The sequence below is a fragment of the Diabrotica undecimpunctata genome, chromosome 6, assembly GCF_040954645.1.
Source record: "Diabrotica undecimpunctata isolate CICGRU chromosome 6, icDiaUnde3, whole genome shotgun sequence".
Taxonomy (NCBI): Eukaryota; Metazoa; Arthropoda; class Insecta; order Coleoptera; family Chrysomelidae; genus Diabrotica; species Diabrotica undecimpunctata.
In genome coordinates, this window is record NC_092808.1 from 140,634,854 (window position 1) to 140,769,327 (window position 134,474).

At 32.8% G+C, this 134,474-nt stretch overlaps 1 protein-coding gene across 3 annotated transcripts; it reads left to right on the forward strand.

Moving 5' to 3' along the window:
- The first annotated feature begins 38,463 nt into the window (after window positions 1-38,463).
- On the forward strand, window positions 38,464-121,454 carry LOC140443984 (sodium-coupled monocarboxylate transporter 1-like). Of its 3 annotated transcripts, none has more exons than XM_072535533.1 (9): window positions 38,464-38,614; window positions 90,429-90,661; window positions 95,512-95,834; window positions 103,698-103,852; window positions 105,801-105,941; window positions 107,657-107,875; window positions 114,840-115,113; window positions 119,640-119,875; window positions 121,113-121,454. In XM_072535533.1, the coding sequence occupies exons 2-9, from the start codon at window positions 90,454-90,456 to the stop codon at window positions 121,339-121,341; spliced, it is 1,785 nt and encodes a 594-aa protein (XP_072391634.1). In that variant the 5' UTR covers window positions 38,464-38,614; window positions 90,429-90,453; the 3' UTR covers window positions 121,342-121,454. The 3 variants fall into 3 exon arrangements, with proteins under 3 accessions (XP_072391634.1, XP_072391633.1, XP_072391635.1); XM_072535532.1 differs by lacking the exon at window positions 38,464-38,614 and adding an exon at window positions 48,524-48,718; XM_072535534.1 differs by lacking the exon at window positions 38,464-38,614 and adding an exon at window positions 61,416-61,547.
- The last annotated feature ends 13,020 nt before the right edge of the window (window positions 121,455-134,474 follow it).

A 134,474-nucleotide genomic window follows, 5' to 3' on the forward strand; every position in this document is an offset into this window, starting at 1 on the left:
TACTCAGAATTATATAAAACAAAAAAGGATCCACTAGAAGAAATTAAAAACCAACTTAAGGCTAAAGTAAAAAATGCCAACTCAGAGCTACAGCCAGAAATAAGCAAATCAGAAATAAAGAAGGCATTCAAAGAAATGAAAAACAACAAATCGCCTAGAAAAGATGGAATAACTGCAGAGATGCTGAAATATGGTAGAAAGTGGTAATTAATACTCTACATTCCCTTTTTAACATGATATTAAAAGAAAAAAGAATCCCAAACAAATGAAAGGAATCCGTAACCGTTATCCTACACAAGAGAGGGAATAAAGCAGATATAAAAAAACTACCGTCCTATAACACTCCTCAATGTAACGTATAAACTCCTAACAAAAATTTTAACCAATAGATTGACGACAAAATTCGACGGATACCAGTCGAAAGAACAAGCTGGTTTTAGAAAGGGATTCTGCAGAAGTGACCATTTACTAAGTATGAAAATACTTATAAAACGAGCAAATGAATACCACATTCCTCTACATATAACGTTTATAGATTTCGAAAAGGTTTTCGACAGTGTCGAACATTGGGCAGTGAAAAATTCTTTGATTAACAGCAGAATTGACCACAGATATATAGAACTAATAGCCAATATATATATATATATATATAAGGAAGCCAAAACAACAATTAAAGTATATAAAGGAATAAAATCAATACAAATAAATAGAGGCGTGAGACAGGGTGATACAATATCACCGAAACTTTTCAGTCGGGCTCTGGAAGATATTTTTAAAAGATTAGAATGGGAAGAAAAAGATATAAAACTTTGTGGACAACGCTTGAACCATCTAAGGTACGCTGATGACATTGCATTGATAACCGATAAAAAAGAAGAATTATTTGAAATGATAAAATAACTGGACGTAGAAGCTGGAAAGATAGGCCTTAATATGAATTACAGCAAGACCAAAATCATTAGAAATACAGATGAAGATATCACAATGAGGATCGGACGAGATGAAATAGAACAAGTTCAGGATTATACATATATATATCTGGGCCAAACTTTAGAACTTAACAAAGAAAACCAAACAGCAGAGATAAAAAGACGAGTTATACTAGCATAAGTACATCTAGTAGAGTAACATCTTAAAACTAAAGTATACAATCAATGCGTACTACCTGTTCTCACTAATGGTTTCCAAACGTGGACATTTACAAAAGCAAACATGGACAAAATCATAAAAACAAGGCAAACAATAAAGAGCAATGGAAAGACAATTGTTGCATATAAGACTAATTGATAAAAAGAGAAACGAGTGGATAAGGGAGAAAACAAAGGTAAGGGATATTAGACAAGAAGTTGCAAAATTGAAATGAAAATTTGCCGGACACAATATAAGACAAAAAGAAAACCGATGGAACAAAATTCTTATAAGTTGGAGACCGTGGGAATATAAACGAAGCAGAGGAAGGCCCCAAATGAGATGGGCAGATGATATCAAGAAGCACGTGGGCTCTAGGTGGATGACTGTAGCGACTGTTTGTCTTCTCTGATTGGGGAAGCCTATGTCCAAAGGTAGACCGAAGAAGGCTAATTAGATAGAACAGTTCAGTTAAAATATGCAAAAAATTTTGCCACTCCTACCCTCGGCTTTTCCCCTAATCCACCCTCATAGGGATGGGGTGAACACAGAAAATATCAATTTACCAAGGATCTGTAAGCCGTAAAAAAAGTTTTCAACAAGAAAGTGAAACGTCTGAACAAAAAGTTTTGTATAGAATGAAACGTTCTCTTGAACGTGTCATTTATGCGCATTATTTATACCAACTCGATGGTAGAAATTCGATTTCTTTTGATCAGAGTGTTCTATCTACAAAAATCGAAATTCGTTCTAAAGATGATATCTATGAGTCCCTATCTGGAAAACCCTACAAACTAATTGGAGAATTAAAATGGTTTTTCTATATTCTTTATTATATTTTTGATCGTTACGTCAACATAGTATACCCTAAAACGGGGTAACTTTGCATTGAGCAGGGTAACCTTGCATCAAACGTGTAAAAAGTATAGTTTCTGTAAACCTACGCTCAATTTTGTTTATATATTTGCACTACCTCTAGAGCAGAGGTAAGACGCGCGCGATTGTCTCTGCGGTCGCCAGTTATCTATCAGCAACGGTTAGAATATTAACCTCGAAAATCTATTATTTTCTAACTTTGCAATGTCATACTGTGCAGACAGTCCCAGTTTAACATTAACTGGTGTGGAGCCATATGCTATTTTTAATTATGACGAGACGAACTTAACAGATGATCCCGGACAAAAAAAGTATTAACTAAACGTGAGATTAAATATCCTGAACGAATTTGTAACTCTTCAAAAAGTAGCATTTTTCTTATGATATGTGGAAATGCAGCTGGTGAGCTACTGCCTCCTTATGTGGTGTACAAATCCAAACATTTGTGGGACACCTGGACTGAAAATGGTCCCTCTGGTACGCGTCATGTAAATACTGCATCTGGTTGGTTCGAATCACAGACGTTTGCAAACTGGTTTAACACTATTCTATTGCTCAGGCTTAAAAGAATTCAGGGAAAGAAGGTCGTTTTAGGAGACAATTTGTCTTCTCATATTAATGTTGAATTCCCGGATTTGTGTCAAAAACATGACATTCATTTTATATGTTTGCCTCCGAATAGAACCCAAGTTACACAACCGCTAGATGTTGCATTATTTGCCGCAATGAAAAAGGCCAGGAGGGAAATTTTATCTGAATATAAGAAAACTCATGTGAGGAGTAGATCAAATGTACTTGAGAAACAGCATTTTCCAACGCTTTTAAGATCATTAATCGAAAAAATACAAAAGAATAGCGATGAGATATTAAAGTCGGGATTTAGGAAATGTGGTATCGTTTCTTGTGATATAACACCGCTCTTGGAGCAATTAAAAACAACTCAGCAATCTAGTGTGATAACTGATAGTCATACAACGAATAATAATAAATCAAGTTCTTCAGATATCTAAAACACTTTCATTCGAAATTTAGAAGATAAAAGAAAGGAAGCCATCCAGTTTAAGACACGTGGGAAGAAAAAGAAAATAAATGTTCCATCAGGACAAAGTATTGCCTATTCTGAAATTAGTTTAGAAGATCTAACTAAACCATCTACTTTCACACTTTATCAAGCTGTTGAGCCAGAAATCGTAGATGATTCAGAGAACGATATTGCTTTGGACTATAAATATTGCCGAAAAAGTTAAAAACTCTGCATTAGATCATGTTAAAAAAATATCATGTCAAAATCGTTAAAGTTTTGGAAATGGCCAGAAAAACGCGACGAAATATGGTATTCGTGGGACAATTTAATTGGCGCCATAAATCCTCCCAAGAAAATTTCCAGACGAGGATTTTACATTGTTCCAGAATGCGACAAATTGTGGTGGGATTAGATTCAAACTTTGAATTTAAAATTTAGCAATGTTCTTTCGGGTTAGGCTTCTTTCATAAATGTAGGTAGGTTTATATTCAAAAAACTGGGACGACAAACATTTTTTTGAATTTAAATGGTGCAAAGTTTAAAATCAGATAGAATTACTATGCACCAGCAAGCATTTCCTATCCAAATATTATTAAAATATCAAGTGGTGCAAAGTATACTTCTTGTGTATACTTTGCACCACTAATAAAATTAAAATTATCTCTTAATTGTGCAATATAACTAAAAAACAGCTATAATAAGAGCTATATTACGACCTGCTGAATAGATATTTATAATAAAAAGTTCAGATCTTCTTTCGAGTAACGTTATATCCACTCTAAGAAAATGAAACTAAAAACTGTGGTGCAAAGTAAAGCCCTTTTACGGTAGATACTAATTAAGTGTTTTATTTTATACCTCTATTGTTGCATATCTTGATAGTAATTCGTATCAATTTTTTTTTTATTTTTACGTCGGTTTCTCAACAATTTACAATAGAAATTTAAGAGTAACAGCAACAATAAGTAATTAAACAAATTAATTTTCCTGAAATAAAAAAAAATACTTTTTAATTCACTTACCGTTTTACCCTACCTTAATATTATCTTTATTGCGTAGACCGAACTCGGAAAATATGGTTATTCGATACGTAGCAGTCACGTTTCCTATACAAAAACAGCTGTGTATAATTTAGGGACTGCCTACAGGTACTTGAAGTTTCCGTATTCCATTTTAACTCAACAATTCCTAAGGGAGATGTGAGAGTTTTTGGGTCCAAAATCGATCACGTACTTTGATAGCGTTTCACAATTGGAGCTATTATTGTTTGGACGTAAAGTGAATATTTTATCAACTTTTTACCCCTCCCATCCATCGTCAGTTGAATCAGCTCCCATAACACCGTTTGCGCTACTATTGTGCTAAAGTCACTGCTGTTGTAACTGTTCGATTGGCATTTATTAGATCTATTCGGGCAAAATGATGAAAGTTTATCATTCGTGAAGATATTTATAAGGTTATAATCTAGATTCACAATTACAGGATCTTTCATTAGTCGCTTCCTATTTTAAATTTAAATACAGTTCTAATATATATATATATAGAAATACCCTTGTAGCATTTTCGAATGGAACGAACAGCATACAACATAATTTATTAATTTATCCCTTTTATTGAAAATACAATATATTACCATTATAAAACAATTTTAATGCTGAATAATGTCTACAATAAATTTTCGTATGTTAGTCAACGACCCTATTCTAAGCATATGCTTGTTACCTTGGCATTCTATTCTGGAATATGTTATACCTTCATATGTAAACTTAAAACTATTTCCTTTACCCAATAGCAAAGACGTACATTAAGGGCTTTAATAATTCACCTCTGAGTCTTCAGCAAGTCCCATTTGTCTTTAACGATTCTGTACCAATTTTCGAGGTCCCTATGGCACTCCAGTAAATTTATAAGTCATACATCTACTTGAGGTGATGTTTTAATATTGCGTTATATATATATATATATATATATATATATATATATATATATATATATATATATATATATATTGTTATGATGTGTTGTTTGTTTGAATGATGAGCAATGAGTATTTTTAATAATATAGGGTTTTTATCGCGGTTCTCAAAGAATTAGTTTGTAAATACTTTTTTTAAATTATCTTTAGTTTTAACTATTATGAAACACACATATATATATATATATATATATCTAACCTAGCCAATGTAAATTTAAAATAAACTATCTTTAAATTGATATTCTTATAAAACTAATTAAATTCTATAGACAATATAAAATTTAAACAAACTATCTTCAAAATTGAAACTGTTATGACACTAACTAAATTATATTAACAAAATTTTGTACCTTTCTTTCACTGAATGCCTAAATGAACTGTTTTCCACTATATAGATTCTAATCACCACTGAATGTCTTCGTACTTCGGTTATCCTTGTTTTTGTGAAATTACTTTTTCCAATTATCAGCTTCTACCAATTTAAGATATATTTTTCTTCACCAGCATTTATAAACCACCAAGCAAACCAGCAAACAGCATTTATATTTATTCTTCTTATCAATATACCAATATCCAATTATTATAAGTTGATTTATACTAATCTCCAATCATAATATAATTTTAATTTCTTCCAATATTCTTCTAATATACTTTTTTAATCTTCAATAATTATTTGTGTATAATTATAAATGTGCATTAAAATATATGCATAATTTTTAATCTTCATTTAACTCACTATATTAAACAATTGGACTATTTGTAACTGATTGACTGTCTTGAAAATTCTGAACAATTGACTTCACTAACTAAATGAGTCTATCTTCTACTAACTTTCATAATAAACTGGCCATCTTGAATCCAAATCACATGTATTTATATCTTTTCAATCTTCCAGAACCATCTGGTAAGAAATCATGTTCGATTTAGTTCTATTTCTTCTATAGGATGTTCTCGAAAAAAGTATCTGTTCGATCCACCGACATAATCATTATTCCAGAATGTTCCAACATACACAAAGGTCAAATTCTGCATTCTGGAGAATTCGTTAATGTTCTATTGATAATTTTGTTTACATTTAGGCTTTTCAGATCAGAATAAACATTTAAATCATTAAATATATATAAATTAAACATTTTAAACGAACATTATTATTATAACCCCACTTTAATTCCTAAAATGTCACTTGGAGAGTATGTATAGTGTGTTGCCTAGTCACATGGCTCACTTAAATATATCTACAAAATCATAACTACTAAAATACAACTTTTTACATATATTATATGCTAATTTCTTAAAATGCCCTCACATAAATATATTTTTATAAAATTCTCTAGTATATAACTTATTTAAAATAATCAAATACTTTTTTTATATCTAATATTATGTAGTATATAACTTATAAATTATTTTCTATAAACCCCAATCGTATCAATATATATATATATATATATATATATATATATATATATATATATATATATATATGTCTAATACATATTTCACGTTCCAAAATCGTTTCTATCGTCAAATCAAAGGTGCCCCAATTGGATCGCCCCTCTCTCCCGTAATAGCAGATATATACATGGAACATTTCGAAACAGTAGCCTTGTCCTCGTCAAATCTCAAACCCACCTGCTGGTTACGGTACGTTGATGACACCTTTGTCATTTGGCCCCATGGTAAAGACACATTAGATCTCTTCCTCTCCCACCTGAATGGAATACATCCCAGCATTCAATTCACGATGGAAGTTGAGTCTGAAGCGTCTTTGCCATTCCTTGATGTTCTTATTCAGAAAAATCCACCTCACAGTTTTTCCTATTCCGTGTACCGGAAACCCACTCATACAAACCGCTATCTCAATGCCCAGTCACATCATCACCCCGCCCAACTTAATTCAGTCATCAACACTCTTATTTCCCGTTCCATAAGACTTAGCGACAACAATCACAGGTCATCCGAAATCAATTCAATAAGACAAACACTCCTACAAAACGGCTACCACAAAACCCAAATCAATAGAAGCATTCAAAAACTTCTAAACCCCATTCCATCCAAAAAAGAAACCTTGCCGCCGGATCAACCCAAAATCTTTCTACCTTTTATTAAAGGTGTCACTGACAAGATCAGTAGAACTCTTATCCCTCTTAATATCAAAACCATCTTCACCACTCACTCCAAATTGTCCAATCTCGTTAGATCCGTAAAAGACCAAATCCCCAAAGAAGACCATGGTGTCTACGAGATACCTTGTTCCAGTTGCCCACGTACATACGTAGGACAGACAAACCGACGAATCCATAACCGTATTTACGAACATTCTCTATCAGTCAAACATTCCGATACCACTTCAGCCCTAGCCCAACATCATATTCAGACAGGCCACAAAATAGATTTCGAAAAAGCAAAAACCATCGCTCCCATCCGCTCATTAAAAGCGAGAATCATTCGTGAAGCTATCGAAATCGAAAAACGGCCTCACAGCTTGAACACGCGCGATGACGCGAAACGATTGCCGGCAACATGGCGACCCCTTCTTCAGCGACCTCCCGCCCACACCGCTCAGGCCACGTCAGTTCAGACCACGTCAGCGCATACCGTTCCCGCGCATACAGCGAGTATAAAAGCAGCCACACAGGGTAAGACCGGTTGTCACTCGACACTGGGGAGTAGGCAGATTGAGACCTCAGTGCCGAGAGACAGTTCTTGCAATATAGAACACGATACTGGTACGTCTCGAGTGAGGGGAGTAGGCAGATTGAGACCCCGAACTCGAACCGAACCGTATCCCTCTTGATAATGGCTCCAAAATGGGTGCCGAAACGTCGAGTTTTAAATTCTCAACGCGGTTCTTCCCGAGAACTCAGTAATTTTCATATATATATATATATATATATATATATATATATATATATATATATATATATATATATAATATATATTGTTTTATTGTAGTGGTGTATCGGGTATGCGGTCTGTTATTTGAAAAAAATTCCTTTTTATTTTATTTCTCTATATCTCTATATCTCTATTTCGCTGATTTTTTGTAAGTTTCATCAGGAGACGAAGATTTAGAGTTTAAAATATTTAAAAATATTCTTGTACATAATAGGTTCAAAACAGTACTCACAGGAGTACGTAACATATAATAGACTAATTCTAGGTTATACAAAAATTCAAAGGTTTTTAAAAAAGTTTGAAAATACTGGGATCGTGAATCCTGCTTGTAACTGTACATTTTTATTATTTAAAGAACGAATGAAAAATAACTTGTGATAATTACTAAATGTAAAACTATAAAAATGTTCAAACAATCCGCGAATATGTACCAAGCAGTATTACAATCGATTGTGAAATTCTCGTCTAACATTAACCAGAAGTCGTGGCGTTATTTTTGCACGCTCTTTATTAATTCGCATTATTTTTAATGCTTTCACATCTGTAAATTTTTGGGCAAACTAAAGTTTGGATTTTAGATATCCTCAGATAAAATAATCGATTGGTTCTAGAACTTCCAATCTCGGAGGCCACTTAATGTTACAGTTTTAGATCAGTTACTGAGGGTTTTTACCTCCGAATTCTTTATAACTAAATCGATTTATTTGAAATTTTGTGTGTTGGTAAATAATTACTCAAGGAACAAAAGTTATATAGTGCCGATGAGCGCTTCCACCCTGGGGGTATTTGCCACCCCTTTTCGAGGGTGGAAATTTTTTCATTCAAAATACGTTAGCAGTACACGCTATTCGATAGAAGGACAAATTTCAAACAAAAAATGTGGTAAACATTTTTTTCGTTAGATCAATACTTTTTGAGTTATTCGCTGTTAAAAAGTGTCATTTTTCGTTAAAAAAAACATGTTTTTCAAAGTTTTTTTAAGAATAGCTCTGAAAGTAATAAGACTTTTTTCACAAAAGTGTAACGTCTAAAATTTAAGCTCATAAAAAAACAAAAAGATTGCCTTTTTAGTGGATATTTTCAGTTTTTCAGTTATTTACAAAGAAAATAGTCGCTTCAACCACTTGGGTCATTAGCGACATTAGTTTTTACATTAGATTAAATTATATAAAGATGTATCTTTAAGAAAATTAATTAAGTCTTTGATGTTTAAATGTTCACCTAATACTGTTTTTAAATTGTTGGAAATATTGTTATTTTGTCTGTTGACTGTATATTTTCCACATTCTGTTAGGAGGTGTTTAACAGTAATGTTGATTTGACAGTATTCACACACTGGAATGTCTTCCTTATTCATTAGGTACTTATGTGTAATGTTGGTATGACCTAATCGAAGTCGAGAGATTTTGACTTGATCAGCTCTTTTTAAGTTCACTAGGCGCCACGGACTCACTGTCGATTTAATTTCTTTTAGTTTAGATTCCGATAAATTCCACTCATTTTGCCACGCACTGATCACTTTTTCTTTGACGAACTGTTTTATATCACTGGAAATAGTCTTTGACACTATTGTAGCATGATCGTTTTTGTAAGCTTCCCTTGCTTGGAGGTCTGCTTTTTCATTACCTTGTATTCCCATGTGAGATGGAACCCATATAAATTTGACTTCGGAACCAGTTTCTTGTAAGGCTGCAAGTTCTTTCTTGATAAGTAAGGCTATAGGGTTCTTAGTGAATAGTTGATCAATTGTTGTTAACGAGTTTAGAGAATCTGAGATAATGACGGAGGAAGACTGTTTTGTACTTTTGATATGAATGAGGGCTTGTAATATTGCATATAACTCTGCTGAGTATATAGAGGTGGCCGACGTTAATTTAAATTGGAAGGATGCATATGGAGTGACAAATGCTGCTCCTACGTCGTTTGTAGATTTGGAGGCATCTGTATAAATGCAAAAACTTTCCCCGCAAGTCTCGAGTTCTTTTAAAAATGACTGTCTGATTACATTTGGTGATGTCTCTGATTTGTGATATTGGAGTAGTGTCGTATTAATCTCGGGAATCATGATTAACCAGGGAGGGGGAGTTTTTAGATTTGAAGGATAGAGGTCAGGAATTTGCAGTTGCAGATCTTTTAAATTTCTTCGGACTCTTTCATAGAAAGGTGGATCGAACTTACTTTTTTTATAAGCTTCTAGATACCGGTCCGTAAATGTATTTCGAAACACTGGGTGGAATTTGTTACTGGCAACTGAAGATGCATACGAAAGGCTTAGATACTTCCTTCGTAGGGTAAGAGGTGGTTCTCCTGTAAGACATTGGAGATTCTTAACGGGTGTGGTTTATTTTCAGTTTAATATTAACTGAGTTATGGCTGTTCAAAGAAGGTTTGTTTTTGTTTTTGTCTTTTAATACGAGTAATTAACGTTCAATAACGGAAAACGGGTACATTTTTCGACAAAAACTCATATAATATTTTTAAAAGAGCTTGAAAAGACCTCTAAAATGAGTGGTGGTAAAAGTCCTTTGCACCAACTGTACGTGAGATACGATCAAAAAAACTATGGGTTTCTCAAATTTTTGTAAAAAAAAAAAACGCAATAAAACTAACGTCATGTTCACTGGGATTAAAATAAATTGTTTTCCTTATAGAATTCACTTTATTTTAGTGTTTTTTGTGTGATCCAAAAGTTTAGTCCCTTTAGAATACCCAGTTTTTGAAAAAAGTATGATTACATTTTTTTTTTGTAAATATTAAAACAAATTTTTTTTATAACTTCAAAACTATAAAAGATACGTAAAAGATGGCAGAATACAAAAAATAGTTTTTTTTTTCAACAAAAATTTTCATTTTTTAATTTTTTTTACAGCTTAAAAAATAATGGAGATATAGTTGGTTGAAGTTTGCTTTATAGCGCATGAACCACTGATTCTCCGACCCTTCGACCCTTTAAACATGAAGGACTTTAGAATGTTTTATGGGTGGTTGTGAGGCTTGAAATGTTGAAATTATAATAAAATGTTATTTTATAAGCAAGAAATTAATTTTTGTTTAATAAAATACACTCAAGAAATGTTTCAGACCAATAAAAATATATTAAATTAATTTAAAAAAAAAGGGTTGGTTGTGAGGGTTGAAATGTTGAAATTTTAACAAAAAGTTATTTTATGTGCCAAAAATTAATTTTTGTTAAATAAAATGCATTCAAGAAATGTATCAAACCGATAAGAATATTTTTTAATTTATTTTTAATTCATTTTTGTCATAAGGGTGGTTGTAAGGGTTGAAAATTTCCAATAAATAAAATATTATTGTATAGATAGGGTATTAATTTTTATTTGCATTTAAATACATAATTGAAATGTCTCAAGCTGCTACAACTTTTTTTTCATATTATTTTTATAAAAAGTATTAGCTTTTAAGGGTTTTTAAAGGGTTTTAAGGGTTGAAAATTATGAATAATTAATTTTCATATTAGAGAACACATTACAATATTTATCTTATGCGAATAAACAAGATTTAAGTGCATAAAATAATTAAATCCGTGTTTTTCCCAGTTTTTTCAATAAGGGGTAGGTTTCACCTCTTAAAAAAAAGCGCACCTAGAGCGTATATAACTTTTGAAGTGGAGGGTAAGATAAGCTTAATTTGAAATTTTCAAAGAAATCGATGCAGTTATAAAAAATTCGGAGGTATTACCATATTTTAAGCCTCAGTAACTGGACTATTAGGTCCAGTCAAGCAGAAAACTGTTTTTACAGAAATCCTTAACCTCTCGGCTATTATGAGCGGGGCACCCTTCCATTTGAAACCAAATTTCTTCCTCATCTGGGACTACTTCTGCAAGTTTCAGTAAAATCTCTTCTTATAACAAGTCCAAAAACTTTATAATATATACTATGCGAGTATTCTACAGCAGGCGCCGTTTCTAGCATAATTTCCAGCGCGGTCTGTCGGAACAATCTTCGGTTTTTAAATTTCTGACAGTCGTTGTATCTTCGATGTCTTCTCTCCAGGACAGTCTGGGTATACCTCGTTTTCTTCTAGTGGGCAAAGTCCATTTTTCTGTCTTTTTGGTCATCTTGAAGTTGTTCAAGTACTTTTTTTTTATTTTTTCAAATAAAGGGTGGAGGAGGTGGGAAAGTATTTGTTGATAAATACTTATAACTTTGGTTTTAATTAACCGATTTTAACGAAATTAGTGTTATTAGAAAGGGTGTGGATGATTTAATTTACATCTACTATAAAACAATTGCATTTAGTTTTAATTGTCATGGGTAGAGGGTACTTTCGAATAGAAAAAATTAAAATTTGTTTTTCTTCAAAATGTTTAATGGAAACACCTATTTATTGTAAATTATAATGGAACTAGATTAAATTCGTAACAAAATGGCTTAAACCGCATGTTGATAGCTTTTGTTGAACTCGAGATATGAATAAAAACGCATAAACATAAGTATAGTATTGACTCACTCTTTATTATCAAATATCTCGATCATTAAAACTTAATGTCCAATTAAATGTTGTTTTCCATCGTTGTCCACACAAAGATGTAATCTTTCGCGCGTAGACATAACAGCTGCTTCAATCTCAGCTGTTGATATACTATTTATTGCGTTTATAATGCGCTGTTTCATGTCGTCTCGCGTGGTTGGTCGAGTTTGGTACACTAAGTCCTTTAATCTTCCCCACAGATAAAAGTCCAGACATGTTAAGTCTGGAGATCTAGCTGGCCATGAAAATATACTTCCCCTTCCAATCCATTTATTTGGATAACCTGCATACAAATAATCTCTAACTCGTCTGGAAAAGTGCGCAGGACACCCGTCATGTTTTAATATTATATCTCTTCTTGTTTGTAAGGAAATATCTTCCAATAAAACAGGCCACTGATTTTCCTGATTTGAACTTGAAAAAAAATGCTTCAATGAGCTAAAGATTAGAAAGATTGGAAGCAGGTAAATAACGTTACCAGCAGATACTTATGACTTATGACAGAACTAATAGTTAAGAGTACTGTAAACAAAAAAACTGCTTCAGGTTCAGCAGTGGTTCCCAAATATGAGTTTCACGTTTAAGCATGACTCAACACCTTGCCATAAGGTTACAACTGTTACAAAATTCTCGCTGACAACTAACTAAATGTGCTTGACTGGCCTGGCAGTTCGCCAGATTTGAATCCAATAGAAAATCTTTGAAAGCTTGTAAAGAAAACAATATTTTATGGTTGGTAATTGGTTAATCTAAGCGCTATATATAAGTATGGCATAGGAGTAACACAATTTAACAAAACTGTTAGAAATACGTAGAACGTATGCTAATAATTTCATATCAAATGGTACATCTTCTAAAAATTTGCTTAAATTAGAACTACTTTGAATTGAATAAACAAATATATACAAATAACAGTGCAGTACTTATCATGATGTATTTTCTGCTCAATTACATATACAGACAAGATATCAACAAACATAATTAAATACATAAAAAAGAAAGGAATAGCACGAGCTTTTAGACAAACAACAACTTAAGCAAATATATGAAGATTAATAAGAGACAAAAGAAAAAGCACCTAAACAGTTGTGTACATAAACTAAAATGTGGTGAGTACCCAAAAATTTACATCGTTCAAACTGGTAAATCTTTAACAAACGTATAGCCTAACACAAAAAGCTTTTACTAATAGAAAAACAGATTCTACATACGTACTTCACCTTCTAGATGACCAATTTATAATTATCCATATTCAAAATAGAGGCCTTAAGCTATCTTAGGAATCTATGGAAATTAGAAATACAGATTTAATTCTGAATGACCAACTTGAGAGAAACAGTTTTCCCCCCCTTAACTTAGAAAGTGCAGACGCATATTAAAAATACATCGCTTAATAGCCATTTTAATAGATTGTGTGAAAGTGTAAAAACAAAATTCTTTAATGTTTTATTCTTAAATAAATGATTTAAGAAGAGGCTGAAGTGAAAATCTATATCTACTGTAATTTTCACTTACACTAAATTTACTCGAATTATTGTGGTTCTCAATGCCTTGATAGAACATAATATAACAATATGGCGGATTTTATTTCCTAGACTGTTTTTATTAATACAAAACTCTTACGAGTTTTCATATTCCAATTTTATTAAATTTATGAATGGGAGATTTAGTGTCAAGTTTTAGTAGATGAATTTCACAGAAAATGTGGTTATTGCTACGGAAGAAAATAATAAAACATATTTAAATCGTAGTTTATGGTAGTTTATGTCACATTCAATTTCTTATTTCCATGGATACGAGTACTAAATGAAATGAATTTAAAATATATATCATCTATAAAATAAAGATATGACTTTTGGTAAATATATATTAAAGGTGAGTTAGTGTGACAATTGGCACAGTAAATAAAATAACTTAGCGTAAATATTAAATATTTAATTTTCTCATATTGAAGTAGGAAAAAATAAGTTTAGCATCACTAAAGCATATCTACCTTTTTCCTTTTTTTTTACATCTAACTTTGCCATAAAATAAATTTCGTTCTAGGATTTACCTTTCATAAAGGATTTTTTTTATAAAATAAAAAACAGGTAGTTATGTAATTACTCCTTATTTGAGGGAACAGTAAACGTAAACAGATTTTATTTAGAACATCAACAATAAAATTATGGTATTTATATGACGGAACTCCTTCTCATCATAACAAACTTCAAGTCTGTTATAATAATGACGTTTTTTATTTTATAAAAAAAAACGGGTGTGGCAGTCCAGTCCGACTGCTGATAGAAGTTATACTTCTATACACACGTTCGTCTTTACAAATTTATATGGGAGTCAATCTGCACAATCATTATATATGTAATGCTATAGGTAAGAGAGAGCAGAAAGAGAAAAAGAATTAGGTATACAGGTATATGGCGCATAGTTTGCTGTATATAAACATCTTTAATGTAATAGGAGTATAGTAAGTAAATGAAGGATTGAATCAATATTTTGATGAAAATATATATTTTTATTTTCATATATGTATTAAAGGAATTGAATTTGAATTTTTTTTACACGTACCCTGCAGTAACATTCATTGTTTATTTTGTTATTAATATAAAAATACAATACAATACACTGCAACATAATTCAATATAATAATACAATACAAATTAAAATGCAATATTCATAAGTATTTAAAAATGACAATATATATAACTTACTTACGCATATGTTTAATTTACCATGATAACAATATTAATAAAAAAAATATTGTTTGGTGATACAACTGTCAATTTATCTGACATTGACAAATACAATATTTAATTGTTGTATGTTGTGTATATAAGTACACATAGATAAGAACTTTCTTGAGATATTTACAAGTTTTAATTTATAATTTAACATGCCTAACGAGGCTTGTTACTTCCGTGCAAATTTCCGATTCACTCCCGTGCAAATTTCCAAAGTCGAACGCGCGTATAGAAGTATAACTTCAAATCCAACAACTCGGATTATGTTGTAAATTTTCATTTTCTTTTAAAATTTAGCATTTTTGCGTATTATATCTTCTGTCTCTTTCGTACTCATTATCTTACATATGTAATGATTTCACCGATTCACTCCCGTACAAATTTCCAACGTGGAGCGCGCGTATAGAAGTATAACTTCAATTATTTATGAAAGGTATATTTTTATAAAAGACCCTTTTGGGTTATATCACAGAACGTTTTAGAAATATTCCATCATCAGTGCTTCTACTAGGCATGCATGAGTCAAGTACCTGAATACACGGGTAAAATCCCTTTTCATGTTTTGTGAAGTATATTGTTAAAAGATATTATTTATAACTATAATACATCAATATTTAAGTTGATTATCATTTTATAACCTTTTCAACTAATATTAATAAGAGAAAAGTAAAATTTTGCATAATAAATATTTATTTTAACGTTTAATCTCCACCGAACTTTTGAAAAAAGAATGCTAACTCGGTTTTAAGGGTCGTAGAACATTATCTTTTTTAATTCGTGTAAAAATGCCAACATGACGAATAAAAAAAAATAGCTTTCTACATGTTATTGCAACTAAGTTATTTTAATTGTTTATAACTTTAAAATCACAGTACTTATTCACAGTATATCACAGGAGATATTTTCCTTATTCTCGTGCAAAATCAAATTTTTTTTGTGTATTTATAGAAAATGTATTAATTATTTTTTTAAAATCTAATGTTGAAGCTATTTTGGCAATAATTACGCAACAAATTAACTAAAATTACTTTACAAACCTTAATTTTTAAGGATTTTCTATGCTTTTTTATTCAAAATTTTGTCACTTTTTCATATATACTCCGCCAAAAAAGTATCGTATAAAATTACAAATATTTCTGACAGCGTTTAAGAAAAAAAAAGTTAATTGCTATTTTGTCTGGTTTTTATGTTATCAGTATTTATTTTACTTTTGTAAAAAGTATACAGTTTGCGTTTAATTTAAAATTTCGTTTTAAATATTTAGTATGGAAGGTCGTGACAATATAAATTTAAATTTAACAAGAGATCAAGTGATTAGAATAATTTCACTCATTGAAGACGAAAGGAGTCAGAGATATGTGGCAAATTTAGTGGGTGTAAATCAGTAGACAGTATCACGAGTGGTAGTAAGGTACCGAGAGACTGGTCTTTATGAAAGACGAGCTGTAACAGGTCGGCCAAGAGCAACTACGCATATGGATAATAGATTTTTAGTCCTTCAGACTTTGCGTCGAAGACATGTGACTGCAAGTCAACTTCAACATGACTTAGCCGAGACTCGAAATGTACGTGTGTCTTCAGAAACTGTTAGGCACATCTTAAGACAGTCTAGAATTAGTGCCAGAGTAGCTGCCACTGCCCCGAGACTTACAAGGGAACACTGTATAGAACGTCTAACATTTGCAAGACAGCATGTAAACTGGAATATTAACGACTGGGGTAACATACTCTTTACGGAAGAGTCAAGATTATGTTTATACACTTCGGATCGAAGAAAACCAGTTTATAGACGAGATGGCGAGCGTTATTTTCAATGCAACCTAAGACCGCCGACAAACTTTGAAGGAGGATCTATTATGGTCTGGGGCGGAATATCTCTTAGGGGTCAAACAGAATTGGTACAGCTAGATGAAGGATCCTTAAATGCTGATAGGTACATTAGAGAAATTTTGGAGATGCATGTTGTTCCTTACGCCCCATTTATTGGTAATGACTTTGTTTTAATGCATGACAATGCACGTCCACACGTTGCAAGAATCGTTACCGAGTACTTACAAGAGGTAAATTTACAAGTTTTGAATTGGCCAGCGCCAAGCCTGGACTTAAATCCAATAGAACATGTTTGGGACCATCTTTACAGAAAGGTGAGATCTGGTAATGTGACGCCAGCTAATCTTCAGGACCTGCAACGGTTGTTAACCGTAGAATGGGATAATATCGATCAAGATTATCTAAGAAGATTAATTGGAAGTATGCCACAACGTTGTCTTGATGTTATAAGAGCTAGAGGAGGCAATACGTCTTATTAAATTATCATTACTTTTGATTTTTATGTTTCTTTATTCAATGCTGTTTGTGCGCTTACTTCTAATTTATGAAATAAATTAAATAAAACCTTTGTTTTTCGTACATTTTGCATTTTTTTTTAATACTTGTTACGTACTAAAAAAAAACAACAGTAAAAAATCCATGTTTTAAATTATTTTAATACAAAATTTGCAGTTTCATAGGTGATGCGATACTTTTTCGGCAGTGTGTATTTACCAATCTTCTATTATCTTTAGTATATCATTACATATTGTTATCACCAAATTTATCTATATTAATTACATTGTAAAAACACTCTAAAAAGCTAAGAAAGACTCGTTTGGCTTATAAAGATATTAAAAATCTTATAATGGCAAGAAAAGTTTCAGCCGTTAAAATATCTTCACATTTTCAAGAAACGAATAGTGTTTCTAATGCGTATAGTTTTATCTTAGTGGAGTTCCGTTGGGGAAGTTTTAGAGTAGTTTATATGTTTAACAACCCATATCTGACTTTACTTTGCATATTTTTATATCCCTTGACTATTAGCGGTAGCGACATTTTTATCTCGTATTATGTTTCTCTCGGGTGGCTCTTTTATCGCTACTAATATTACTTTTATTATTGCAATAATCGCGCTAGTTTAATATCCAATACCGCTCTTTTATTGTGCGTTTCCTTGGATTATAGTATTTTCGGATATCTACTGCTGTTTTAAAAAGATAAAACTTTTAATTAAATTATTCAATAAAATACCACAAATAATCAGTATCGTGTATAAATACTACACTTATTTTTTATACATGTGTATATTAAAAATGATAACTCCTTCACGATAATATTTAATGATAATGATAAAAGGTCCGAATAACCTCCGTCTTAATGTAATAACAACTTACCAATCACATCAGGTGAAGTGGGAAAAGCAATATTACTACTAAAAGGTGGCAAAGCTCCTGGACCGGACAATGCATATGTTGAACTCATAAAGTTATTTAACACCGACAGTACTCAACAACTAACAAAAATATTGTAAATATTGTAATTCTAACGGAGTAATACCAAGATCATGGCTGAAGTCAACGTTTATTGCTCTAACAAAGAAAACAAAATCCGTATCCTGCAATGATTTCCGGACTATCAGCTTAATGAGCCACAGTTTAAAGTGTAGAGGACCAACATACATCAAATGATATATAAATTATACGAAGAAAAAAATATGCAAATAGCACTTGTGTGCTAAAGAGGCTATTTCAACGATGTAGAGATGTAAATTGTAATATTTATGCATGCTTCATTGATTACACAAACACCAATGATATTGACGAGTACTGAAATCGACTAAAAGATTGTCTACTGGAACCCTGTAAAGAAATACTAAAGACTTCCTCAAGGAGAAAAGAGGAATGGATGAATGACGAGATACTCAATATGATGGAACAACGGAGACAATTTAAAAACAAGGATAACAATAAATACAGAGAGATAAACCACGAGATTAGAAAGACCATAAAGCAGGCAAAAGAAAAATACTTTGAAAAGCAATGCAAAGAGATCGAAGACCTTCAAAATAAATATGATCTGTTTAACCTACACAAGAAAGTCAAAGAACTGCCAGGACTAAAAAAACAAAATCCCACTTGTGCAATTCTGGATAGACACGGTACTGCTATAACACATACGGACGAGAAAATACAAAGATGGGCAGAATATATCGATGAATTGTTCGATGATGAAAGAGGAGATCTGGAGCACATAGAACTTACGTCAGAAGAAATAGGTCCATATATTACAAAAGAAGAAATATTGCACGCATTAAAAACAATGAAGAGCGGGAAAAGCCCTGGACCTGATATGCTTTCTATAGAAATCCTAAAAATTCTAGATGAGAAGCACATTGATGTTTTAGTGACACTCTTGAACCAAATTTATAGTTCAGGCGTATTACCCAAAGAGTGGTTAATATCTATTTTTATTTGTCTCCCTAAAAAGAAAAACGCAAGAGAATGCAGCGATTACCGCACCATTAGCTTAATGTCTCATACGCTAAAGTTACTACTTAAAGTCATCCATAACCGAATATATCACAAACTGGACATAGACGTTAATAATACACAATTTGGTTTTCGCAAAGACCTAGGAACACGTGAACCTCTTTTTTCACTTAATATACTAATACAAAGATGCCTGGACGTCAATCAAGATATATACGCATGTTTTATTGACTATAATAAAGCATTCGATAAAGTACGACATAAACATTAAATGAATGTCCTGAAATCAAAGAAGATTGACTACAACGACCTCAGGATTATATCAAATTTATACTATAAACAGCGAGCAAAAGTACGTGTTAACGAACAGCTGTCAGAAGAAATTGAAATTAGATGTGGAGTAAGACAGGGATGCGTATTGTCGCCAATTATTTTCAATGCCTACTCCGAAGAGGTCCTGAAAAAAGCTCTTGAGGGTGAAACAGCTGGAATAAAGGTAAATGGAGTTCCTATTAACAACCTTAAATATGCGGACGACACTGTGATATTAGCCGAAAACATTGAAGATCTTCAGAGACTGGTGACCAGAATAGCAGAGTATGGAAAAGAGTATGGTCTAATAATGTATGTCAAGAAGACGAAATTTATGAGAATATCGAAAACTCAAAGAAATAACGAGAATCTTCTAATAAACGAAACCAACGTCGAACAAGTGGACAAACATGCATACCTGGGAACAATGATTAACTCCACAAATAATTACAATCAGGAGATAAAAATAAGAATAGAAAAGGCTAGAGCAAATTTCAACAAAATGAACGACCTCCAGTACTTTCATTCCACATGTACATAACACATTTTTCAGATTTAACATCATGGACTGCAAAATTGTAGGTCCAAAGCTTCCTGTTGTAATACTGTACAGATGTCGTCAGTTTAGGGGTAGGGAGAGTTTGCTGCAGATCTATACAAATTGCTGAAACTGAGTCTTCATTATTACTTTTATAACTTTTAAGTATTTTTTGAACTGCTTTGGCTCGTCTTAAATGAAGTTCCTTGGCAACTTATAATTGGTTACGTTGTAAATCATCACAATTTGAAAGTTCCATATCTGTTTTGTCACAAAAATTACAAGTATCCGACTTAGGAGGGTTGAAACCAATATTGAATTTTTTATTAAATGTGTCACGATAGAACCGTGAGCTGACAGGTTCAATTAAAGGGTAATTTTCTGTCATCCACTCACAGTACAGGTCATACAACTTGTTTATGTTTAAGTCTGTGGAAAGGTACTTTCGGTAAGGGCTTTTTGCTCTGCTGTAATGGCTTGAACATTTGGGTAAACTATTTACATGTAACATTACAGTTTCTTTCATTTCTACACTTACTTTGTTAACTGGATTTTTATTTCCTCTTCTGTCCAATTCTACAGTGCCACTTGTGGATACTTTATTCAAAACAGTTCGAACCCTCTTTTCAGTGACACCATGAATCGCATAGAATGCTTTTCTGCAGACTTCAAATTCATTGCTTTCAAAAAGTACACTGTACTCAATACTACGTAACTTTCGACTAGGTCGATTTTTAATGCGACAACGGTTGACAGAAACAGATTTCACTCTTTTAGATAAGCAAGTGTTTTGTAGGTTATACTCAGATAATTCCCAAAAGTTTTTAAAAATTATACTAATTTTCTCCAAACCTACTTTCTCAAAACATCCACAGGAACAGGGACTTCCCACAGTCCGCTTAGGCACAAGTTTTCTGTTTTTAATGGTGCTGTATTCTTCACCTGAGTTTCTTTTAACTTTATTCACATTCTTTTGCCACGTGTCTTCAGTTTTCGACCTTTTTCTAGTGTAGCCTTTGTTTTGGTCTTCTGTAAACTCGCTTTCTGACATTGTAGCAGTAAAATTTTAACTTTATTAGTAAAGTAACTCAAACTATTCAAACTAATCAAAATAAAAACTACTTGTTTTGACAAGCAAAACGACACTGTAGCTTAAAACGGTAAAAATAAGACGGAAATCACGGAAATTTTATTCAGAAATTTGGCAAGACAGAAGTGGGAGGGCTAGCTGTGTACCGACGTAGCGGTGGCGTATTCGCCGTTGTTCCACGGAACATTTACCATACTTTTTAAGATTCATACAGTTTGCTTCCGTTAAGTCAACCTATTATAGTTCTAAATAGAAAGGACGAATAAACCATGTTATGGTGGTATATTGTTCGAATAATGATCAAGCTATCCATTGCATTAAAAAAAAAAAACTGTAACTGGCGTATTCGCCCTTTTTCCTCGGAGCGCCTCATATCCACTGGTAACTTTAACATCCTAATATGTAAAACTAAATCATGTAAACTAAATTGTAACATATAACTTTGAACGGGTTTTTACCCGGATATTTAGTGGCTCAAAACATGTACACCTAGTAAGTATTAACCACATTTTGTATTAATCTTGGTCAAAATATAAATTTCACGTTTTTTTAACTAAAGTGGTTATATACTTTTTAAGACACTGATGATGGAATCTGGATTCCGAAATCGTTTTGTCTTCATGACATAGCCCGTTTGGGTTTTTTAATTTATATACCTTTTATAAAGGATTTGAACAAATTTTTTTTGTAATACATGGTATACAGCAAGCTACAGGAACTTAGTTTCCTTGTGGAGTTTATAAATCATTCCTTCTCGCCAGACGGTGTCGAAAGCTGCTGACAAGTATATAAACGCAGCAGAACTCTTTAGTTTTCTTTGAAGTTCGGCTTCTATGTAAGTACAGAGATAACATCTGGTCTGTGCAACCTCGAGCATCCATAACTACACGACACACAAATATAATTTGCCTGCCAGAACCAAAAAGACGAAAAACGTTCAGGTTCAACGCTCATGTTATTTTTCTGTTTTATGTGAACTACAAAACTTCGTGCGCCATCTCTATCTTACACCAAATACTTACCCGAAACTAATAATGAAATACTGTAGTGATGTATTTCTTCTTAATGACATAGGTTCAGCTACTTGATAACAGGGGGCATACATTGACAAAACAATAAAAATATATTACAGTGATCCCCAAAGCGTACTTATCAACTTGACTGAATTGTGATAGCACTCATAAGATATTAACAGGAATTATCGACTTTTGTTTGAACTTACCTATATAAGTGTCATATCATGAAAATATTCACTTTTGTTTGATCGTGACCACTTTCGTATTTATTTTGCTTGGCATGAGTTTTGATGAAAATATCGATAGATATTTGCTTTTAGATGCTGAATCCATACCTAACACAAAAAGTGCAAATTTGAACTTATCCACTTTTGCTTGAATGGTCTTCAATATATCATTGAAAATTAAATATAAGAAAAACCAGAATTATTATTTAAACGTATTCTTCCACTCTCAACTACTAGTTTTCGTTAATTAATAAAAAATATGCAGAAAAAACAACTTGTTTCTCTTTTAATATCATGCAACTATATTAGTTGGGGCATCTGTGTTTATAATTTTAATTACCATTTGTTGTTAATGGATTTTCCTACTCTGAAACAATTCGTAGAAGATTAACTATGCGGAACCATTATTTATTTCAACTTCTCATAGTTTTGTGAATACTTCGATAATTAATTAAGCTAATCAGCGTTAGATAACACTTTTTAAGTTGTTATCTGCCAACAATATGTGGTTGAATTATGGTATCTCTAAATTAATGTTACTATTTGTTAAAAAGTTTTAAAAGTATGAGGTACTTGAATTAATTACTAGTCCCACTTGTATACAGGGTGCGACATTAGTACCAGGAAGCCCAATTATTCATTTTTTGTAAGAGATCAGGTAAAAATTGAAGCATAGAAGCATGCTTCAAAAATATATTTAAATATACTGGGCCATATTGACAGCGTGGAACAAACTTATCTTTTTTTTTCAATAGCACATACTACATGTTTTTACATTTCTGCGATCTTCTGTACTAGGTTCAATACTAGGATTGCATTGAGACTTAGACCTAAGGAGTCATTGGGTCAACATTCAAAACAACAATATATGTCAATAAAACACTGAAAACTTTGTTTTCAAAACTTCCACAAACTTTATTTAAAATTCTTATCACTACAGCTGTTTCGGCTGATTGATCGTATCTAATGAAATAGGTTGAGGAGGGGAGAACTGTTTGTCTCAAGCTGGTCATTCAGAATTATATCTGTGTTTTTTAATTTGTTGATTTTCATAGATTCTAACAAAGATAGCTTAAGGCCTTTATTTTGAATGTAGAGAATTTGAAATTCGTCATTAAAAGAATGATTATGATCTAGAAGGTGAAGTGCGTATGTAGAATCTGTTTTTCTATTATTGAAAGCCCTTTTATATTCTGCTATTCGTTTATTAAAATTTCTACCCGTTTGACCAATGTAAGTTTTTGGGCAGTCGCCACATTTACGTTTGCACACACCACTGTGTAAGTGTTTTTTATATTGGCTCTTGTTGTTTTTAATATATTTGCTTAGGTTGTTATTTGTTCTGAAAGCTGGTGTTATTCCTTTCTTTTTTATGTGTTTGGCTATTTTTGTTGATATTTTGCCTGTATATGTAATCGAGCAGAAGGTACTGGGTTTTTTCTCTGGTGGTGGAAATACTAAGCTCAGGGCTTTCTTGTGTAGTTTTTGATTTAACATTTTATTAATTGTTTGTTCGTTGTATCCATTGTTTACTGCTATTTGCTTAATAATATTTAATTCTGTCTCAAAATTGTATTTTGACATCGTAATTTCTGTTAATCGATGTAAAATACTATGATAGGCTGCCAGTTTATGTTGTGTGGGATGGGATGATGAATTGTGAATAGTCGTGTCAGTATGGGTAGGTTTATGAAATATGGAGAAGTCATGTTTGTTTTTAAGTCTGATAATTTTTAAATCTAAAAAATTTTTGGATTGATTTTGTTCTGTTTCTATTGTAAATTCAATATGACTATGAAGAGAATTAATAAACGATAAAAATTGGTCGAGTTGCCTGTTAGTTCCTGTGAAACATACCAGTACGTCGTCTACTTATCTCCACCATATACGTATAAATGGAAACATACATATTATATGTATATAATAAACAAACCAATTTGTATTTTTTATTTTCTTTAGCCCATTGTAATGGATAGTTTATTACAGAAATAAAAACCTGTAATAAAAATTGCCAAAAAATATCTCTACATATATATAGTAAGGAATTTGTTTTAATTTGTTTTCCTTTCAAAACTCCAACATTCCAATTCCAATTTCCTCTCTGTTGCAGCCCAGCATTGTAATTAAAGCCTCCCCAAAAGCGGATTTTTTGAAAATTGGATATAACTGCTAATAAGCTATGAAATAACCGAGGCATTAATATGGACGCCATTGATCGGCATTGGATAATTGCTTTTAGTTTACCGAAGTGTAACAACATGTGGTTATGATTCGCCTGAAAATCCGAATGAAAAAATTGCTGGACGGTTTTTATGGTCACCAACTTTGTGTCAAAGGTCTAAAATTTATGTGACGAATTTGACAGCTTAAAAGCAAGGCGGTGTTTACAGTTTTGTAAGCAATTCAATCGATTTAGATGTTAAGTAATACCGGCAGTGCATTTTTTAATTAACAAGAAATATAACGATTATTAAATAGCGACTTAAAGGTATTTCTTGAGGTATAGATATTACTTTTTCGATAAATATACAGAGCGTGTCTACATTATGGAACAAAATAATTATTTTACAAAAAGTTTACTTTTTACAAACACTTCAAAATACGTCGATTTTTAATTTTAAATGCAAATTTTTTAAATAATATGCAAACATATTAACGTTACCAGTTTTGACGTAGTGACGTAATTGTTATTGTTTTTAATTAAAATTTGTGTCTTAAATTTAAATTGTAATATCTGATTAGACCGATTTTTAACTCCTTAACTGTCAGAAATAAAATGTACACAAAAATAATACTTTAGCTGTACAAACATATTCATTCCACTCAATTTCAAGTATTTGCGTTATAATTATTATTGGTTTTATTACACTATAAAATACTAAAAACAAAATTAACAAAATTATGTTTTAGTTTTTAATATATACTTATTTTTGACTATTGGTCGTCTTCAGTATGATGCAGCTAAGTTAGAAAAGGAGCTCTTGGGAAAGGGTCACTACAGGTTTACTCGTGTTAACCTTTTCTTGTTGTTTAAAACGTTCTAAACGTTTGGCATTAATGTCCTCAGATATCTTAGCTTCCTAAGTAGATGTGTTAGTTGTTGCCCTGGAAACCTCAAAGTCTTCTAACATTATTTCCACAAATTGGTCGCATTGTTCCTGTAGTGATCTTTTCCTAAGTTAACATGCTTCCTTTCCAACTTGACTGCAACGTACTGAAGACAACTAATAACCAGAAATACGTATATCTGGTTTCCTTCCATCTTATACACATATTTTAATTTATTTTTTACCATTGAGGCGAGACTGCCACTTAAAAGCCCAGAAGAAGACATCGACGAGGATGTCGAAAACTAGGCGCAGTAATAATCTACACTTCTCAACCCGGAAAACTTTTGAGTTTAATATAAATTCTTTTAATAGTATTAATCTTAGCTCTAGGTTAATTGTACTAACCATGAACACTTTTCAAAATATTTTATTCATCTCTACCGGAAGGAATTTTACCAGCTCACTAAATCATACAGCAAAGTACGTGCTGCTACGTAAGAATCGTCTTCTTTGTGATTTAACATTTCTTAAAGCCTATCGAAACCATAAAATCATTCCCTAATTTCTAAAACTCAAATACCATACTTCTTTTTCTTCTATCTTCCAAATTCTTAGAAAGACCAGTTTTGAGCTTCTCCTTGAAGCGATTTATTCCACTAAACGAAAACTAGACGTCACAAATATTAGTATTTTTAATATCTGGTCATGTATTTATTATTTCCATGTACTTCCTATTACCAAAAATTCTTTTTATTTCATCAAACTTCTTAAACAATACATTATCTTACTGTCAGATATTATAGTAAGTTTCGATATCGTTGCACTTTTTACAAACAGTCTTATAGACGAAACTCTAAACATTTTTAAAACTAAATCCATTTTTCAGCAAGGCCACTTATCTCTCACTGAACGTTGTATGTCCAACACTAAGTTTATCTTTAAAAATCAATTCTACAGAGAAATAAATGGTGCCTCAATGAGCTCCTCACTATCTCCAGTAATTGCAAATATCTTTATGGAAGACTTTGAAACCCGAGCACTATTCACATTGATGCTTAAACCCACATGTTGGCTACGATATGCTGACAATAGATTCGTCATTTGGCCCCATGGCAGGGATGCTTTGGTGTCTTTTCAAACCTGTCTGAATGGTATCCAGTTCACACTGAAGGTAGAAACTGATTTATGCCTACCGTTTCTTAAGGTTATCATAAAGAAAAACCAATCCCAAGGTTTTCATTACTCTGAAAACTCATAAACTCACCCATACCAATCGCTACTTGTATGCGAACTCGCATCATCCCCCTTCACAAATTAACTCTGAGGTGCACGGGTGATAATTTGATACAAGAAGAAACGGGTTGGGTCTAAGAAGCCCAAGAATTTTTTATGTTTAATTTTGTAACAACAGGATTGGGTTGCATATATTAGAACCACTACTAAAGGCAACTTACATGTACATAAAAAAATGAACTGCTATTATAATATTAAAACTAAAAATAATAAAGAAATTACATACTACAATATGGCAGATGTTTAAAGAACACCTTGTATATAACTTATTCAGTCATTTTATCAATGAATATGCGACAAACAGGTACGGTATGTTCTAAGCAAATAAATTTTTTATAGTAGTGATACATGTAGCGAGTTTTACGATCTCCACAAAAAGCACAACGCCCCCTTTTGTTTTGCAAATTCCGCATGTGCTTCTACTGGTCCAACACCAATGAGTTTAGCAGCAAGCTCTCTTATATCTCGTGCCAAATGAGGAAATTGAGCTCTTGCTTTTATATTGTCCATCACTAACTGAAGACCTAGTTCTTTAAAAAAAAATCTTCTTCTTTTGCTTGTTTTTAGATCCGGTGTGTTACTTATCTGTATCACAAATGCATTTATTGCAGCAACATCAAGCAATGCATAAAAGGTGACCATGGGCCAGCGTTTTGTATTTCTTGCGACAGTATAGAAACCTCGAAGTTGATCAACGGTGTCTACAGCACCTTTCGTAGAGTTATAGAACATTATTGCTTCAGGTTTACTTTCGTCACCCGTTGTCGGATCGATTTATTCATCATGGTGTAGGGTTGACAAAAGAACAAGATGTTTTTTTGGTCTGCACAATTTCTTGTGCAGACTGCCCCCGATCCTGTATAGGCCAAACAAATCGTAGAATCCAAAATAGGATTTCTGAACATTCCATTTCTGTTCGCAATTTCGACTCAATTTAAGCTCTAGGTCAACACCATCTTCATACAGCAACAAAATTGATTTTGAAAACTCCAAAACCATAGCCTCCGTCCGCTTCTATAAACGGATATTCAAGAATTATCCAAGAAGCCATAGAAATGTCAAAAAACGCCAAATTGTCCAAATAAAAGAGATGACGGCATACGGTTACTTTCGACATGTAGACCTTCAAAAAGAAAATACCGTCCGCTTCATTCGTCGATCAAAATCCAACTGTCAGAAATATTCGAGCCAGTTCCCTTGCCAATCACAGCGCCAATCCCCCCGCCAATCCCCACGATAAACTCCACCAAAACCACGTCACCATCGACGTTATAAATGACCCATCCTCTATTCCCAGCACCAGTAATGCACTGATTATTAATCAGTGTAATAGTGTCTTGGGGCTCGGGAGACTGAGACCTCGGAAGTCCTGAAGAAGACATCGAAGAGGATGTCGAAAGATCGGCGCCGCCGTGATAATCGACCCGGAAGACTGTTGAATTTATTATTAATTCCTATAATAGTATTAATCTTAGTTCTAGGTTTAATATATATATATATATATATATATATATATATATATATATATATATATATATATATATATAGACAATAAACATAATTGAGTATAAAAATAGTAAAATATATCTAAATTTCTTTTAGATCAGCAAATCCTCCCGCTACAGATGAATATATTGTACCAAAAATCTTATGACTTTTTAGTAGCCTTGTCCATTCTGCACAATCGATATATGATGGCCTAATTTACTGTATCTCCCAGTTAGATAAAAGAATAAACTCTTGACCTTTAAAGGGCATGATAAAGGGTTTAACTAAGTGGAAATTGTCGCGGTTTTAGTATTTAAATAATAAAGGCGCTGAAACGAAAATTATAGAGGACCCCGAATTTCAAACAAAGTGAAACAGGAAAGGACGGCAGAAATTAGATATGGAAAAGTGAACACCATGCATTTGTGAATGTTTCAAGATAACGTTTGATAGTATGCTATTATATTAAAAAGCAAAGACATAATTTAACAATAAAAGCACGCGTAATTTTACGGAACTGTCCCTCTATTAACAATTTATGTGATTTTTCTAATGAATAGTATAAAACGTGGATACAATTATTTTTTGATTATTAAGCTTTTGCTACAAAAATGTTGCAATGATCACTACTTTAAAGACCAAGATCACATTTGGAGTAGTGAAACCACAAAGATTAAAAAAAGAGTATGAAATAGAGAAATTACCCAGAAGTAGCAGAGATATAACCTATAGAGACTATAACAAAAAATTGTGAGAGAATTATATAGAAATAGACTGGACCAGAAGTTATATAATTAAATAATTTACTACTAGCCAAAAATATTATAACCATATAAAAATTTGCCTCGTGGGGCACCAACAAAAGCCATTAGACTCCAAATTCTGAACCAGAGAAGACTCCTCTATTGGTGGGATAAAGAAATAGAACGAGGAATAGAAAATAAAAGGGAAAAATATCAGAATTTTACAAGCTGAAATACTGATTATACAAAGTGCGAAGAATGATATGTTGTATAAAAAATGAAGCCTGGCAACTGACAGAGAAAGAATTACGCCTGATAAATGGGACAAGTACTTCGAAAAGCTTTAAAATGAAGACATAAATATAGTTATCTTAAACTTATGTAAACAAATAACATCAAAAGTATTTGAATAGATATATAAATTGTTAAAAAATAGCAAGGCACCTAGTCCAACAAACATTCCTGTTGAAATAATAAAATACGTAACAGCAATACGGAAAAGTCCAACTCAACTATTTCAAAGTTCTAGGGGATATGAATATCCCAATAATAAAGCGGAAATCCCAGAAGAGGGGATGATATCATGTATATCTACCATACACTAAAAATGCAGATAAGACGGAAGTGACAGCTATGGAGCCATCACTGCAACAAAAATTCATTAGAATATACGAAAAAGTAATTTAAAGTAGAATCGAAACTGAGCACCAAAAAGTAGAAGCAGAGGAACAAGCGGAATTCATTACAGGTAGATCAACTATTGACCATTTATTTTGCCTTACCCAAATTATTGAAAGCAATATTGCCGTTAACCATGAAGCACATTTATTGTACATAAACTTGAGAAAGGCATATGGTAGTACCCCATAAAATAAACTTTGGAAAGCCATATGGCAGTATCCTATAAAATAAATTATGGAAAGCATTGGAGGAAATAAATATACAGATACGAGTTTAATAGCAATGAAGCAAATATATGCTAATTCCAAACTAGCAAGGGTCTTAAAAAAAAAGCTGTTGTCTCGCACCGACATTATTTAAGATTTACCTTGAACAAACTCTAAAACTTTGAAAACCGAAGTGCAAAAACATGGGATTGCCGTTAAATAACCATATTATACATACATATAAACATTATTATTTGCATATGATAAACTAGTAATAATGTGGATTTAAAACAAACAAAAGAAAGACAGAATATATGTTCGGTGGAATTTGGCAGGATCTCGCATTTAAAGATAAAAAAATTATCAGAATTGAAAAACATTTAACCACCTGGGTATATTGATGCTCAAAGAGATGATGCTCAAGGGCTTCCGACAACATGAATAATGGTATTAAAGTCAAAAATACATCAGGCCACAAGACCGACGAGTAGGACTACTTCTACCTACAAACGGATAGGACCAATCACAAGAAGCCTAGCCAAGGACCGTTCGAGAGAAGTGCGCCTCAATCAGATATATAAGTAACCGCATCGACCATAACAGCTCGCCGAAAAAAGCACCTGAACCAGACCAAATAAGGAACAGGGATCTCAAATACTTATTGACGAGAGCCATAGTGTATCTAATAAACATAATAAATGCGATGCTAAGATTCAAGAATTTGCCAAACAAATGAAAAGAGGTCCATGTTATAATGTTACCAAAGCCAGGAAAAGACAGCACATTCCCGTATAATTACAGGTCAATAAGCTTACTACCTGTAATCAGTCAGATTGAAGAGAAAGAGAGTCAGCAGACTCCAAGCCTAAACAGACAAACTAGACATAATACCAGAAGCAAAATTCAGATCAGAGCACTCCAGCGAGCTACAAGTAGTCAGATTAACAGAGTATATAGCAATTAGATTTAACGATAAACAATATACAGGTGCTGCCTTCCTAGACGTAAGCTAAGCTTTCGACAGAGTTAAGCATTAAGGACTAATGTTTAAAATGAGAAGATACGGTTACAGCGGGGCAATGACGAGACTAATCTCTTGGTATTTAAGCAACCGTAGTTTTAGAAATCCTATAGGACAAGTCCTGTCCGAACTCGGGAACCCGGAGGCTGGATTACCAATACACAATATACTCAGGCGACGTACCTAGAATACCAGGAACTTTATTAAGTCTTAATGCGCAGCGATAGCGGCCAAACACAGAAATATAGACATTGCTGTAAACAACCTGCAAACAGCGCTAGACGATATAGAAGAGTAATGTTTAAAATGGAAAATCGCCTTAAATTTCGAAAAAACGCAAGTAGTCTTTAAAAAGAGGCACCAATAACCAGAGAAATAAGTGACAGTGCAAAACAACCACATCGAGTGGAAAAGCTAAGCAAAATATCTAGGAGAAATCATGGATAAAGGCTTAACATTTAGTAAACATGCAGACGCCGCAATATAAAAAGTCAACATAGCAAAAGCGTCAATAAGAGGACTAGCAGGAAAAAAGGAGACTGCGAATGAAAACAAAAATAAGTTTAATAAATAGTATAACTCTTCTTACAATAAAATATGTATCTCTGGCATAGATACATAACAGCAGCCTAAGAAAAGCAGCCAACGTATCAAGATACGTTGCAGAAAGATTCCTATTTAGAGAACTACAGCAAACTAGAGTGACTGAAATTATGAAAGAAAAAGCAAGGACAAAGTTCGCGGAACTAGGGGACCATCCAAGTCACATAATTTGATGGATAAATTAAATAGAACCAGAGAGAAAAACAACAACAACAACACACAAAGCGGATTCGTAGCTCTATAAAATCGTGGACAAATGCAAGTACAGTGTAGGCCCAGGTAAATCGATATTTATTATACGTATACACTAATTACGATTTTATGTTTTAGGACATCCCATAAAAGGAACTATAAAAAACACAAACAACGGCTTCGGCCACCAAAAAAATTTAAAAAACTGCTAACAAAAACCAGCGAAAGCCACAAAAAAATATTAACTAAACCTTAAAAAACCCGGGCTCAACTCCTTAGCCTAGCCCGAAACGGAGACTTGAAGCCCAAGTAAGCAATTTTAGTTTCGTGGATAAGTCACATGAGGAAAACAGGAATAAGTGCGATAAGTGCGACCTTGCCGAAACGTCGTCAAAGTAATGGTTTTTACCAAAACCAAAATTATTCAATGCGGAGTCAAACTCGAAAAACCACAGAAAGCATCGATGGTTCTTGTTCTTATGGTCTATTGTTGATGGTTTATTTATTGTTTATAACTTGTACTAAAAATTGTCGTACTAGGAATGTTTAAATGGAATATTTGAGCGTAGTATTACCTACACCCTACGATAAAGCTTTGAATATTTGTTTTCAGTCACGTAGCCAAAATATTTAAAATTCTTTTGATGATAATATCAGTTTAGTTTTCATGTGTGTTTTGTAATCATTTTTACTAGATGACTGTGAATTTAATATTAACCGTTTGCATAGAGCATTGTTCAAGGTGTTCGTAGAAATCTATTACAAACACTCAAAAAGAAAACAATAAGTTTTATGACCTGAACGCATTGATAAAATATTTGTTTTTATTGATCTTTGCAAAATCAAGTTAGTCGTACCATATCTGAAACTAGAATTATCAATAAAAACAATAGTTCCCAAGAATACCATAAAAACTACTGATTAGCACTGTGAGTCATAAAGCTGTTATAAGTTATGTGTCTGATGTAGAAAAGATAACGTTAAAAAATTAACTGCAAAAATATACTATAAACACAATAAATATAAAAGGTCTATATGTGAAGAAAAACATATTTTGCGGTTACCAATAATGATTACTTGACTCGTAAAAAATTCTATTGAAGGTTAATTAATTTAAATTGGTTTCTATAATACTAAATTATCTACAGCATCGTGATTTAGAGAAAACATATTATTTTTTTTACAAAATCGTGAAAAACGACATAGTGTACATCAAAAATATTATTAAATCAACTACAAGCTATTACGAGGGTTAGGTTATTAATAAAAAATTAAATTAGTACCAATTTTGAAGTAGGGATGGGAAAAACCTACCGGTTTTAACCGAAAACCGGTTTTTTTAGTTCGCAATAACCGGTGTTATCGGTTGTTGTTTTGTCCCGGTTATCACCGGTTTTTTTAACAGGGCCTGCGTAGCGCAAGCGGTAGGATGCTTGCCTCGCATGCCGGTGGTTCGGAGTTCGAATCCTACCGCCGGCAAGAACAACTAGACATTTTTAAAAATGTCTATAGGCCCCAGGTCGACTCAGCCTGAATAAAATGAGTACCTTGGGTAAAACCAGGGGTAATAATAGGCGGTTGAAGCGTAGCACTGGCCATGTTACCTTCCTTGTATACCGTAGGCCCTAGATATAGCCGACTACCCTGCTATACTCCCAAAGCCGCGAAGCGGTATAAAACGGGAGACTATTATTTATTATAACCGGTTTTTTATTTTTAAAGCAAAAACCGGTTATTAGATTTTTAGGGTGATTAGCATTAGATTAGGTATTATTTTGGATCCCAATCATAATTATTATTCTCAAATAATTATTCCAAACAAAACCATAATTCAAATTTTATTTTATTTTATAAATACAGAAGCAAACTGAATGTGCAAACTTGTAACCTATTGGATTAAAAAAACCGAAAACCGGTTTTTGAAAAAACCGGTTTTTTTGGCCGGTTATAACCGCCAGGTTAAACCGTAAGAAAAAAAACCGGTATAACCGAAAACCGGTGTTTCGTTAAAAACCGCCATCCCTATTTTGAAAGGGAGATTTCGGAGCTTTTAAACCAAAATTTATCAAGGGAAATGGAATTCATGAGAATAATCTGTAGAGTAACAAGACGCGATCGTATTAGAAATGAGGAGATACAAGATCCTTAAGAGGAGAACAAGAAACATGGCAGTAAAACAAGACATACCAACCTATTTCTAGGAAAAACGTTTAATTTGTTATATACACGTGGGAAAACAGATCGTATAAAGTTAATATCAAAGATTTTAAATCAAAACCCACAGGGAAAGAGAAGAAAGACGAAATTAACAGTCCTCCTCCTCCTAAGTGCCTTCTCTGTTGAGGTTGGCGATCAATATGGCAAATTTCTCTCTGTTCTAGGCTTGATGAATTAATTCATTTCCTCTTGTGTGGTATAGTAACCGATATAAATATTAACAATCTAAAAAAAAACTCAGATCACTTCTTCTTTATGTGCCGTCTTCTACCGAAGGTTGGCGACCATCAAACAATAGGTTTCTCTGTTTTGTGCCGCATGTATTATGTTCGCAGCTTCTGGTATTTGAAACCATTCTCTCAAATTTCTCAGCCAGGATTTCTTCTTTCTGCCCAAACCTCTTCTACCTTCAATCTTGCCTTCCACGATAAGCTGTAGCCGACTGTACTTATCATTACGGAACACATGGCCCAGGTATGACGCTTTCCTCCTTTTAACAGTTGTTAACAATTCCATCTCTTTACCCATTCGTCTTAATACCTCTGTGTTGGTCATTCTGTCTGTCCAAGGTATTCTCAGTATGCGTCGATACAGCCACATTTCGAGAGCCGCTAACTTCTTTATAGTTGCTGCTGTTAACGTCCACCCTTCAACTCCGTAAAGTAGCGTAGAGAGTACGTAGCATTTCGTGGCGCGCCATCGGAGATTAACGCTTAGGTGGCGGTTGCTTAAGAGCTTTCTTATTTTGATGAATTTGGATCTTGCTATTTCAATTCGGATCTTAATCTCTACATCTGGGTCCCACTTATCATTTACTGTATATCCCAGATATTTAAATCGGTGTACTCTTTCAATACGTTCGGCTTCAATATTCAGGTCATATGTTGAATGTTCTTTGTTCAGATCACTACCAAAGAACAATTGATGAAAGATTTCATGACCAAATTGACAGCTCTCAATTAATCGAAATCATCCCTGATAGGGAAGCCTGCAACAACAAACAAAACGTAGTAAACTGTCTAATAAAATCAGAATAATCCTAAAACAAAAAAGAAAAATGAAAGCAAGTTCATTTCGCATAGAAAGAATACAATACACAAAACTTTGTAAGACAATAAAAGAAAGTATCATGGAAGACATAAAAAAATACAATGCAAGACTAGTAGAAAATGCAATCAAAACAGAAAAAATTATAAGTAAACAAGAAAAAAATAAATCATTGAAAAGAACCAAATCTCTGCTCTAGTTAAACGAAAACATCATAATTACAGACAGAAATAAAATAATACAACTCTAACTAAATTCTACAGCGAACTATACAAAGCCTCTGAAACACTTAAAGGAGCAATCACTAATTCTTCTTCTCGTAGCACTTCAACCTGGGGTGGATTTTGGCTGACTGCACAACTTGCTTTCATCTTGAACGGTCGTCCATAATGGTTGGGTTTGTGGGTAGCCCCATGGTTCTTAGATCTGACCATATATTGTCTCTCTATCGCAATTGTGGACAACCTAAGGGCTTTCTTCCTGTGGGGGCTTCCTCCCATAATAACTTGGCAATGCGGTTATTAGGGAGTCTATGGATATGGCCAGCCCATCTTAGACGTTGGGATTTAATCTCTTGGACTATATCGCTCGCTCTATATATCTGCTTGACGTCAGCATTTGTTCCCATTCGGTATTGGTTGCTATTAATGTCATCATAAGGCCCAAAGATTCTTCAGAGGATTTTCCTCTCAAAACATCTAAGTTTTCTTTCAGTTTCTTTGGTCAGTGTCCACGTTTCACACCCATACATGAGCTCCGGCCTAATCACTCTTTTATACATTCTAATCTCGTTCGTGTTAGGCTTTTAGATTTAATAGTATTCTGGAGGCTGTACATATATCTGTTTGCTGCCTAAATTCTTCCTTTAATCTCTTCCGCGATATCGTTATCTGCAGTGGTTGTTGCTGTGAGATATTTAAAACTCTCCACTCTGTCAAAGTTATATGGGTCTATTATAACATTTTGCCCTATTCTATCTCGTCCCTTTTGTCTGTTAATGCACATGTTTTTGGTTTTCTCGTTGTTAACCATTAAACCAGTTTTCTTTGCCTCTACCTCCAATTTATTAAAAGTCTCCTTCACATTGGTGACTGTGTTTCCCACAATGTCAATGTCATCTGCGTATGCTGTATGCTAGTAGTAATTTTGGTCCATTTTGTGTCAGTAATTCTGTTTAAGTTGTGCTGCTCTTACTACTTTCTGCAGGATAATATTAAAGAGGACAGCGCCTCTAGTTGTTTCAGGCCTCTAGTTGTTTCAGGCCATTGCTTATTTCGAAATATTTTGAGAGTTTGTTACCTATCTGTACTCTGGATCTACAGCTATTCACACATAACTTAATAAGCTGGATAAGTTTTTTTGGAATATAAAGTTCTGCCATTGCATTCCACATCTGATCACTTTTAATGCTGTCGTACGCTTGCCTTCTTTCCGGAAGAACTAAAATCAACAATTACAAAAATGAAAAGCGGTAAAGCAGCTGCATTATTAATACTCTGGCAAATAAAAACCTGTAAACTCTTAGCAGACATATTTACAAACTGCCTAAGATCAAGATGCATACCAGACCACTGAAATATAGCTAACACAATTCTCATTCGTAAAGAAGGTAGCAAAGAGGATATCAAAAACTACAGACCTATAATTCTAATAGAAATCATGAAAAAGATATTTACAAAGATCATCAACAACATTTTAACAAATCCATTAGATGCTGCACAGCCAAGAGTGGAAGCTTGCTTCAGAAGTGGATTCAGTACCCTGGATCGTATCTATACGCTTCTAGAACTAATAAGTAGAGCTAAAGATTATGAAATACCGATAACATTAACCTTCATATATTTCGAGTAGGCGACCTAGAGGCAGCTAGCAATAACAATATATTAATAAACAACACTGTACTTGAGACAGTAGACGAGTATGTATACCTGGAACAATTAATACATAATTTTGGCTCCTTAGTTTCAGAATACAACAGAAAAATGAAACTGGTTTGGGTATCTTTTGGTAGAAATATTTAAATTAAAGACGCCAGGCTACTTAAAGAAAAAATTATTCGATGTTGGACATGAAAGAAAGAGATAATTGGGAAACTTAAAGATACTCAAAGGTCAATGGAACGATGCATACAAGTTGTAACAAAAAGACATAAAAAAAGAGAGAAAACAAAGATAACTGATGTAATCCACAGAAATAAATCCTTAAAATGGTAGTGGGCCGCACATTTAGCGAAAAGAACTGACAATAGATGGTCCAACAAAATTACACTGTAGTATTTAAGAGGTGTGAAGAAACCAAGAAGACGCCTAAATTTAATTCATATGGGTTCCTGGCCCCCCTGATTTTAGTCACATGGTGTTTAACATATTAACTTTGTTTTTCGATATCATTAGTAATGGTTCTTTTAATACCCATTATTTCCCTAACATGTTGAGTACCATACACACATACCATACACACAAATAAAAAAGTATAGGTCACTATACTTCTTTGTCATAAATGATCAGAGTAGAATAGGTCACGCCTGTAAAAAGTTTATCAAAAAAATGGAAAAAGATATAAAATATGTACAATATTAGAACAAGAAATGGCGCTATCAGGTTTTGATGTAATATGCATTGTGATACCAGATCTACCGACTTAACAGATCATCTACCGAAAAGACAGAATTTTCCAAAAAATTTTAATTCAGCAGTACATTTTACTCCAAATTTACATTTTTCCTCAAGTGTAGAAGGTATCTTGTAATGTATTGTTTTTAAACAATACAAAGACTGAAGCAAGTTTTATTAAAATCGCCTCTTAAATTTAAATCTACTTATTAATACAGAATTTTAATTATAATCTAACGAAAAAAAAATTTTAGTAGTAGCAACATTGTAGATCACGGTATGGTAAATTTTATCAGAACTGCCTAGCGAGTATCTCAAATTTAAAGAAGTAGATTAAATCGGTGTACATAAATTATTATTATGTAATTTCTTAACACATTTTTTGACATAAAATAAATTTCGAATTGTTATTTTGTGAATATATTCATTGTCCAATGGGTTTTTAGTAAAAAATAATTCGAAAGATATGTTTTGAATTTGCCACCAACTGTTTTAGTTCCATGTCCGAACACGCGGGGCGCTAGAAACTCTTTCCCTACTTTTTACTATAGAAAATATCATACTAGAGAAGTATGTTTCATGTATTTAGTACACGGTTAACAGTTATGTAAGTTTGTGAAAATACGTTTTGACTTTTCCACCAAATGTTTTAGTTCAATGTCCGAACACAAAGGGTGCTAGAAATTTTCTCCCTACTTTTAAATATATGAAGTATCATACTAGCGAAGTATAGTTTATGTCTTTAGTACACTGTTAACAGTTGTGTGAGTTTCTTTAGCTTAGTTTATGGTTTATTAGTTCGGTCCCCAGCAGACTAAATTTGCTAAATGTTTGTAAATTTTTGGTAAGTCGATTTTTTTGTCTTTTTTCTTAATTCATGTGTGTGTGTTGTGTATTTAGATACCTTCTTTTGTATAGAACTTTTATGTTAAGTATATTGTTGTCTTATATTTATGGAGCAATTTTCGAAAATTTTAACTTGAGTTATTTTTTTTATTTAAATTTAAGACGCATCAACCTACCTGGTTAATAGCGCCGCTCGGTCTTACAAAGTTTTTTTTTATTTTTGAATACATATTTTTGAATACATACATAGATTTTCACATACATTTATTTGCAGATACATAGATATTTACGTATATTAATTGTTACAGGCACTGACTTTTACACATTCATGTTTAACTTTTAGTTTAGAATATATTATATATTAATTGCATATTTATGCAAATGTTGTAAATGCTAATAAATAAGTGTGACAAATTTGAAAGGATTATTTTGTGTGAAAAATATTGACAGTTTGCTATATATACCTATATCCGTAAAGGGATGTTAAAATTTTTGGTACAAACTGACGATTTTGACATACAATTAAGAATTTTAGATTTATCATTGGCGCGCCTAGGGCTAGTGGTCTCAAGCTCTTTTAAAGAAAAAAATGATAGGTCTCTGAGATATTTTAAATTAAAAACCATTTTTAAATATTTATTTTGACTTGTAACAAAAAATATTTCCAGTCCTGTTTTTTAAATGAGGCACAATTTTATGCAAAAACAATAAAATATCTTAACGTATATTTTTCATTTACATTTTCATTAAAAAAAAAGAAAAATTAATTAATTACTAACAATATTGTTATAGCAAACAACAAAAAACTTACCAGCCAATATGTTTTGTGTTTTCCCTTCACAAAAGATAGGGTTAGTATCTACACCTATCTTACATCCTCATTTAAAACTATTGTATTGCATTTTCTATTTAAAACTAGGGACTTTATTAAAAAATTTTTAATTTTCTTGTTATTTTTATTACTATTTTTTTATTATTTTACTACACTAAGACATAAATCCTATTCAACACCTCGGAGGTTTAGATCTTAGCGACTTTTTTTTTATTTATATTTGTAATTAGGTAATATTTTTTTTAATTTTCTATTTTTTTGTTTATTTTAATTATCTATTCATTTTTAATTAAATTTTTTTATTATGTTTTTTTTTATTTTTATCTCTTTTTTTCGCCAGAGCTTTTAGCGAAGTTTTAGCAGTTATAAAAAAATAATATGACCATAAAATTTTATATAAACCAGGGCAAATCTGTTTTGAGGTGGATGTGAGAGGTGGCAATCGGATTTTTACAAAAATAGTTAGGCGATAACTTCAGTAATAATCATTGACATATCTGCCCTCTCAAATAGGTCGGGAACAATAATAAAAAATTTGAAATAATTAAAAAAAATCTAAAATTTTTGATTTTTCTACATTCCAGGCTTGTGACTTTAAAAGAATTAATTTTGGAGCAAATTCGTAATAAAATAAAATAGCTACAAGTGAATTTTCTATAAGATACGTCTAATTAAAAATGTTTTTTCTATAGCTAATGTTAATGTGTTGCAATAACAACTGTTTTGAGTAGATAAAGTATCACTTTGACCGCAAGGGTAGATAAAGTGACACTTTAACAGCAAGAGTAGATAAAATGTTTTATTTTTTTTTATTCAATAAATATTATATAATTCAATAATATTTACAAATTCAAACACATTAAGGATTAAAAACAACTAAAATTTTACAATTAACATTATTAGAAATATCTATTTTTGGAGCATCACAACTTGTACTCGTTTGCTTAAATACTTGATTCGAGGTACTGGATTGATTTTGTGGGCCGCCAAGTACACTTGGATACAGCAATCTTAATGCTTATTTACTCTTTAATGTAAGATTCTGCAACAGATGACGATTTCCATCCACCTAAACGTTTAACTTTTACTAGATCAGCTCCAGAATTTGCGAACATAGTAGCTGAAGAACGACGGAAACAATGCCCCGTGTACATTTCTGAATTTGAAAGTTTCAAAAAATCTGCAATCTTCTTGGGGATATTATATTGTATAGTGTTAATCCTAACCGGTTGAGTAGTGCACTTTTGCTGTTGGTAATTTACAAAAAACTTACTGTGAGGTACGTTTTTGGGGTGCAAGGCAATATACTTTCTCACAATTTCCAAAAAACTTTGTGGGGTGCAACACAATTGCGATTTTTGTGCTAAAAATTACAATTTTCTTTGAAATTCTATTTTTTACCTGAACTTGAAGTCTTGCTACAGAAAAAAATGTATTGCACACGACGATAAAATCGCATTATCTTCTCGAGAATAATTAGCGTCTCGACTGACGTCTCGACGATAAAAACGCTCTCGAAGATAAAGTACAATTTTATCGTCTTGTACAATAAATAACTATTAATTGATTGGCCTTACTGAAAAATAGCAATACATACAAAAAAGGAGGAATCAAGCCTTTTCTTATTCACTGTTTATCAACCACTTAGATTGCATTTAAAATCTTCATAATTCGTTTGAAAAATGATTATAATATAATAAAACAGTCCACTAAATTTCATTAAAGTCGATTTAATAAATTTTGCATAATAATTTTGGAATCTATTTTTTATTAATTGAATTCTTTTAAAATCTTACACAAAAAAACTAGACCATATAGAATTCTGCTACTTTTTTAACTTATAAAACGCACTTAACTTATTTAAAGTACTTTATGGAATTAAAATTGAATAATTTTATTATTCAATTAAAAATGGCCCCAAAAATGTTTTGAAATTATAAATAATTTTTTGGGGTATAAACAAATAGAATATCTCGGTAACTGTTAGCTTAAATTAAATTTAAAAAACGGCATTAAAAAACACTCGGCAAGACGTTTCTTATAAAGGAAAAAAAAAATTAAATTACAAGTAGTGCAATGAAATACAATTGGTCTAAATTGACCTCCATTTACGACGAAGTTATAAACAATAAGATGATAATCTTTAAATCATTACCTTTTTAAATAATTACCTTCACATATTAATACACAGTCAGCGACATATAAGCCAGATGCATGGTACTGACAACAGAAAGCTAATCGAGGAGCTAAAAGCCGATATTTTGATGGGGAAACCTATCGATGCAACACCTACGAGATATAGCTTTGACAATAGGTTCATAATTAAGATACCAGGCAGAAAAGACTGGAATAAAGGTGTACCTATACAAGCTGTTGTTATCTGGTATACGGATAATTTAAAAACATCGGAGGGTGTGGGAGCCGGCATATTAGGGACAAATCAAGGGATACATTTCCCGGTAAGTCTATCTAAGGATGTGACAGTTTTCCATGCAGAAATAACTGCAATCCATCACTGCGTGGAAGAAATAGAAAGGCAGGAAAGAACGTTATGTTCAGTTGCCATCTTCACAGATAGTGTCAGGCAGCGCTTAAGGCACTCAATTCTGTAGAGTTCAATTCTAAGTCAGTACGGGATTGCGTGTGTGCCCTCAATAAACTAGGAGACCGTAGCAAGGTTACGGTAACCTGGGTACGCCTTATAACATATCATTTAAGGTAAATTATTTAAATTTTTCCTATTTCAATTGCATAAAAATGAAGTTGTGATATTTACTTTTTCATATTAATAGCACGGATCCATCTTTTTCTTTTCTCTAATTTATATGTAATCTTTGGGAACCTATAAAAACTACACTTACTATTTTTGCTATTATTAGCACAATTAAATACGCAATATGTATTTGCACACAATTGTGTCATATTTCGCCGCTACGCACGCTGGCATCGTTTCAAAGTACCCCTACCATGGTCACGCACGGAGCAAATAGTAGTATTGAGATGTTTGGAGCAGCTCTCCAGTTACTGACAGTTACAGTCTTAATGATTTTCATTGCGTTTACAGTTCTTCGCAATATGTAATTTGTGTATTTTTTCTAAATTAATTTGGGTAATAATTTGATAAATAATATAATAATAATGATAGTAAGTTGACAGTATGATAATAAGATGGTAATGTTCCAATCAATCTTCTGGGAGCCACAAGAGCATATTTAAGTGGAGTACCATCTTGTTGCAGCCAAATATTGTCGTTTGGGATATTGTTATTGTTTAAAAGTTTTTAATAATAAAACTTCTACATTAAAATTTAATTGAAAATATGTATGTACTTGGAATTAGAAATAGCCGAGCCAATATAAGTATAATACTATTTTTCAATAATTCCAAATACACCGGACTACTTAAGTTTTTCTCAGTGAAAAAGGGACTAATTAATTTTTCACATATTATTTCAACAGACGTTAAGTTATTACTGTGTTTGGTATTCACGCATCCAACGAGGATTGCTACTTGACCATTAACTGATGGAGAGAAATATTGGTCGAAAACAATGTCTACTCGTAAAGCTCCAAATGCTTTTAATATGCTCATATTTTTTAAGAAATAAAATAAAATGTACTAGGTATATAATGCATAGTGTGGAGCAAGAAGAAATCATCAACGATAACATCTTTTATCTTTTATCTTCCATAACGACTTCCATCTAAACAGCACATTGACTTTGGAAAAGAGTCGAACTAAGATTGCTCCAAAATTTGAGGCATAACAGCATTCTTATCGTCAGGTCACGTGATTTTGAAAGCCAATAAAATCGCTGCGGTCAAGGACGCAAACAGCTGTTGATATAATATGCTCTATCTCCCACTTCAGCAGAAATTGATGCCTACGATGTTAACCGAACGCGTTAAGTCGGTGCGTGTCGATTTCAATGAATCAAATTCTGACCTCCTCTCTACGTGTTGCATTATTTATTTGTAATACGTCACTCGATTTACCAAAAACCAAAACTTTTCTCAAACTCAATAATGAGGATAATAATTGTACAGTAAATATTATTAAATTTACACCTTTTAGATTGAAACAGGAGATGTACTTTCGCAAAATAATTTTGAGTCGATTTTTTTGCACCCAAGTGTATATAAGTTTCTGTTGACCTATTATAGTCAATCACGTTATCTACGTCTCTAGATAATCTCTCCCGGTATTCGTTCTTTTCCAGTCGTACTGTTTGTTTCACTTGTTGCCTGAGGGTAACGTCATCATCTTGTGCTCTGGGAGTTTTATCCTTTCACCGTTTATAAAAGGCATCTTTTTCTTTTGACATTCTTCTAAGTTTTTACTTATTTCTCTAGATTTTTATTCTTGTGTGTCTACCTTCTCTTGACTACCTTTTGTGTCACCATACCAAGTGCTTCTTTTGTAGCAATAGGTCAATTTGAATGGGTCAAATTTATACATAATGTAAATATACAGTAGAATATATTTGTGAGGCTTTCCATTTGCTCACCACTTCTCCATTACCTTTTTGGTGTTTTACCGTGGTATCTAAATTTTTGGAGTATATATAATTTTTTTTAATGCCAAACGATGAATACTTACACATTCTGCCTGTCTAGATACTCTGACATCTTGTGTTACGCCTTTATTAGTTTTCAACAGTAGCTAAAAAATTTAATACCTCCTTAATTCATCTAAATAACTTTCTTGCAATGTCTTTCTGGTACAAACTGGGAAGCGGACAGTAGAACTCATATTATATAAAAATCTGATCCGCTCCAAGATCGATTACGGATGCCACGCTGACTCGTCTGCTTCAACAACAACTCTAATAAAAGTTTGAGACACCATTCAAAATAACGCTCTTATAATAATAAGCAGTGCATTTAGAACAACCCCTATCTTAAGTCTTCAGGCCGAGCTCGGTGAACTACCATTAGATTTAGGGAGACAGGAATTAATGCTCTCATATGCATCGAAGCGGTACTCTTTACAATATCACCAAACCATTCGCTGCTCTAATATCCAGCACGCAAAAACCCACATTCCCTTTTACGAAAGATGCAGATGAATCATAAATGAATTAAACCTTAATGTCCCCGAAATCTATCCTAGCAAGATGCCAACTTTCCCTCCTTGGCTAATATCTTCTCCTCACATAAATTTGGATCTATTATCAGAAAATAAGAAAGAAAGCAATCATCATCTAATTAATTACTATATCATACTATATAGAACAATATCATCTAATTAATTCTAAATATCAAACCTTAATTTCTCAATTTTCTTCGTTCAAATAGTTATTCACAGATGGATCTAGAAAAAAACGTTGTGTAGCATCTGCCTTTGTAACAAAGGATGAAATAAAGAAACATAAACTAGAGGAGACTAATACTATTTTAACAGAAGAACTCTTTGCAATATATAAAGCCATATGTCACGTTACAAAATGTCCTGAAACTAACTTCTTAACACGTTAATCGCCACGAAACCCGACATTTGGGTTTCAGATCCTGTGGTCGTACACGCCCCGACACCCATAGGGCAACCTTCACTACTAGCGTTAACATAAAAGCCTGTAACCCAACTGCCGTGCTTCGAAACACATTTATCTATATGAAAGTTTTTACAGATGGGCCTGGCAGGTAATACTAGTGATTGAGCTCGGCACTTTTTATGTATTTAATATCATTAAAGATTTTTCAAAAAAATTATAAGGATTTATGAAAAAACATTTTAATTTTAATTAAATAACAAACAGTTTTTATTAATTATACAGAATAATCGTGAACTTCAAAAAAATATGACAAACAATAAAACTTATTACAAGCATCACATGAAAATTTTGATTTTGGTCCCTCTTCTGAGCGGTTTTTCGGCCTTCTTCAGCGCTTCTTTTCGCATGACATACTACATATTTTCGACGATCTTTTGAAGCAACTTTATGTAAAATATGCTTTATGTTGTCATTTTCCGGCACCTTCGCGACATCCACTTCATGCATTTGTAACATATTTAGAGCAATGCTCTGTCTAAAATCCGTAATTGATATTTTGGCCTTTGTCACCATTTTATATATTATAAAAGCGTTTACTACTGCTGAGCCAAGTAATATTTCAAATGCAAGTTTTCTATACCACTTGATCCCTTTACGCAAAGGGGAAGAATATGATTTCAACTGATCGGATAGATCTATGAATGTTAGTGGTTGTGTCAGTATGAATAGTGCTGAGACAAAGAATATCACGTTTATCCTGCCATTTTAAAACAACTACCACTGTAAGACTTTCTGTTGCGTAAATTTCTCCTTTATTTAATTTTTAGGTCTCTACATCCTTTGGATTGTTTTTTCTACTTTTCTTTAAAGTACCGACAAGATGCGTTTTGCGCTTTTGTAGTTCATCTAATGTGACACTAGTATAGTAATTATCTATATATAAAATGCATCCGTGATCTAAAAGTGGCAACATAAGTGATAAAACAGTCTAAACTGTAGCAGATTTATCTGAATTCTTATCTTGTCCACAGTATATTTTGATATCGTATATATAGCCGTAGTTACAACAGAGTTTATACAGTTTTATTCCGTATTTGAACCTCTTATTTTTGATATATTGTCTAAATGACAATCTCCCTCTGAAGGGTACCAGTGTTTCATCTATGCAGACAGATTTCTCCGGAATATAGACCTCTTTGAATTTATTGGTAAAGTTTTCTAATAAAGGGCTTAGTTTTTCCAAACGGTTATTTTTATCAACCGTCTCATTATCGTTCAAATGTAGCATTCTGAGAATTAATTCGAATCGGTTTCTTGACATTTTACACGATACATGATTGCTATATAATGGATTCTTAGATCAGTAATCCGTCATTTTTGGAAACCTTACTAGACCCATTTACATTACAATTCCAAAGAATGTGGTAATTTCGTCCCTGTTAGTATCTTTCCATCTGTGTAATCGCGAGAAAACTGCCATAGGTTTGTTTTTGGTTTGTTGAGCATATCTCTTGGTCTCTACTACAATCAAATCCAGAAGTTCATCACTGAGATATATCTTGAAAAAATCATATGGTGCCTTTGTAATAAAACTCTCAGCTATCTGTGTTGTAATACCGACATGATCTACATCAAAATTGAAATTTTTTAAATGGAAACCATTCGGAGGAAACCAGTGTAGTTCATCTTGTAAAAGCTCTTCATCATTTTCATTTTCAATTTGGATGGGAAAATTGCTATATTTACCTTTTAGTTTTTTTTTTCTCGGATTTATTTCTTCTAAAAAATCATCAGAATCACTACTTGAAGATATATTGGAGTGTAATACATTAGACCTTGCAGTGTTTATAGCTGTTTCGCAGTTAGTAGTGGAAACTCAAGGTATTGAGGTGTTAGGCGGAAGATCATCAATAGAAATCTTTGCTTTTATAGGGAACCTAAAAGTGATTATGTTTCAGTTCAAAAAATCCTGAAGGTTGAACTATAGTTGTAGAAACATTGAAACGTTTTATTTAGATTTAAAAATGGTTAACTAGAACTGAACTAGATACAAATATTTAATCCTTAAGCCGTAAACAACACAACAAAAAGGAAAATAAGTTAATAAGATTTTTGGTGATATGTTTCACATAATAATTACCTTTTTAATTTTTTCTTTCTTGCTTCTAAATTCAATGCACTTTCATCAGACTCAATATCTGATGATGAATTACTGGGCAAGTAATCATCTGAAGTATTATCTATGAAGTCTAAAGTCTCTTGTTTTTCGTCTAATAATAACTATTTCCACAATTTCAAAAGTCTCTCTTGCTCCTTTTCGTAACTTTTTTCCATTTTATTACGACACAAAACACAATACAATTTTCTATAATTCACAATCAACCTTATTACTCGCCATAATTTCAACAAATGGATTGTAGACTAAACAAAACAACTGTAATTTTAGTACACACAGACTTATTAGAACTCCAAAAAAAAATGACAACCGATATTCAGGTTTCGCGGCGCTCGATCGTCAGAGGATCTGAAACCCATAAGTGGGGTGTCATTTTCAAAATACATTTTTAGAGAACTTTTTTAACCTAGCCCTTTATAACAGCCAGTATATCATATCCGAGGTAAAAACCAAATGATTTACTAGAAAAACTAAGTTGGGCCTGGGGGTGGGATATTTTTCGCTTCATTTGGGCGATTAACGTGTTAATAATTACTGACTCATTAAGTTCTCTAGAAATCATCTCAAAAATCTATTCTTCTCATCCTGTGGCCAAACATATTAGACAAGAATTGTACAACCTAAATCAAAGAAACATTGCTCTGTTGTGGGTGCCATCTCATATTGGAATCACGAGAAACGATCTGACGGATAAATTTGCACGAGAAATCTTAGAGCACATAACTATTGAGTTCTATCCAAAAACTCCAGCGACAGATCTCAAGTCATATTTCCATAGCAAAATGGTTAACGTATTTATGGAATATCAGATGGCACAAAAAACAGGCAAAATTACTTGAGATAAAACCAATATTTCAACCATGGTCTAATAGTTCCACCAACCGTTTATCTCAGGTTATCATCACACGACTGCGGCTTGGGCTTGGTTATAGTTGCCTTACGCATGGACATCTGATGCCAAGGGATCCCCAACCGGAGTGTTATGCTTGAGAGACCACCTAACAGTAAAACACCTTCTAGTGGAGTGTCCGTTACACAGTGCGGAAAGACGTAAATTCGGAATCCCGGAGAATTTGAGAGAACTATTCTTAAAGTGTGGTGTCAAAGTGATTATCCAAAATCTAAAAGCAATAAACTATTTATACAAAATTTAATTGTCACGCTATTCAATTATTGTTAATACTTTTTCTTTTTTCGTTAATAGCCTTACAGGCTGATGCGAGTTTGTAAATAAAAAAAACTTTCTTGCATTTACTCCATGGAAAAAATATCCTTGTTAATTGTGTGTAACAAATTGAATATGTTTTACAAGTCCCCTCGTATTTATGAATCGCTTCATTAGAAAGCAACATGTCGAAGGGATCGGCCAAGTTGTATATATATATAGTCAATGATTACATCTACACTTTTCTAGTCTGCGTTACGTAAACAACGGTCAGGAATTATAAAAAAATACACGAGATTTTCAATGCCGAATAAAATGTGATTGTGAGAAATTCTTGAATGTGTAAACGATCATGTTCATGTATACAGAATAATTCAAAATTTGAAATTGTTTTTGTGACAGTGATGTGTATCGTAATAAACATTAGATTGAAAGGTAATATTTACGTCTATAATATGTAATTGGTTTAGTATAAATATTTTATGTAAGGTTTAATTTTAGTACAATATTGTGAAAGAACTATATTAATTAAGATGATTATATGCATTGTACAGCATATATTCTTAATACAAAATTCAACACATAAACTAACGGTATCTTTACCTAGTCTTTGTAAATCGGTTTATGAAGTTTATTTACCTTCTTCTTCTTTAGCCTTCATTAATCCAACTTTGGACATAGGCCTTCCTTAACTCAATCCAGTGTTTTCTATTTTGCGCTACTTGCTTCCAGTTGTGTCCTCCGATCTTCATAATTTAATCAGCCCATTTCATTTGTGATTTTCCTCTGCTACTCTTTCCTACCCATGGTCTCCTCCATTGTTATATTTCGTGGTTCTATCTTTTATCCTTCAGTCGGGCATTGTGTCCTGCGAAGCTCCAGTTTAATTGAGCAGCATGTTCTCCTGGGTCTTTTACTTTGATTTTGCTTCTAATCCATTTGTTTGTTTTTTTGTCTATAAGTCTCACCCCGAACATTGATCTTTCTATCGTTGTTTGTGTCTTTACTATTTTATCCATATTAGACTTAGTGAGTGTCAACCTCTGTGAACCATATGTGAGTATAGGGAGGATACATTGATCGTAAATTCTGGTTTTCAAATATTGTTCTATTTTGGTGCTTTTCAAGATCCAACTCAGTTTTCCAAATCCTGCTCACGCTAACCTTATTCATCTGGCAATTTCGGCAGTTTGATTTTCTTTTTTAACTTTCTTGTTAAATTATCTATCTCAGGTAGATAGACTTCCAGTCCAAGTGTGAAAAGCTTTGGTGAGATAGCAAGAGGTGTATCAGCAGACGTATGGAGTCGAATGCCATTTTATAATCAACGAAGCCAATGTATAAGTTCAAGTGATATTCATTGGCTTTCTCTATTAGCGTTCTGACTGTAAGAAGATGATCTACTGTACTGTAACCCTTTCGGAATCCTGCCTGCTCTACCGGTTGATAGGTATCGAGCTTCGACGTTAACCTGTCTCATAAACAGTTTGTACATTTGGGACAGCATGGAGATTAGCTTATAGTTGTTTAGATCTCCCCTGTCCCCTTTTTTTTTGAAGAGAATTATTGTCAAACTTTTATTTCAATCATCTGGGACTTCTCCTCTGTGAAGATATTCGTTGAAAAACTTTTTTAATTCTTCGAGAATAATTTACCTCCCCTCCTTCAACATTTCTACAAGTATTCCACCTATACCCGGAGCCCTATTGTTCTTTAATTGTGCCATAGCTTGTTTTATTTTAAAGGATTCTATTTTAGGGAGTATTTCTGAGTTAACATTCGATATCTTTCTCTTAAGATCTTTCTTTGCAGTGTTATATGGGCTCTTGTTTGAGGAATATAAATTACGGTAAAGTGTTTGAGTAACTTATAGGATTTCGTTCTTTTTTCTTATTTCTTTTTTATCTTTATCCTTTTATGAGATTATTATAGGCTTTCCTAAGTTTGATCTTAAGCATTTCAAGCCTCGGTTCTCTTCTATTATTTTTTCTACCTTGCTTTCATTGTAGATTGAAATAATTATAAATATCTGATTGCAATAATTATGTGACCTGTTTTTATTAGTTTTCGTATGTTTAGCAAGAATCCTTGCTCTTAACAGAGGATGACCTACATGACTTGAAATGGGATAACATTAAATGTAATGGATTTTTGATAACTTTTACTTAATTTTTATACTTTTAATCATTTATGGATATCATAAAATATATGCAATATGATTTTAAATATTTAAATTTATGGTTCATTTAATAGGTTAACTAGTTGTTCTTTGGAGTGTCGTTTATTCTTATCTTTTAACACAAATTGCTGTTATATTATTTTCCCTCTATAGTACATTTCGTATTTCCTAAGTACGTTTTATATATTAGCCACTTATTACTTACATAATAACAGTATTTAGGTACAAGCAGTAAATGTTTTTATTCTATGAACACCTAATATTTTAATAATGGGCGAAAAAAAAACACCTGCACTTTCCTTATGCAAAAGTGGTTTCAGTTTAATTGACTAAAACTTTACAGAGAAGTAGTTTTAGTCATGCTGTTTAAAAATACTTTGTGTCCTGAGAACCAGAAATTAATTTTTTTGAGTTAAAGAGCTTCAAAATATCGGTTTTTAGACCACATGAATAATATATATTTTAATGATATACAGGGTATTAGTAAATAAGTACGACCAATTTTAGAGGGTGATTCTATATATAAACTAAGCACAGTTTTCCACATAAATGCATATCTGCAAATATTTCGTTCTTTGAGATACGGGCTGTAAAAATTTTTCTTGAAAACTAACGATTCATTTCTTGTTCTGAAACTGGTTGAGATATCCAAATAAATCTTGGTGGATCCTAAGAGGTAGTTATCGCAATTTTTTTAATACAATTAAGAATTTTATGTTCTTCATTGATGCGCATACAGGTAATGGTCTCAGTTTTTTTAAAGAACAAATTAATTTTCGACAAAAGATCACTGCTGCCTTTTTTTAAGTGAATCTTCTATCCTCCTGCTCCTCAATATTTTCTTCTTTGTAAAGTGTAGTGGCATCATGTAATTTGTTTGACTATTTCTGTCCAATTATCTCTTTCCTGTGCCTGTTGTTTTGCTTCAGAGAATGAGTAACCAGTCATGTCCTTTATTTGGTCCTACCATCGTACTGGAGATCTTCCTCTGGATCTTTTAACCGATATGTTCAAAATACCTTAGTATATTTTGGTTGATGAGTCTAGTTTTTATGTAAAGTTCTGCTAGAATTAAGTTATTTGCGCGATGGGTGGTCCATGGTATGCGCAACGTTCTACGGTAGACCTACATTTCAAATGCCATTATAGGCTTTAAATCGGCTTTTTTTATTGTCCAAGTTTCTGAAGCATAGGTGGCAGTAGGAAATATCAATGCTCGAACAAGGCGTAATTTTGTGGTTTTTGTGATGTAAGTGTTCTTCAAAATTTTTGTGAGTTTGCTGACGCTGAGGCGAGCGTCACGGAACTAGCACCACAAGATGGCGTCATCACGGGTAGAGTCACAAAATGGCGGTTTTTCACATCGAATCACAACTCTCGATCAATTCCTTTTTAGTCATTATATATTTATTCTAAATAGGTTTAAATGGGACCATATAGATTAGCGAACATCTGTAAAAACAACAAGCCGTATAGCAGAAGACCCATTGGAAGGCCGCCAAAAACGTGGAAAGATAATGTACAGTCAACAACGACTGAAACAGAATAAGAGGCAGACAAACAGGAGTAATCCTAGTCGCACAAAAAAGAAGAAGAAGAAGGTTTAAATTAAAATCTGCATAAAAAATATCTAACAAAAAACAAACATTAAATGAAAAGTAAAAAATTAAAATAATACCTGTCAATAAAAGATTCGATCCCCCATGGACAAGCCACCCATTAACTATTGACGTAACACTTACCAAGTATCCCAGATCAACTACAAATTCCACAATAATTAAATCTCTATTCATGGAAATTCTAGACCACTATCCTAATTATTTGCAAATCTTAACCGATGCCTCGAAAACTCCAAATGGTCACGCTGCTGCCTACTACTGTAAAGAAAATTCTTATAGCATATCGATCTTCTTCGAAAAGAGTAGAACAGTGAAGTGCATTATCGTAACAGACTCATTAAATGCATTACTGGAACTGAAACAAATATATACCAACAACCCTATTATACAGAGTATAAAAAACGAACTAGAAAAATTTCGATCATTAGGAAAGGAAGCAGCTTTTATTTGGGGACCTTCACATACAGGTATTTATGGAAATGAAAAAGCAGACCATCTGGCTAACAAAAGTCGAATGAACTCAAAACATCCTGCAAAATTGAAGATCCGTACACCGATCTAAAAAACCTGGTTAAAATCCACTGTAATAATACTTGGCAAAATTATTGGGGAAAATTAGGTACTAAATTAAATGTAATTTAGTAATATTTTCCAAGTCCATAACCCGAAAATGAACTTAAGTAGAGGAGCTCTCGACAATATATTCGAAGCCCTCCACAGAGCACCCGGGATAACCGAAAGTGGTTAGACCCTTATTTGTTCCCCCGAGGTGACAATTGAATCATCTATTTAAATTTTTATGACATCCCGGTCTAAAACAATTTCATATAAATACAATTATTGTTTTTAAACATATTATTTAGTTTGTATAATAATTAAATTTACTATCAAATGATATTTATTTATATTTTATTAATAATTTAATATTTCGGTTTCTTTTATCGGACTTCTTTTATGTTAACATTATAATATATGAACATAAAGTCATAACCCCATTATAAATAATACCCGTCAATAATAAAACATTTTTTTAATAGGTAATCTGTTTGAATGTATTTTGCATTTGAAATTAAACATTGTTAGCGGGTTTATTTTCTCATAATATACAACAATTTGTTTTTACAAGTGTTCGTTCTTTTTCACGGCCAGATAAACAAGGGGCCCATAACACAGAAAAATTTTGAGCATAGGAAATGATGTCTATTAAAAAACATAAAAAATAAAACACTAAACCTCAATCTGAACCATTTGCTGCAGCCGAATGTAGGAAAGATACTCCTGAGCCAGAAACTATACTGTGATGTCTTCGAACAATAATTCGTCCGATATATTATAAATATATCCCCGATATTTGGCTTAAAAGGGAACACTACACGCATATTACGACTGTACCGTACTCAGAGTATTTTATCTGCTTCTTTTAGTGATGACTTCACCAATGAAGGTTGGCTATAACCATTTCAAATTCGTCTCTATCTTTTGTTTTTATTAAAAGCGTCTGTGTGTCGCTTGGCTGAAAAAGGTCCAGTCTCGAATGTTTTTCAGCCAGGATATTTTTATCGTCTACCAGGACTTTTTTTTCTTCGATTTTACCCTTCATAATCATCTGCAAGAACTCGTACTAATCATTTTTAAGTATATGCTCCAAATATGCTGCCTTTCTTCTTTTAATGGTGGTCAAATGTTTCCTGTCTCTTTCCATTGTGTGCAACATAATATCGTAATATAATCGGTTTGTGCTATTTTCAAAATTCTTTTAAAAAGACACATTTCAAAGGCTTCCAGCTTTCTTATTAAGTAAACATTATCCGTCTAAGCTTCGGTACCATAACGAAGAATACAGTAGATTCACCATCCGATATCAGATTTTCAGATTAACCGTTTGGTTCATTTTCATCTTCGAAAAGGCTGCTCTTTTGAGCTGCGAATTTTTGATTTCGGATTTAAATCTTCAGTAATAAAAACTCCTATATTATTTTGTCCACTTGTTCAAGATCTTCATTTTTTTATCTGAATACTTGTTATGACTTTACACTTCTTACTGATAACTATGTTTTTTCGTTTCCTTTATATCTATTGTTAAACCAAACTGTTCCCCAGTATTACAAATCGTGTATTGTCGGCATAACGAATGTTATTTATATTTTTACCATTTATCTTGATTTCTCTAGTACAGTTTTTAAGTGCTTGTGTAAATCACTCTTCATCGTATATATTAAATAGTAATGGTGAAAGTGCACAGCCTTGTCTCAGTTCTGTACTTATCTGTTGCGCATGTTACCACAGCCTGTTGGTTCCAGTAGAGATTTCTCACTTTTATTTTTATCGAGTCCCTTTTGGCTTTAGATAGTCCATGAGAATGTTATATTTAACGGAGGTCATATAAAGTTTTAGGAAAAAAGTCCTACCAGAGCTCAATTCTTTTAATAGCCTACGTATTTGAAATGAGCGAATATTCTTCACGGAGGGTCAAGTTAGCTCCTCCTTGGTAAGAGCCGCACGGCTTAAATCTGGGAAGAAATAAATAAAATATTGGAAATTAGTAAAAATTATAAACAACATATAAAAGATGATTAATATTCATCGCATTACAACATTTATAAAGTTGTAAATATCCATTATAATACCAATTTAAATAGCAAATTTAAATTCGCTTTCTTTGTTCTGCGTCAGAAGTTGATGATATTATAAAACAGGTTATCTAATTACATCAATTAATCAATAATAAACAGGTGGTAGATAGTGTTTAAAGATGATAGTACAATAAAACAAGAAAATTTACATCAAATGACAAAAAAAATTATTACACAGATATTATTGAAAACGTTCACACCCTTATTATATGTATATTATCGACGATTCAAAAATTATCTCATATTGTAAGGACTAAATAATGTAAACTGGCCAAAAGTGGATTTTGTTAATCTACTTGTGGCCAGCAGGTTGGCCTAAGTGGGTTAATAGTGATTTTTTTGGTTTCCACTTATGGCCTCCTTCATTATTCCAAATGTCATACTTAATTTTAACAAAAAATAAAAAATATAAAATAAAAACTGTCATTTACATTATCTAGCCCTTTTAGTGCAGAAAAATTATCATATACTCCAGTCATCAGAGACAAAAATGCAACTGAACCTGTAAGAATCATACGAACAAGCTAAATTTTGGCGGGGATATTAATTTTGAGACCCCAAAAAAGATACAAAAAAGTTTACTATTTTTATCACCGGACTTCTCCCTAAAAACGCAAAATAATCGATTTACCATGAATCAGCACGCTGTAAAAAAAATGTTTTGAATAAAAAATGTAGCTAAGATAATTTTAAACAAATATCTTTTTTGGCACTTTCTGTGTAGAATGAACCGTTCTCTTACAAACAACGCTTGAAGAAACCGTCGATTTTAAATGTCAGTTACGCGTGCGAAATTAATGTTTAATAAAATTTGTATCAGCTAGACGGTAAAAATTCAATATCTTTTGATTAAAGTGTCCTATTGACAAAAATCAACATACATTTTAAAGATAGAAACTATTGCTTTCGAATGCAATTTTTGTATTTTGACACAAATAAACGTAGATTTTATAAACGTATTTTTCCAGTTTTTCCATGATTCTTATTAGATCAATACAATATGTCCCTTTCATTGACTGACCACTATGAAGTTTTGATTACTAGAGCCTAACCTTCAAAACCTATAACATGAAATTTTAGTTTTGTGCTTTGGCAACAAATGTAACGCATTTGAAATATGCTTAAAAACGCTGAATTTAAACTTTCACATAACAAACGATCTAAAACATTTAAAACTTTTTTTTTAATTTCACTAGTACGTTTTTCATAAGAACCAAACTTCTGCTATACAGTACATCCAAAACCGTATTCTTGGAGGCATTTCCCGTGACGTATACCATACTGATGGGAGACCTAAACGCAAAAATAGGCCACAAGCAGGATGATTCGGAGTTTGTACTTGGACCTCACGGTTACGGCGACAGAAACGAAAGGGGTCAAACTCGTATAGAATTTCTTCTGCAACACAGACTATACGTCATGAACACCCATTTTAAAAAAAAAAACGGGTGTGGCAGTCCAGTGGGACTGCCGGTAGAAGTTATACTTCTTAACACGCGTTCGCTGTTAAAAATTTATATAGGAGTCAATCTGCACAATCATTACATATGTAATGCTATAGGTAAAACAGAGCAGAAAGAGAAAAAGAATTAGTTATATAGGTTTATTTTTATATATTATGTATACAAGGAGTTGAATGCAAAAAAAAAATTTTACACATACTCTGCAGTAAAATTCACTGTTTATTTTGTTATTAATATAAAAATTACAATACAATAAATACACTGCCACATAATTCAATATAATAATACAATATAAATTAAAATGTAATATTCATAAGTATTTAAAACTGCTAATATACATAACTAACTTTACGAAGATAAAAATAAAAAACCAACAACTCGGATTATGTTGTAAATTTTAATTTTATTTTAAAATTTATGTTTTTTTCGTATATTACATATATTTAATAAGATTAACGTGAGGTTTTTAAATATTTCAAAAATAAAAAAGGAAATTCATAATTGGGATTCGAACTAACAACCACCAGCGTATGAACCAAACACGTAAAGGATTTGCCAATTAGACGTAACACTAACGGATTTCAAAATTGACAGTTCTCGGTAAAACAGTGATTATTTTGAAATACAAAAGCCTAAAATAATTATAAACGTTTAATTTTAAATAATACAAAACATATCACATAAATAATAATATTAATACATATTATATTATATAAAATATTATATATACGTATACAATATTATATATATATATATATATATATATATATATATATATATATATATATATATATATATATATATATATATATATATATATATAATATATATAATAATAAATATATATACAAAAGGAACATTTTTATTCCCGAGAGAGGAAGAGAGAGAAAATATATCTTCTGTCTCTCTCTTACTCATTATCTTACATATGTACACTTCATCTAATTTAGTTAACGATGTACGTCATCGGCGTCATAGCGTGTGACGTCACATGATACCAACACGAAATATTTAGGGTGTAGGTGTGTTCATCACTTTACCGAGTACGCTGGCATTACAGCCACTAGACATATTTTATTATATACGCGTAGAACTAATATTTAAAAGTTTCTATTAATGTTAACTTAAAGAAATACACAATAATATGTTTCATTTAATTTGTATAAATGCATTATAAAGCGTTTTTATCAAGAACATTTGTTCGGAACACACTGTAACTGTAATTGAACGAAGGTAAAATTTTGGCATAAATTGGTAACTCCTATTTGACAGTTGCGGTGTTGACAATTTTTGTACTTTATTATTTTAAATCTTAAAGTGAATACCTCTTGTTTTATATTTTTAACTATTTAATAAAATCTGTTCTTTTTAGAACAAAATTAGTGTGTTTTATTTCAAAAATGTCATGTAAGAATTTAAATAGTCGTTGTAAAGAGTATATTAATAAATATGTGACCTATTTGATTTAAAATGGATTCAGGATTTTTTTATACTTTGGCAACTATGCCAACTTCAATCTCTGACGTATATAATGGCGTAAATCGTTATCTAAATTAGATGGACTGTAATGGTTTCACAGATTCACTCTCATGCAAATTTCAAAAAAGCCCCCAAAGAAAGTGGACTTGGCAATAACTAAATGGCTTGAACAAGAACGAAATTGACTTTATCTTTACTAACAAAAAAGACGCTGTTCAAGATGTAACTCTATTTAATAAATTTTCAACCGGAAGTGACCATAGAATGGTTAGAGCGAAGGTAGTCTTGAACGTTAAGAAGGAACGAAGAAATATGGTAACAAGGACTAAAAATGTTACGTTCACTGCGATTACTAACATAAGGACATACCAGGAAGAAATAGATAGAAACTTTCAGAATGACGTGCAAGATAAAACCGATATTGAACAACTTAACGAAAGGTTGATGTACACTCTAAGGAATACACAGAAGGACTGTCAAGTTAAGCAATTAATGAAAAATAAAAAACTTGCAGAAGGCACAAGGAACCTAATGCAAAAAAAGAAGGGAAATGAAAGATAAACACACAGTGAACATCACAGAGCTGAGGAATTTCAATAAAACCATTTCAAAAGCTGTTAGGAAAGTTATAAATACCATAGAACAAAATAAAAGCCTTAAAGTTCTAAAACGAAAGTTGAAGACAGGAACCAGGAACATTTATAAGCTAAAAAATAGACAAGGACATGCTGTATATGAACAACAAGAAATTATGAAAATTATCGAAAAGTACTATAGAACATTATATTGTCGAGATGCTTACATTCCAGAGGTGGAAATTCCAGCCATATAAAATCAAGGATCAGAGGAACTTCCAGATATAACCGAAGAGGAAATCGAATCAGCGTTGAAAGGTATGAAGAACAGCAAATCACCTAGAGAAGATTGCATTGTAAGTGAAATGCTAAAATTAGGGGCGAATGTGTCATAAAAGCTTTAAAAACCAGAACCAAAACTTTATCTTCTTTGAAGGAGTTACACCAGAAAAATGGAATATTGTCATTATGATAATATTGCACGAAAAAGGAGATGTAACAGAAATTGGAAACTACAGACCTATTAGCTTGTTATCTCATTTATATAAGCTCTTTATGAGAATAATTACTAACAGACTGGAACCTAAGCTGGATTTTCACCAGCCATTAGAGCAGGCCGGATTTAGGAGTGGCTTTGAAACGAATGACCACCTACAAGTAATAAATTCCTAAATAAAGAAAGCTTTACAGAATACAACAAGCCATTGATATTAATATTTGTAGACTTTGAGAAAGCGTTTGACTCAATCCAGTATAGCTCCATGTTAAGAGCTCTTGCAGAGTGCAGTATTGAATATAGGTACACAACTCTTCTTCGGAATATATATAATAGCGCAACAGCTGCAGTTAGAATATATTATGGCAACACAAATACATTTCCCTTCGAGAGGGGTATTAGGCAAGGAGTTACCATCTGTCCTAAGCTATTCACCGCTTTTGTGCAGAGTGCTATGAGAAACAATAATTGGGAGAATATTGGAGTCAACATAAATGAAGAATTTCTGAACAACTTGAGATTTGCAGATGACATAGTCCTTATTGCAGACCGGGTAGATCATGCCTGCCAGCTACTTCAAGACCTTCAGAGCTTGTGTACACGAGTTGGACTTAAAATTAATTTCTCCAAAACACAATATATGACCAACCTAGTACTGGCAAAAAATATCTCAACTAACGGCACGCAAATTGAATAGGTGTATAGCTATAAATATCTGGGCCACGAGATTAAAAAAGGAAGAGATAATCAAACAACGGAGCTAAACAGGAGAATAGGACTGGCATGGGCGGCTTACGAAAAACTGAGAAAAGTATTTAGATCAGATATTCCCATGTGCTTGAAAAGGAAGGTCTTTGATCAATGTGTACTCCCAGTTCTAACGTATGGAGCAGAAACATTGATCCTTACCAGAAAAGTAATCAATAAAATACAAGTGGCACAGAGAGCGATGGAGAAGTCAAGGCTGAATATATCCCTCAGAGACAGAGTATCAAATAGGAAAGGAGAAAAACTGGTGTTACTGACGTAGTTCAAAGGATTACAACATTGAAATGGAACTGGGCGGGGCATGTTGCCAGATTAAAAGATGTAAGGTGGACGAAGAAAATTCTGGAATGAAGACCTAGACACGATGCTTATCGTAATCGAGAACGTCCTCCAACAAGATGGTCAGATGACATCAAGCGCATTTAGCACAACTGGATTCAGGGTGCTCAGGATAGAATGCATTGGAATTATTTACGGGAGACCTATGTCCACGGCTGATGATGATGATAAAAATTGCGTACGAAAGCTGAACTTTTTACCTTAAAAACGCATCTTTATTTTTGTCGATAAAACACTTTGATCAAAAGATATCGAATTTTTATCGTCGAGCTGCTGATAAAAATGTTATTGAACATTGATTTCGCGTGCGTAACTAACATTTAAATTCTACGGTTGCTTTAAGCGTTATTTGTAAGAGACATTTTCATTTACGGCGTACAGACTCTTGACAAATCGTTTTTGCGTTTTTACCCCCCCCCCTACGAGGAGGAAACTTTTTTGCATCTTTTTGTGTTCCCCAAAATTATTATTTTCGACAAAATTTAGCTTGTTTGTATGATTTTTAGGGTTCAACTCTCTGACGACTGGACTTATATAGATTTAGATTGAAAATGATGATTTCAGATATCTTGCTTAAGAAAATTCGGAAGTTAGCGTGGCACATGCAACACACTACCACTCAAACAATAACTATGAAATTAGCAGATTAGATAGTTTTCTAACCCTGTTCTAATTTAAAATGTAATTATTTGACATTTAAGCAGCTTATTCATTGATGGAATGGTTGGTGAAATGCCCATAGGCGGGGTAGTGGCCAAAAGTGGTCCCTCTATCCTAATCAAATAAAAAAATGACTCTTTGATAAAACTATTTGATCTATTAAAAGAAATCCATTAGGTTGTTTACACAGATTTGTAACGGTACTTTAGTTGAGCTTTAGCTTGTCTGCTTCACCATTCGATCCTGTACATTGTTAAACGTTGGCAAATTTACTGTGCCAATCGTTCCTGCATCCTCGTCTACAGCATCTGTGCCTTTAACTTAATTGTTGCCCAGCTTTTCTTCCATGTTCACTGCCAGCGATAAGAAGGTTGGTCTGAGAGGATTTTCACTTACTCGTACTAGGAGGTTTTTCCATCTGTGCTAGCATCAATACCATCAATGGTATTTTTTATCTTCGTTGGTAATAAAATTAAAAGTCCTTAAATTAATATGCTATATGAGGTTCTTTATATATAAAGTTTTATGGGTACTAGGTAGTTGAATCTTGAACATTAAGTGTTCATCTTGAAAACAAAATTGACCTCTACTTGATTTTTCATATTATTTTCGAGTATAAACCTATTACACTGTATGTAAAATTTTCTAATCATCACCCTGTATACAGAAGAAATGTACGTAGTCTAGTATAATATGTGGCAAGTATTTGTTACAGCTAACGGAAAAACCCATTTGGCCAAATTTGAAAGCGAAGAAAAAATCCCAAAGAAATCTGATCTTGTTTTTTATTTCACATTTTTTTAATATCGCATCAATGATCATTTATTGCGATGAGGCCGAAATTTAAAAATGCATTTGGTGTAACAGTGAAACGCCTCAAGAGTTTTATTTTAAAAAACACTTTGGAATTTCCAACACGCTTAAATACCAGTACAGTTTATGGTTGTAATCATTTGTATCTGTATTTCAAACTGAACAGTTGTGTGAAAAGTGATATTTTGTCGTGTGCCTCATTAATTCTTTATATATCTAAAAAAATCAGACGGGATATAGGTAAGTGTCTTAATTTGTTGCTTTTTTGCATGATATGTTTAATGAACCACATAACTCTAGTATACATGAGTGAAAAAATATAATATTTCCCTTATGTAAACGTTTATGTCTATTGAAAAGTTGGCCAGTTTTTTATAAGAACATTGTTTTAGTTTTATCATAAACTTGTTAAAGTTTTGGTAGGGGTTATTGCCTTAGTAAGTACCTACTAAAAATTTAACAAAAAAATTTTATAATTTTTATTAGCAAATAATTTCCATACATGAATTTAATTTACATTGTAATTTATTAAGTCAAGATGGAAATTATTTCTCCAAATCGGAAGAAATATTTAAAGACTTAATCGTTTTCGGTATTGAAGTGTCTAAAAGTCTGTTCGTAAATGAAGACTATGCATACTTTCTGAAAACCCTTAAATACTTACTGCTTTTACTGCGCTATAGAACACGGGCCTTGACCTGACCAGCGATTAGCCTTCAAGAAGATCGATCATGAGCTGCTGTTCGCCAATTTGTGACTCTCAGCTTAATCAAATACTCTTGAAATTGTCACCCCAGCAAAGGCCAGGAATTCCCTAGTAGGGTTTCTTAACCTATCAGAGTTATGCAATTTTTTTATATCAGGTTGTCTACATCATGGATAGTCTCCATTCTCTCCTATTCTTCGCCTTGGCTTTCCAGTTTCGTACTCCCAACATTCTCAAGTCTTTCTCCACCTGATCCTTAAATCGTGCTCTGGGTCTGCCTCTTCTTCTCACTCCATCTATTCTTTGATTATAAATCAAATCCATATATCATTGCCAATTCGTTGTTCTATGTCACACTCTGCTAAAGAATGTCTGTAGACCTTGCTTAAATATTATAAAAAAAAAAACTCTTCTAAAGCATTGTTCAAACAGTTTTAAAAATTATATCTCTATGTGGCTATTGTACATATTTTTTATTCTAGCAGTTTGTAAAGTACTTAGTTTTTATTTAGTTTATGTTAAGATCCATACTTTCAGCAGTTCTTTTAAGAGCAGTTGACCTTCCTTTCAAAGTATCTACAGTTCTTGCTGTAGCAACTAGGTTATCAACATAAATTAAGTTCTAAACTACTCTGTTACAGAATGTGGCATCTAACTTATGCTGATATTTCACTACAATCTTAAGTCTTAATGGTTTTACATCTTTCCACTTTACAATACTTTTTGGTTTCTCTTATTGTTATTATAACCAACCTCATTACTTCGTTTTGTATGCCAAGCTCCTTTGGCGACTCTACATGTGTTTCTCTTTTGGCTGCACCATATGCCGTTCTGGTAAGTTTTTGTTTGTTTTCTATTGGGACATGAGTTCTAAAATAATAGCTATTTTGAAAAAAACATGTATGATAACGCAAAGAAATATATACGTACAACAAAATTATAAACGGTTGCACAAGACTATTTAATATTACAAGAGGAGTCTTACAAGGAGAACCTTTGATTTCACTATTATTAGTATATTGATGGCGGATATAGAGCCATTATCAGTCAGGGGCAAAAGATATCTCCATCGAGAGCAAAATTAAATAATGATGCTACTATACGCTGAAGATTTGGACATTTTTTTTGACTCGTAAGTTGAACTAGGTAAAAATTTAAGCAAAATTCTTCCATTGTCAACAAATTTGTATACTTAGGAGTCACCTAAATCACATGACTGAAAAAATTGTAATGTAAATAAAAAAACTGTCGGTACTGAAGAAGGTCACAATCAATATCCTGAAAAACTAAATGTTTGGGCAGGAATATTAGACGATGCTATAGTTGGTCAGTTGTTCATACCAGGCAATTTAAGTGGCGACATTTATCTCGACATACTGAAAAACACCATCGAACCTTTAATTGGGCATAAATTAAAGAACCAAAAGGACGATGAAGGCAATCTAGCTCTAGACGAAGATTTGCTGCACTTCCAACAAGATGGAGCACCTCCTTACTATGCAGCTCCAGTGAGGCACAGGTTGGATACTAATAATCCGAACAAATGGATTTTAAGGAGAGGTCCTATTGAGTGGCCACCGAGGTCAGCAGACTTACCACCACCTGACTTTTTTACCTCAGGGTACCTGAGGGTTACTTCAAGTCAGTTGTTTATAAAATTTAACCTGCATCACTTGTGAAATTGCGAGAAAGAATTACACAAGCATATCACGCTATTACTATAGTGTATTTTTATGTATGAGAGAGTAATAAAACAATAAATTATGTATGCAAATCCCTAAACTGTTAATACGGGTGACTCAATGAAAAACAGATATTTGTCAACAAGTTTACAGAAGTATATAGGAAAACAATTTTAAATTGAGTATGACCATCAGGTATAAAGGTTGGAGCAGAATAGAATACAATAGTTGTGAGGTTTTTACTAATCCCTAAATAAGGTTACCAGTGTCGGAGTGATGGAGGTTAACAGGTACTAATGAATTTGCAAGAAATGTAAGATATTGGTTGCTTTTATTGGTTATATATAACCAATAAAAGTTTAATAAGTACCTACCTATTTGCAAAATAAAGTTTAATTCTTTAGATAAAATAAAACGTTTTATTTTATCTATTTGCAAAATAAAGTTTAATTCTTTGCCTATTTGCAAAATAAAGTTTAATTCTTTAGATAAAATAAAACGTTTTATTTTATCTGAAATGAGTGCATTCCACGAAGTAAGGGTTTCAACAATCAAACATTTAATTCTTTAATTCCAGGAATCTACGACAGTAATTGACTAGATAATTACCTTCTAAACTTATTCCACAGAAAATGTGATAGTGGGTTTTTCCATTTTGTATATAGGAAGGTCCAAGTGGCGTATTCAAAATTCTTAACAGTTCACTAAAAGTAGGTACTTCAGTTGCAAGGTGCAGTTTATTGTGTATACTAGTGTTATGGAAAATTTGGAAGTGCCGTGTAAACGCCGAAAAATTGGTCCTCTAACAGTTAATGAAAAAACATTAATATTTAATTGTTTTAAATCATTTACAGACAAACGTTTATGTGAAAGTGTTGATGAGACCGTTGAGTTAGTTAGCAGTACACTTAGTGTTGGGAAATCTACGATTTACAGAGTTATTAAAGAAGAGAAATGTGGTAGTTTTCAAATGCCACGTAATGCTCCAGGGAAACCAAAATTTCAAATAGAATATCATTTTAAAGAAGGACTTCGACGAAAAGTGCATGAATTCTTCTTTAGACAAGAATTTCCAACATTGGATAAAGTTCTTGTCTCAGTTCGAGATGATAAGGATTACCCAGAAATGAGTCGAAGTACGTTATGGAAACTTTTAAAAGAAATAGGCTTCCGCTTGAAAAAGAATCCCAGAAAGTCTATTTTATTAGAAAGAAGCGATATTGTCATATGGAGAAGACATTTTCTAAGAACCATAAAGGAAATGAGAAACCAAAAAAGAAAAATATTTTATCTTGATGAAACATGGATCAATGAGGGTCATACACCAAATAAATTTTGGCAGGATGAAACTGTTACAAGTCAAAGGCACGCTTTTGTAAATAACTTATCTACTGGTTTAAACCCACCATCAGGAAAGGGACGCAGGCTGATAATAGTACACATTGGCAGTTCAGACGGTTTTGTTGAAGGTGGTTTATTAACTTTTGAATCAACTCGTACCGGTGACTACCATGAAGACATGAACGCTGATGTCTTTCAAGAATGGTTCGAACAAATGATAGATCTTCTTCCTAAGAACTGTGTAATAGTAATGGATAATGCAAGTTATCACTCCAGACTTATAGAAGGACTGCCCACAACCAAGTGGTTAAAAAAAGACTTGCAGAATTGGCTGAGTTCAAAAAATATTACGTACTATCCCGGATCTATAAGAAAGGAACTTTATTCGTTGTGTGCCCTTCATACAGAAAATTTTAAAAAATACGAAATTGATGAAATTGCCAAAAATCGTGGAATGACAGTACTTAGATCCCCACCATATCATTGTGAATTAAACCCGATTGAACTGGTATGGTCACAGATAAAGAGTTAAGTTTTAATAAAAAATACCACTTTTAAAATTCATGATGTTAAACAGTTGTTTTTGGAGGCCGTAAATAATGTAAAACCTGAAAACTGGGAAAAGGCAGTAAATCACACTATTAAAGAAGAGGAAAAAATGTGGAAGCTGGACAATATTACTGATAAAATGATCGAGCCAGTTATTATAAATCTTGGTTCTGAAAGTTCATCTTCTGAATCTGATTTGGGTTTGTAAGAAGTAGCTGTAAGGTTTATATTAATATTTTTATTCATCTATTTAACATACCTTAGACGGTTTTAAAAACTCTTTTTCTCTTTTGTAATTTTTAAAAATAAAAAAAAATGTGAATTTTTTAAAGCCCTTTTTAATGTAGGCCAGTCAGTTCTAATATACTGTGTGATAAAAGAGGTCACTTTTGTTTACATACACATAACACTTTATAACACTGAAATAATTCATTTATTTTTTACAATTATTCAAAGTAATTTTTCAATTAATCTTGAGCACGCCCAAGGAGTGGTCGGAGCTACCAGTTAAAATTATGCTAATTACTCTCTCGTTCATAAAAATAAACTATAGAACAATATTTACCAAAATTCGTGCATTTGAAAATAGGCTGTATTATTGTTTACAAAACAACGGAACCCACTTTGAACATTTACTTACATGACATTTTTAACAAATTTCTAGTTCAACAAAAACCTCGTTAAATTTTCCATTTAAGCCAAAGTTTCACAATTAGTGCTTCACCATGTATAATTATTATTTATACCATTGGATAGCATTTTTATAGTCTTTCCTAATGACGTATTACAAGTAGGGGTTTGCGATTTATACTTTTTTGGTAATGGAGAGTGGGGCCTAGGGGGTTGATGGGGGTGAGTTATTTTTCATGTCATTTTAATTTCCCTTTTACTGTCCTAGAAACGGTTTCAAGCATTTTTCTATAACCGCCTTTTTTCTTGAGATATAGCCCATTGTAAGTTTTAAAATTGACACACTGTATGATCGATGAGCAGAGAATATGTTGTAGGTATGTATATTGGACCCCGCCCGAAAATACAGACCACTTTCGTGACATCATTGACCATAACCTTCAACAAATCAACGACGAAACACAGGTCGAAGTTATAAACGAAAGTATCGTAAAAGCCCTTAAAGAAGCGGAGAAATTATGCTGTCCTAAAATGAAGAAAAAACTTGAGAAAATAAGTCTCAACACTAAAAATCTCATCGAAGAAAGAAGGAGGCTAAAGGACAGGTATAACACAAACTACGCAGAATTTAGTCAACTCAGTAAAACAATAAACAAAGAAATCCGAAAAGACATACGGCAACATAACATGAGAGAGGTGACAAGGGTGATAGAGAAAAATAGAAGTCTGAAAGTTCTAAGACACAACATGTCCACAGGAAAAAAGAACATACATAAGTTAAGAAATAAACAAGACGACATTGTGACTGATAAGGAAGAAATAGTAAAAACAGTGGAAGACTTCTACAGACAACTCTATGAAACAAGTGAATCCGATGAAAGACGCCCCTTACTAAAGATAGAGAATCAAGGCTTAGAATTAATGCCGAACATAACTGTTGACGAAATTAAAAAGGCACTTCGGGTGATGAAGAACAATAAATCCCCAGGTGAAGACAGGGTAATGACCGAAAGCCTAAAACTAGGAGGAAATAAGCTCTTACTGACACTTGCTAAACTGTTCAATAAATGTCTGTGCGAAGTGGAACGCAGTGGAACAACGTGGAAATCATCTTACTTCATAAGAAGGGAGATATCGGCGACCTTAGAAACTACCGCCCCATTAGCTTGTTGTCACAAGTATATAAGCTATTTACAAGAGGTATTACCAACAGGCTAGGAAGTAAGTTGGATTTCTATCAGCCAAGAGAGCAAGCAGGTTTTAGAGCAGGATATGGCACGAATGATCATTTACAAGTAATTAAGAACTTAATAGAAAAGAGTGTTGAATATAACAAGCCATTAGTCATGATATTTGTTGACTACGAAAAAGTTTTCGACACAATAAGTCATCAAAAGGTGTTAAAAGCCTTAACAGAGTGCCGTATAGATCATCGCTATATAAACATGATAAAATACATCTATCAAAATGGGACAGCAAGTGTGAAACTGGCATATAAAAAGACCAACGTATTTAAAATAAAACGGGGAGTGCGACAGGGAGACACAATTTCGCCAAAATTGTTTACGGCACTTAGAGCATATGTTTAAGAACGCAAATCTGAGTGAAAAAGGAATTAATGTCAATGGAGAAATGCTTAGTCATTTGAGGTTTGCTGACGATATTGCCCTTTTTGCTGATAGAATCGATGATGCAGTATCGCAACTGGAGAAACTATACCTAGCCTCCCTACAAGTAGGATTAAAAATCAACCACACAAAAACACAAATCATGACAAATCTTGTGTTAAGCGAAAAGATTTCAGTAAATGGCATGCATACTGAAGAAACCACCTCATATAAGTACTTAAGACATGAGATACGTATAGGAAGAGATAATCAAACGTGCGAACTAAGCCGCCGCATAGGACTCACTTGGGTGGCATTCGGCAAGCTAAGCTATGTTCTTAAACCAGTACTGCCTATGTCTCTTAAAAGAAAAGTCTTTAATCAGTGCGTGTTGCCAGTACTTACATATGATGCAGAGACATTAACACTAACCAAGAAAGTAAGAAATAAAATTTGTGTTACCCAAAGAGCCATGGAACGATCGATGTTAGGCATTTTTCGTAGGGATCGGATCACGAACAAGGGAATAAGACGGAGAACAGGAGTGACAGATGCGGTAGAAAGAATTATGACCCTGAAGTGGAACTGGGCGGGGTACATAGCTAGAATGTCGGATAACAGATGGACACAGCGAATAATACAGTGGAGACCGAGACAAGAAGCACATCGAAGTAGAGGTCGTCCACCAACAAGATGGTCTGATGACATAAAACGGATCGACAAAAATTTAATGCAAACAGCACAAAACAGAAATACATGGAAAAGACTGAGGGAGACCTATATCCAGCAGTGGATAGATCCGGGTTAAATGATGATGATGATGATGATGATGATGATGATGATGATGATGTATATTATGTAAATTTTATTATTATTATTAATTATTTAAAATATATACAAGCATACCGAGCAATAAGAAGCATTCACTTCAATAATAACAGTATATAAGTATAACTGTTTGTGTGTAAAAATAACCTTCCTTGGACTTCTACAAATATTTCAAAATTAAAATTAGCCCAATCGACCAGTCGTTCCCAAGTTATAAAAAAATAAAATGACGTTTGTTAAACATTTTTTTAGTTTTATACAATTATCTATTATAATGAATATTATTTCGAAATTGCTCAAAAATATGCAGACATACCGAACGATAAGGAGTACTCATTTCAAACACTGGGCAAAAACCTTAAGAGCTTTTTAACCAGTGGAAAAAATGTATAATTTAAATTTTAAATAACAAAATTAAGTAACGGGAATCGATAAATGTGCACACTGCAGTTTATTACTGTATATTATCTGTCCCTGAGTTATTGTATATTACAAGATACAAAAACAATAATTAGTATGATATGGGAATCGGCCCTGACAAAAGTTGTAAACAGTACGTTTGTCTCAGCTTGATATTTTTTAATTGCGAATATTGAAAGCTATAAATTAATTATAGTTAGATTATTTAATACTGTGAGTATAAATATTCCTTATCAGCTAAACCGTTTATTGAATATGCGAACAATCGCATATTTAATCTACAACTAAACTTAAAATCGCGCTCTAAACTGTATTTATTAGTTTTTTGTATGATTCATCGATCGTAAATAATTATCGGTCATTAAAGAAAAAAAAAAAGATTTTTTAAAAGATTTTTACTTGCAAATTGAATAAAAAATTTAAAAATGATTTTTAGTTTAAAACATTATAGTAGCGTACAATTTTTTTTTAATTGAGTCCAATACCCGTCTGCGTGCGAATGGTGAAAATAAGAATCTTAGTTTTATGTCAAAAAAATCGTAAAAACTCTTACAACAGACAAAATTTTATTTGCATATCTTAATCTAAAAGAGCAGTAAATCAATCATAATAAAACATACTCAGTTTTCAACATCCTGTATCTCGGAAAACAAAGCATTTTAGGACTTACATTTTTAAATCAAACTGTCAATATTTTTCATTCAGAATCACCCCCTATAGTTTGTCTTATCTAGTTACTAACACCATGGATAGTATTTGAATAAATATTATTCAAATGGCCTAAAATCGAACACTTCGAACCTCCCCAACTGCAAAAGAATTGATTTTTGGGACTTTGGGCAAAGAATACGTTTGATCAGCATAACCAAAGCTAACTCTCTGCAAAATTTTAACCAATTTAACTAAAACCACTTTTACATATACGAAAAGTACCAGGGTGTTTTCAAAAAAATATAAGTAGTTAATAATAACGAAATTATGACTTAATTTTAAAACTATGCTACAAATCACCAAAGAACAACATAGATCCAACAGACAGCCATAAAAATTATTATTTTATAAATAATTTTAATGCTAAACTGTCACTGCGCAAAAAAAATGTCAAATATAGCATAACACCTAACACCGCATTCCCACGCCTAGTCGACATCTTTGCCTATCTTAAACATCCCCTTCCTCCAAATTCCTGTCTGCCTGATATTTCTACTCTTCCAGGACAATGTTGCAACTAATACATAATATAATATATATGAAAATGTAACTATGCTAGTACAGCTAGACGAAAATACAAATCCCATCCCCATTATGAGAGGAGTGAGACAAGAAAACGTAATATCGCCAAAGCTTTTCAACCTATCCCTAGAAGACGTCTTCAAAACTACAAATTGGTCAACCTATGGCATTAACGTTAATGGCAACAAGTTAAACCACGTCAGATTCGCTGACGACATAGTGATTATAGCGAGCACATTCGAGGAACTGTAAATTATGATGGGGAAACTAGCAGTCAGCTCACAATACGTCGGCCTAAAAATAAGTATGAAAAAAACAAATATAATGACAGACACAGATTACCCCAGACGTATAAATATAAACGGCAGTGAGATAGGACAAATCCAGGAATATATCTACCTAGGCCAAATCCTGAGACTTGACAAAGAGAACCAAAGTGCGGATATTACTAGAAGAGAAAGACTAGTATGGGCAGGATTTGGAAAACTTAGTTGGATACTTAACAATCGCAAAATACCCCAATACTTGAGGAGCAAAGTGTTCAACCAATGCATCCTTCCTATCATGACATATGGATGTCAAACCTGGACCCTAACTAAGGCAAACATGAATAAACTAGCCACAACATAAAGAACAATGGAAAGAGCAATGTTAGGTATACGACTGTCAGATAAAAAGAGGAACGACTGGGTAAGATCCAAAACAAAAGTCGAGGACATAGCAACAAAAATTGCCAAACTTAAATGGAGTTTCGCGGGCCACACTGCTAGACAAAAAGACCTACGTTGGAATACTACAATACAACATTGGAGACCTTACGAAAGTAAACGACCAAGAGGAAGCCCACAGATGAGATGGGTTGATGACATTAAAAGAATAGCCGGAACAAATTGGAAATATGTTGCTCAGAATAGAGACCGATGGAAGGAGTTGGGAGAGGCCTATGTCCAAACATGGACGACAGAAGGCTAAGAAGAAGAAGAAGTACAATGTTGGTCTTTCTCTTTGCCGCCTTTCTTAAGGATTCCATCTAAATAATCTACTGGGCCATCTATTTTCCGCCATTCGTAGAATATATCCAAACCACTTAAGTCTCTTCTGTGCCATATCATCAGTTAACTTTTCTGTGGTAATTTAATTTATTTGTAATGGCCTCGTTGGTAATTCTGTCGCACCTGAATATTCTGGCGCACTTTCAAGATAGTCCACCTCTACCACATCTAACATTATCTTTGTTTCATTGTTTAAAGTTTACACTTTACTTTCGTAGTTTACTACACAGTCCACAAATGCTCTTTCAATCCTATTCTTTATTTCCTCTGTTAAATGTTGGTCCGACCTCCGACCATACTGAATTTAAACTTTTTTCACTGTTCTATTCGGGGTGTCTAATTTTTTCTTGTTCTAGCCCATCTATCGTCAAAATGGTACCTAGATGAATATTAGGGAAATAAGTTTTCTACTTACAATCCGTTATAGGTTTTTTTAAAGTTGGTAAAAAATAATGGTATGTATTTCGGTTTCTCTGTTTACAAAATTTACAGCATCTTCAAGCCCTCAAGAAACTAAGGTTAAAATATATGGTGTATATAAACAGATGTGTATATGACAAAACAAACAAACAATTATTATTTAAGTAGTACAAAGGGCTTAATATATAGTCAGTCAAATATGACAAATGGATAGAATAAAATAGAAAAAAATATGAATGTGTGCTTTAAATTTATATTAGATATTAAGATTCCATACACCAGCTTCACCCTGATGTTAACTGTATAAGTCATTTTTAATAAAATAAAATAATGTAAGATAAATAAATAAAAGAAAATACTACTTACATATTAGTACCATTCTAACATATACTTACATCAAAAATGTAACTTAATAATGGTAATGAATGGTAACTTGGAATGCCAACTGGCATTTAAAACATGCAACGAAGTAAAAGCCTTCATTACAAAGCATAATATAGATATCACGCTTGTTTCTAAAACCCATTTTACACACCGAAGCTATTTTAAATGTACAAATTACACAAGCTACTACCCAAATCATCCAGATAGCACGGCACATGGAGGAACCGCAATTATTGTTAGGTCGACAATCAAGCATCACGAACTTAACTAATTTTCAAAAGATCACATAGCAACCAATATATGCATAGAGGACTGACATGGTTCACTGACAGTTTCTGCAATATATAACCCACCAAGGCACTTAATAACTAGGGAGCAATACGAGCAGATGTTTACTACACTTGCCAACAGATTTAGTGCGGCTCGTGATTATAATGCCGAGCATGCACAATGAGGCTCTAGATTGATAACACCAAAAGGTAGACAACTATTAAAAGTAAAAGAAAACAAAAGTCTTGATTTCATATCAACAGGTGAACCAACCTATAGGCCAAACGACAGAGGTAAAATCGCTGATCTTTGTTGCTTTGAAATTTACAAGGGAATTCTTAAAAATTACGTGTTGGAAAAGTCTGCTCTTGAATAATTGTCCTCTGATCATTCTCTAATTTTAATTAGAATTAGCACTGACATAAGACAAAAAGAACCAACACTAAGCTTAGGCAACAAATACACTAACTGGAATGATTTTCTGGACAAAGAACCAAAACTAAGCTCCTGTAGACAAAACTAAATTAAATCAAACTATCCTAGAACGCAAGACCTTATTCTTTTTCTTAGAGTATCTACTCTTCAATGGAGGTTGGCTACTAAATTTTCAAATTCTTCTCTGTATTTAGCTGTTCTTATTAGCTGTTCAAAATTTAACCCTGTCCATTATCAGATGTCTATTATCTATTAAGACCTTATTAAATGCTAATACAAACAATGAAATTTAAAACTATCTTAGGAACTTCAGAACTACTGACTATGATTAATGGAAAGGTGTAAAAAAATTAAAAAGGTCTCAATTTAGAAAATCTTTTATTCGTACTCAAGATGGTCAATGAGCAAAAAATAATGAAGAAAAAGCCAATGTTTTTATCGAGCACTTAAAAAAAGTCTTCCAATCATATCCCGCTGAATATAACTTCGACACTGAAGATAAGGACAAAGCATTTCTGCTAAACCCAGATTAACTGGAACTACCTGTTTAAAATTTTATTGCTAACCAAGTTACAGGATCCATACATATGTTAAATCCAAAAAAATCTGCAGGATACAACTTAATTAGTACTAAAATTTTAAAAGAACTTTTGTACAAGGGACTGAGGTGTGTAAGACAAAGATACATTGTTGTTTTTAAGACGAGTTACTTTCCGCTCTTGTGGAAGGTAGTCCAAATTATACTAATCCCTAAGCTGGGAAAATTGTCAAACAAACAATATTCTACAGATCCAAATTACTACCTACTTGTTGAGGAAGTAGAACCAATTCTGAAAGCAAATCAATTAACTCAATTAATTCCTAACCATCAATTTGGATTTGGAGCGAAACATGCCCCGAGTCGGTCAAGTCCACCGAGTTATAAAAAAGTATATAAATTCTTTGACGATCAAGAATGCAGCTCTGCTGCTTTTTTTAACATCGCCCAGGCTTTTGACAAAATTTGGCAAAATGAACTATTATACAAAATCATAAAAATCTTATTGAACAACATTTTTCTTATCCTCAAATAAATCCTTTGACATAGATACTTTCAGGTTAGATATTAAGACCACAAATCTACACTCAATAAGGTCTGGTGTGCCTCTGGGGGGTAAATTTGATCCGACCATTTATATCATTTACACAGCTGATCTTCGCATTAGTAGAAATATAACAGCAACAACAACAACAGCAACAAGCAAATGAAATTAAATCTTTCCATGTCACCTACAACCTATGAAGAGGTTCCTGTCCAACTGTGGCATTAAATGGTCAGTTCTTGCAATAAAAAGAAAATGAAAAATATATGGGAATCCATCTGAGCGGCGATTAACTTAGAGGGCACATATATTTGCTAAGAGAAAGCAACTTTGCGTAAAGCTGAGCGAATTGTAGTGGGTGATAGGTTTTTAATCATAAGTTATCGTAAAACCGGTACAGATCTGCGGAATTTAATTGTTGCAAATAGGTGAGATTTTTATTAAAACAAAAATGTATTGTCCAACTACTTTATTATTATCTCAAATCTTCCAAGTTCCTAATATAATAATCCTTTTTCTTTGCAGTTCATCATTTATTAGATCCATCCTGTTTTCGATGCTTAGTCATAGTCTTCTTTGTAAGATTTATTTTTTTATTTAACTCATATTAAATAGGATTAAAATATTGCTTCTTATTCCAAAGAAAAAAACATGTTCATAGTCTATCCTTATAATATCTAATAAAACATTTACGGACATCTGCTTCTACATCTAGCAATTAAATTGAATAACATCAATAGTACCTACCAATATATATTTATATATGTAAATCAAAACAGGATAAAAACTAAACGACCTTTAAAACTTAATAATAACTAAGAATATATAAGAGATTTTGCACTATCATGAACTGAATATGCAATTACATATTGGATTTTACAAACAATTTGGTAAATTGTTAGCTAAAATTATGCTAATACACTTATTACAGATTTTATCAACAAGGTTTGCAACTACATAATTATACAACACGCGTAAAATGCAATCGATCTCGGATTTTCTTATAAAAAATGAACATGGAATCAACAAATTGTTTAAGAAAAATACATCTAATTTTTTCTAATACAGATCTATCATAACTACCTTTAATTACAGAAAAATTAAAACCAATGTTCTGACAAAAATTTCTTGTGGCACGTTAAACTTAAATATTATATTTACATGGGATTAAGCCACAATTGAATGCTATGCTGGAACAATGTTGTAACCGCCAATACTCTCATATGTGGGTGTTCTCTTGTAATTTGTCATTTCGAGCTAAAATGGATGTTAGTATAACCAAGTCAGTGATTACCCAAACTAACAGAGGGAAAACACGAAAGATTAGCATTGATAAGTGCAAGCAGAATATTAGAAAATTGATGGATTCGACCGTTACTTGATGGAAATTCATTTTATGTAACAATAAAACACCGAAAACTTTGTTTTCAAAACTTCACAAGATTTATTATAAAATCTTAACATTACAGCTGTTTCGGCTGATTGCCTTTCTCAAGTGATCAATTTTTGATTGATTCATTGTAGCGTTGGTTTTTGTGGGTGTGTGTCTATCTTCTGTATTGGGTGTGTCTGCTGTCCTGTTTTAGGCTTGTGCCTCTTCAGGACGTGTTTCCTTTTTGGTGGGTGTGGCACTGGGAATTTTGACGTGTCCACTGGTGTTGCGGTGTATGTTGGTGGTTAAGCTGCTTTGCTAGTCCTGGACAATCGGGGGCGAAAGGGACAGAAGTGAACGGTTCCTTTCAGAATATTTTTTGGTCTCAAACAAAATTAGTAAATATATGAAAATTATATGTTTATTAATTTATATTTATTATTTTTGGCATGCGTTTACACTTTATAGTCTTTAATGAAATAAGTTGAGGAGGGGAGAAATGTTTTTCTCAAGTTGGTCATTCAGAATTATATCTGTGTTTTTTAATTTGTTAATTTCCATAGATTCTAACAAGAAGAGTTTAAGGCCTTTATTTTGAATGTGAAGAATTTGAAATTCGTCATTAAAAGAATGATTAGGTTTTTCTCTGGTGGTGGAAATACTATTTTCAGGGCTGTCTTGTGTAGTTTTTGATTTAAAATTTTTTTTCGAAGTTTTCGAAAGCTGTCTTCACAAAGGGTGCCACATTCGCTAACAATGGAACAAAACCACATCTCAGCAACATTTAGAACATTTTCGAAAGAATAAATTGGATTTTGTGCATCAATACGATCCTGAATCAAAATAAGAGCCTAAAGAGTAGTGTAAACCGGGTTTTTTGGATCCGAAACCAGTTCGTGCCAGAAATCGGCCAAGAAGGTGTAGTATCAGTTTTGTTTGTGGATTACCTGCAAACTGATAAAACAATAAATTTTGAACATTATTGTAACCTTTTTTGTAACAAAAGACCCAGTTTTCATCCACTGTTATCACCAGATTGGCCCCTAACGACTTCCATCTGTTTCAAAATCTTAAAAAATTGATACGTAGAAAGCGTTTTTATCGAATATAATGTGGTCATAACAGCTGCGAAAGGGTATTTACTGCCCTTCTAGATTCTCACTTTAGAGATGGAATTCATAAAGTTGAATTTGGTTGGAAGTAAAAAAATTATTATTGTTCATCGAGACTATACTGAATAACAAAGTGTGCTTTAAACCATTGAATTCTGTGTTTCTTGCGAACCGAATACCTATTAAACAGCCTATTGTAGAATTTTTTTCGTATTTACATTATTTTTAGAATTATATTATTTTTTTTGTAGTTCATAAAAGGTCAAATATGATTAGGCAAATAAAACCATAGGTTTAGCAGTCAATATTCCAGCAACACATATGAATATTTAAAAAACAAACTTTAAATATAAGAACTAAGTAAATATTTAGCTCACTTGGATTGCGCTAAATATTTGCTTTTGTCTGCTTTATTCTATTCATATTTTGATAACGTTTTTAGTTAAAATAAAAACAATTATTTCACTAATTTTAATATATTAAGAGATTAAAAATAGTTAAAAATATCTTCGATATTTTGGTTAGCAAATATTTGACATTTAGTAAAATTTTGATCAATTCCGAACATTGTTTAAACACCCATTAACTTATACTATTTTTTTTTAATTCTTTTTAATTTTAAGATCATTAGGTGTCACTATGGTAAAGAAAACATCAAAATATTGTTGGTTTTTAGAATTAAAATATTTTATGAAGTGTCTATTTTGTCTATATACTTACAGAGATATCTTTTGATTTAAACGTCACTTTTTTCTTATATCTTTAAATTAAACAATATTGGCACATATTTTAGAGACAGCAGTTTTTTCAATTCAAACACTGTGTCAAATTAGTTAAGCTCTTCTTCTTCTTCTTCTTCGTCTAGCCATTCACGTCCACATCTAAACATAAGCCTCTTCAAGTCTTCCTTTCCATTGTTTTTTATTATATTATATATTTTTGTGGTTAACAGGTGATCGGAAGTTGAATAGCCTTTTCTAAAACCTGCCTGTTCATATAGTTGGTATTCGTCTAATTTCCTTGTTAGTCGAGTAGTTATGACTTTGGTGAGTATTTTAAACAGGTGTGACAGTAGGCTGATGGGTCTGTAGTTTTCCAATTTTCGACTATCACCTTTCTTGTGTAATAAGATTACTTTAGAGTTGTTCCAGCTCTTAGGGACTTTGCCCTGATGTAAACAACTATCCACAAGCTTAGTTACAATTGCAATTAGTTCCTTACTTCCTTCTAATATCATATCTGTGGTAATATTATCTTCTCCTGCATTTTTATTTCTCTTCATATTTTCCAATGCTGTAGTTACCTCTGAAATTGTTACTTTTGGCGATCCAACATTTTTTATTAATTTCCGTGCTGGTTTCATCTCATCATCTTGTTGATGTGTTCTGTAAAGTTCTGTGTAAAATTCTTCTATTCGTATCAGTATGTTTTCTCTAGTTGTGATTTCATTTTCGTCTTTTCCCATTAATGATATCATCTGACGTCGTCCTAGTGTCGGTCTGAGGCATTTCATACTCTTATTTTTTTCAATAGTTGTTGTTATTAATTTTTCGTTTTCTTTTCATTTTTGTTGTCTGATTCCTTTTCTAATCTGCCTATTAAGTTCTCTTTATTCGTCGGTTCCCCTTTTGTTAGATTTATTTAAGATCTTCCTTCTTTTTATTTGTTGTAATATTTCTTTGTCTAATTCATTGTATGTTGTTTTTCGTTTTTTCAGTTGCAGAAGACTTTTATTCACTGTTTCGGTAATAAGGTTATTCAAATCATCAATATCATTGGAGTTTATCTGCTGCATGCTAACTTGATTTAATGCATGCGCTATCTTTTTAATAAATTCACTATTTTTGATTTCTTCAGATGTCCATTTGTATCTTTTTTCATGTATTCTTTTTCTTTCTAGTTTTCTGTTAATTATTAGTTTTGTTCTTATAAGTCTATGATCGCTTCCTAGGTGAAACTGATTTAATACTGATACGTCTTCTACTAGGTTTCTATTCTTCGTTAGGATATAATCTATTTTATTTTTTTGTCTTTTTATCGGGGCTCATCCATGTCCATTTTCTGCTTAGTTTTTTATTGAAAAAGGAGTTCATGGAGTACATGTTATGTTCATTCATGAAATTGAAAAGCATTTCTCCTCTATCGTTTCTTTTTCCGTAGCCATAGTTATCAATTAAATGTTCGTAATCTTCCTCTTTTTTGCCCAATTTAGCATTAAAATCTCCTAATAGTATTTCGTAATTTGCTTTATTTGTATCTATAGCTGTTCTTATTTCATTATAAAATAAAGAGTTAAGCTCTAGTTGGTAATTTTGTCAAATTTACAATGTTTATAAATAGGTGTGGTAGGTAATTTGTAAATATGTTATTTATCATCATTCATTTTATGATTGTGCGCCAAATGTTATAAAAACTATTAAAAAATCTACCAAAACGACAAAATGGAAGTCAGAATAGATGGACAACTTACAGAACCTATAGAAATAGGTAGTGGAATAAGACACGGCCTATGCTGTTCAATTTAATCGTGGATAAAATCATTAAAAGTATTTACAAAAAAAGAGGATACGAAATCGAAAACAAAGAAGTAAAAATACTTTGTTACGCAGACGACGCAATATTAATAGTTTAAGATGGAGATAGTCTGCAAAGACTGGTCCACAGATTTACCATAATATGAGCAAAAAAAATTAATATCACAATCTTGTCTCAGAAAACTAAAACCAACAGAAATTTAAGGTATTAGTATTGAACAAGAAATGTTAATAAAATACCTTTGACATACACTGTCTAACTATGGATACCTGGACAAAGAAATGAGAGATCAAGCACAAAAAGCAAATAGACTGGCAGAATGCCTTGATAACACTATATGGCGGAACAGACACATTAACACGAAGATAAAGTCAAAAATAACATACAGGAATAGTCAGGAATAACATGTGGATCCGATCACTACTTAGTAAGAGCGAAAATTTTGTTCCCACTTAAGATAATACACGAAGACCAAAACCTAGAAGACAAGCAAGACTTGCAGACAGTAGATACTCCGAAGTACAACTTCAATAGTTTTATAAATGATAGTACTAAACAGCTATACCAACGACGACTGGATGAAAAACTACGAGAAATAGAGAGACAAACATTTTCAGATATTTACGAGAATATTATTGCTAGTTTACACGAGGCCTCTAAGGAGACACTCGGGACACAGCAAAACAAAATTAATAACAAAATATGGTGGAACGAAGAAATCGAATATATGGTAAAACAGAAAAAAGAACAGCATCTAAAATGGCTAAATACAAAAAATACTGAAGACCATTAAGCTTACAAAGAAGCCGATAAACAACTACGAAAAATGATAAAACAAGAAAAGAATAAAACATGGGATCAGAAATGTCAAGAAATCAATACATACATTGGAGGGAAGCAATGTACAGAGGTATGGAATTTTATACAATCAGTAAAACATACAGGAAAAGACAAAGCACACATACACACCATAAAACCAAGACAATGGAAAGATCACTATGAAAGCTTGCTGACAGAGACAAGACAAGAATACCTAGCGAACTCCCCAATACAGTCAGTACATATACAAGGAGAGGAAGCGAGGGTAGACATCGAAACAGTAAGGAAGGCTGTAATGACCCTAAAGAATGGTAAATCCGCTAGACCTGAGGGAATCTATGCTAAAATGCTTAAGAATGGAACTCATAAACTATTTGAAACTTATGTGATCAATCAGTGTCTAAATGGACACCCAGTACCAGAACAATGGAGAACGGCATACATGTCCTCAATACACAAAAAGGGGGACAAAAGGAATTGTAATAATTATAGAGGCATATCGGTAACCAGCACTCTGAGCAGACTGTATGGACGAATTTTGAGAAATATGATCGAGGAAGAATATAAGCACAATGAAGAGGAAGAACAAAGCGGGTTCCGTGCAGGAAGATCGTGCACCGATAACGTATTTTGTCTTATACAAATAATAAAAAAAAGATCGGCTAATAATCTAGAAACTCATATTACTTTTGTAGACCTGCAAAAAGCATATGACAACATCCCCTTAACAAAACTGTGGACAACGTTGAAAAGATCTAACATCAACCACACATTGATAAATGCTGTACAAGAACTATATAGAGACTCGAAGGCACAGATAAAAACAGGAAAATATCTAACGGAAGAATTCCTGGTTACAAAAGGCTTGCGACAGGGATGCTGTATCTCACCAACCTTATTCAAGATATATGTTGCAGCGGCATTGGAAAGATGGAAAAGAAAGGTACATAGGATGGGTATAGAGCTTAGCAATGAATGTATATATACACTCCAGTTAGCTGATGACCAGGTAGTGCTAGCGACCGACAGGGAAGACATGCAGTACAAGCTAAGAAAACTGATAGAAGAATATAACGACTGGGGAATGAATGTCAATACAACAAAAACCAAATATCTTTGTATTGGAAACGAGTCAGATAACATAGACCTCAAAAAGGGACAACATAGTTCCTGTTGTCAGAGCTATGACTACTTGGGTGTTGCCTTTGATAATACAGGAACTGATACACGGGAAATAGAAAAACAATTCACTCAAGCAAAGAAAGTCTTAGGATGTCTCAATGGTATACTGTGGAGTAAAGAGATAATGAAAGGAAGGAAATTTAATATATATGAGACCATGATTAAAACTACTCTTCTTTATGGCGCTGAAACATGGAGAATTAGTGAAAAGAACAAAAAGCGAATAGAAGCAGTAGAGATGGATGCAATGAGAAGATCTTTAGGTATTTCCAGACGAGACCGAATCAGAAATGAAACAGTAATAAACAGTAATAAAACAACGTATGGGAATAGAAGGAAATATAACTCAAGATATAGAGAAGAAACAATTAAGGTGGTATGGGCATGTTCAACAGATGCCAGCATCAAAACTCCCCAAAAAAGTAATAGAATGGCAACCAATAGGTCGACGGAAAAGAGGAAGACCCAGATTAGAATGGCAACACGGCGTAAACAAGTCCATGAGCGAAAGAAATTTAACAACAAACGACTGCGAAGATAGGAAGAGTTTAGGTATCGGACAACGTCGAAAGACGTTCTAAAGCGATGTGTATATGAAGTCAAGAATTTATAAAGCCAGTGTAAGAGCAATAATAACATATGCCTAAGAAACAAGACCAGACACAACCACAATACATAGGCTACTGGAAACGGCAGAGATAAGATTACTGAGAAGAATTACAGGAAATATGCCGAAAGATCAAAAGAGAAGTGGGACATTAGAAGGAAATTTAACCTAAAGTGTTTTTTTTTTAGTTAGAAAATTGTGTGAAAATTGTGTGAAAAAAGTGAAAGCAACCCTAAGAACAAAAAAAATGAATTTTGCGCGATTAACAAAACTGAGGATTCGGAAATTTTTGGATTTTGGCATCTTTAGTTTATCAAAAAAAAAGAAGCATAGAATTGTGCATACCCAAAGCCTCTGATGCCTACAGTACTAACAGTACTACACTGCAAATAAAAGAAATATATTAAACACTCCTTTTTATATAAAGGATAAAGAATTTTTGTTGCTATTAACCAGCGAAAAAATGAAAGTCAATTTATATATTTGTTTTATTTAGTCAAAATTTACATTATGTTACATTTTTTCTTGTTTTATCATACCCAATTATTTATTGCTATATTGCTATGAAGTTAAATTTCCGAAAGTGGTATAGTTGTGTGGCCGTAAAGCCTTTATGGTAAGTTGAGATCCTGATAGCCGACCAGCACTTACTTTTTGTTTTCCCTACAAAGAATACTTTCGTCGTCCAATAGCCGTTGGTTGTACCCCAAATTTTATTTGACGAAACCTGCGTGATTTAGTAGAATTCAAAGTTCACTTATTTTTCTGCTATACTCCACTGTAACTTCCAAAAGTGTAGAAAGCAGAAACCAAACCTGTCTCAGTGTTTGCAAAACTAGCTGCATTGAATAACATTTTCTCAATTACAGGTACAAATATAGTGGGATTAAATTTAACTCCATCTTTTTCAGTTAAAGAAAACTTTTAATTGGGTTATTTCTTGGTCAGAAAGAGTTTGAGATTCTTCAAAATCAGCATCGTTTCCATGGTCTTCCGCAAGCGATACATTATATCTTTGTGTCCCAAATATTTCTGGAAGTGTTTGCATATTGCTATCTTAACTCTTTTCCAATAAGCAAAACCATTCTTTTGGTGGCCGAATACCATTAGCTATATCTAGCGTAACCCTCTTGGTAATTATACACACCAAATTGTATACAGTTTTTATATCATTTTCAAGTGAGATTATTACGGCAGATGAATGTTTACATATTTTTTTGTACCTGGATTACAGGTACATACTCCTCTAATGATGTCTACTGTTTGCTCTTCCTATAAACTTTTAACTTTATATACGTCTGGTGTATCAAATTACTTCTCTACAGAAAAGGCATTCCTATTTTAAAATCGAAGCATTTTTAAGGAGAGATAAGTTAAAATCCACTAATTGTGTAAGATTAAAAGCCAATGTTCTATTTAATACAGACTTTAATTAAAAATAAACAAAAAATAAAACGTAAAAATTTCAGGTTAGGGTGACTCGTAAATGACGTTTAAATTAGGACCAATCAGAGGTTCGTATTTATTTTCCTATACCGTACGTTGTGGGATTGGCGAATATGCACCCCGCTAATGACCTTTGCGATGAATGCGGTTCTTTTCTAATTCAAAACAAAAGTTTGCTTACCAAGAATGTAAATATCGTAGTAAATAATGTTCTGTAGCTATCACTAGATAAGAAGATACGTAATGCAAAAGTCATGCCACATCTTTTCAATTGAAATTAAAAAAAAAATACTATAATAGATTTCACATAAAAACCTTTTACATTCCGATGAGAGGAGTAAGTTTTATTTGTTATTGTATTTTTAATTGTTTGATATAATATTCAAACATGTTTTTATGAATCAATTTGTTTTTAAAACATTTCCTTTCTCGTCAATCTTGACAAATATATTTTATAATAACAACTAATTATACAGGATGTCCTATTCACAATTGAAAAAGCATAAATCATAATTTATTATGATCTACCTACTACGGACATATAGCTCAGTCTGGTTAAAAAATAGGTGATACTAGATGATGAATAGATGAAAAGATACTCCTAGTTTTACCTTGCGTTTTCTCTAAGCAATAATTTTTGGTCACACTTTGAGTTTTTGTCTTTAAATTTTTTCCCTTATATTTTAAATAAAAAATATTCATGTCATTTTTTTATGTCAAGAATATCTTTATTTTCCCGTTTTTTTAATTAAAATTGATAAATAATTTACAGAGATATTTGCAAAAAAGCAGTTTTTTGCACAAATTTATAAATTTTATTAATTTTTTTATTAACAAAATAAAATGGTATTAATACATTTAAACATCAAGGAATTACCATCTTTTAGATTTGTGCGAAATTTCCCCCCGATCAGTCAAATATTTTATAAGTTATTTAATTTGTTTATCTCTGAGGCTAATTATTTAAACTATTGAGCTTGCCCTATGCATGATGCTATACACATTCAGCAAATTTCATAGGATTCTTTAAGACTTACACTATCTCAGAAGTTAAATGCATATTAAGTTTTCATCGAAATTTTTAAAAAAATAAACGTTTGAAAAAGGGGTATGTTTTTTACTTATAAACAATTGTAATAACTTCTATATTTTTCAAGCTACAGACTTGTACATACAACCATTAGATAGCTGGTAAAAAAGCTCACATTAAAAAATAAAAAACCTTCTATGACCAATAGGAACGACGTTAGTGACTATTTTTAAAAAAATCATATCACCATTGTTTATGAACATTAAGAAGTGAAATTTGCACAAATTTTGAATGAAAATCTAAACTTTATATTGAAACTTATAGCTATAAAATTTATCTAATTTTTCGAAACGACGGTACTTTCGAAAGATCGACATAGGAAAGTGGAGAGGATATCTGTTTCAGCTCCGTTTTTTTTTTCGGCATTGGAACTATAAATTGCAACACGTAGGAAAAATTTACATTATCTCGGCTACCTTTGCAGCTGTAAGCCTCTTTTTTTATTCTGGGGTAGCTCGTCGAAATATGAATAACTACATAGTTTTCACTGGCCGGAAAATATGGGAAAACTCGGAAAAATTGAGTCCATTTGAAATTCACCCTAAATACTTACTTTTTTTTTAATTTGCTCATATAGTCTGTCGCAGTATTAATAATGATGACATAATTTTCAACCTGCATAAATCTTGGAAAATCCCGGAAAATCAACATATCTTTTTTCATTTTATATCAATGATGTAATAATACTTATATATTTTATAAATCAAATTTCAGGTAATTTTTTACATATTATATAATTATATTGCTTATATTAATTATAATTGTTTGTATTTTTATAATTAACAATATTGATTTTTATTCTATTTTTCTTACAAATATGATATATAATATTAATCTAATCTGCCTTACTGCTTTGATAAAATAAGTCGATTTTGTCATCACTTGCCTTATTAAATTTTGCAATGTTTCTTGAACTTTACTTTTTTTTATTTTCTTTACATACATTGGTTTAAAAGTTAAAATTTAGTTCATTTATTCGACTTCACTGTCAGGTCTGATCCTTTTTGTTGCAGGTTGTTTGTCTTCACTTATTAAGTCAGTCTTTCCATACATTAACATATTAATGGGTGATCTTAATGCCAAGGTGGGTCAAGGTAAGGTAGTAGAACAAGTAGGAAAATATGGGCTTGGAAACAGAAATGACAGAGGAGATCGATTGATTCAATTTTGCCAAAGTAAAGACTTCGTAATAACAAATACCTTTTTCAAATTACCTCCTCGAAGGTTATATACATGGACATCTCCACAACATACCAAACAAAAAAATAGTGAGAAATCAAATAGACTACATTATGATAGCAAGAAGGTATCCTAATCCTGTTAAATGTACTAAGACGTACCCAGGAGCTGATATAGGCTCAGATCATAACCCGGTAGTTACTGTGATAGAGGCGAGACCAAAAACGATTAGAAGACCAGACAGAAAGGCACTAGATTTAAATAAACTTCGAAACAAAAGTATACGACAAGAAACAGAAGAAGAAATAAATAAAAACCTCCGTTCAGTGCAGCAACAAATTAACGATACAAACAACGTTAACCAAAAATTAAAGTACATAAATACAGCTATACAAACAGCAGGAAAGAAACATCTTACAAAAACAACAACAAAGAATAAGGGGTGGATGACACAAGGTATACTAGACTTGAACAAAGAAGAAAGATGAAGAATTACCCAGACAAATACAAAGAAATAAATAAACACATAAAAAAGAGAATAAAAGAAGCCGAAGAGGAGTGGATTAAAGAACAATGTGAAGAAATGGAAACCTATGAGAAAAAGTACGATGCGTTCAATATGCACAAAAAAGTAAAAGAGATAATAGGAAGCATAAAGAAATGCCAAATAGGTAAACTTAAAGACAAAGATGGAAATCTTATTGTAGATCTAGAGAATAAAATAAAAAGATGGACAGAATACCTGAATGAATTATTTGAAGACGATAGAAACAACTTAACTCAGATAATCAATGCAACTGGGCCAGACATATTAAAAGAAGAAGTAGAATACGCAATAAGAAACGCTAAAAATGGAAAAGCAAATGGACCTGATGAAATTCCTACAGAACTGTTGAAGCTTTTAGATGATAAATCCGTAACCATAATATTAAATTTTGCAGCGAGGAGCTAAAACAGTTTCCCCTCCACTTTCCTATGTCGATCTTTCGAAAGTAACTTCGTTTCGAAAGGTTTTAAGTTTCGAAAAATTGGATGAATTTTATAGCTATAAAATTCAATATAAAGTTTAGATTTTCATTCAAAATTTGTGCAAATTTTACTTCTTAATGTTTATAAACAATGGAGATATAATTAACAAAAAAATTGTCACTAACTTCGTTCCTATTGTAAATTTTTTTGTAAATTTGAGTTTTCTTACCAGCTATCTAATGGTTGTATGTACAAGTCTGTAGCTTAAAAAATATAAAAGTTATTACAATTGTTTATAAGTAAAAAACATACCCCTTTTTCAAACGTTTATTTTGTAAATAATTTCCATGAAAACTCAATATTCATTTAACTTCTGAGATAGTATAAGTCTTAAAGAATCCTATGAAATTTGTTAAATGTGTCTAGCATTATTCATAGGGCAAGTTCAATGGTTTAAATAATTAGTCCCAGGGATAAACAAATTGAATAACTTTTAAACTATTTGACCGATCGGAGGGAAATTTAGCACAAATTTAAAGGATGGTAATTCCTCAATGTTGAAATGTATTATTAACATTTTATTTTGGTAATAAAAAAATTAATTGAATTTATAAATTAGTGCAAAAAAAACTGTTTTTTTGCAAATATCTTCTATAAAAAATAAAAAAATGTGTATATCGTAAATTATTTATCAATTTTAATTGAAAAAACGGGGAAATAAAGATATTCTTGATATAAAAAAATGGTATAAATATTGTTTATTTAAATTATAAGGGAAAAAACTTATAGATAAAAAATCAAATTCTAACCATAAATTATTGTTTAAAAAGAACGCAAGGTAAAAATAGGAGTATCTTTTTATCTATTCGTCATCTAGTAACCCCTACCTATGTCTTAAAAGCTTCAGATATCTGCGAAACATTTTGCCGTGAAATCGATGATTTTTGTATAACCAGACTGGGCTAATATTTTTCTGAAACAATAAGCTAATATTTATCGAAATACAGATATTGAACAGTTTTGAAATCTTAAATTAGTGCAAATTACCTCAAGGTTAATAGGAATTATGATTAAAATAACTTGGTATGTAGTTAGTAACATAATCCAAACTATAAAATACATTTTGTTGATTTATGTACTGCAAATATAGTAGTCAAACATTAGTCATAAGTAGACTGCACATGATTCACTAACATATCGTTAAAAACAATAAATCTTTATTTGTGGAAATTGAAGTCATTCTTTCTCGTGTTTTGTTTTCGGTACTTACTCTTCATTATAATTTTTATTAAGTAACCATTAATAATTCTATAAAGATACCTTGTATAAAATATTGTTAAATACGTCCGTATTCTAAGCAATTGTAGGAATGTTTGCAAAAATATAGGTCTTCTAAGCTAAGGTGGCAAGAAGCAAGAATTAGAAACTCAATCGATCTCATCATCTTAGTGGGTTCTTCCGCTTTTTTCGCTCGACACTCGCTAGACATCATTGACCCAATCATCAATGCCTACAATAAAAATCAATGAGTCACTTCTATCGATTCTGCCGTACCGAGAATCTTTATATCTCCACCGTTATCACTAGTCTGATCTACACATGTATCCTTTGTCAAGTGGTCCTTGTTACACCATAAATAATTGAGTCTCTATCTAAACTTACCCATCTACTCCCTAGGGGCTATCAGAATGGAGCCAGTATTTTTGTATGCAGAACGAGCTTGCTCTGTTCGTTAGGCCAACGTGTTAGGCCAGTCTGCCTTGTTAAATCGATTGAACACGGTTCCACTAATTGTCTAATTTTCGTGCAGTGGTTCTTATAAAATAGGTCGATAAACCAGAGATTTTACTTAGTATTTTCAAATTATACCCACTGTGTCAACTTGTAGCCTTTTGTAGAGAATCTTTGCTAGTATTTTGTAAGCTGTTGTTTCCAGGTTTATACCTCTATTGTTAATACAGTGAAGCTGCTCGCCTATCTTATATAACAAGCATATCAGGCCTTAACACCATTCATAGGGCATGGTCCCATTTTATCATATGAAAAATAAAACTATTTTTGACGTTCTTGTAAAGCTTACTGCAAATTTGATCAGTGCCTGGTGATTTATTATTCTTAAGCTTTTTCGTGTTGTGGGTAACCTCAATGGTACGTGATGTTTGGTTTGGGTTGAATAGGAGACCGTATCGACGTATCGTTTAGTATATTCCCCTCTCCATCTTTGCAGCTTTCACTCGTGCCTTATGCTCTCTTCTAATTTTGTTCAGATTTATGTAGAACTTTCGAGTTTCGATTTGATTTAGTAGCCCTTATATAACTTCTATCTGCTTTTTTTTCCTTCTACGTAATCTTTTATCTTCTAGTTGGTTTCAATGCGAACTCTATTTGATGTCACTCATGTATTAGAATTTAACTTAAAAAGTGGCGCTAATAGATCAGGACGAAGTACTCTAAGAATCATGCTGTAAATGTGTGCTTTCATCTATTAGGCCAACAGATGTGTTACCTTGAACGAGTTTTTAGATTTTAGTAGATCTCTTTCCAATGTGTAACCTAAGGCAAGGTAGTGGTTACGGAAGCTATTTTTAAACATTCCGTGTAGTGGTAACTCATCTTCTTCTTCTTCCTCCTTATATGTAATTCTGCTTGTTCATTGGCGGATTAATAGATCTTTGGATGGTTGGAGCTCCATCTTTTGCGCGGTCTTCCAGTACTTCTTCTGCCGATTGCTGATTTATCTCTTGCTATTTTGACGACACGGGTCTTCTTCATTCTGCTTATGCAGTTATTTTATTATTTTTTACTATTTTGTGTCCAGTGATTTATACATTGTATGTTACATTTTGTTCTTATGTCTTCACTTCTCTTTGGATCTCTCAGGGTATTTCCTCTCTGCCGTACCCAGTAGACTTTGCATTTTGGCTGTGTCGGATCTTGTTTCTGAGGCATATGTCAATATTGCTCTTACACTGGCTTTATAAATTCTTGATTTCATCTCAGTGTTAATGTGTCTGTTTCACCATATAGTATTATTAAGGCATCCTGCCAGTCTATTTGCTTTTTGTACTTGATCTCTTAATTCTTTGTCCAGGTCTTCATAACTAGACAATGTAATTCACAAGTATTTTATTTTTATTAATTGTTCAATACTGATGCCATCAATTTCTATTTTACATCTGGTTGGTTCTTTGTTGACTACTATTGTTTTATTTTTCTAAGATGAGATTGTCAATTAAATTCTTTTGCCCTTGTGTTAAATCTATGGACCAGTCTTTGCAGACTATCTTCTCTTGGGCTATCAATATTGCGTCATCTGCGTAGCAGAGTATTTTGATTTCTTTCTTATTCATTCTTCTGAGGACCTCCTAATTTGTGACTCGGTCAGTCCACGAGATCTTTAGGATTCCACAATATAGCCACATCTCAAATGCTTCCAGTTTTCTGCACATATCTTCGTTCGAGGTCCACGATTCAACACCATAAAAAAGGACAGAGAAGACGTAGCATCGCAGCATTGTTACTTTTGTATCAAGAGAGAGGTTGTGACTCTTGAAGAAGACAAACTACTATAGCTTATAATAATTATACATTTAATATTGTTAATAAATAAAGGTTATATTTCGTTAATATGGTGCATTAATTGTCTTGTTAAATTGTTATGTCGAATATCATTCGAGAGAAAATTATTTACCGGTAAAATTTTCTTTTGGTTTTATTCAAGTTTGTTGTTTTTGGCAATTTTCGCTTATGAAATTTTGACAAAATCACTCGACTGACGACTCGTGATTTAACTGTCAAAATCACAATTTAATTCGCGAAAATTGCCAGGCAACAAACTTTCATACCAGTCAAAAATATTTCCGGCAACATTTTCTTTCCTGTGATATTATATACGAAAAAACCATATTAAATAATCTTCAGTTTGATTTTTAACCAATGAGACAACATTAATAATAGTCTACGTATTAAACTTATACAATTTTGCCGAGACTGTGTAAAAATCAAGAGACAATCTATATAGAAAATCAATAAGTTTGTAGGAAACTGAATTAATTATAGTTTAAATATATTTATAATCATAAACCCTTTTTAAATATTGTGATGTTTAGCTGATTTAACGTTTCCTTTTGTTTAGATTAAATTGTTTATAAATACATACGATATTTTTTAGACTGAGTCCGAGCAACATCAGTACAATGGCTAGAGAACATAAAGAATTGTTATGGGATTATCTCATTTTTATTGTTATGATAGGAGCGACAATTGGAGTTGCTCTATATTCAAAGTTTTGTGGAGCTAAGGAAAAGACAAAAGCTGATTATGTGTTTGCAGCAGGAAAAGTATCGGTAGTCGCTATGATGTTGAGTATAGCTCGAGGGAATTTGGGAGTGAGATCCGTAATTGGTAAGTTAAGTTTAGCAAATATTATTATATTTGAATTCAATTGGCAGTAGCTACTTCTGCTGCTGGAGGTAGGCTTCCTTCGGTTTTTTTTTTGTTTTTTTTTGCATATATTATTATTATTAATGTATAACCTATTTTATTATGTCATTTATTTATTCAGTCAATACAATTTTCACTGAACACCGTTTATTCAATAAATTTATGACATATACCAAAATCTCTGCTTACGATGTAACAGTCCCTCTCATACTGGAATTACTAGTAATGAAACATCAGATCATTTTGCCAAAAAAGCTACCATCCATAGTACTGGAGTTACCCCAATTCAACTAGCTAACGATCTCAAACTCGTTTTTAAAAAGTGAGTAGAGGATACTTGGTAAAACTTATGGCAAAAGAGCAAAACAACTCTTCATAAAATCCAATCGTTCATTGCTCATCTCTCCTTGGACTTCCTAACTAGAAGAGAATCATCGATTATTAGAAGACTCCGAATCAACCACATCAAAATTACGCATGGTTTCTTGTGAAAGTGATATAATTATTATTTATTTTTCGAGAACTATTCAGCATGACGGACTGATCATCTAAAACGTTGCTCGAAGAACTGACTGCAAGGGGCACATGATTAAAACAGATAAAAAATTAGGAGGGAGATATTTATTTAACAGTGAACAAAAAATTTAATGATGATGATGATAAATTTAAAGGAAAATTAACCTGATTATAATCCAAAACAATATGGGAAAAGCCTTGATCCAGGTGTTTTATTGGGAAATACTTTCGTGAATAAGGGCGTTAATTAACCAGTAATATTTAAGGTGCAATAACATCCTATTATTCTGTCAACTTAGCCTGTTAATTTTTTTTCTTTAAAAATGTTTTATGTTGATGAAATAAAACGATGAAATTTTGTATGGATAATTTGTTGCTTTTAATAGGTATATATAGCTATAGATAATCACTTTGACACCGCACTTTAGGAATAGTTCTTTTAAATTATCCAGAATTCCGAATTCACCTATTTCCACACTATCAGGAGGAATGTTTTGAAATTTCCACGGCCCTATACTGAATTTTATAACATAAAATATATATTTACTATTTCAGTATTATTCCTTTATGTTGGAGGTATTTTCATTATTATAGACTAAAGAATTTTTTGTTGTCTGAATCCCTTTTCTACCAGCATCATGTCCAGCATGTCTAGGTGGGACCCACTTTAAATAGAATCCAATATTGCGCAAATGTTGTTTTGAGGGGAATATTTTGATTTTGAATTTTTTTCACCTCCAAATATTTTAGAATAATGTTATATTTTCTGTTAATAATTCAATGTCAATATGGTGGTAGATTAGCGTTAGACCAAAATCTATTTACTAGAAAAATTTTAGAATTGAATCTTCCAATTTGGAAACCTAAATGATTATTGAATTTATTAAATTAGCAATAACATAAGCAATATTAAATTAGTCGTGTTAACGGGAAATTAACCTTGACAATATCGTGACATACAGACCATGTGTTTCAGAAACTCAAAGGAAGTATGACTTATCGTCTGTATATTCAGTAATATAAGAAAGAAAGAGTTATCATAAATTCCTCTCCTATGCAGGTGTTCTAGTAAGCGATCATGGTTAAACTTTAACCTGTATATTAACGGCAAATGTAATTTAAGTAGAAATGAGGTATGCATATTAGAATGTATGGATAGTAATTGTTTTTACATATTCAAGTGTCTGACCCCCAAGTTTTAAAGAAGGTATTTCCTCTGTAGATTGTTTCCCTTTAAGAAAATTATACGATCATCCTCGTACCTACAATCTTGCTCAAATGGATTATTTCATTAATTTGATTATATTGTTAATATCTATAAGGAAAAACGTCTGGTTGATTACTGAGCCTTGACATGTGCCTTTTTTTGATATCTCACGTTAGAGAGAAGACCGTTTACTTTCACATTGAAATTTCTATTTCAAAGAAAATTTTTAATAAAATCAAGTATATTTCCTTTATAGCCTTATGATTTCGGTGTTGATATATTATCTTGTAATGCAAAGCCATATCAAATGCTTTGTGCAAATCAAAATAAATTGCAAACATTTTTGGTTGTTGCAGGCAAAGTTGTTGTAGGCAAGTTGTGAAGGCATTATTAACCCAATCATGTCTAGAACTATTTATGCTTATTTTTTTTTAATTTCTGAAAACCTAATGCTCTAAACGTCACAAAATTAACAAAAATATATGTTTAAAAAATAAAAAACTTAAATTTTTTGATAATTGGATCTTGCGAAAACGCAACACTGGGCAGTTAGGATGAAAAAAAATTAAAAACATGTTATTTGGAATGTTTTATTAAATCATATAAAAGAGTTTTAAGTAAACGGACATTAAAATAATATAAAAAAAATATTGCGTTGCCCATGAAATTTCATAAAACGTTTTTCATGTAAATCAACCTTACATTTAATACTTTTTTATTTGTTGTTGGGATTTGACAAAGGACGCATTGGGTTCGTTTTTCTTGGGTAGAAATAAGATGGCCCATGTTGTCAAATCGAACGTCTTGTGTAATGTTGTTTATGAAAGATTGAGATGGACCAGGTCTTCTTGAAGGAGTTCCGAGCATCGTCAAACAGGCTTTGGCTATATTTGGACGAAACTGCAGCAAATCCATTTTGGGTTGTTCAGGGATAATGTGTCTCATTCTATGGTTAATTAACCAAGCATTTTGAATGGAGACATTAAGATCCCAGATAAATAAAGGCCAATACCATTTCTTGGATCTTATATTTGTTCTGTAATAGGCAACATTTTGATCCGTCCCATCAGTTTCTCCCATATTTTCGTTATAAGCCCGAATAAGTTGTGATTGTGTTACTTTGATTTTTTTGTTTTGAGCAAAGGAGTATCTGTTCGCTTGATAAACTGGCGTCGTTTTATGGTAATTCGATGCCAAAGTAACTGTCATTCATGTCATGTCATTGTTATGTTATTGTCATTCGATGTTGAAAAATCAATTAGTTTTAAAGAGGTGAAATATTTATCAGCATATAAGCAATGAGGCATAATCCTAATTTTCCCTTGGCTCCTTGATAAATATTGAAATTTATGAGGTAACCAGGTTTCCGATTGCAACACTACGATTTATACTCAAAGTCTTTTTCATACCATGGAGCCGATAGTATGGTATCATGGCCTCATCCACACTAGATTCGGTTTCCCATACAGTGTATTTAGTAAACGATTTGCAGAGACTTTCAAGGTACAGAGAAATTTTGTATGTGTTCTCTGAACAATCTATGTTCAGGTTGTCGTTAAAATGGAGTAATCTTATAATAGTTTCAAATCGGTTACGCCGCATGTTACTAGTAAAATACCTATGAAAGCTTTTAACTCGTTTTTCTAAATTCTAAAGTAGAGCATAGAGTAATTCTTTTAAAAGAGCATAACGAACTGTCTTCTTTGCAACATTTGTTAAAAGCTCTTCATTGAAAAAAAAATCAAAGATCTGTAAAAGAGTAAATGGTCGTAAATAAAATGAAGAGTGTATGTGTTCCATTGAGTCTTTTTGTATTCAAATTAACGGAATTTTTATCTAATAAATCTCCCTGAATCCATTTCCGTGGTAGAAGATTTACACTTTTTGCACGAGTCTTAGTAGATACCACTTAAATATCTGAAATTTCTTCATTTTGTGTCTCTATTTCTGTTTCCATCTCAATCTCTTCCGTATGTTCCTCTTCCTGAACCTATGTCACACTTTGAAGATCTGCCTCTTTTTTATATAGATTTATATTTTCTTCGTCGATCTTTCTTTCTTCTTGATAAATTACAGCTTCTGGTTCCACATCCAACATATTTTTGTTTAGGTTATTAAATGTTCCTCCACAGTCTTCATTTCCACTATCTTCATCAGTCAATTCAGCGGGGACAGTAGGTGCTGTCCCCGCTGAATTGATGAATTACAAATTTATTTGTCCTTGATTTGAAAAAAAATTTTTAGGACGACTATTTTTACTAGTACTACCGAAACTGATATGGTAAAGTTGATTTGACATCTAATTTTCACCATCTAGAAAAAAAAAATGATTTTATGTAGTAATAATATGCCTTGTGCCCAGTGTTGTGAAAACGCAACATTGATAATTGGGCAGTAGTATCAACTAGAACAGATAAAATAATAGCACTTACTTGATAGAAGTAACTTTTTTAATGATTTAATAATACGTTGCTACCAAAAACCTAATATTTATCCAGTTAATTTATACACAAACGACTTACTACTAACTAAAACCACGTGTTCACAGAAGTCAAAATTAACCTACAACTTTCAATATACCATTTAGTAATATCAGTTTTGCGACCAGTTCCCATTAAAACATACATAGGAAACTGTTGTCAAATAAATCTGGACTTTGACTGCCCGACTAAGTCATGTCATTTTCCAAAAGACGACGCCATATTGGGCTGTGTGAACTGTTGCAAAAACGCAACGCTGGGCAATAATGGATGTGTTTCTATATCTACTATATCTATATTTAATAGTCGGTAGTTGATTTTGAGGAACGAAATCCACATTGTTTATTAATCAGTTAGTTATTTTCTTCCAGACACCACAATAAACATTTATTTATATTTTTTTCTAAAAGCTTACATATTACACAAGTTAGACACACAGGACGATAAGAATCTGATTTGTTTGGTGGCTTATTAATTTTTAAGATGGGAAATAGTTTTATTTTACTTTTAATATAGTTTTTTAAATAATAAATTATAATTTTAATCTTTAACCATATTGTGCTATGCCATGAAGAGCTAAAAACTAAATCGCTGTTGGTATTTTTTAGGTTATCCTGCAGAACTATTTTACAGAGGAGCTACTATGTGGGAATCTTTATACGGAACCCTGCTAGCGTACCCAATAGTATGTTTCGTATTCGTACCTATGTATTACAACTTGGGTATAACTTCAGTTTACCAATATTTAGACTTGCGGTTTAAATCGCGGTTGGTGAGGTGTTTGGCATCAGCAACGTTTTTATTCAGACAGTTTTTATTGCAAGGAGTCACCGTGTTTACTCCGTGTGTCGCTTTAAAAGCGATAAGTGGAGTTCCATACTGGGTGTCAATTTGTGGTATAGGATTAATTAGCATAATTTTTAATATACTGGTAAGAACAATTTAACACATTGTAATTATACATTTATAATTTATTTTCTCATTTGAATTTTATGTAATTTTTAATCAAGTTGTTAAATTTGAATCTCTTATTTATGAAAGGATATACAGTCGCAAGAATGAAGTTTTGAGAAAATTAAAAAAGTGTTTATATTTGAAACAAATAAAAAATTTGTGATTTTTCCTGGAAAATTAATTATTTTATTACATGTTTGATAATAGTATTGTATGTATATTGATTTTAGTTAATTATTAGATATTTTATTTGTTATTCTATTCGTCTGACATATCTTTACACGAATTAATTAAAAAAAAATGTCTAAACTCTTATTTTTGCCGTATTTGTTCAAATTAATAGAAAAAAAGTTTATTGACAAACTTTATTACCAGTCATTAACAAATTAAATATTTTAACCTAAAAAAACAAACATTAAGCAGTTTTTTACAATATACTCTCTTCATAGATACTTTCCACTTCAGTGTTTGGCCAACCAATTATTTCCTCCTAAAATTCTTGATAATGTTTAAAAAGATACCTAGTTATCTTTTGAATATCATTGATTTTTTAATGTTAGTTGGAATTTTTTCCATAGGATAAGCTTTTTTCTTTGGAAGTTGAACATTTTCGGTGTTCGTGTTCGCTGACTTTTTAGAATAAAGGAAATGGTTAGTGCTCCATCGATAAACTTCAATGCTTCAACAAGCCCTTTTTTGTATGATTGTAGTGGAACTCCATAAAACTGAAAACTGCGTATGACTCCTTTTGTGAACGTTGAATAGTTTAGCAGAAGTTTCAACGGAAAGGCACGTCTTTTTTTTTAAATTTGGACCACCAATTTCTAAAATCCAAAACATCATTAGTTCTGACCACTTGTACAATAAATTTGTGCCTATTTGCAGAACTACAGATTGCTTCAAAACTTCTATTGGTGTATACAGCCCATCCGTGCGATTGAGTTTGCGTTTTACCAAGCCAAAGTCCCTATCGCGTGGCAAGAAAGAGTGGCCACGAATTGGAAATTTATGGACAATTTTTTCAAACATTCCTGTGTCAGTAAGCGTAAGAAAAAATCGGATCATAACATTGTTTTTATTTTGGCCACCAGAGCCGTCACTGTGGTTAAGTTCTTTTACTGTTTACTGTTTTGCTTCAAATAGTTGAAGATAAAAGAACAAGTTTCATTTGGAACTTTTGTAGTCACGCCTTCATGGTAAAGAAAAAAGTGGGCACTGTTGTATTTTAAGTTATGAATCTCTCTTGTCGTTTCCTCATTGCTGAGGATCGTGATTTCCTACAATGCGTGCTGTCAATTCTCTCCATCTCTTGCGATTTTGGGCTGCTCTCATGGACTCGGAAAACGTCTCTCCAGTGGCTTTCTGTACTTGATCTGACCATCGGATAAGTGAGCGTCCTCTGCCTCTACGTCCTTCTACGTTTCCGCACACAATTAGTCTTTCTAAGTTGTTATTGTCTCTTCTCGCAATGTGGCCAAAAAACTTTAAAACATTTGCAAGACACTGAGAGGAGAGTCTGGTCTGAATGTTTAGCTCTTCGAGAATCGACTGATTGGATCTGTGCTCCGTCCACGAGACACGTAGCATTCGTCTCCAGCACCACATTTCGAATGCGTCAATCCTTTTTCTATCCTCTGATTTTATTGTCCATGTTTCGGCACCGTAACTGAAGATTGAAAAAATGAGTGTCCGTACCAGTCTCATTTTGAGTTTTTTGGATAAAGAGCGGTCCTTCCATATTTTTGACAGTCGACTCATCGCGTTCTTGGCCATTCCTATTCTTCTGCGAATTTCCGTATGGGAGGAGACTGTATTGCTTAAGGAAGATCCTAGATACGTGAACTCGTCTACTTTCTCGAATTTATTTAGGGCGCCTGTTGTTTGGAGGAATTTCGCGTGGTCCACAATCATGATTTTTGTTTTCTGATTATTAATCTTGAGCCCACACTTGTTGCTTTCGGTTTCTACTCTCTTTATCAGTCTCGACATCTCCTCTTCAGATGTTGCTAACAGTGTTGTATCGTCTGCGAATCTTAAGTTTGAGATCTTTTTTTCTGCAATGGAGATGCCGCCTCTCCATCCATCGAGTGCGTTCCTCATTATGTATTCTCCATATAAATTGAACAGGTCTGGAGATAGTATGCACCCTTGTCGTACACCTCTGCTGGTTTTGAAGGTATCAGATTGCTGGTTTTCAATTCTTATTTTAACTGAGTTATCTTCGTATAAGTTTTTAATTAATATTGCCAAATGATCTGCAACTCCCATCTCATGAAGAACTGTCCAGAGAACTTCCCACTTCACACAATCAAATGCCTTTTGGTAGTCTAGAAAACAGATTATTATTGGAATTTTAAATCGCGGGCCTTTTCTATGAGCTGCCGCATATTAAGGATTTGCTCTCTCGTACCCTTCCCTTTGACAAAGCCTGCTTGTTCTTGGGGAATTTGTTTGTCTAAGTATTGTTGCAAACGGCATTTAATTGTTCTTAGTAATATTTTGTTTGGATGGGAAATCAGTGAGATGGTACGATAATTACTACACTTTGTAGTTGTTCCTTTTTTATGGATTGGTATGCACAATGATGTGCGCCATTCTCTGGGCCACTTTCCGCATCTCCAAATTTTATTACAAAGTTTCCACATTATGTAACATCCTTTGTCACCCATGTTCTGAAGGAGCTCTCCCGTGATATCATCGCAGCCAGGGGATTTATTCTTCTTGAGGTGAGTTACAGCTTCTTCAATCTCGGACAGCAGAATTTCAGGTTCAGGGTTGTATGCGATGTTTTCGAGGGCTGAAGTGTGGTCTAGATTTACGTGTTCTTCCCTGTAGAGCTCTGAACAATAGTTTTTGCATGTTTCCAACACTCTGTCGATATCACTTATGATAATACCATGTTTGTCCTCTATTGCATAGTTCTTGGGTTTAAATTCTCTCGCAAGAATTTTCACTTTCCGGAAGAGGTCTTTGGTTTCATTTCGATATCCGTGATTTTCTATTTCTTGACAGATTTCAGAGATGTATTCTTGTTTGTCTTTGTGGCATCTTCGTTGAATATCTCTGGAGAGAGCTTTATATGTCTGTTGATCACAGGGGCCAACTTTAAGTTGCTTTCTTTGTTCAATCACTTTCCACGTGTTTCTGCTGATCCACGGTTTAATGCTATTATTTATAGATGGTTGGCGACATTGGTTCACTGTTGTTACGATGGTTTCTTTAATATCTGTCCAGGCTTCATCCACACTTTGTTCTGCCTGATTGTTCTCTATTCTGGTTAGTGCTGGTTCAATTCTCTCTTTAAAGGTAGCTAATTCGGGGTCCGTTAGCCTAAAAAAACGGAGAGAAGCTTTGCGTATGTTCTTGAAACGTATTCTGTAATCAGCCATCAAGAGCTGGTGATCGCTTCCGCATTCTGCTCCTGGAAATGTTTTTGCGTTGGTCATTGAAGACTTCCATCTCGAACTGATCAGAATAAAGTCTATTTGATTTCTTGTTCTATCTCCAGGTGATTTCCAGGTATAGAGTCTACGCGGATGATGCTTGAAATGCGTGTTCATTACAGAAAATTTCCTTTGGTTGCAGAATTCTAATAGTCGGTCTCCTCGCTCATTCCTATCTCCTAGACCATATGGCCCTACAATCATCTTCATGTGGTCATCTAGATTCGTTCTTCCAAGTTTGGCATTAAAGTCGCCTAGTATCACCACTATGTCTTTGTTTGGTATTTTATCAAGTACACCTTCGAGAGCCATATAAAAGTCTTCTAGGGTTGCTTGTTCTGCCGTGGATGTCGGGGCATATATTTGTATGATGTGGAGAATGGATGTTAAGCACTTTAGTCTCAGATGTATAATTCTGTCATTAACTGCATCATATCCATTTACGTAGTTCTGGAATGTGGGTGGTATTATAATTGCAACCCCATTGATGCTCTCTGTTTGGTGGCCTGAGAAATAAATGGTATTGCCAGAGGCGCTTCGGAAATGCCCCTTCCAGTGAGTTTCACTGATGCCAAGCATAGAAATTCGATAATCAGCCATTTCTCTCTCTATTATATGTATAATATTATATGTAATAAGTTATGAATATATATATATACCCGGTATTTAGGCGTTCCACGCCCTTCCGGTAGGGATCTATGGAGGAGTATCACCTAGCCGCAAGCCCTTATCTCTTGCCGTACTGCTCCACCATAGGCCGATCAGATACCAGCATATTCTAGACTAAGCCGCAGATTCATTTTAGAATTTTAAACTACTGCGTTAGCCTTTTTGTTTTCTGTTCACCGAGCCGGGGTTTTGAACTGACATCTTTCGCATTGAAGCGAAGGAGAAGCCAGCCGCCCAGCCCGCTTAGCTATCCGATCGACATATCGACATATCGACTATCCGATAATAAGTTATGAATACTGAATGGAAATACTAATAGCTGACGTAAATAAAAAATATCTTAAACTGGAATCTACGGTAATGAAATGTTTTGCATATAATCGAAGCAAAGTCCAATAACGCTGTCATTTTCTTTGCACATTTTTTCCGTATTTTAAATGCTATGATAAAATTTTTTTAGAGCGTCTTTTATGTACCCTAACTTCAGCTATGCAAAGACAAATGTTGGGAATATCGTTGAGAGATAAAAAGAGAAACGAGCGGATAAGATGCAAAACCGAAACAACAGACGCTGTCAGGTCTGTCAGGATATCAGGTTCAAAGATATCAGGATGGAAGATGGAATAAAGAAATTGGCCGCTGGAGACCATATACTGCAAAAAGGTTAAGAGGTCGACCGCAAATAGATGGAAAGATGACATTGAGCAAAGCGCAGGTCCAATGTGGAAAAGATAAACAGAATACAGAGGCAAATGGAGACAAATGGGAGAGGCATATATTCAACACATGAATAGATTTTGGGCTATAGATAGATAGGTATAACTTCAGCTAAGGTAGCTCTTTTAGCTGTTTCATTCAAAGAAGAACTTGTGCATTTAATATTAAGTTCTTCACATTGGCAGCATGAATAGACTTGCGGTCGACCAACTTTATAGTCAAAATGCTCTTTAAAAATAGTATATGTTGAATAATTGATGTTATCTTCATCATGTTTCTCTTTAAATAAGAAATGCATAATTTTTACATCAAGCTTTGCGTCTAGGTATTGATATTTGTTGGATGAATAATAACTTTGTATGACAGTAAATGAAGAAATGTGCTCACATACAATGTGCATAATATTACCAGGAACAGTTCACCCTCAAATATTTAGGATATTTTCCGATATGCAGAAGAGCTTGTAGGCTTTGTACTGCTTTAGAACTTATGCCGTGTCAACTTAAAAATGCATGTTTACAAACTTTGCGTCGCTCTGTGTTAACCAACACAAAATAGTGAAAGGATAAAGTTCTTTGTGATGCTTCTTCTGTGTGAGGCCGTCTCTTCTTAATAACTTTTGACTCTATTAAACCTTGCAGATAAATATCTTGTTCATGTTTTGTTGAAAAAGAATAAAATTTTTTTAGTATCTCAATTTTGTCTACTGCACTTAACTTTTTGACTTACACCTTCAATAAAATAAAATTGTTCAATAAACTACAAAAATAATAAAAACGTTTCAAACTTACGTGCAAGGTTTTCCAATGGCCTTTCCTGCAACCATGTGTCCTTGGTAATTTGTATATGGTTGTCCCAACAACCGATTTCTCTTAGTTTTAAAAGTTTTTTACTCATCTGGGTTTTTAATTATCTTCTTTCTCGTCGCCGATATTTCGGCGACGAAAGTCGCCGAAATATCAAAGTATTTGTCTATAAACAACCACAAAACAACCTGCTTGTCATTTATCACCAAGCAAAATCGCTGTGTTCATGACACTACTAGCGCCAGTCAAAGATCAGCGGCAAATTTATGAAACGATATGTCATATGACTTATATCGTTTCAAAAATAGATAGAGATATATCGTTTCAAGATATCATGTTGGCTACCTACCTATCAACAGTACTGAAGACTTCTATTCTTTTATGACTAAACGTTAGATATAAGTATTGAAAACACATTTTCGTCATAATCTAAATTTACATAAAGTAGTGACATATCCTTTCATAAATAAGCGATTTATTTATGAATAGGCTTATAGATAAATTATATAGCCGTACAAACTATGTAGTTGAAAAATTTAATTATTTTAAACTGCAGTTTGTCCTTTTTAAACTTTTAAAACATCGTACAAATATGCATAAATTATTCTTTTCTCAAAATTACTGTATAATGTATCATACACACATTTTAGTGTTTAAATCAATTATAGTGCAGTCGTCAAAAATTTGATTTAAGATGCAAAAAGTTTGCCACGCCAACCCCTGGGCTTTCACCCAAAAACGCCCCTTCGTAGGGGAGGGGAACTGAAAACATCAATTTCAAAATAATCTGCACGTCATAAAAAAATGATTCAAATAAGAGATGTACAGTTAATTTTGATCAAAAATAGGAGTTGCTCTTGAGAATCTTAAAAAATGGCAAAAATCTCTCAACGTATATTTATTAAAAAGCTTTATAGAAACTGACGTTATTTGAGACAAAACAGAAAAATTGCATAAGTAACACTCTTTTTTATTTTTGTCGATAGGATTCTCTGATTAAAAAATATCGAATTTTTACTGTCCATACAAAAATCGAAACAAGACAGAATAGGGCGACAAATGTGACAAATGCGTATTTCATATACACCGATGGCTCCAAAATAAAAAAGACTAAGGATGCGGGATATACTCCAGATCACTTAACCTAAGAATAAAGTGTGAGGTATGGTCAAAAATACTAGCGTAGTTCAAATAAAACCAGCTGGTATCTCCATAGCCGCAAAAGAGATAACCCAAAAAGGTATAGCAGGGAAAACTATAATGATCTGCACAGATAGCAGACAAGCGCTACTAACCTTGAATAGACCACGTATCACATCAGGTGTAGTAATGAAGTGTCACGAATCACTAACTCAAACTTCAGATGGTAATACCATCATCCTGAGGTGGGTTAAAGGACTCAATAGGAATAAAAGCAACCGCATTGCTGACCAATTGGCTAGGAAAGCGGCAGGCCTAAGACTCTTAGGACCTGGGAATCTTTTTGGTTGGTCAACTACAACAATCGCGGAAATTGTCAAATGTCACTCCCATACGCAAACTGTGAAAAGATGAGAAGAAGGGCAAGGATGTAAACTTGCCAGGGTAACACTAAGTAATTTTGAAATGTCAGCATCAAACAAGTACTTGGGAATGACCAGGAAAAACCTACGCTTGACAGTTGGTTTTTTAACTGGTCATTGTCAACTAAGCAAACACCTCCACACACTGGGGCTGGTAAACACATCTGTATGCAGGAGGTGTGAACGAGAAGGCGAAACTATAGAGCATGTCCTATGTGAATGCCTGGAGTTACCATTAATATGAGAGCACGCGTTTGGCGAGTCCTGGCCCACACCTGCCCACATAAGGGAGGTATCCCATGGTGACTTGTCCACCTTCCTAGAAATGGCAGGATGGATAATGAGCTAAGGACGACAGTTCCTTGGGGAGATACACAATATACAATTGTGGCCCAAGTGCTGTGGAACTTAAGTCGCCCTCCCACTCTACAGATACAGAGATGCAAATTTCATTTAAAAAATTTATTTCGCTCGCTATAGATGAACGACGGGTCTCAGTATTTGTTATAAAATAAGAATATAAATAATTTTATTTCATGTAGTATAAAGTGGTTTCCACTCTGTATAAATTAACCAATTTGTTTACATATCTTTTGGTCTTTCTTGTATTAGTATAAAATATTTATTTATACATAATTTTCAGGGTGGTCTAAAGGCTGCTATTTGGGCAGATGTACTACAAAGTGTGATAACTGTCCTCGTAAGTGTAGCTATAATAATATGTGGTGCTCTAGAAGCCGGTGGAATTGGAAGGGTATTTGAACTAAACAAAAAGGACGGCCGACTGGAATTCTTTAAGTGAGTAATAAAAAATCATCAATATAATTTTTTTAACAAATATTTTAAAACTAATCCGTATAATGATAAGTAGATTATCATTAAACAGATTAGTCACGATTATTCTTTTTATCTATATTTATGTGTGTAGGATTTCCTTATTTTATTTATTCATGTAAATCAAAAATTATAGACCTACAAGTCTACTGCCAAAAGAATACAACGAAAGAATTGTGAAAAGATATTCACAAAGATCATCAACAACAGATTAACAAATGCATTAGATGCTGCACAGCCGGGAGAGCAAGCTGGCTTCAGAAGGTGATTTAGTGCCCTGGATTATATCCACACGCTTATAAAACTAATGGGTAGAGCTACGAATATAAAATACCGCTGGCTATAAGATTTATAGATTTCTAGAAGGCTTTCGATTCTATTATATCAAAAGGCAATATTAGAAGCTTTGGCCAAGAAAGGCATTAATATATCATACATAGAGACTATAGCAAATATATACAGACAAGCAAAAGCTAAGCAATATTACCAAAGCTCTTCCCTGCACATCTAGAATATTCAGCAGAATAAACTGGCAGAACAAAGGCCTATCCTTTGATGGAGAATACCTTGCCAATCTAAGAATTGCAGACGACGTAGTTCTTATTGCTAATAATCCCGCAGGGATACAACAACTTATAAGTAACCTTATTGCAGCTAGCAATGAAGTTGACCTAAAAATGAAAAAAACAAAAATCATGTACAACGAACTAGTAACTGTAAAAGATGTAATAATAAACAACACTTGAGACAATAAACAAGTGTGTATACCTGGGATAATTAATACATACATCTGCCTTCTTACTTTCAGCAATCATGAGAAGAATGAAACTGGCTTGGGCATCTTTTGGTAAATATGCCACTTCACCAAAGGTTTTGATCAGTGTATACCACCAATCATGAAATACAACTGCGAAACTTGGACACCAAAGAAAGAAATAATAGTAAAATTCAAAGTCACTCATCTGCCTTACATCTGCCTTCTTACTTTCAGCAATCATGAGAAGAATGAAACTGGCTTGGGCATCTTTTGGTAAATATGCCACTTCACCAAAGGTTTTGATCAGTGTATACCACCAATCATGAAATACAACTGCGAAACTTGGACACCTATGAAAGAAATAATAGTAAAATTCAAAGTCACTCAAAGATCAAAGGAGGGATACATGCTAGGTATAACAAAAATAGATCGAAAAAGAATAGAATTGATCAGACAGCATTACACTGTGGTATCCAAGGGCCTCAACAGACGAATAAGACATCTAAATTTAAGATGGGAATATGACATAAACAAAACAAGCCGGTACAACATGACACAGAAAAGCGAATATTGTGAAAAGACAATCGTGGCAGAAACGAAGAACGACGATTTAAGGAAGTCTGTACTGTAATTGGTATAATACGCTGAGAATGATGATGACGATGATAATGATGATGATAATGAGAGACAATATATATGATACTTGAAAAAGAACAAACCATTCTTCACAAATAATGTACCCGTGTACGTTTGTATCGCCTCTATGCGAAGAAACATAACCTCAAAAGAATTCATATGATTAGGAAAATTCATGAAATACATATAGGGACATGTTGAGAGTCAAATTAAAAAGAAATATTACCTTCTATATATGTTTATGTTCCTACTCTACGTAAAAAGTGCACAGAGTAATAATTTGCATCGGTCAACTGCTGATTTAATGTCGGGATAAAGGTATTTCTCGTCACTGTAACATCTTCTAGTACCTTTAGCGAGCTCAGATTTTGAAGTATACTTAAATCACCATTAATCAGAAATATTTTTACTTAATCTATAAGGAGGTAAAGCGGGTTGTCGTTATTTTTTTTCTATATAGGTACTGCCTTATTTTGACAACCTAGTAACATAGTGTAATTAATTTAAATTTGATTTCAGTTTTGATCCGGATCCAACAGTACGTGTCACTACAATTTCCGCAGTGTTTGGAAATTTATTTATGTCGCTCTCTATTCTTGGTTGTCAGCAAAGTTTTGTTCAACGTTACCTCAGTATGGGATCTCGGCAACAAGTAACAAAGTAAGTTATTTACTTAATTTAAATTTTTTCAGACATAAGGAATTTGTCAGTATGTACCTATTATCTGGTTTATCAATACCACGGCGTTATATTTTAGCAGTTTGTTGGGTATTATATCTGGTCCTGGTGACTTTCTATATTTTAAGTTTCTTAGTGCTTCATTAGCTTCATTATTATTTTTTACATTTTTATCTGGCTATTTTTAAAAAGTCTATTATGTATTTTGTCTATGTATATAGAAAGCGTTTCAATAAGAATTTTCCATATAGTAACCAGAGAATTCTTAGCCCATAATACGAATATTTAACTTAAAATACTTAAATAAAATATTTCTTTTTACCGAAATAGAGAGTGTTTACAAATATTCTAAAATGATTATGGTCTACTTTTAAATCACCTTCCAGTATTTTTTGTTCAAACTTGACAGTTTACACATGTTACAATACTTTAACTAGTGTTAAAAAACAGTTTTCCACAATCTACGCCACTGTCGTAATAATCGTTTCAGCACGTTTTTTTTTTTTGTTATTTTTCGTTCTAGAAGACCTGTTTGGGACTAGGTCTCAAAGAGCTCTTGATCAGGTCTTGAACAAGTCTTAATTAGGTCTTAATTAGGTCAAATATCTAAGTGGACCAAAGTGTCTTACTTTCTGCTGACAATACAGGATCGGGAATTAACATAGAGCTAGAAAAACTATATGCCGACGCCAAGATAATAAAAGAAATAAAGTCCAAACGTCTCCAGTGGACAGGACACATCGAAAGATATTCTGAACAGTAAGAATTGTATAAAAAAAGTTCCAAGTGGACGAAGACCACTCCGGTAATAATTTAATAGTAGCAGGAAAAATTAAAGCTACGGGCGTCGATAAAAAGTCAGAATGAAATGGAGAGATGCATCGGCTAAAACCCACAAAGAGTTGTAAGGTCACGGAGTAAGTTAGGGTAATATAAAATTCTACCGATTTATCGACTAATACTGTAATAATATATTTTTTCCGTCGAACATGCGTTTATGATTATTTTTAACACCCTCAAAATCATTGATTAAGGACCCCTATTAATGAATGATTTTCTATTAATGAACGATTTTATTATAGGCAACACAACATACATTGCTTGTATAATAATTTAACCACATTTAACGCTCTGTGATTGGCAGTGATCTGTGGTGTAGGCAACCAAACATATAGGTACCTATTTATATTCCCACTAAAAAATTATTTAAAATGACATAGCCGCTGTAAGTACTGTCTGTCATTGTATGTCATTATTTATCAATAAGTAAATAAAAATTTAAACTAAGATATTTGTATTTCTGAAAAGTTCGGTCGACGGAAAGGTTTTGTAACGAACTCGTGACTTAAAATGGCGATTAACAATCTCGAACATTAACGCACTCGCTTCGCTCACGCGTTAAAATATCTTAATTGTTAATCGCCCTTATTAATACACTTGTTGGTTAAATAACTATTATACATTTAGATATTATTAAAAAAATATAAATAATTTTGAGCATGATTTTTATACTTATAGAATAATAAATTTATTAATGGCTCATTAAGTAGTAGATAATTAAGCCAATTATTTATTACAGAACCCTTCTTAAATTAATCTCGTTTAGTTTTTTTCTTTGTGTGTCTAACCACCATTAGACAAAACGCATGCTATACATCATGTAACATTTTTTTGACGAATTTACCTTTATTTTTTAGGGTCCTAATGTATAACATTCCAGTAGTAACAGTCCTATTCAGTTTAGCTTGGGTTGTGGGCATGGTGATTTATGCTGTGTATGAGAGTTGTGATCCTCTGTCTTACGGTTACATCAAAAACTTGGATGAAATCCTTCCATTTTACGTCGGAGATCGATTCAGCTTTTTTCCAGGATTATTAGGATTATTTATGGCAACTCTTTTCAACGGAGCACTTAGGTTCGTAACTAATCAATTTTTATATCTAAGAAATAAATCTGTTTTGCAATATTAATCTTAGAAATGTTTTGGACCTTGTGTTTTGGTACGCTTTCGATTTTTAATAATTCACGGTGATGAAACAATATTATTAGTTGAATTTAAAAAAATGTTAACCTATGTAAATAATTGTGTTTTAAATTAATTCACTTACATTTACTTACCATAATAAAAAAACAAAATATTAATAGAATGCACCCTTTAGATTTTAGAGTATATTTCACTCCATATGAGCACGTGAAAAGTGTCGAAGAACCGATTATTATTTCTCTTTTTTTTCAACAGATACTCAACACTTTACCTTAAACATTTTTTACACATAAATACTATTCAATAAGTGTACTTGTTCGGTTTAAATCAAGATATGTCACGAAAATCAAACAATTTCACTTTTATTAAGTTTAAAGTGGCAACGTCTCAAAATTCTGTAAGTTTAATGAAAAACTTCTTCAAAGATATGAAGATAGGTTGTACTAAATTTTAAAATTGTACTAATCCAAGATCATTAGAATCTTATAGCGCGTTATTTCTGCATATGATACCGATTCATACACAGAGCGTTTGGCGAATTGTGCTCATGCGCCATATATATTTGGCTTTTCTATTCATCAAAGCGATAGAACGGTTTTGCTGAAATGTAAACTTTGCAATTTTTTCGAACAGCCCAAAAGGACTTTATTTATTCGAATTTCGTTTGTGGCCACTAGTATAGGTGGCACCTTTTACAACTACCACTACTAGTAGGAAATAGGCAGAGACATTCGCTGACCATTCCGTGTTTAAATTTGTGTCTACCTAAGTATCTGATGAGGCAAGATTATGCAGAAATTATGCATTATAAGACATTAATGATAGCGATTTATACACGAAGTGTTTGACGAGTTGCGCTTTAACAACTAAGAAATAATTACACCAAACAAGAAATACGGGAATATCTGAAGAACAGCATGTTTACGTTAGAGGCAGTTTGTGATATTGACATAGAAATAAATCACCTAGAAAATATTGAAAAAGAAAAATTAAACTAATACCTGCGTCCAAAAATAACAAGAAATAAAAACATGGATATACGACAGTATATTACATTTCATGGGCAGAAGAAGAAAATGTAAACAAAAAGATTACGTTGCATGTCAGAGAGAGCTACAAAAATTTTTCAGAGAAGCTAAAAATGGAATTTTGGAAAAAAATCCAAAAAGTTTTACTTGTTCGAAACCAAAATTTAGACTCTCACTTAAATCTGTGCCTTCTAGGGTTTACAAAGAAAACAGATGACGAATAAACCGACATGTGGAATTTAAAATTGTATGCCACATCACATTAATTCATCTAAGTAAGAACCTTTCATAAACTGGCTTCAAATAGTCAAAATATAAGTAAATAAGAATAGAAAAAATAGTTAAGATTTGAGTTTAAATATGGATTATGCATCCCTAAGGTTATGAGGTCTAGTGGTGCATAACGCCAATATGGCGTTATGCATCACTTTAAAAAGACCAAGTGTCTTTCTTCTCATTCTGGATTTTAAATTTTGCATAACTAAACCAAGCGACTAATTTTGTGTATTAGTTTTGCATCAGTAGACCAAGCGCCTCTTGCGAGCGTTTTAATGATTGTAAATCGAATATTTGGCATACATAAGTACATAAACGTTGTTGACAATAACTTGTTGAGGCGTTTAGGTTAAGAAGTAGTGTCAGTTATTGCTTAAATTTTTCTATAAAATTGCAACGATCAACCAGAAGTGGAAACCTTTTGTTTTGATTTAGAAAAAACTCTTCCCCTTCCGAGAAATCCAACAATTATCGTATATTATAAGCGTAAATTATGTATTTACAACTTTGGTATCCATAGCGATAAGGATAACAAAGGTCATTGTTATGTTTGGTTAGAAGGTGAGGCTGGTCGGGGAGCCCAGGAAGTAGGCAGTTGTCTTAAGAAACACATTGAAGAAAATGTTACTTCTTCAAAATATGTAATTTTGTGGTCAGACTCTTGTCTGACATGAAAAAGTTTTGATTCTGAACGATTTTGGAAACTCATCCTACCATTGAAAAAATTACATTACGCTATCTCTTTCCTGGTCATAGTTTGTTACCCAATGATAGTGATTTTGAAGATATTGAAAATGCCCTAAAATTTCAACAACGTTTATATACCGTTGATGATTACCTAAACGTGAAACGGAAGAAATCCCGTAAAAAAAAACCCACTATTTTAGTATTTCACAGAATGAAAAAAGAAGAATTTGTTGCAACAAAGAAGTTGAAAACTATGATTACAAACCATAAATCAGACATAGAAAACAGTAAAGTAAGCTGGCTTAAAACAAGACAAATCGAAATAAGAAAGGATAAATCACTGAGTATTTTTATGAAAGCTGATTTTAACACTAGTGAAGTTAAAGTTTATCTTCACCTCTTTAAAAAGGACCTAAGACCTAAGGACAATCCCTAAGTAACCACTTGATTCCTCTTTGGCCCACAGGCAAGCCACTTTCTGTGCCTAAGCTTAACGACTTAAGATCTGTAATGCATCTAATACCAAATGATGCAAAACCTCTGTATCGCTCCCTTTTCAGTAACAATACAGTACAAGATGACATTGACGGATTTGATGGAGACTTAGACTTTGACATACGAGATGAGTAATGTTTATTTACTATTTTCATAATATTAAGAAAATTGTACCTACTGTTAACACTGAGTTCAAGTTTTTTTTTTATATTTTTGATTAATTTCTTAAGTAATATAAAATATTCAAAACAACGACTTTCATTGTCATACCCCAAAAGAAAAAATTACTTGTGGCCTACTAATCATTCACTAAAAGTGATAATTTAGTTACGCATCACTAGACCAAACGACTAAATTAATAAAGATGTGATGTTTATAACGTTACAGGGGATCAGCAGGAAAAAAGAAAAACAAGTCTGGAAATCACTACGTTTATAAATTTTAACACTTATATTAAATTTTGTGTTGTTTCTATAAGAGTTCTCTTCGGTAACTAAACGACATAGGCACGTTTAAAAGACGTTCTTGCCGATATTTTTCTAATTTTTGGAAGTTAGAACTTTCTAATACTGCATAAAAAATGTGTGAGTCCTTATCCACCTTTTCTTTAATTAAAATATTAATAATCACAAAGATTTTAGGCATACCCTAATATCAATTAAAGAATTACCTACCTGATTTCTCTGGATTTTCACTGGTTTTCTTTAATTACCCCAATATCGCCACAATTAAATTATACTTTTAAAATATTAAAATTAATAGTTTTAATTCGTAAATACTCGTTTCCCTATCACGTTGTAAAAGAAGCACTTCGCTTTGTATTGTTAACTCGTCGATGAATCAATTTATCTGTTAAGCAATATTTAATCTTTTTTTTTTCAATGCTAATGTTAAAGTGTTGCTATAACAACTGTTTTGAGTAGATAAAGTGTCACTTTAACCGCAAGGGTAGATAAAGTGACACTTTAACAGCAAGAGTAGATAAAATGTTTTAACTTTTTTATATTCAATAAAATTTACAAATTCAAACACATTAAGGATTAAAAACAACTGAAATTTTACAATTAACATTATTAGAAATATCTATTTTTGGAGCATCACAACTTGCACTCGTTTGTTTAAACTCACGATTCGAGGTACTAGATTGATTTTCTGGTCCGCCAAGTATACACTTGGATACAGCAATCTTATTGCTTATTGACTCTTCAATGTAAGATTCTGCAACAGATGACGATTTCCATCCACCTAAACGTTTAACTTTTACTAGATCAGCTCCAGAATTTGCGAACATAGTAGCTGAAGAACGACGGAAACAATGCCTTGTGTACATTTCTGAATTTGCAAGTTTCAAAAAATCTGCAATCTTCTTGGGGATATTATATATAGTGTTAATCCCCACCAGTTTAGTAGTGCACTTTTGCTGTCGGTAATTTACAAAAAACTTACTGTGAGGTACGTTTTTGTGGCGCAAGGCAATATACTTTCTGACAATTTCCAAGAAACTCAGTCCACTTTTCTTGTCAGTAATACAAAACGACCTTTCCTGCTTGGTTTTAGTATCAGATAATGAAACGATTATCACCGATTTTCTGTCGTCCACGTTAAACACTTCTAACTTGTACAATTCATCGGACCTAGTCGCTCCATGTACACCAAAAATAGCAATAACCTTCATCAACAAATAGACGTCATCAGGAGCTTCTTTCAGAAATTTAATAATGTCATCTGACTCCAGGATTTTGGAGTTTTTAGCTTTGTGTCCTCCACTCAGGTTTTTTAGTATGGTGGTTAACTTGCTGAATTTAGAAATGTCACAATTTTCATTCAACAACAACGTACGCTTCAGCATCGAATAATACGACCATAATGACGATGGCATCGCTTTCTTCGACTTTTCAGAAAAATGCCAGAAGTATTCAAGCCATTGATATTCTTAATGCTTTTCCACTTTTTAAAAGACTGGTATTCTTTCTCATACATCATCCTAGATTTTTGTGGCAACAATAAACTTTCTGCTTCCAACGCTGCATTTTCTACATCTGATGGCAGGTTTTCCTTTTCTTGTGTCAATTCTTTTCCGTCCATTTCGTATTTATTCACTTTGTACACAAAACGCAACAATATTCTCCGCAAAAACCAAAACGTAACATTTATTTGACATTTGTTGACAGAGTAATTCATATCCCTAGCAACGGAGCAACACAATTGCGATTTTTGTGCTAAAAATTACAATTTTCTTTGAAATTCTATACATAAAGCGATAGAAACAAAAAATTTCATCGGAGACAACAATTATATAATTTTATTTTCAACTCATTTACAAACGAAAGCGTTGCAACAGGAGATATTGCGTGTCGACTATCGACAATCGGATAAGTTCGTGCTGATTTGCGATACTTATTGACGTTTCGGCAACAATAATTAATGTATAAGTGTAGTTATAAAGTAGCGCAACAAGTTCCGAAGATAGGTATAATTAGTAATGTCAAGCTTCACTCCAATTATCTAGTATCGCATAAAGCACACTGTACTAAAATATTTTTAGGAACTCAATTTTAATTTAGCAAAGTTTTAATTGTCATTAGATTGTATCGTATTAAAGTTTGCAATTGTTCCGTTTCTAAATTAAAAATTTAAATGTCATTATAATATATTTCTAAGTGTTAAAATCAGAAAATCTATAATACTGCAGTAGATCAGAAAAATTAGCAAATAAATAGCCTTTATTGGGAAATTTCTTTTTAAAATATAATTATCTATAACTATAATACATAAATATTTAATTTACCTATCATTTATTTTAAATTGTTTAAACCAATTACTCGGTTAAATAAACAATACACAAATTAACCAAGTGTATTTTTATGATCTATGCCACTAGGTCCCCCAAGTTTAATAGTAACATTATTTTTTGTTGAATCAGAGATATTTCAACTTATATAAATTTGAATTTATGAATTCAGTTTTTGAAAAGGTAAAACCACTTCGCTTTTAATCCCTTTATCTTTGGAGCATTATGGACGGCTCATTTTTAACTCGTTAAGAAATTATCCCGAGATAATTCGTCTTGCACTTGTTGTACCTAAAATAACCAACCCGAGATATTTCGTTTTGATGTATTTAGTGGGAATTTAAGCGATTTATTTTATTCTTTTATTATATTTAGGTTTTCGGAATTTGAACAATGGACAGGTCGAACGGTCGAGGATTTGTTTTATACACTTGCTGACCGAGAAACAATATTTCATCGCTACGACGATAGTCAACGCTTAAAAACAACCATGGCACACAAAGAAGAAGTTGTTATAAGGTTGTATTGCGACAATAAAACAATATGCGACAATGTATTGCGACAATATTTTAGAAGGAATAGTTGTTACAAGTCCTGGCTGTGTAATATTATTGTTATAAGGTTGTATTGCGACAATAAAACGGTGGAAGGGGAAAGGAGGCTTGTAAATGACCTCATTGTGTAAACAACACGTGCTGTGTCTACGTAAAGACATTTTATGAAATTGAATCGTTATTTTATTCACTATGAAATATTTTTATTAATAAATATAAAAATTTTATTTTATGAATTCTAGCCAGGGTGGTGAAGATTCAGTTGATAGTTTTGAGTTAGATGTATCCGGGACATCAGAAAGTCACGGTGAAAGTGAAACGTTATCAAGTGACTCAGATTCCAATGAAGAGAATGACAGTGCAACCGGTTTACTTTAAGCAGTCCGGCAGTGGGTGAGAGTGGATGTAGACTGGTCAGGCCCTCTCAACTGAGGTTTCCTTTTACTGGTAAATCGGAGTGTCATTTCGATATACAGGATGTTGAAAATAAGGTCGAGTTTTTCAATATGTTCTTCGATGATAAACTAATGGACAAAATTGTTTAAGAAACAAATCAAGAATGAAGAAGAACCAAGAAATACAGACCATCATCAAATCTCGAAAGTTACAATACTGCGGACACATTATACGAAATGAATCCAAATATGCCCTCCTACAAACCATCTTGCAAGGAAAAATATTTTAAAGCGAGGTTTTAGGAAGATGAAGAACATTCTGGTTAAAGAAGCTTAGAACCTGGTTCAACAAAACAAATGCTCGATGCTGCAAATAAGATAAAGATTGTCATGATGATCGCCAACTTTCGTCACGGATAGGCACATCCGGAAGAAGAAGTTTTATCTCGGAGGGTCTAACAGTTTTATGGGGGGAGGGGGGCTATAAAGTGATGAGTTCGTACATGTCCATAACTTTTACATGTTTTAGCTTCCCTTCCACGTTCTAACACTAATCTTGATATGGAATGTTTTTTCAATTTTTAACACAGTTTACGTTCTAGTTTTTGATATATTAATCAGGAACAAAATTATGTAAACAGTAAATTATTCTTTTTTTGTATTTTTTAGTTTAAACGTTTCACTTGTAAACTCATTAGCCACGGTAGCATATGAGGATTTTCTTAAACCGTTCTCAGTTCTAAAAGGACTAAAAGAAGACTACGAGCTTTGGACAATTAAAGGTATTAGTGTAGTATGTGGACTTATAATAATGGGAATGAGCTTTGTAGTCAGCATGATTGATGGAGTTATAGAAGCGTCGATGTTGGTTACTTCTGTAACTTCTGGACCCTTATTAGGAGTATTTTTGCTGGCTATGTTAATACCTGTCGCTAATGGAAAGGTAAGGAATCACGTTTATTTAGATATATTATGACCTATAAATTTAATTTTATGTCATCTATTATTTAGGCCCTAAATTATAAGAAATATTAATTAAGTAATAACGACAACACAATGGCCAGGTTGTAATTATAGATAAGTTATTAATTTATATATTAATAATATACATCTATTCAAATAGTCATAGAATAAGAGACGCTGATCAGAAGAAAAAAATAGTAGAAAACCGAAGCTTCAAGTTAGGGAGAGATGTATCAATCAATCTGGCTGTTCATCTGAAACTTAAATGCGAATCGTTTACGTTGTTAAGTGAATTTTTAAAATTTGTAGGTACTAAAAAATAATATAATAATAGTCTCCCGTTTTATACCGCTGTCGCGGCTTTGGGAGTATAGCAGGGTAGTCTGCTATATCTAGGGCCTACGGTATACAAGGAAGGTAACATGGCCAGTGCTACGCTTCAACCGTCTATTATTACCCCTGGTTTTACCCAAGGTACTCATTTTTATTCAGGCTGAGTCGACCTGGGGCCTATAGACATTTTTAAAATGTCTAGATGTTCTTGCCGGTGGTAGGATTCGAACTCCGGACCACCGGCTTGCGAGCCAAGCATCCTACCGCTTGCGCTACGCAGGCCCCGGTACTAAAGTACTAAAAATATTTTTATTAAATTTATATTTTTGTATTTGTTCGAAACATAATTACGTGGCGCTTTTCTTCTTTTTTTTTTCTTAGTCTGCCAATACTTCCTCGTCCATTTGGTGACTTATCTCGTGCTATTCGTACTATCCTATCCTCTACCATTCTACTAATGTGTTCGTTCCACTACTGTTTCCATTTTGCCACTCATCCATTTATGTCTTCTATATTGTATGCTCTTCTTATGTTTTCGCTTCTCTCCCTATCCAACATACTTTTTCCTGATATTCGTCGGAGTATTTTCATCTCTGTTGTTTCTAGTAGTGGTCCCGTTTTAAATGTGTTAGGTCTTCTATCTGTCGTGTATATTAATATAGGTCTAATTGCTGCTTTAAAGATTCTTGTTTTGTGTCTTGTCTTAATCGTTTGTTCTTTCTGATTGTGTCATTAAGAGATCTCGCCGCTTTAGTTGCTTTTAAGATTTGTTGTCGTACTTCTTCTTCAACATCTCCGTAACTAGTTATATCCATTCTCAGATATCTAAACCTTGCTTCCTGCTTTATTATTTTCCCATCAATTTCGATTTTACATCGTAGTGGGTATTTAGATGTTATCATACATTTGGTTTTTTCTGCTGATATTATCATATTGTATTTCTTAGCTGTTGTATTGCAGATGTGTGTTAATCTTTTTAATGCGGCGTCATCTGCATAACATAATATTTGGATTTCTTTGTTCCCCATTCTGTAACCATGACCTTTACGTACTGCTTGTATAATTTGGTCAAATATTACATCAAAGAGAAGTGGGTTTAATGAGTCATCCTGTTTGACTCCGCTTTGTACTCATATACACTGTGTTAGTTTTCCATTTATCTTTGCCTGTATTCGATTATGGAAGTAGATGTTTTCGATGGATTGTATAATATTAATTGGTATATTTCTCCTGAGAGTATAGAAGAACTACAAACTTTACTAGATGCAATAAATAGTGAATGCATTCAAATGGGACAACACAGGATATCAACACAGATAAGACCAAATTTATGATAGTATCAAGGAGTCCAATAAACAATGAACAGCTAACTCCTGGTAGACAGCAAATATAGAGAGTGACAAAATATAAATATCTGGGAGCTTACATCAACACAGAATTAGATCCAGACCAAGAGATCAGGGTACGAATAGAAATGGCAAGGGCAGCGTTCTTAAAATTCAAGCAATTGTTCTGTGACAAAAATCTGAATACTGCGCTGAGACTGAGGTTTGTTGAATGTTACGTCTGGTCGCAACTATTGTACGGGGTAGAAACATGGACACTAAAAGCGCAAAAAGTTAAGAAGATTGAAGCCTTTGAACTTTGGATATACCGGGGAATGTTGAGAATTCCATGGACTGCCAGGGTCACCAATGAGGAAGTGTTGAGAAGGATGGGTCGAGACAAAAAATTGTTGAGAACAATAAAATTACGCAAGACTGCATACCTTGGACACATACTGAGAAATAATAAATATAGTCTTCTGCGGGTCATCATGCAGGGTAGAGTCGATGGCAAAAAGGGAATAGGTAGAAAGAGGAAGACATGGCTGCAAAATATTCGAGACTGGACAAACATGACTGTAGACGAATTATTCCACGTTGCAAAAGACAGAGAAGCTTTTAAAAATGTGGTCGCCAACCTCCGTTAATGGGGACGGCATAGGAAGAAGAAGATATTTCTCTTATACAGTAAGTAGTCTAAGATGATCGAAGATGCGATCGAAAACCTTGGTTAGGTCTATAAAACATAAACATAGATATTGTTGGAGAACAATAATCTCCAACCAAATAATTCTATTTCAAAACAAATAAAAATATTTCCGCCGCATCGGTTACCTAAATAAATTCCTTGTCCGCATTGACTTATTTCTTAGAATGTTAATCTCCGCCCATATTGACCTTAAACCGGTAGATCCTTCAAAATGCATAGCCAAGTATTTCGGAGGGGCTAGGGGAAGCCAGTGAATTAGCAATCGTCGTAGGGCTTAGACCTACTTTTCAAGTTTCGGAGAGTTTTTCTCCACGTTCGCAATCGCAAGTTACGCAATATATCGGGAACCCGTAATGTGAAGTGTTATGGTGTTTTCGTTCGTAAACTGTAATTTTCTAATTAGGTTCCTTACGATTAGTTATTCACTCACAGTTTATAAGTTTCTATTTCTTGTCCTTTTTCAATTACAGTTCTAGCTAAACAAGTTATTGTTTTATTTCACTCTATCAATCTATTCAACAGGCCAGACTAAATCACATTTAAAAGTCCCTTTAAGTTTCTATTACTGAGCATTCGAAGGCTAGCGGAACAATTGGACTTACAGCAAGTACAAACCGCTGAAAGAGACACTGTAAGCATACAAGACTCTCCCTGAAGGGTTGTTGAAAACCGGCATCCCTCCAGATATGCTGGTTTATTGTACTCCATGGACGTTTCTGTGATTTGTCTTAGTACAAATACGGCATCTACGCAGGATCTTCCGGATCTAAATCTTTGTTGTGCATCTGACAAAGTTGTTAGTTTATTGATTTTGTTGGTTAGGACTTTTGTGGTAAGCTTAAGTCCGGTGTTCAGTAGATTTATACCTCTATAATTTTTGGGGTCTTCTTTATCTCCTTTCTTGAACATTGGTATCATTATGCTGTTTCTCCACGCGTCTGGTACCTTGCAGTGCAATATTAGTTTTTGTATAAGTTTTGTCATCTCAATAGTTATACTTTCTCCTCCGTGTTTTAGAAGCTCGTTGGTTATTCCGTTTGGTCCTGGTGACTTTTTATTTTTGAGTGAATTTATGGCTATCTCTACTTCCTGAAAACTGATTTCTATTTGGTATCTGAGTTCAGGTACGTTATTGTGTTGATTATTATTATCCTTTTCTTTAAACAGTTCCGTCAGGTATCTGTCTTTGTTGTTTGCTGGTATGTTATTGTATTCCTTTGATTGTGCCATTTCTTTCCGTTGGTTTCTTATAAATCTCCATATTTGTTTTTGTGTACCGTAGAAGTCGCTTTTCATCCTTTTTGTAAACTGTTCCCAGTGTTCATTTTTTGTTTTTCTTACCAACTACTTTGTTTCATTTCGTATTCTTTTGTAGGTATCTTGGAATGCTGGAGTATGTGATGTTTTGTGCTTTGTGTAGACCTCTCGTTTGTCTTTAAATTTTACTTTTATTTCTTTTCTGAAATATGGTGTATTGTTGTTGTTTCTTTTGTTGTCTCTTGCTGCTTCTTCTGCTTAATGTTGTTTTTAATTTTCTTCCAGCTCGCGTTTATATCTTCAATGTTGTCTATTTGTTTCAGCAGTATCCTCTGTGCTAGCCTTCTGTGGTACATTTCTCTGGTAGAGTCGTTCCACAGTTATTCTACACTGAATTTTTTCTCGGTGATTTCCTGTAGAAAATGTTTTGGTATTATTTTCACTTTTATTTTTGCTAGTACTAGTTTGTATTTGCTGAGTTCGGATATCTAGAATCTGCTTTGAGTAGATTTTTCTATTAGTGACTATAAAATTAATCACATATTTGTGCCCCTGGAGTTTTCAAATTTATATTTATACTGGAGCTTATGGTCGAACAATGTATTATTAATTCTAAGTTCGTTTAAAGCATAGAGATTAGCCATGAGTTCTCCATTTGTGTTAACATGGTCTTCATTAAATCTTTGTTTTACTCCTGGAACTATTTCATTTCTGATTCGTGCATTAAAGTCGCCCATAAGAATTAAGAGTTCTTTATGAGGTTTATTTTTTATTACATATATATATATATATATATATATATATATATATATATATATATATATATATATATATATATATATATAGTATGTCTAGTAATAAAAAGTATTATTTAAATTTCAGGGTGCAGCTTTTGGTATAATCCTTGGTCATTTAGTAACATTTTGGATTGCTATCGGAGCATTTATTCTCAAAAAACCTCCAACACCTTATTTACCGTTGAACACATATGGCTGTAATGAAACGTTCTTTAGCGACTACATCAAACGACCAAGTGATGTTAGTTTTAACGTGACCACATTTAACGTAATGAAAAATAGCTACACGGAGCCTATTCAGCAAGATGTTAGTAATATGAAGTAAGTACTAAATTCCAGTGTTTTCTTAAAATAAGTAATACATAAGTAAAGAAGTCTACTTTATCATCATCAATGATACTAATATCCAAGTTAAGTTTCGACTTTCCTAAGCTTATTAATCCATTCGATCATGTTTCTTGCAGTTTATTTCAATTGACATCTTCCGGATATTTTTATCTATATTTGACTTACATATCAACCTCGGCCTTCTTTTTATTTTCCCTAGTTTTTATATGAGGACTCGTCTCTCGAATATGAATAGTCTGTTTTATTTGAGTTACAAACTATCCAACACTCTTACAACCGTACATTAGAACTACTGAAGGTATTAAGGTTGTGAATATCATAATCTTGCTAGACAATCTTCTTCTTCGTCTTTTGTATAAATAGGCTCCTAAGTCTTCTTTTCCATTGCATTGTTTAAATTATTATACCATCTCTTCCTTGGGTTTTCAACATTTCTTAGACCATTTGGTGATTTGTTTGGTGCTATCCTTCTTCTTATCTTCTGCCATGATTCTTTGTGTCCGTTCTTTAGGAACTTTTAAAGGACTTTACTACTACTACAATTTTTATTTAGAGGAAAAGATAAAGGATTTTTTATTTTAAAAGGATGAACATGTGAGTCCCCGTTTAGGATATTTCGATTATCTTCAGGTTAGCTATAAATGTGTTGCGGTAAAACAGAACATCTCGAAAAATACACTCTGGTAGTGGTGTGTGGTAGAGTCTTTTGGTGGCTGTTAAGATGCATTCGCTACTTGTATCAGAGGTGAACGGCTTGTCTGGATAACATTTTCTTTCCAGTGTAGTGTTTGTGTTTTGAGCAAGATGTAGCAAAGACCGAGTCTCTAGTTACTATTGTTCCTGCAAGCCGTTTTTACGTCTACATCCAACTTCAGAACTGGCGTATTGCACTAAAATTTTGTTATTGGATGTTTGCGTTAACGGGCAGGTCAGCTTTCGAGAGACGGTTTGCCAGAGGTAGCCCAGTCTGAGTGTGTTTGTAATAGAATGACAGTGATTAACACTACCATTTCGATGTAACTTTAGCTCCGTCAGTCGTTTAGACATCCTCTGACGACTCCAAAATTTGTTCCGGGGTAAGAAAAAAGGTAGCTTCAAGGATGTGGACTTTACTCACATAACTAGATTTATATACCTATATTTAGTAAATATTTTTGTTATGTTATAAAATATGTCAATTTATGTGGCTTATTTTAGTTTATTTTTGTAGGGACCCTCTATATCTGCTATATTCAGTAACTTATATGTACTATACCTGTATTGGATGTTTGGTAACAGTGTTATTTGGAAGCCTAGTATCATATATCACAAAGAGTAAACTCGACAAGTGCGACGAAGATTTGATTCATCCCATGATTTGGAAAATAAAAAACTTTTGTAGCAGAAGCGAAAGTTTTGAATTACCAGAAATTAAGGAAAAAGAAACATCTGTGAATTAAAACATGTAAATGAAGAATAAACGAGACTGGTATCTAGTATAATTTTATATATTTGTAACAAATAAGTATTAATTTTGTACGTATTCAAATATATTTTTTATTGTTTTACTTTATTTTATTTTTTTATTTAAATTTACCCAACTTTAACACGGCGCGTTAATCAAAAATGTCGAGAACTTAAGAAAAGAAATACAAAAAGTGGAAAGAGATAAGATCCTGCCAAATTGTGGTCTGCATTAAAAACCATCGTTAAATAAATTGAAGATAATCTAAAAAACTCAAACCAACAGGCATAAAAACTATGGATGACTAATGAGGTATTAGAAATAATGAATTTAAGAAAACACCACAAAATAGAGAACAAAATAATTTACATAAAAAATATTAAATAAAAAAATTCACAAATAAGAAGACAGATAGTGAAGGCAAAGGAGAAGAGTGGCTTACAGAAACATGTGGAGCAAAACGATTTTCAGCAAAAACACGATGATAATCTTCTTTATAAAAAAATAAAGAAAATAACTGAAAATATAAATAATAGATGGTGTGGTATACTTATGGCCTAACAAATCATATTTAAGAGATTACGTTATTTATAAAACTTAACAAAATATATATACGAGTATATCGTATTATTAGTTTCAGAGAGTCAATCAAATGATATATGCTTTGTCAAAATTCCATTTTACACAACATATTTTACCCACCATCCCGACGGAACAGCCCATGCAGGATCAGCAATCACAGTCAGATCATCTCTTAAACATAACATTTTACAAAGTTATTCCACACCTAAAATATAAAACACTTCGATTAGAATAGAAACGTTGTCGTGGTCATTGATTGTCAAAGCTAATTATTCACCTCCCAGATATAATATCCTAGTTGAAGAATACGACAGCTTCTTTCGAACCCTTGGCTCCCACGTCCTGGTAGCAGGCGATTGGAATGCCAAAAATACTCTATCGAGATCACGACTAACTACAATAAAAAGTAGAAATCTACATCGATTATTACAGAAAAACAATTCGTTCATTCTTCTTATCTACGGGATAACCAACATACTGTCCAGCAGATAACAAAAAACTCCGGATCTTCTAGATTTTACAATATTTAAAGGTTTAACTAACACTCATTCAAAAATAGAGCCTAGTTTTAACCTAAGGTTGGACCATAGCGCCATAATAATAACATTAAACGCAAGTATAATATATAATCAACAGCTATTTAGACTATCTAACAAAAAAGCAGACTAGGAACAATTGAAAAACATAATTATATGAAAAACACACCAGAATATAACGTAAGATCACCGAATAAAAGAATCTAATGAGCTGGAATTTGCAGTACAAAAGCTACCGGCTGTAATACAAAACGTTACTTTGGAATTTACTCCTATAAGTACAAAAACGGATGTGGCAGTCCAGTGGGACTGCCGGTAGAAGTTATACTTCTATACATGCGTTCGCCGTTACAAATTTATATGGGAGTCTTATATAGCGTATCGTATTCTGTATATAAACAGCATTTGACCTGTAATAGGAGTATAGTAAATGAAGAATTGACTCAATATTTTGATGAAAAGCAATGGAAATAAAATACCATTATTACCAATGTGCAGCTACATTGTGCAGCTATGAAGTCTTGAAAAAAGAAGTGAGAAATTAAGTACAAAAAGTAAATAGACAGACAGGATGAATTAATAACATTATATGGCGAAACAGACACATTAACACTGAGATAAAGTCAAGAATTTATAAAGTCAATGGAAGACCAATAATGACATATGCCTCAGAAACAAGACCCGACACAACCACAACACAAAGGCTACTGGAAACGACAGAGATGAGAGTGAGAGTACTGAGAAGAATTACAGGAAATACGCTGAGAGATCGAAAAAGAAGCGAAGATATTAGAAGAAAATTTACCGTACAGTGTATAAGCGAAAAATTAAAATGGAATAACCCCATAAGCAGAATGGGGGAGACCCGTGTCGTCAAAATAGCAAGAGTTAAGTCACCAGAAGTATTGGACGGCCGGGCAAAAGACAGATTGACAACCTTCCATAGACGTATTAATTCGCCAATGAACACGCAGAATTCAATAGGGTTCGACCTTGGACCAAGCTATGTATCAAGTATCAAGTTTTTGAGATGTTTCCTTTATAGTTATAGCACATAAAGGCAGAAAAACAGACAGACAATAACTATTGAGTCCTTAATCTTCTTCTTCTCATTGCGCCGTCTCCTTTCGAAGGTTGGCGATCCAAATGGCAATTGTAGTTTTGGAAACTGCTGCGCGAAAGATCTCTGCGGATGAGCGGTCGAACCATCTCCTCAGGTCTTTTAGCCACGAGTTCTGGCGTCTTCTTACTGATCTTTTGCCCTGTACTTTTCCTTCCAGTATAACTTGAAGTAATTCATATCTTTCGCCTCTCAGCACATGACCCAAGTATTGCATTTTCCTCTCTTTGATTATTCTTAGTAATTCTTTTTGTTTACACATGCGACGAGGTACCTCAACATTAGTAACTCTTTGTACCCATGGAATCCTCAACATTCGTCTGTATATATACATCTCAAATGCATCTATTCTTTTTTCTATTTCAGAGTCCATTGTCCAACTTTCACAGCCATACAGTAAGACAGAAAAAACGTAACATCTGATCATTCGGATTCTAAGCTGTAGACTAAGGTCTGATCTTGTAAAAAATGTTTTAATGCTCATGAATGTTTTCCTTGCTTGTTCGATTCTTGATAGGACTTCTTTTTTTGGATTACACTGACTATTGATATTTGTTCCCAAATATTTTATGGAATTTACCTGTTCTATTATTTGACCCTTGGCATACACCTGTACGTTTATTGGTGTCTTTGAAAATACTAAAGTTTTAGTTTTGGAAACGTTTAGACGTAAACCGAACATTTCGCTGCGGTGAACTTAATAATAAATATTAAAAGAGTCAAAAATTTTAGTATATAGTGTGTTCTCATAAATTGTGGAGATAATTACAACATATTCAACATATTTATATTCTAGAGAAAATGAATGAATTTATTTAATATGCTAACGGAAAAAAAAAACGAAATAACCCAAATAACTCATTTCTGAATCTTAATTGAATTACTAAATTTTTAGGTAACTGAACTAAGCCTCAGTTTTATTAATAGCGTCTTGGCGCCATTTAAGATACTTTTAAATGGGACATTGAAGAAATTAATATATTATTTGAAAGCACTTGTATAAATCATTAGGTCCCTGGATTTTTTTATTCTTTGTGGCAACGTTTCAAAATCCCCACTAAATTGTGAAAATCTTTAAATTAAATTTAATTATTAAATTAAATTACCTCTAGGTGAAAGAATAAGTCTTTCTTTTCAGATGGATAACGTCACTAGTATCATATATATGCCAAAAAATCTTAATTTAAAAATAAAATCGACCTCTTTGAGATTTATCTCCATACATAAACATGTACATAAAAGAAATTTAAAATAACAATCATTATACAGTGATGAGTGCCTTAAGAACCGGCAAAATAACGCAAAAGATAGAAAATATAATACGTTGTGAAATAAAAAGAGATGAAAGTAGTAGAGGTGGGAAATAATCGGTAGAAACCTATAATTAACATTATAAATCGATAGTCTCACACCTTTAGACGTTAGCTTCGAGCTAAATCACCTCGGTCATAATTATTATGTGTAACGTATGTGTGACGTATTTCCATTTTTTAATTTCACATAAAGTAAAAACTGATTGACCACAATAAAGCAAAAATGTGAATAAAATAATTTAATTAATAGTAAGTATTTAATCTAAAGTTTTAAATTATTAACCAAGAATAATTTCTATTATGATGTGAGGAGTTTCATACACTCTTGTCACGGAATAATCACTATCCTTCGTGGATTAGTGGTAAGAATTCGACAAAGACGTCGCAGACGATTAGAGTTCAAAACCCACATGTGGTTTTCTTTTTTTTTTTTTTAATAATTTGAAATTATGCAGAGATCGTTTTGCTTTGAATCGTTAAACATTTATGTCAGTCGTTACTAGTATTAGAAGTGTTTAAAGTTAAACACAAATATCTTATTGAAAAAAAAAGTATCGCCGTACTTTCGAAAATAAAGCAAAAATTCTTCAAAATTAAAAGAACGTTTAAAGAATGTTTAAATAAGTAAAAATTCTACAAAAATAAAAAAAATATTGTAAATAAACGTATATACAATATGTTCAAATAAGCCTTCATTAGCAGCAGAACAATATCCCAAACTGTCACTGAAGAAATATAAAAGTTTGATGGATCAGAGTTCAAGTCACGATGTTCTCATGCAGGCGCTCAGGGTTCAAATACCACATGAAGGTTTTACTTTTTTAAAAATTTGAAATTATGCAGACATTATATCGTTTTGCTTTAAATCACTAGACATTTATTTCAGTTTTTATTAGAAGTGTTTATAGTAAAACATGAAAATCTTATTGAAAAAACAATGTCGTACTTTCGAAAATAAAGTAATAATTCTTCAAACATAATAGAACGTTCTAAATAAATGTACTTTCAAAAATATTTAAATAGGTAGAAATTCTATAAAAATAAAAAAAAAATATTCTAATGAAATGTATTTACAATAAATGTTCGAATAAGCCTCCATTAGCAGCAGAACAATAACCCAATCTATTATAAAAGTTTCGTCTAACATTATTTAATGTTTCTGGACTAATACCTCTCATTGAATCAGAGATCTTTTCTCTTAATTCTTGGAGAGAATTAGGCCTATCGCCTTCAATTCCATACAGCTTGGACTTGATATATCCCCACATAAAAAAATCACAAGGTGCAAGATCAGGTGATCTTGCAGGCCAAAAAATATCTCCGTGTCGACTAATCAATCGATTAGGAAAAGTCGCACTGAGATATTCACTGACGATGCGAGAATTATGTGCGGGACAACCATCGTGTTGAAACCATATGGAATCGAAAGGTATTGGTAAATTACGAAGGGCTGGGACAATTTGATTTTGCAGAAGTTCCAAGTATTTCCGCCCAGTCAACATACCGTCTATAAAAAATGGACCAATGACATGATTCCCTATTATGCCTCCCCAAACATTTACTTTTCGAGGACGCTGGGTACGAGCGACATAAATCTGACGAGGATTTCCTTGAGACCAATACCGAGCATTCATTGAATTGTGACGGCCCTGCAATGAAAACGTACATTCATCGGTGAACAAAACGTTCTCTAAAAAATGTTCATCTTGATGTAACATTTCCATTGCAGTTTGATAAAATTCTAAACGTCTATATTGATCCCCAGGGAATTGTTCGTTGGATTTATGAAATTTATAGGGACGGTATCCATGTCTTTTCAAAATTTTACCTACTCTAAATCTTGAAATTCCATATTGTTCTCCGAGACGAGATGTTGATTGGGTAGGATTTTGCTCAATACTTGCACAAATCAAAGTGTCCCTTAGTTCCAAATCTGGATTTACCTCCCTTCGACTACGAACTCCTCTTGGAGTGAACACAGATCCATAAGTAAAAAAATTACGTATAATAGACTGAATTGTTGATCTTGTTGGAGCCGGCCTATTTGTAAACATATTTACAAATTGTTGTCTAATCATGTTGTCTGATAATCCATTCACATGTCAGACAACAATTTGCACTTTTTCCTAGACCGTTAAAACCATTTTCACGAATTGTTTTTTCAATAAAAAGTTTCTGTTTACCGTGCAAAAACACTTCTCGGTATGTTATTATTTTTGATGGCTTGATGATTTGGTTAGCTGTAAAGCAGGCAGCTGTTCGCGCGCATCCATTACAATGTTGTTAATTGTTTTGAAAATCATTACCTGTACAGAGGAATTGATATTAACACTGAGAATTTAGTGATGGATTTGGCATTAAACAGTCTTAACCGGATTATTTTGCAATCACAACTGAAGACTGTAAAACTGAAATTGAATTATTTTGTATTTCTATTTTTTAACATTGGAATAAGAATAAATTGTAAATAATGAGTTTTTCGAAAACTTTTTACCTAATATGTATCATATTTTCTATTATTTTTTGATTGACTAAAACAAAAATTTTATCCTTGGTGTGAATTGAACCTCCAATCTTCTTGTCACTAGACCACGTCTCTAACTATTACGCCAATTCCACACACAATTGTTTTAGGATAGAACATACCTACCTTTAGTTTAATCAAATATTTCAGTTAAGTTATTTTTATTATTAAATAAACTTAAAAATTAATAATTTAAAATCGCTAATAATTAATTTTTTTACTATAATATATCTTAATTTATTCAATCATTTATTCTAACATCAGAAATTATTAAAATAAAATATTTTCGAGGTCATCCGTATAATTATGACTGAAGTGAAATAGCCACGTCAAGAACTAGCTTTATCTCATACTATCTCACAACTTAATCTGTCTTCTATCCTTTCCGCTATTTTGCCGGGGGGTAAGACACTCATCACTGTATTTGTCCCGTTCATCTCTACGCCATGACTACTATATGTGCTAAATATTTAATGATAAATAAAATAGTTTGGTAAATTAAACATTGTATAAAATTATCGAAACAATATTAAAAAAGATATTATGATTTTTCCATTCTTTGATTTTTAAAACCTAAGTAACAAAAATCAGAACATAATGATTAAAAAAATATATTCCCTCATTGGGATCGAACTCGCGACTTCTGGTTCTAAATACTGCGCTTCAACTCATTCGACCAGTAACTTTAAATAATAAGGTGGCTAATCAATGTCATTATTTGACAAAAACATTATTAAGATGTCAGTTTTTCGGTTGTATTTTTTTTTGTGTTTATTTATTTATTGTATCCAAAAATGGAAAGGGTATTACGAATCATAGAGGTTCCAGGAAGAATATTTATTTGTAAAAGACTTCGGCCAAATGTCTATATCTACCGAATTAATATAAAATAATAATAATATTAATAAATATTAAATATATTTACAAAATGGACATTTTTATTCTCGAGAGAGAAAGAGAGAGAAAATATATCTTCTGTCTCTCTCTTAACTATATCTTACATATGTAATGATTTTGCCGATTCACTCCCGTACAAATTTCCAACGTCGAACGCGCATATAAAAGTATAACTTCAAAAAGGGTGATCCTGAAGACAACGATGTGCCATTACACATCAAACAAATTCTAACCGAAAAAGAAGAGCGCGTGAACAATGGCAAAGGTCCCGAAAACCCCTCGATAAGACACTGATTTTAGTGGCCCACTCTGTACAATTGATAAAAAGAGCTATCTTCTATCAACAAAGTTAGTATTTTTGTAAAAGATTATCTAACAAAGGTAATATCTAACGAAGAACTAAGGTACATAAATATAATGTTAATAATTTTTCTAGTTTATTATTTTATCTTATTTAATATATTTTAATTAATTTCTCATCTTAGCTGTAAAACACCGAGCACTTCTCTTAAAAGAGGCTACCGTTGTTTTTAATTAATTATCTTCATAATTAAGCATTAAAAAATTTAATTTATTTTGAAATAAGTTAAGCTTTAAAATAGAATTCTTTAGATAATATTTTATTTGCAACTTTTAATTAGAACGGAAATTCTGTTGGTATATTTTTGTGGACTGTTTTTATGAACTATATACCTCGACCAAGAAGAAAATCTCGAAGAACGTTAGAACGAATTTAAAATTCATTACATATTTCTAAAATTCACAGTAATTTTTATGAGAAAGATAATTTGTTGCTATTTCCAAGTAAATAGTATGATTAGAATTGTAATATCCTTTATTTAATAAATTTTAATACATACAATATTTTTAACATAAGAATATTACATTATATTTTAAAGAAAAAGACAAAACATAAATTAATTGTAAGTGTCGTCACAACTATACTGAATAATTACTTGAATCATAATTGGCTCATTGAGCGCGCAATTTTGGCGTCGAAAAATATTGATGTTAACGAAAATAACTTCCAGATTCAACAGTTGTTACCAGGTGATTTGATATCTTTTAAATCAATCGACAGTGTTGTAAATGAAGACTAAGCCGTAAATTATCCAAAACAGTTTTGATATATCAGGGATGCCACCACAAAATCTTCGGTTGAAAATTAGTTCACCAATTATTCTGCTACGTAATCTGAATCCATCCAGAATATGCAACGGCATATGTTTTGTCATTAAAAGTATCACCGGAAATAGTATTGAAGCAAGCATTTTGAATGTGCGATTTGGAGGAGAAATAATTATCCTGTTGCCACGTATCCCAATATACCACATACGTATATACCGTCAAATACCTCAATATTATTCAAAAGGCTTCAATTCCCTATTCGATTATCATTCGCCATGGCCATTCACAAATCTCAAGGACGGACAATGTTCGTTTGCGGCTTGGATTTAGAGAATCCATGTTTATCAGATATGTTGCATGCTCACGTGTTATTAAAACATCAAATTTATTATTTATATTATCAAAAAACAAATTAACGAAAAATATTTTGCACCAATTAGCGGTTAATTAAATTTTAATTAATAGGTATAATTAAGAATAATATACTTAATTATTTGCACAATTATTAAACACAATTATTAATTATTAAACAAATTTTATAAATAAACTTAAAAATCAAAATTTTTTGGTGGATTATGTTTAATTGCTAATATCATAAACTTTATTTTTTGACGCTAACCTCTTGTCATCGAGTGCTATAGTCCGAAGACTAGTACGCACTCCGATGCGCATCGCCTCGCCTCGAATTTTCTTATTGGCTGAAAATATCCAATTGTCGCTCACATACATTACACATAAATATAGGTGATTTTTCAGGTTAGCCAGGCAGTCCTTCACGGGCTCTCTTAGAGCATAGTGCTCTAGGGGCTCTGCTTCTTGTTCAGACTCTGTGGCTGAATTTTATTTCTATTACGAACCTAAAGTTTTATTTTCGTTGTTTGTAAGGAATACTATGTCTTTTTCAAGACAAGGTAACATTCCACACAGCGTCTGACGTGATCTTAAGGGTTTAAAACCTTTATATTTTCCACCCCGAGACGACATGGTGCCCAACTCGCTTTCGAGCCCACACCCACCTGCACAGAAGGCACACAAATGAATCCACCGTGTGTTGGATTCAAGAAGACAGCGGGGAGAAGAATCGGATGTTAGCGCACCTATGCTATCATGCCGACATCGAGACCTTCTGCAGACCTGATGCCTTCAGTGTGCAGACACCTTTGACGAGCTAGCCTTCTTCGAAGTTAAAAGCCCCAGATGCCAATGAAAATCACGGAGTAGGCCCTACCGAGATGGGGGGACCTTAGACTCTGAGGGGACCGCCTACAGCTCTACGGCCGGATTGAGTACCTCGGTGTGGTGTTTACAGAAACACTAAACTGGAGCCCCGATCTGGACATAGCCTGTGACAAGGCTAGGAGCAAAGTCGGTCTACTCAATGCTCTTTGTGGTAAGTTCGGAAGGACACACCCACGTAGACTTATACATATAAACAAAACATTCATTAGGACGGTGATCGAGTATCGATCCAACATCTATAGTACGATTCACCGTCACCTCATACAAAAACTGCTGAGACTGGAAAGGGGAATCCTGCGTAGAGTAAACAACAAACGACGCGACTACCCCCCTCCGCTCTTATTCATAACCTGTCGAATATCCAGCCCATCAATGAGAGGCTCTCCTCTCTGAGCAGGAGTTATACAATTAAAACCATCCGTGGCCAAAACTTCAGAGCCCAAAATATACTAAAAAATACCTGCTTATCCACCGGAAATTCATTTAACTCATAAACAGATTTTTTAGCAAAAAATTTTTTAAAAGGACAGTAGAACCCACACAGCCACCACCAAAGAAACAAACAAACCACGTCCTGAAGAGATGCACAACCTATAGCAGGACAAGAAAACATGAAACAAAGAAAATCCAACCCATAGCAACGACCACCGAGACGATGCGACAATATTATAGGTGCTTTTTCAGGTCAGCCAGTCATCCTTCATGGGCTCTCCTAGAACATCTCTAGGGGCTCTGCTTCTTGTTCAGACTCTGTGGCTGAGTATTATTTCTACTACGAACCTGAAGTTTTATTTTTAACCTTAGTCGTTGTTTATAAGAAATACCTTGTCTTTTTCAAGACAAGGTAACATTCCACAGAGCGTCCGGCGTGATCTTAAGGGTTTAAAGCTCTTATATTTTGCACCCCCAGATGACACTCTTCAGCTCAACAGCTCTTAGGTGTGGATTTTATGATATTTACTTAACTCTCTTAACTAAATTGAACATAATATCAGTGGTATAATAACATAATAACCAATCCACAGACAAGCGTGGCCGGGTCAGCTAGTAATATATTATATAATATAAATGTATTAATCGTTTAAACCATTATTGTGATTTATTACATTTTGATACTATTTTAATTTTGCTTTTCAATTATAAATAGGTATGTTAACAATGATTTTTATCAAAATATTTAAATAATTCCCGTACTATGACACATAGCTTTCACGGCTTAGAGAATACAAGAAAATTGCGTATGAACAGTAATAATATATATTATATTACTTTATTTATTGATACACCATAATTATCACCATGATTACTTATTTACCATTCGGTACCAACGACAATTTCTCATGTTTTTTACGAAAACATAGTAAATACAATACATAATATGTTTTTGTTAAGGTCATATCAAATTGCCAATAATTTTTCTCATTTTCTAATCATCTTAGTAATTTTAGGCTACCAAAAAATTGTTTTGCGTCAGACAAAAAATTAATTCATGACACTTTTAGAGTCATTATTGTTATTTAAATGTTATATTTTATTGTTATTTAATATAACTACTCTTAATCACATCCGTAAGTGTCAGTAAACTCAAACACGTTTTAAAACAGTTTACAAGAATACATCTTTGATGTTAAGTATGCGTTACTGACAAATTATAGTTATATGACCATTGTAATGTCAGTTGCCTATCCTACAGAATAGTACTACGTGGTATCACTGCTTTTTTAGAATGCACAAGTAAATAAATAATGAATAATCAGTTTGATATTAAAATTTAACCAAAATAAAGTGTTTAATAAATAATACTATTAGTGAATGTAATAATTACGAAACAATTTTTAAAAATTGGAAGTAAATATTGTCAAACTTTAGGAAGAATAGTCATTTTAAAAACTTGCTTTGAGTATTCTGTGTATTTGCATTTCTATAACAAGTAATAGAATAAATAGGTATTCTATAATAATATAATATAAAGAAATATCTATTAGATTGCGATAGGTGTCAAAATTATCAGTGTCGGTTGTACCTAAATTCTGCATTTTAGTTGTTCTGAGCCCAGTTTTATTTTATTTTTTATTTTTATTTATTTAATACACGATATAACCCCATTAACAGTTTAAATTACAATAGACAATATTACAGTAAGGATTAAAATTACTTATAGTATAAAATCAGTTTAAAAAAGAGACTAAAAATCTTACATACTAAAAAAAAACAAACAAAATAAAACAAGAACAAAATTCAACAATACCAATATAGGTACATATCACAAAGCAAGAGATCTTTTTAACTGAGTTAAAGTTATATTGAAAATATCAAAATCGAGAAAATAATATATGATGATAATAAGATATGTATCTATCCAATGGGTTGTGAATACCATAGGTTGTTCTAGGAATATTGAAAACATTGTGGTTGCGTAGAGCTTAATGCGGAACATTAAAGTTAATCTGGTCCAAACAAGTTTGGGCAATTAATAAGTTCGATACGGGAATAATCATGATGTTCAATAGTACCTAATGTGGACATGGTAAGCACAATATCTAAAAAATTTATGCTGGACTCTTTCTATGATATCAATATTGTTCTGAAAATAGGGTGACCAAATAACTGAACAGTATTCCAAAATAGTTCTAACTAAGCAACAATACACTAATTTTGTTAAATCAATGGAGAAATACTTGCAATTCCTAGTAACGAAACCGAGAAGTTTAAATGCCTTTATTAAAATAAAGTTTATGTGATCACAGAAACTAAGCTTCTCATTGAAAATAACACCTAAATCCCGAATAGAAGAAACATAATTTCTTCTTCTTCTTTGAGTACCGTGTCCAAGTTTTAGGCGTGGGTAGCGCTCATGACGATTTGCCTATATCGTTCTCGATCTTGCGCGGCATGTAATAATTCATCTGCTGATAAGCCAGTCCATTGACGAAGGTTTCGGAGCCATGAGTATTTCTTCCTACCAATTCCCCTTTTTCCGTCGATCTTTCCGTTGAGTATCAACTGCAATATCCTGTATCTGCTAAACATAATTTAGTGGCTGATTATTAATAGTATGGCTTGTTTCAATTCTAATAACTTTACGAGAAAAACTTATCAAAAACATTTGAGTGGATTTTGTTCTGATTGCACCAATTTTGTAGTCGATCTAAGTCATCTTAGAACAAGGCTTGATATTTTAAGCTATCTATAACTTTCCAAAATTTCAAGTCATCTGCCAACATTACACATTTGCTATTTAGGAAACAGGAAGTGATGCCAATAACGAAGATATTTAAAAGAATTGGAGAAGTGTGGCCTCCTTGAGAAACTCCTGAGATACTGTCAAATAGATAACAACCTATCTTGACTCTTTGACTTCTACCAGATGTAGAGTTTTTAATCCATTTAACAAACATGACATAAAATCCTGCATTTGCCCAAAAGTATTTGGTGATCTACATGATCAAATGCTTTAGAAACTTTGTATATATTGCATCTACCTGTTTAAGGTCTTCCATTTGAGATAATATATCAGATTGGTAGCAAACAAACTTTATTGCAGTGGATTTTTTGCTATGAAAAATATGTTGAGATTAAGATATTGAGCCTGTACATAACCAAGAAAGTTGCTTTGCTATAAGACAGTCTAAGAGCTTAGAGATTGCAGATTGTATACAAATGCTACGATAATTTTTAATGTTGTCTTTCTGACCATTTTTAAATATAAGAGCAACATAACTTTCTTTCCATGAAGAAGGAATCAAGAAATCAAGAGGTTTCCAGAGATCTATTAAACAATAAAACAAA

Excerpts from the sequence above, each read along its gene's own strand:
- LOC140443984 (XM_072535533.1), top strand. The coding sequence starts at position 90,454 with ATGGCTAGAGAACATAAAGAATTGTTATGGGATTATCTCATTTTTATT. Across the intron at positions 103,853-105,800 it reads GGCCGACTGGAATTCTTTAA|TTTTGATCCGGATCCAACAG; the intron begins GTGAGTAATAAA and ends ATTTGATTTCAG. Across the intron at positions 115,114-119,639 it reads TACCTGTCGCTAATGGAAAG|GGTGCAGCTTTTGGTATAAT; the intron begins GTAAGGAATCAC and ends TTTAAATTTCAG.